At 39.6% G+C, this 122,867-nt stretch overlaps 3 protein-coding genes and 1 long non-coding RNA gene across 5 annotated transcripts; all 4 read right to left on the bottom strand.

The window, feature by feature from the left end:
- Positions 1 to 13,525: 13,525 nt before the first annotated feature.
- Positions 13,526 to 34,331, bottom strand: LOC109415719 (protein takeout). The gene is made up of 3 exons (XM_029868538.2): positions 34,034 to 34,331; positions 14,046 to 14,417; positions 13,526 to 13,972 (listed from the first exon to the last, which is right to left on the bottom strand). Exons 1-3 carry the CDS (start codon positions 34,107 to 34,109, stop codon positions 13,674 to 13,676), a joined length of 747 nt encoding a protein of 248 aa, XP_029724398.1. The 5' UTR covers positions 34,110 to 34,331; the 3' UTR covers positions 13,526 to 13,673.
- Positions 34,332 to 52,735: 18,404 nt separating this feature from the next.
- LOC109429491 (cryptochrome-1) lies at positions 52,736 to 102,352 on the bottom strand. Of its 2 annotated transcripts, XM_029868549.2 has the most exons (7): positions 101,946 to 102,352; positions 84,351 to 85,093; positions 73,436 to 73,730; positions 61,940 to 62,191; positions 60,970 to 61,867; positions 52,986 to 54,084; positions 52,736 to 52,896 (listed from the first exon to the last, which is right to left on the bottom strand). In XM_029868549.2, coding segments are annotated over exons 2-6 (2,508 nt in total). In that variant the 5' UTR covers positions 84,352 to 85,093; positions 101,946 to 102,352; the 3' UTR covers positions 52,736 to 52,896; positions 52,986 to 53,022. The 2 variants fall into 2 exon arrangements, with proteins under 2 accessions (XP_029724409.2, XP_029724400.2); XM_029868540.2 differs by having other exon boundaries at positions 52,736 to 54,084.
- Positions 74,343 to 76,726, bottom strand: LOC134291189 (uncharacterized). The gene is made up of 2 exons (XR_009998959.1): positions 76,621 to 76,726; positions 74,343 to 76,510 (listed from the first exon to the last, which is right to left on the bottom strand). It is a non-coding gene; the product is annotated as an uncharacterized LOC134291189 (long non-coding RNA).
- A 14,075-nt stretch (positions 102,353 to 116,427) lies between the features above and the next one.
- On the bottom strand, positions 116,428 to 118,931 carry LOC109415721 (zinc finger protein ZFP2-like). The gene is made up of 2 exons (XM_062861155.1): positions 117,783 to 118,931; positions 116,428 to 117,702 (listed from the first exon to the last, which is right to left on the bottom strand). The coding sequence occupies exons 1-2, from the start codon at positions 117,894 to 117,896 to the stop codon at positions 116,530 to 116,532; spliced, it is 1,287 nt and encodes a 428-aa protein (XP_062717139.1). The 5' UTR covers positions 117,897 to 118,931; the 3' UTR covers positions 116,428 to 116,529.
- Positions 118,932 to 122,867: the final 3,936 nt, after the last annotated feature.

Raw genomic sequence — 122,867 nt, 5'->3', positions numbered from 1 at the left:
GGTAGCATCGAGAAAAATAATTTTGAAATTACACCGCCTCCAGAACCAGTTTCTGATAGCAGTGTACACGTAAATTTAATGGATCAATTACGATTGGATCATTTGAATAAGGAAGAACGAGTTGGTTTAGTAAAATTGATATCTGACTATCAAGAGATTTTTCACCTTAAAAATGAAAAATTAACGTTTACTAATGTTGTGAAACATAGGATTGACACTAAAGATGACATTCCTGCGTATACAAAAAGCTATAGATACCCATTTTGTTTGAAAGAAGAGGTGCAAAGCCAAGTTAGAGATTTGCTCAACCAAGGCATCATAAGACCCTCCAATTCTCCATGGTCGTCACCTATTTGGGTTGTACCCAAAAAGATGGACGCTTCAGGAAAGAAAAAGTGGCGTCTGGTCGTTGACTACAGAAAGCTCAACGAAAAGACAATTGATGACAAATATCCAATTCCGAACATAACTGAAGTTCTAGACAAGCTCGGAAGATGTAATTATTTTTCTACAATTGATCTCGCCTCGGGATTTCATCAAATTGAGGTGAACCCAAGAGACATTAGAAAAACTGCTTTTACCGTAGAACATGGGAAATATGAATTTCTCAAAATGCCATTCGGTTTAAAGAATGCGCCATCCACCTTCCAAAGGGTGATGGATAACGTACTACGGGATTTAATTGGAAAAGTATGTCTAGTATACATGGATGACATCATTGTATACTCAACATCATATCAGGAACATTTGATAAACTTGCGCAAAGTATTTGATGCATTGCGAAAATATAACCTTAAAATTCAATTAGACAAATCTGAATTTTTATGTAAGGAAGTAGCCTTTTTAGGACACTTAGTCACGGCCGATGGTGTAAAACCCAACCCTGACAAAGTGGTTGCAATCAAAAATTGGCCAATTCCAAAAACGGAAACAGAGCTTAGAGGTTTCCTTGGAACCCTAGGTTATTACCGTCGATTTATAAAAGACTTTGCGAAAATTGTGAAGCCACTCACAACCCAATTAAGAAAAGGAGAAAAACTTACACATAGCAAGGAATTCATCGAAACCTTTAATAAGTGTAAGATTTTGCTAACTAGCAGTCACGTACTTCAGTACCCGGACTTTACGAAGCCCTTTATTCTGACGACGGACGCTAGTCAATTTGCTGTTGGTGCCGTGCTTTCGCAGGGACCAATTGGGCAAGATCGACCAGTTGCATTTGCTTCGAGAACACTCACCAAAACAGAGGAAAAATACTCTGTAATAGAAAAAGAATTTTTAGCAATCACATGGGGTTGTAAATATTTTAGGCCATATCTGTATGGCAAGAAGTTTACTTTATTCACTGATCACAGGCCATTAACGTACATGATTAGTTTGAAGGACCCCAACGATAAGATGCTTCGATGGAGACTACGTTTACAGGAGTTCGATTATGACGTCAAGTATCGGCCAGGTAAGCAAAATATCGTTGCAGATGGACTGTCCAGAATCAGGAATGAGGTAAATGCTAACGATACATCTGACTCGTCAGATCATGCAACACATGGTAGCGAAGAAAATAATGCAACAGATTCCTCAGACGCCGAAACATGTCATTCTGCAGAATCTGATGCTAGTGATTTGATTCAAATGACAGAGTTACCCATAAACTTCTTCAGCAATCAAATAATATTGAAAAAGGGTGACATTGAATCTACTGAATATGAGGAAATATTTCCGAATATTCATAGAAGAACTATTATTCGCTTCGACTTTTCCGTAGCCATAGTTCTCAATATTTTTAAAGATTATATGAATCCAAAAAGAGTAAATGGTATCATGTGCGACGAATCTCTTATTAATACCCTCAATATAGTGTATCGCAATTATTTCAGTCGTGCCAAAATCTTGAAAGTGAGAATCAGTCAGAAAATGTTGACAGATTTACGCACTTCCGAGGAGCAAAATGAAATAATTTCGAAAACGCACGACCGCGCGCACAGAGGAGCTGCCGAAAACCATGCCCAGATTATCAAGCAGTATTATTTTCCAGGCATGAAGCGACAAATTCAACGATTTGTTAATTTGTGCGAAACGTGTTTGGAGAACAAATACGAAAGGCATCCGTACAATATCACTCTACATAGACCAGAAATTCCTAACAAACCTTTCGAAACAGTTCACTTAGATATTTTTATTGCTCAACCCAATCTTTTCCTGACCGCAGTAGACAGATTCTCTAGATATGCTATGCTTATTCATATTAAATCTCGATCAATTCCGGATGTAAGAGCAGGTTTAATTAAATTGATTACCGGATATGCAACTCCGAAGAAAATCGTTTGTGACAATGAACCGGCCCTTAAATCCATAGAAATTCGATCACTTTTCCAAAGACTAGATATTCAAGTAGAATACACACCCTCAAACCATAGTGAATCCAACGGCATCGTCGAAAGATTCCATTCAACACTGATTGAAATCTTTCGCTGCATAAAGGATAAGTATGACGATTTATCTCAGAAACAAATATTCAAAATTGCTCTCGGTCTCTATAATAAAACCATACATACGGCACACCAACACAAGCCTTGCGAGATACTTTTTGGACAACGCGAAGAAGACGATTTACCACTTGATTTAGACAGATTGTTTGAGAATAGACAGGAGATTACAGATGAAGTGATGTTAAAACTCGATAAAAATGCTAAAAAGAATGTTGATTATCATAATAAAACAAGAGAAAAGGAGCCGAACTTCCAGGAAAACGAAGAGGTGTTTAACACTATTCAAGGCATCAAAAGAAAAACAAAACCAAAATTTAAGAAGGTCAAAGTAAGAGAAAACAGATTCAAAACTATTATAACCTCAAGCGGAATAAAATTCCACAAATCCAAACTGAAAAGAAAACGAAAACACTAATGTAAACATTCTCTTTCCACAGAGAATGGCAACAATAAATCTAATTGTATTATGGATGAGCCTGACGGTAGCGACATCGACAGTCAACAGTCATATACAAATCTACGACTTACAAAATAACCCAGGACTCGTATCATTACAACTCGGAGAAGGCAGAATCAGGATGGGTTCCCACAAAATTTACCATATGATCGATATGTCACATGTAGAACCAATCGTAAGAAGACTTAGAACAATAATTAACGATTTAAAAATTTTCAACATAAATGATTCAATAATATTGATTAACAAAAAGCTAGATACAATAGAAAAATCTTATAGAAAAATTGTACCCATTGTTAGAACCAAAAGAGGACTTTTTAACGGTATTGGCAATATGATTAAAGTTATTACTGGAAATCTTGACAACAATGATCTTGTAAAAATTAATACACAACTTAACACATTGTCCGAACAAAATAAAGCTCTAGTAACAGAAAACAACGAACAAATAAAGATTAATCTTAAAGTCCAGGATAGACTAAACAGACTCATTAAAATTGTAAACGATCAACAAGATGTTATCAAAAATAATTTTATACACTTTAGACAAAAATTTATAAATGGTAAAAATATCTCAGATGAAATCAAAGTTGTTAAAGAATTGTTCAACCTCAATCTTAATATCGATCTTCTTGCTAATCATGTCAACAATATATTTGAAGCAATACAAATGTCAAAAGTTAACACCATTTCAAAAGATATCTTATCCAGTGAAGAACTTAACGAAGCAACAAAAATTTTGGAAAGTGAAAATATTAATATCGAAAGCTTCGATCAAGTGATAGAATATTTAGATTTAGCAGTGATTCACAAAGACAACAAAATCGTGTTCATCATCCTGATCCCGTTGCTGAGAAAAGACGTTTTCATCCACCAACTACTAGAGCCAGTCATCAAAAATGGAAAAATGCTTAATGTTCAATATGCAGAGGCACTCAACAACGATTTATCAACATTTCTAATAACTAGAGAATGTAAAGGAATAGGACAGAGTATCATGTGCAGTGAACACCACGTTAAAGATGTTTCCAGCGACACCTGTTATTCGAAACTTTTACGAGGAAAATCAGGCAGCTGCGACCTCATAGAAGTCACCGAGGAGAGACGAGTTAAGCGAATCAGTAGTAACTACATCATTATTACTGGAAATGAGAGCACTCCGATCACATCCAATTGTGGGCTCTCCAGCCGAAACATTTCTGGAAACACGCTAATATTTTTCAGAAATTGTACCGTTATCATCAACCAAACATCATTCATCGACATTGAATACACCACAAAACAGCAACCAATCATGATTCCGTTGAACGGATTGGAAATCAACAGCAAAACCATAAGCACCAATTTCACACTTCAAAAACTGCAAGAAGCCAATCTCCAAACTCGACAACAGCTGACATTTTTACATGAGCAACAGAAACGATCAACCTTTGGAATATCGTTAATACTTTTTACCATCGTCATCATTTCGATACTCTACCTGTCCATAAAGCATTCCTCATGCACACCAAAAGCAACCAGTCAAACCGAACCGGGGCGGTCCGTTCTTCAGGAGGGAGCAGTTACTGAACGGCCCACACCGCCATCATCAAACCAGAACTTAGCCATATCGAACGTAAGCATTATTCCCACATTGCCCGCGCCCAGGGCACAGCAACAGACAGCAACAACAACAACAACATCAACGACGACGACGACGACAATCGCGCGACCCATCAGCATTCCACGTTCTGCTGACATCGCGCGCCACCAGACACCACCCATCCGGCCAACCACAATAGCAACTAAGTAGGCCATAAGCAAACCCATGAAGAACACTTTTGGAAATTAATAAAATCATTCTTGATCAGGCCTTCAGCCAGGAAAGTTCTTTTTTAAAAACCCGTACCCGAAGGTCCGGTCGATTTTTTATATATATCGACAATGATTTTTCATAAGGGCCTAACTGACTTGATCGATTTCTCTTCGTCGACTCTCTCTTTCGCTAATAACTTGATCAAAACAAACAATATCATTATTCTTTTTGTTTCTATAGCAACATGTAGTCGTCTTCTTCGCATTTCAACCAAAAAATGTGTGGAAAACTCAATACACATTCTGTGATAACACAAAGAGAGGATCGATGAAGAGAACTCGAAAATGTCAGTTAGGCCCAAATGAAAAATCAGTGTCGATATATATATATTTATCTGTCAAAAGATGCAAATTCTTAGTACATAGAATTAAAAGGAACAGTACTTAACCCGATTTTCATTTTACTTACAGGTATTCCACTAACACACCCAGGTTCTCATCATCATCAAAATATATTTACAAAACAATATATATTTGAAGAAATCATGTCCTTACGGTTATCAGGAAGGAGACCGAGAATCTCATTTTATTTCATTTATTTAGTATTACATCAAATTCAAGATAAAAGATGAATCAACAATATTTCTCCATAATACACGGTTCGTGGCTGCCGCTCTCCATCCTCGGTCACGCCCGATGCTCGCCAAGTCACGCTCCACCTGATCCGCCCATCGTGCTCTCTGCGTTCCACGCCTTCTTGTACCAACCGGATCTGTCACGAACACCAACTTTGCAGGGTTGTTGTCCGGCATTCTTGCAACATGCCCTGCCCATCGTATCCTTCCGGCTCTGGCCACTTTCTGGATGCTGGGTTCGCCGTAAAGTAAAGCGAGTTCATGGTTCATCCTTCTCCGCCACACACCGTTCTCCTGCACGCCGCCGAGGATCGTCCTTAGCATGCGTCGCTCGAAAACTCCGAGTTCTTGCAGGTCCTCTCCGAGCATGGTCCATGACTCGTGCCCGTAGAGGACCACCGGTCTTATTAGCGTTTTGTAGATGGTGCATTTGGTGCGGGGGTGAATCTTTTTAAACCGCAGCTTCTTCTGGAGCCCTTAGTAGGCCCGACTTCCGCTGATGATGGCAAGGTAGACGAAATCCTCCACCTCCTCGAAAGTACATATCCTGGTTTATCGTAACATTACTACCCAGACGGATCCGGTCATGTTCGGTTCCGCCTACCAGCATGTACTTTGTTTCTGAGGCATTCGTCACCAGTCCGACCTTTGCTGCTTTGCGTTTCAGGCGGGTGTACAGCTCTGCCACCGTTCCAAATGTTCTGGCGATAATGTCCATGTCGTCCGCAAAGCACACAAATTGACCGGATTTTGTGAAGATCGTTCCCAGGCTGTTGAGCCCGGCTCGTCGCATCACGCCTTCCAGAGCGATGTTGAAGAGTAGGCATGAGAGTCCGCAACCTTGTCGCAGTCCCCGACGAGTTTCGAATGAACTGGATAGTTCACCCGAAACCCTTACGCAAACGCAGTTTTGCACACCGTCCATGGTTGCTTTAATCAGTCTAGTCAGCTTCCCATGAAAGCCGTTTTCGTCCATGATTTTCCATAGCTCTGCGCGGTCGATACTGTCGTATGCCGCTTTGAAGTCGATGAACAGGTGATGCGTTGGGACTTGGTATTCACGGCATTTCTGGAGGATTTGCCGTACGGTAAAGGTTGTCGACCGGCCGTCGATGAAGCCGGCTTGATAACTTCCCACGAACTCATTTGTATTAGGTAACAGACGACTGGGATAGCATTTTGTAGACAGCATTCAAAATAGGTGATCACCCTGAAGTTCTCACATTCCAAATGGTCGCCTTTCTTGTGAATGGGGCAGATTATTTCTTCCTTCCACTCCTTCGGTAGCTGTTCGGTTTCCCAGATCCTGACTATCAGCCGGTGGCTGGCCAACTTTTCTGGGCCCATCTTGATGAGTTCAGCTGCGATACCATCCTTACCAGCTGCTTTGTTAATTTTAAGTTGGTGAATGGCATCCTTAACTTCCCTCAACGTGAGAGTTGGTTCATGTCCGTCCTCCGCTGCACTGGTGTCGTCGTTTCCTCCGTTGCCGAGGTCTCCCGTGCCTACGTTCTCCACGCCATTCAGGTGCTGATCGAAGTACTGCTTCCACCTTTCGATCACCTCACGTCCGTCCGTCAAGAGGCCTCCGTCCTTTTCCCTGCAAATATCGGCTCGCGGCACGAAGCCGTTGCGGGATGCGTTGAGCTTTTGGTAGAACTTCCGTGTTTCTTAGGAACAGCACAGCAGTTCTATATCTTCGCATTCCGCTTCTTCCAAGTGGCGCTTTTTCTCCCGAAAGAGGGGGGTCTGCCAAGGGTCTGCTGTTTCCGCTTCTGTTTGTAACGTTCCATGTTCTGTCTGGTCACTTGCTGCAACATTACCGCCCGCGCTGCGTTCTTTTCCTCCAAAACCGTTCTGCACTCTTCATCGAACCATTCATTCCGTCGATTCCGTTCCACGTACCCGATGGTGCTCTCGACTGTGTCGTTGATGGATGCTTTCACTGTACTCCAGCAGTCCTCTAGAGGGGCCACATCGAGCACACCCTCGTCCGGCAACGCTGCCTCGAGATTCCGCGCGTATGCGGTGGCGACATCCGGTTGTTTTAGTCGCTCCCCAAGCAACACACATGTTATAATAGAGTTACGGCAGCGCAAGTTTTGGTTGTATAGAAGTTTATTTGACGTAATTTTAGCATTGTGTTTAAATAACGTAAAATAAACTTCTATACAACCAAAACTTGCGCTGCCGTAACTTTTATATAACATGTGCGTTGCTTGGGTCTAGGTTGTACCGTGGCGGTCGTCGGTACCGTACATTGTTGATGACTGAAAGTTTTGGGCGCAGTTTGACCATCACCAGATAGTGGTTGGAGTCGATGTTGGCGTGGCGCCACGATAGGTCCTGACATCGATAATGTCGGAGAAGTGCCGTCCGTCAATCAGAACGTGGTCGATTTGATTTTCCGTCTGCTGTGGTGATCTCCAGGTGTAAACGATAAGGGAGACTGTGTTGGAAAAAGGTGCTACGTATGGCCATGTTTTTGGAGGCGGCGAAATCAATGAGTCGTAGGCCGTTTTCGTTCGTCTGCTGGTGGGCGCTGAACTTTCCAAACGTCGGTGTGAATTCCTCCTCCTGGCCTACCTGAGCGTTTAAGGTTGAAGGATTCGTAATGAATTTATTCGATGATGATGACTGTCTGCTTCTTATTGATCTTCTTGAACGTCAAAGACCAATTTATGATTTTTATGGACCAAACGTTAACTTACCTTCACCTGCGTACATTCATTGAAAAGCTAGATAAATTACCAGTGCATTTACATAATATTTTCAAATAAAAATGCTCCCAAATCTTTTAAATCTGCTAAAGTTTAAAATCTTATTTAATCACTGCTTATACCACGACTAGCATGACACTTCCTACTGGAACGCACACACTCCCAGTAAATCCTTGCAATCCATAAACTTGAAGCATTTTTTGAAGAAAATTCCACAGTTTACCTTGTTTTTGTAGCTTTAAAAGGCGTTCATGGCACTCACTGATCATTTTCCCGTTGCACAAAACCCACTTTTTACCTCGAAACAACTTCGTCACTTTAAAAACTGCTTTTTAAAAACGTAAACGAGAAACGAACGAAAACACTGTATTGTAACTCCAAACAAATACTTAGCGCAACTTCGAAAAACACAAAAAAATAACTGCGCACCAAGCACGTACATCGAAATATCCGCGACCAATTCTAACATTGTTGATCACAGCAATAATAATGAGGTTTCGAGCTACACACTCACTACGCCAGCACAGACCACACTACAGACACTACACGCACCACGACCGAGCCAGAAAATCATCATCAATGTACAGTTGCCAGTTTTACTTCTTGGGTTTTTTAAACCTGATTTCTAAATTAACTTCAAAATCATTGAACACTGTGATAAAAAATAAATGAATCATTTAGATTAATTCTTTATTATTGAGCAATTATGGTTGAGCATATTATACGTTTATATCGTAAGAAAAATTACTCACGATAAGAAATAATATATGTCGGGGCCCGTGGCGCAGTGGTCCACACGTTCGCTTCATAAGCGGATGGTCATGGGTTCGAACCCAGCCCCGGCACTTGCAGTTTTTCGTCAGTTGCTCTTCCCCCCGAGAGCAGCTGGCACCTGACCCTCTTCGGAGCATATAGCTCCAACGGACCCGGAATTTGGATATCGGCAAACCGCAACTCATATAATGGACCCCCCAATCGGACTGGAAAAGGAACAGCAGCCAAACATCAGCATCATCGTGCTCATCATTCTACCGTGGACAGGGTAGAAAAGTTGAAGCAGCACAAGGCACCAGTTCGATATAGTTAAATTAGAATAGAATACATGTAGGCGTTGTACAAAAGTGCAGCGTCCTATTGGAATCGCTCACGTAGTGCCCGAGTGGACAAAAGGACTGTAAATTAGGTTAAGTGAATAAGAATAAAAAAAAAATAAATAAATAATATATAATTTCGCTTATTGTTTCCCTTGATTTGGCAACAGTGCTCGTCAGCTGATATTTTCGTTCCACCCCATTTCTCCCGATGGCTTTGTAAACAAATCTTGCGCAGCCTGAGCGTGACTTTTAATTTGAGTTCATGATGTGTTATCATACCCAAGTAACCAGGAAGCATTTGAAATAGCATTACTCCAGCATTATAGTAGTCCTCACGACAAGGCATTTAATGCTAATTGGCCGTATATGCGCCTATAGTGCTACCTCACAGCAGGTTTTGGCAAAATAACGGGCTGCCTGAGTGCAGCACCTTCAGGAACGTCGTATCAAAATGTCATAGAAGCGTAACGCCTCGTCGAGCAAAACAATACGAAAATAGATTTACGTCCGCTCCTCGCTCTTCGCGCTTTCTCGCCCTTGCACACTCCAGCTGATATTTGATAGTACTTTTTTGCATATTTTAATAGTTATTTGGATTTGAACTTACGATCCAGAGGTTATTCGTCCATGTTTGCTGCTCAAGTTTCTGTAGCACGCTACAGGATATGCCACAGCTGTTCCGATGGCGTGCGCTGGTTTAACCGCCAATATAAAGAATAATTCGGAAGCAGCTTCAGTTCCAACACCCAAAACTTGTTTTCTGTGTACAAAGCATTTTCATTACCTCTTCGATCTAGCATATGATTCCCTCTTCCGCATAATTTTATGACCCGCCAAAGCATTTACCGATTCGGTACATACTTTTCGACATGGTAATTGTTCGATGGCCATGTTTCTAATCTGAACCAGCTGCAGCAATGTTTTCTGTGGAGCTTTTGCCTGAGTACGGGAAAAACCTAGGGAAAAATGAATAAGGAACTCAGATGCACAAATATGTCAACAGAGGCATAGACAATGTAAGAAAGAGACAACATGCGTTATCAAACACGTAACATATCACATATCTTCCATACTCTTTGCTCTTAGCATTTGAAGAACAGTTAAAAAGCATTCTGAATGCTTCCAGGCGAAAACACATCAAGCAGTTGAAGTGCTAATTAACAGCCAAAAGCTTTTGAGCAGCACAGCTTATGCTAATTCAAGGCCGCTATGCATTCGAACTGCTCATGTAGAGCAGCAAGCAGTTCAAATGCTTAATACGGTCTGCTCTACGGCTTATCCAAATGCTTAGTGGTTACCTGGGTAGTAAGTCATTCTTAGTTTGGAATGCACCAAAAACGAAAAGTTGGCAAGCGTGCGCAAAGCTATCATTGTTGATAAATTGTGCATGCTGGATGATGTTAATGATGGTGGATCAAAGATGACTTATTACAGATGTGGTTCTGTACCCCTTACTAAAGCATGAATGTATTATGTATATCGAGAACTCACTCTATAGATTCCAGATGTGAAACGAAGACTTAGTAGTATCTGTTTGTGTGTCAAACCGATTTTCTTTTAAGGAGTGTTCAAGTCATATTTCATTTGCCCGTTTTTCGTACAATGTTGTAAATCAAAAAGTGATGTTGGTTTCGTTTCGAATGAGTCTTGCAGTAGACAAATGCATGTCGAATCTTTGATTCAAGTTGGTTAGGCAGAAACAAATGTAATTTAGACTTTTTGTCTACCAACCACACTCCCCCCCCTTAACCCTTTAAAAAGTTTTGGCTGGATAAAAAATATTTATCAAAATATCGGGCTTTGGTGACAATTATTTAACAAATCCAATGGGGTTTCAATATTTTTCAGATTAAATGCCCCCCCCCCCCCCCCCCAGCCAAAGAGTGGTGGGTCAAAAAGTGAAATAAATATTTGTAACGCCTTATTTTCATATCACATTTCTATTTAATTGGCTTCGACTTACTCACTTCAGTGTAACTAAAGACAACTGCCAAAGGCACCCAAAATCAGCTGATTTTAAACCTCTTCTGATTTGGCCTATCACGATGAAAGCTGCTCCCAGCTCGCGTGTGTTGCCGCAGCTCTGGTAGATGGTATGATTACCTTTAAACGTTCGCACCACGGATCCTGTTCAACACACCTCCTGCAGCGCTACGATTCCGAACCAGCGCTCATTCAGTATATCGGCGAGTATGCGGGTGCTACCGATGAAGTTGAGAGATCTGCAGTTCCACGTACCGAGCTTCCAATCGCTAGTCCCTTTTCGTCGCTGTGGTCGTCGCCATTGGTATCGGTTCGCATTCTTCTCTTGTTGATTTTCCGGTGCTAGTCTTTTTTACGGCTGGCTCGCAGGGCCTGACACCAACCCACTAACCCAGGGAGCTGGGCTTACCTTCCCGGAAGCTACGTGTTCTGCATTGGCATTTCCTCCAACTACAGTGCTAAATAGCTAGACTCAAGCGCCAGTCTTCGCCAGGGGTGGTGTTTTTAATGGGCGTCCAGGAGATACTATTTTACCTGAGCTTCCACCCTAGCAGACATGTATATCTTATTCGTGCTAACAAAATTATTTTTTGTCAAGTTTTAGTGTAGTTATGATTTATTCAAAATTTATACAAAATTGATTTCAATGTGTGAAGAATAATCTTCATTTAAGTTCACGAATAAAAAGAAATTAAAAAAAAATCAATCAAAAGATGAGGTGGACTTCAGGCTTGTCCGCACTAAACGCATGAAAATTCTGCTCTTTTGATTTACACCACCAAAACCATCGTATTTATCCAATCTTCCTATTTTACATGATAGAAGGATCACAGACAAACAGACGTAACACTTGCGAAATTTCCATCGACCACGCTTTTAACGATCATTTTAAATTTTCATAGTTGTGGCTTTCACAACCAGAGGCGCGCGCATCGTTTTTCTATGCGTCTGACGTTTCACACTAGCGCCTTCTGTTGACGATATTGCACAACACAGTGATTCGTGCAACTTTTCCACCAGGTGATGGTACTGTAAACTTGGCGATGGATTTCCATGAAAATCGTTCAAGGTGTTACGTCTGTTTGTCTGTGGAAGGATGTTTGAATATCCTAAATGTCAATTCGAACTGTCAAAAAATCGCACCGCAGTGCCGCACTGCGCGTGCAAAGAGAAATTCACTGGGGTGAATTCACCCGGGTGAAATTCTCTTTGCGCGCACAGTGTGGCACTGCGGTGCGATTTTTTGACAGTTCAAAATGACATTTAGGATATTTCAACATCCTTCTATCAGGTAAGATAGAAAGATTGAATAAATACGATGGTTTTGGTGGTGTAAATCAAAAGAGCAGAATTTTCATGCGCTGAGTGCGGACAAGCCTGGGACTTGAGAAAAATTGGACAGGCCTAGGGGAATACCTTTAGGAATCTCTGTAACAGTTCCAACAAGAGTTTCTGAAAGAATTGCAAGACAAAAAATTCTGAAGGAATTTTTGCTAGAATCTATGGAGGAATCTCCGAAGGAACTCTTGCAGGCACATCTAGACTCTAGAGCAATTTCTTTTCTACTGTAATCTCTGGATGAATTCCTGCATGAATTTGTGACGAAATTTCTGCTGGACTTTCAATATTTCAAGGAATCTCTCGAAAAGTACCTAGGGAATTCCTGCCCTGTAGATGATTTTTCATGAGATATTTCTAAAAAAAAATTCAGGAGGAAACCCAAACCATCCTGGAAAAAATTCTGATAGTATTCGTGAAGGAATTCCTGCAGAAATTTCTGAACAAAAACATGAAGACATACATGTACGAGTTTCTGAAGAAATCATTGTAAGAATCATGAAGAAATCCCGAGAGGAATTCCAGTGAGACGTGGACTTTGAAAACGTGATCACTTGAAGGTTTGGGAACAGTTTTTTCAAGATCTACGTAATGGACTTTTGGTTCCATTGTTACAAAGAGCACAAGATATGAAGCCTTTTGATGTTGATGATAAAAACCTAGGATTGTTTTCTTATTTGATCCCCAAACAAAGCCTGGAATGGAAGAACATTAGAAACGGCACGTTTCTGAGATTCACGGTTTTTTTTTTTAATAAATATTAAAATGGTGAATTCGAATGAGTGTAATCAGTTTTGTACCTTCTAACTCCGCCCTCCTTTGCTTATCCTTTAACAGATACGCGTATTTCAACTACCTACTTGTAATCGTCCTCAGTGTAAGGTATCCACTGACTACACTCATTCGAAAAGGGTATTCTGCATAGAGGCTTGGAAAAGTCGATACGAGATAAAATTGTGAATTCATAAAAATCGTCAATGGCATTTCGGATTTTAAACGAAAAACTCTAAACTAATCATTTTTAGACAATAATATACTAACATTATCTTTAACACTCAGCAAAATCATCCAGAACGTACATCACTCAAGGTCGCTTACAAACTCACCGTCCCGCTCAAATTCCACCAGATCTCTTCGCATTCGCTTCTCACTCATTCACTCGCTCACTGGAACAGCTCGTTGTAGGGCACCTTGTTGAATACGCTCGTTATCACCGACTGGAAGATCTTCACGAACGCATCGATGATGGCCGGCTTCAGCTCCTTCAGGATGTCCTGCCAGTTCTCGTTCAGGAACACGTTCATGTTGTCGCCGAGGGCCTTGTCCCCGTTGAACAGGTTGGAGAAGTGCATGTGGAACCGGGTCGTGTCGAAGGTGGCCTTCAGCTTGTCCAGCTGGTAGTACTGTTTGCCGCTACGGTCGACAAGCTTGCCGGTCCACTTCAGCTGGATGTGGTTGTTCTCTGAAGGGAGATTAGGGTGGAATATAATGAAGTTTGAGAAAACTTTACGTCGAGAAGTGCACCATGCACTTACCCATAGTCATGTTGCTCTTGCCTTCTCCCTGAATGGGCAGAATCAGCACCTTGCCGTTGATTTTGTATCCACCGACCAGGCTGGTGACCGGCACCAGAATGCCCAGCTCCATCTTGGTGGGATTGGCCGTGAATCCGTTGGCCTTCTTGACGACGCTCTGCGACAGGCCCGTCAGGTCAACGTTCTTGAAGTTGAGCACAATGTTGATGGGTCCGTCACCACCCTGGACGATGTCCATCTTGGAGATCTTCAACGGGTCCAGCGATACCAGGTCGATGGCGGGAATTCCGGCGGCATGCTTGGCAAAGGTTCCGGCGATCCGCTCGAATAGGCATTTCTGATCGTCCTTGGGACACAGTGTGTAACCGGCGGCTGAGGAGGAAAACGAAAGAAAATGATGGTTAGATTTCTAAAAAGTTTATCATTCCATAACCAATGACATATATTCGGACTCAAATACAACATTCCGTAGTTCAATCAAACATTTCTACCTTTTCATAATTTCCACTTTTTTTAAATTTACAAAATTTGAAATTTTTAGAAATTTTGGAAAATTTGAAATTTTTTAAAAATTTTAAAATTTTAATTTTTTTTTTAATTTTTTAATAAATTTTAAATTTTGAATTTTTTTGAACAACCCTCTAATATGAATATATAATTTCTAGAAATCATGCAGACTTGTTCAGGGATTCTTTCAATACACCAAAGGTTTGTCAACATTTTTTTGAGAATTGCACAAAAAAATGAATTCTAACATGAATTTTCAAAATAATTTTATTAGCTATTTCTAGGAAAGTTCATTAAGTTTTTTGCAATTTTAGTTTCGCCAAACACTTGCATCGTTTATTTTTTTTTGGGGTTTTTCTTTTCATTTTTTGCACAAGTGAGGATTTTTATTAAAAACTTTTAAACTCTAGATAATTGTACATTCTGGCAACGCTATTATCTAATAAGAATCAATTCAATGTGCATACACAGGGAAAAATTTCTACTCAGTGGCTGAGTTGGCCTTACTCAGAAATCGAAAAATCCTTTGTTTTCTTACTCAGTTTCCGTTAAAAGTGGGACAACCCATTGCCAATGGGTTGTCCCACTTTTAGCCGAAACTGAGTAAGAAAACAAAGGATTTCTCGATTTCTGAGTAAGGCCAACTCAGTCATTGAGTAGAAATTTTTCTCAGTGTACTAGGATTGTTATGCACATTGAATTGATTCTTATTAGATAATAGCGTTGCCAGAATGTACAATTATCTAGAGTTTAAAAGTTTTTAATAAAAAATTCAATGTGCATACTAGGATTGTTATAAGGGCCCATATAGCCGAGGCGGTAAACGCACGGGTATTCAGCATGACCATGCTGAGGGTGACGGGTTCGATTCCCGGTCGGTCCAGGATCTTTTCGTAAAGGAAATTTCCTTGACTTCCTTGGGCATAGAGTATCTTCGTGCCTGCCACACGATATACGCATGCAAAATGGTCATTGGCAGAGGAAGCTCTCAGTTAATAACTGTGGAAGTGCTCATAGAACACTAAGCTGAGAAGCAGGCTTTGTCCCAATGAGGACGTTACGCCAAGAAGAGAGAGAGAGAGAGACTAGGATTGTTATAAGATTTAGTGTTAAGTTGAGAGTTGAGTTGAAGAGATCGTTAGTGATTAAGAAACTATCATGTAAGTTATTTATAGGAAAAACTGTGTAAAATTACTAAATTGAATTATTTTAATATATCACACGGCGTGTATATGGTGAAGGTTTATCACAAAAAAATAGGCATCGCCAAATCCGCCATTATTCGAAAATATGGACTTTTAGCTTTCATTTAACGTGTTCCCCAAAAAAATCGACCGAGGGATCCCGAATAACTTTTTCTGATGAAATAAAAAGGAATTTTAGTTGAAATTCTAACGACTGCTTCTTATGTTACTATTTGGGATTTGTGGCGCAAGGCAAACAAAAAAAAAATTAAAATAGGCTTAAAATAAAAGATTATTATGATAAGTAATACATGATAAGTATACAAAAAAAACATAGCCTACTTTGATTTGCGCCTACTTTGATTGATTCTTTAAAATTGCGGGCAAGGAAAAATGCACTGAACTGAACTTTCTTGAGCGATTATGTTTCAGGTCCATATCTATAGTTAATGGACTTTTCGTTTCATAAAACTATAATTACCCACGAACTGACGTACAGCCAAAGGAAAAAAAGATAAATATTGTTTGCTCCCAATGTCATAATAAAAAATTGTCACGCCATCTCTAGAATGGTTTGCTCCATTTTTCTACTTTGGCATCAAATCCCCGCAAGTTAAGACTTAGATTTATTTTCGACCCATAACAACTGTCAAAATTTCATCTCCATAGGATGCACTATAGTTTTGCATGAGCCATCCAAAGGTGGCATAGAATGTATTATTCTAAAAGATAGCTTTTCAAAGAATTCACGTGACTTCAAGTTCAATCTAATCGTTAAGACACTAGAAATATTGTGACCGATTGCTTCTCACACTAGTTCCATTGAAACTATTAATGGCTTGTGTAGTCTGAATAAATAAAACATTTCGGAAAGAGGTGTGAAATCTGGTTATGAATCAAATATGCAACAAACGAATAAACAATTTTGTGAACCATCTTAATATTTGCAGAGTTTTCCAATGGTTTTCAAAAATTTCTACATTATTTTAAGGTGTCATGATGCATCACAAAGCTTTCAAACGAATCATTGACTTTTTGCTTTTCAATGATTGTTTACCTCGCGTTTTTGAAGTAATAAAAAACTGTCAATTCTGCAACAACACAGCAGAAAATGTATCATCGTAATCATTGCGAGTGAGCATATAGGATGATACTTTTCCATACGAATATTCGCTTTAGTGGCAGAGAATTATCACTTTTAAATTTCGAGCTACATATCTAACATCGCTGACGATGCTGATGATGCCGTAAAAAGCCTTAACGTTGAACAATTCGTAATTGGAATCATCGTCATCATTAAACATTTGAAAGCAGTTTTTTCGTTCAAAACTAATGTTTTGGCAATGGAATACAGTGAATACATTTTCATGGTCATTGTTTTGCTGCACAAGCAAAAAACTGTTTTCTATTTCCGAAAAATGATGACGGGTGCTTGAGCCTTAAATTTTAAATTGGACATTTGTGTTCAAGATGTTGCGATATTTGAGGTTTTTTAATGCATACTTTTTATTTTTCAATTTCCAAGTCAAATTTAATATAAAACTATATGTGCGGGATCTCTAGTACTAATAAACTTGTTTTTCTATGCCTTGTTCAAGTTATACTTGGAGTTAAATTAAGTTAATCAGTTAACGCTGCATATTCAATGGATTATCAAAAATAACAAACATTAGGGAACATGAGGCATACATGTTTTTGCTGCCGTCACCGACTGCAAAAGCCGAAAGAACTCCCATAGGAATTACCTCGTTCCAAACATTATGTCACACTGTACATATCATTGACTGTATTTAGCAGAATCAAGACACATGCATAAAATTGTGAGAAGGTTAGGCATTTTATATGCATAAACACTATATAGTCCATAGAGCCGAAGCGGTGACAGTGCAGGTCTTCAGCAAAGCTGAGAGTGACGGGTTTGAGTCCCACTCGATTCAGGATCTTTCCGAAACATAAATCCACTGGTACAATACATACTAAGGCGGTCGATGGACAAAGAAAGCTCTCCGTTAATATCTGTTTAAGTGCTCTCCCATAAAACATTAATCTGAGAAGCAGGCTTTTCCCAATTGAGGCGAAACGCCAGAAAGATCAACAAGATCACTAAGCATTTCTAGTTCTACAAACAAGGTGTTGGGGTATATAACTCTGTCATTGCTTTTACGAAACAATATTTTCTTTTTGATTAGTCAATTAGACAAATTCAACTGAAGTACAAGTTTTCAAAGCAGGCTCTGTTTGAGTTGGGCTGTTATTCCTGAAAGAATGATAGGAATAATACTTACTTTCTGTGCCAAAATACACTGCTATACAATATATATGTATATACTGTATAATGGAAACAATTTATTTTAAGAATAAATAGCTCTAATGAACTATTTGAAGCGCTTTTAGAAAATGGCTTTGTAAAGAAACGAGCAGAAGGCACTTGAAACAAAAACGTTCTTAATTTTTACAATGTAGTTAACAGTGGCGCACCAAGTGTTACGAGGCGCAAAATCTGTAGATCACTACATTCAATTCAATTAATTAATTCAATTAATTGCTGTTAACAGAGTATGTGTCCTATGTACAGAATTCAATCACCGACTTCGGTAATATTTTACCGAAATCTCAACCGTTAAGTTTTGTTTACCGAAAACATTCGGTGAGCTGGCAACATTTACCGAACTTCGTTGAAGTTTGACAGATAAACGATAACATTTTACCGAAATTTTGTAGTTTTTTACAGAATTCCGGTAAAATCCACTACCGAACGCTCAGCAGTTAAGATTTCGGTAAAAATTACCGAAAGCGATTAGCTGTGCACATAGGTCAAAATTATAAATCTTTTTTCCAAGTGTACTATATATTGTATGTATATAGTGATGATGATGATGATTGTGTACCCACCATCAGCGCAAGGATTACCTATGGCTGCAGAGTCATACCGGAAGGGAATGATCTACCTGATGGTTTGTTGTAGCAGGGTAAGCTAAATTCACTGGAAACCTTCGGAAGACAACACGATGGTTGTTATCTCGTGACAAAGTCTGGCCACCCCACGAACATTTGTCCAGAAACCAGTTCATTTAGCTTCCTTAGGCTACCCCTCCCAAAATCCCAAGCAACATGTAATTTAAATATAATTAATTATATAGTTGACCAATTACCTGATTTTACCTGAAATAATAAATATTATTATTATGATATATAGTTTTAATTGACCTACATTACAATTACAAATTAATTTACCTGAACAGCGCTGAAACAAATAGTTATTATATTAAAGTTATAGTTAAAATCAAGCAAATAACACTGAAACAAATGGAGTACTAGTAGTGAAAATACAAAAATAAAACAAAACCCGAAAAGTAAATCAAATTTTGATTTTATAATTTTCCTGCATTTAAATTAACCGAGCTGGAGAATTACGAAATCAAAATTTGTTATGGTAGATCTTACACCGTAACGCACCATTATAAGGTGATCTACCCACGTTACGGGACATATTGTATGTATATAGTATTGGGAAAACAAAAGTATCTCAAACTTACATCGTATTGTTTAAATTGAAAGCGGTTCGTCAATAACTTCCTCTCAATAAATGGTTCACAGTAAGCAAAAATGTTCAAATGAAAAAGTTGTTCGAGGTCCCTCGGTGGATTTTTTTGATCGACCCGTTAAATGAAAGCTAAAGACCTATATTTTCAAGTAACGAAGAATTTGGCGATGCCTATTTTTTTGGGATAATATTGTTCTACCAGACACACCGTGATCATTGAAGCTGCCGTGAAAACGCTGCTTTCAGTATGTGTTTCGATAATCCGAAAGAAATTCGCGCCAACAGCTGGTCTACCACCTCTCTACTCCCCATAGTTGGAAATCTGACTAATCCATTGTCGCTTCATGAACATATGTTGCGTATGTGTACTTTAAAATGCGTAAATTGTTTCAGCTGCATAAATTAACAGGCTTACAACTAATAACAACGAAAAGCTTTTTCCTGCATCGGATATGATCAATGCCTGGCGTTACTACAAAAAATGCCTTATAGGTACATACAGGTGGTGGCCAAAATGTTTGAAAAAGGCAACTTTTTTTTCTCCCACAAAAAAATTCAACATGCTGTAACTTTTCATAGAGTGTATCGAAAATTCTCAAATTTTTACTGTTTATCAACCTGTTTTATGTGCATCATTAGTACAAATTTAGGCTCGATTGGTTAGTTTTTCACGAAGTTAGAACCGGTCCGGTAAAACACTATTTTTTAGACAACTAATTTTTGAACTGTCATATCTCGGAAACCAGTGAACCGAATTGAATGATTTTTTTAACGTTTATCACCAATATATTGGTACTCAATACAACGTTATAAAATGTAATATTTTTTCACGGCGAATTAAGTTATAGCGGGTTGAAATTTTTACCCATATAGAGGAAAATTAGTCAAATTTACAATACCACACAAAAATTACTAAATGGGTTCTTCCTTTAAGCTGAATTGGCTCCGATATATCTGATTAAAGATAACTTGAGAACAGAAGTGGAAAATCTTTGGACATCAACACTAAAATTTATTGACATTGACGTGAAAAAATACATTTTTTCGAGAAAAATCCAAAAAGTGTCTATCTATGATAACTTTTTTCAACGTTCAAAAAGTATCTATGTTTTAATAGTTTGTGAAGTATTTGTATATTGTTAGTGTACGTTCAAAATTTCATTCAATTCGGTTCACAGGTTTCCGAGATATGACAGCTCAAAAATGAGTTGTCTAAAAAATAGTGCTTTACCCGAAAGGTTCTAACTTTGCGAAAGATTAATCAATCGAGCCCAAATTTATATCAATGATGCACATATAATAGGTTGAGATTTTTTGACGCACTCTATGAAAAGTTATAGCATGTTCAATTTTTTGTGAGAGAAAAAAAGTTGCCTTTCCCAAACATTTTGGCCATCCCCTGTATATGCAATGCCTATAAAGTAGATGTACCAACATTGTAACCATTTTAAAACAATAACTGCTAGTACGTAGCTTACGTTTAGAACATCTACAAAAAAAAAGTTAGACACACCAAGTAGATTGAACAGCCCTGTCATTAACGTTCACACGGTCATCCAACACCTGACATCATTCACTTATTGTTACGACGAGTTCCTAGTAAGGTGCAAAAAAAAATCATTACTAATCACTTGTTACACTACGGGCAGGAATCTAGGGAATTAATCAAGATGATGAATTGCTGAACTGGAAAATCGTTGTTCGTAGACGACCCGCACAACTAGAACTTGTGTGGTTGGCGTAAATAACCGAACAAAATGTCCGGTACATTGCCATCAGTGGATAATAATTATCATAAAGGCTTTAAAATTAAACAAAAATCACACTGCGGCGGTAGTAGTGATTAATATGATAACAACGTTAATTTATTTTCATTGCTAATTTATGCATATTTTAAGACAATAGGTAATAAAGTATTTTAGTGAACTGTTATATAGAGATTACGTAACAAAATATTAAGCAGATTCTCAGGAAAACAAAGCACAAACAATGTGGTACTCCTTTTAGCAGCTTACATAAGTAGAAAGTAATGAAAAAAAAATCGAGGATGTGACTATTCCCACACAAAAAAATACAAAATTTCTTAAAATTTCAATTATACTTGTTTTAATCATTTTTTTCACCTTCTAAAATTATAGGAGCATTTGGAAGAATAAATGAAACATATTATCTTTCGGTAGTTCATCCAAGGGTTCATTTAAGCCCTTCGTCCAAAAATTGATACAGCCATGGATTCCAAGAATTCGTTTAGAAAAATATCCAGGGATTTCTTCAAGAATTGCACCAGGAATTCCTCCAGGAATTAACTCGGGAATTCCTTCTGGAATTCTTTCAGGAACCGCTCTAGAAAATTATTTCAAAAATTCCTCCAAACATTCATCTAGGAAATCTTCTTGAGATTCCTTCAGGAATTTCTCATGGAACTTTTTCAGGAACTCCTCAAATAATTAATCCAGAAATTCCTCCAGGATTTGATAAGGGATTTCCTTAGGGATAGGCCCCTAAAGTCCTACATAGATTCTTGTTTTAAACCACAAAGTATGGTCCAAGAGTAGGTATATACTCATATTTTTATGTTTTTATTGGCCGAGGTTGAAAATATATATTTTTTCAATTTTTAAAACTTTATCGCCCCTAACTTATAACACATATTTTCAATGATTTTTTTTCACCATTGAAGGATGCCTGTACCAATTATGGCACTACCTAAGGAAAACTATTTGCACAAAAATAATTGGAAGACCAACGAATGTCATCAATATGTTAAAAATATAGCTTAGTTTCTATACATTGCAGGAAAAATATAGAAACGGAGCCAAAACTATTTTTAACATTTATTAGAGCGTGTGCCAATGCAATGATAGGAACCATGTACCAGTTATCGATACATTTTTTTACTTCGGTTCCTTTTCGCACTATTAACATGCATTCCTTATGAGATTCGCCATAACTGATACACTATGGCAAAAAAGGGTGCAAGAAAGCCAACATTTTAAGGAATGATTTGAGCCAAAATTGTAGCTTAAACGAGTGCAATCATCTATTGTGAACGTGATCTGTTGTGAGGGGGGGGGGGATGAAAATCAACTATGGCGAATAATTGGTACTATAGCCATAATTGGAACACTTACCCTATATCAGAAAGGGGTGAATCCCCAGTACGAAAATGCCGAATTCTATCACGTCAATGTCGACCTCAAATGTCATACTAGAACTATTTAGCATTTTACTTATTTCGAATTTCCTCATTATTCCTTCGTTTTTCGAGTTCAAGTAAGGTACAATTCCGATTAGAATACCATTCTTGATCGTAATATTCAATAAAAGCAAGATTTCGTCTTTAATTTTAGGACCCTATTCCTTTTGGGATTGCTTCCGAGATTCCTTCTAGGTTTCTTCAGGAATTCCTCCAGGAACTCCTTGATATTCTCTAAGGATTATTCAAGAATTGCTTCTGCGATTTCTTCAGTACATACTCCTGGGATTTCTTTTTTTTCCAGAGATTTAAGGAATTCTAAAGAAATTCCTCCGGAGATTCCTACAGGAGTTCTTCCAGGGATTCCTCCAGAGATTCCTCCTGGAGTGGCTCCAGTGATGTTTTAAGGAATTCATCCAGGGATCCCTCCAGAAATTCCTCCAAGGAGTTCGAAGTTCTCCAGGTATTCCTTAAGAGATTCCTCCTTGAATTTCTTGAGGGATTCCTTAAGGGATTTCTCCAGGAATTTCTCCAAACATTTCTCCAGGCATTTCTTCTAAATTTCATCCAGGAATTCCTCCAGGAATTCCTTCAAGTATTCCTTCAGGAACTCCTTCAGAAATTTCTCCAGAAATTTCTTTAGTGACTGCAGAATTTTCTTCTCAAGATTACTCCAGTAATACCTCTAGGAATTTCTTTAAGGATTCCTCTAGGGAATTTTTCGACAAATTCCTTCAGACATTCCTCCAGGAATTTCTCCAGACATTCCTACAAGAATTCCTCCTAGCATTCCTTTAAGATTTCTTTTAGGAATTCATCCAGGGATTTCCACAGGAATTCCTCCAAAGATTCCTCCAGGAATTACTCCAGGGATTCTTTCAGAAATGCCTCCAGGGAATCCTCCAAGAGTGCGAAGTCTCTTAAATATAGACAAATCAATCAATCAATCCAAGAGTTGTTCTAGAGATTCCTTCAGTAATACCTCCAGGGATTCCTCTAGTGATTTTATGCAGGAATTCCTTCAGGAATTCTTGCATGCATTCCTACAGGAATTCCTCAAGGGATTTCCATCAGAAATTTCTCCAGGGATTTCTGTAAGATTTCTTCGAGGAATTTCTCCAGGAACTTTTCCTAGAATTTATCCAGGGATTCCCTAGGAATTCAATATCCCAAGAGAGAACAGAACAGAGCAGAACACTTAGTAATCAATTTTTGTAACATATATGAGGGCGCCAGGCTCGTACCAATGGAGGGGTTGTGGGTACTAAACGGCTAAACCCTTCCAATTACCCAAGCTCCATAGGCGCCCTTCCACCTTTAGCTGAAGTCCGAAAAGCTCTTCTTTGCTTCTTTTTCAGGGCACGAGCCTGGAGGGCGCAAAAAATGGAAAAAAATACCTTAAGCAGGGCGAAAAAATCCTAATTTCACTGAGAAACTATTTTCTTACATGTATGGAAGCACAAGCAAACAAATGTAGCTTGTTTTTCTTATATTTTCGAGGGCGCTCATACTGTGGCTCATACTTATTTGACCTCAAGAGCTTGTTACTCAATATGTAACTTGGAGTAACCTCGTTGACATCACTGGAAGAGGACAGTGTTTCCAGAGAGCCCAAAAAGAGAAATGTATCCAGGAATTTCTCCAGAGATTCCTTCAGAAATTCCCCCAGGGATTCCTACAAGAATTCCTCTTGGGATTCTTTCAGGAATTCCTCTTTGCAGTCCTCCAGATATTCCTTCTGGCCTTCCTTTAGGTATTCCTCCAGGGATTCCGCCAGGAATTTGTTCAGAATATTCTCCAGGGATTTCCAGGAATTACTCCAAGGATACCTTCAGAAATTCCAAGAACCTCCAAGAATTCCTCTAGAGATTCTGTAACCGTTCGTCGAATAAGCACAAGAGAATCTCAAAACGCGATGGCTTTTGCGCCACTCTCGCGTACGAGAGACCACCGGTTCATATTTAAGTTTGCCCGACTAATGTGATGACTCTCCTCTCAAGGGCTTCCTCGAACGGCCGCTAGCTCAACTGAAAAACCTCCAAAATCTAATATAAAATGTACAAACTGAATCAAAAACCGGAAATTTACATGAAAAAAGAGTTAGAACAAAATAAATAACAACAAGCAAACAAGTACAAGTCGCTGAAGTGAATTTATTAAACGATATCTAAATAAACAAACAAAAAAAAAACAATTGAAACAAGGAAAAACTAAACAATGGAATTCGTTTAAACGTATATTCTTTTTCACAATATGCTCGTCAAATGGTTCGTGTTGTGTGTATGCGTGTGGGTGTGTGTTATCATGGCCATGAACTTAAAACGACGTACCTGCGCAGGCTTTTTCGTGGTCGGTGCTTCGTGGCCAATCGTCGACGTTGCTTAGCTCCCGTTAATGTTCGCCGGATTAAAGGTGCGGAGGGGGAGTGTCGGCGGTCCGGTACTCTGCCCGTTCGTACTTAAACCGCACGCGGGTAGGCCAGATATACTCCCTACTCTCCGTTTGACTGCCATTTTAGGCGGGCGAGGAGCAGCAAAAATGGCTTGGAATCCAAAATAAAAAGCGTCTTGGACACTTTTAAACAACAATTAAACGCTCAGGGAACAGAGCGTCTGCCCCTGGCGACAAAAACCAAAATTTAAGTCACTTAACAAAACTTAAAACTGGCAGAAGGTCGCCGAAGCTCGCTTCTGTTCTCCGGTCGACTCAACTATCAAATGATGGAGTCAGTCGAGATCTCCAGTCAAGTAAATTTCCTGCTATTGAAGCAGTCGTCTATTCAATTTACAAACTATTATATACAAGTGCGCCAAATTTAAATCGCACATGGCGTAAAAACTATTTGACGCCATCGAAAAAGTCCTATAAGATACGTAACATGAATCGTCATTAGCTTAGCCTAGACACAAACCATATATGAAACGGATAATCTATACTAAATGAAACGGTTCAAAATCTAAGGCAAATTCAACGAATCCAATTCAATTAAGATTTTACTTAAAAAGATAAAAACGTCAAAAGCTACAAATTAAACTAAAATAATCATGAAAACTAATAATGAATTATAAAAAAAAAAAAAAAAAACATTTTAAAATCAAAATCGAAACATTCAAAAAATTTACCAATTTAATCTAACTGAATTCAAACTTTATTTTACTTAAACAGAATAAAAACGTCAAAACGTTACAATTCCTCCAGGCATTTCGCCGAGCATTTCTCGAGGGATTCCGCCAAAAATTTGTCCAGAACTCTCCAGGGATTCTTCCAAGCATTCCTTCAGACATTCCTCTAGGGATTCCGTCAGAAATTTCAGAAATCCTTCCATCATTTTTCCAGGGATGCCTCCAGAAATATCTGCACTTTTTTTAATTACTTCAAGAATTTCTCGAGGAATTCCTCCAACAATCTGTATTGAAATTCTTTATCCCTCCTTGTGCATTAGGATCATTTTTGACCCCAATCGTGCACTACGTCAGCGAGCTGTTCCCAACGAAATGCATTAGGAAGGTTAAAACAATTTTACAGTGATGCATAAAGGAGCCAGAAAATTCTTCAAGAAGTCATGCAAGAATTCTTTCATAATTTTCTCCAAGAATTTCTTTTGGAGTTCTTCCTCGGAATTGTTCAAAAATCCATTCATGTTTGTTGGTTTGTTTACAAGCATTTTGATACCTAGATGGACACTCCGCTTAGGTTGGATCGGCAGAGCGAACCTCGCTCTGTTTGGGTCGGATATGGGGCGGATCCAAATCCGACTCGATTGAATAACTAAACTGAACGTTTTGACTACAGTTAGGGTGGATCTAGAGGGAAACTAGGTTCGCTCTAGGAATAAACGAAAACGACATTAGATCATTTTACAGTGAAGCCAATCCACTAGATGTCAAATCCACAATATTTTGTAGAATGACCAAAAAGCATAATCATAAAAAATAAATATGTTATCCACAAATAATACAACAATAATTTTAATAAGTGTAAGAAAGGTTATGTTTACCATAGGTGGATTGAATCGTGTTTTTTCAATAGTTTTCTCAGGGATTCAATAAGGAATTCTTGAAAACAATTCCTCCAGGGAATCTTTTACATTTCTTCAAGGGATCCTTCAGGTATCCATTCAGAACATTCTTTTGAAATTCACCCAATGTCTCTAAGGAATGCACCAGGAATCCTCCCGAATTTCCTTCTTGAATTAATCCAAAAAAATTTTGGAACTCATCCCAGTGATTCGTCCAGGAACTTCTTCAGGTGAATACCCCCAGAAAATTTTTGAAGAATTTCTCCGGGGAGTATCTTCAAAAATTCTAACAGGGATACCTTGAAGGTTTTTATAGGCTTTCATCAAGAAATTTTTCAAGGATTCTTTCAGGAACACATCAATTACCATTTCTATAGGAGAGGAATTCCACGGGGTCATGTCAGTCGATCCTGAGCGACCATTTCAAAAATATCTGAAACTTTGCACAGTTTTTCAATTTCATATAAATCGCCATTTTTCGATATTAAACCTTCATATTCTCTCACGACTAACTTTTCAAAAGGGTGTATGCGAAAATAGTTCAAAAATATTCTAAAAGCTGTACAGCAAAAACGGATTGTTCGATTGTTATGAATTTTTCAGCAAAGTTAGATAACTAAATGATGATTCCTTAGAAAATATACACTGTAAAAAATCTCTTTTTTTACTTTAAAAAAATATGATCTTTGTCACAAAAACTCAAATATCTCAAAACCCTATCTTTTTACCAACGTCAATTTTATAGGGGAAATGGCCCATTATATCAGCTATCTACCATAAAATTTTGGTGATGGTAAACTGATAAACAAAAAAGTTATGACATTTCAAACATTTCACAATTTTTACATTTTGCAACAAAACATTTTTTTTTTCTGTGTAAATTATTTCTAGAATTATATTTTGATGCTGATTTTATTGTAAAAGCTACCGCCTGAATTAAACAAGTTGTTTTCATAATATTTTTGTTTGAGACGAACCAGCCAAGGGCTGAAAGTCTCTTTAATAAAGACAAATCAATCAATCAATCAATATTTTTGTTTGATTATTTATAATTACTATAGTATCTATTTGAAACTTAGACGCGATCCAGTGTTATGATCAAAAATATTGAGTGTCATACTTTTTATTGTACGTGACTGGTGAAAAAATCCCTTGATAGTGTTGAAAAGCTGTTGATTATAAGAAAAATGGAATTAAACTTATTTTTAAGACAAAAGCTGTATAATAAAAGTTTTATATACGCGTATACGTCTAGTTTATCTGCAAAAAAAATACCTCTTAGAGAACAGACTTTATGATCGGAAGAATGCGAGTAACTTCAACAACAACAAATGTATGAGAGATACATACCACAGACAAACAGACGAAACGCCTAGAACAATTTTCGTAAAAATCCATCGCCCAGTTCACACTACCACCACCTGGTGGAAATGTTTCACGAAACACTGCGTTGTGCAATATCGTCATCAGAAGGCGCTAGTGTGAAACGTCAAACGCAAAGAAAAACGAGGGGCACTCTTCTGGTTATGAAAGCCACAACCAAGATTCAAAATGATCGTTAAAGGCGTGGTCAATGAAAATATCGTCAGTGTTACGTTTGTTTGTCTGTATACATACCATGACAATGCTCACGAAAAAGCAAAAAAAATACTACCGCTATGGATATTAAAAATTTTATAGTAAACTTTTTCTTCAGCCAAGCAAACAACACCAAACTAGTCAGTTAAAACTAATAAGTGATTTTGTTTATTATAATCTAACAAACAACATGAACAGTCGCTTTCTCAAAGGTCTTTAACTCAACGCTCTGTTGTAGACCGTTTGATGAAAAAAATGTTCAAAAGAGTTACGAAATCTCACCGAAAGCACCATAGATAAACAGAAAGAGACTGGTTATGCCCAAATGTCCACATTGAATATAAATTTACGCGTTTGCACGTCCTGCCGTCTAGACTTTGACAAACGAGCCATCTGTATATCATCGGTAAAGCAGAGCGCAGGAAGTTCGAAAACAACAACAACTGAGAAATTGCCAGAAGTGCTAAGTGCAGAGAGTCATGTCACCGTATCATCAGCGACATCTGTTTAAACAATTTAATCACGCCCCTTTTAAAAAATGCTTTGAAATATTTTTCAACATCTATACCTATTTCAATATTTTTAACGTTGCAAAACACGCTTTCAACATTCATCTTGAAGAATAGGGAAAACACTTGTCCTCAAATGTAACAGCAAATTAATGAATAAACGACTGATGCGCGGAGGGCGTGCTTAAATCGGAACATTACTGTACATATAATATACATAATACATAATAAAAACAGCTTGTTTTTCTCACGCAATGCCATTAACAATAAAATCAGCATTAAACTGCGATTTCCGGCCGAAATAATTTACACTAAAAAAAAATTATTACTAAATGTGCAAATTGTGAAATGTTTGAATTGTGTTAACTTTTTTGTTTATTAGTTTATCATCACCAAATTTTTATGGTAGATTGCTAATACAATGGACAGTTTTTCCTAAAAAATTACGTTGGTAAAAAGATAGGGTTTTGAGATATTTGAGTTTTTGTGACAAAAAGGTTTTTTTAAATGTTAAAAAAGGTTTTTTTTCACAGTGTATATTTTCTTAGGAATCACCATTTAGTTATCTAACTTTGCTGAACAATAAAATTAGCATCAAACTGCAATTTCTGACCGAAATAATTTACACAGAAAAAAATATTTACCAATTGTGAAAATTGTGAAATGTTTGAAATGTTATAACTTTTTTGTTTATTAGTTTACCATCACCAAATTTTTATGGTAGATTGCTAATACAATGGACCGTCTTCCCTAAAAAAATTACGTTGGTAAAAAAATAGGGTTTTGAGATATTTGAGTTTTAGTGCCAAAAAATTATATTTTTTCATGTTAAAAAATATTTTTTTCACAGTGTATATTTTCTTAGAAATCACCATTTAGTTATCTAACTTTGCTGAAAAATTCATAGCAATCGAACGAACCATTTTGGCTGTGCAGATTTTTGAATATTTTTGAATCATTTTCACATACACCCTTTTGAAAAGTTAGTCGTGATTCAAAATAAAAATTTACTATCGAAAAATGGCGATTTAGATGGAACTGAAAAACTGTGCAAAGTTTCAGTTCAATAGAAAATCATGAATTAAAAAATTTCCTTAATTTTGATGCTGTTGCTTGGAATCGCTCAGGAGCTCTGAGATGAGTATATGCAGTATATAAATTTATAAAACTGTCTTAAGAGAAATTCCGGGCCGTAACGCTCTGCCGTACTACCCCTAGAGCGTTACGTAATTTGTGGACGGCGCCTCTCAAACGCATATAGCCGAATCATTTCGAATATTAATAGTATTATAAGATTCATAAAGCTACACGCTGACTCGCATTAAGCGCCTAAAAGTAGGCATTATCTTTCAAAATTGACTTTTCAAACATAAATTATATGTTATCCTGAAGTTTTACTTAACCCTCTAATACCCAATTTTTCGATTTTGATCTAAATATCATTTTTCGTCATCTAAAATCGATTTAAACATGTTTTGGAAGATGATTCTTTTTAATTCACGATTTTGTGAATTTCGGTTTTTGATTTTTCTAATTTTTATTTTTGAACATTCCCATACTTTTATATTTTTCCTGAAAGCCTATTTGGGAGACGGATTTTTTTAGATGAAAACATTTTGAGATTTTATGATTATTGTTGAAATATTTTTATTTTAATTTTTTTTCATAGGAAATTTTATTTTCCGTGTAATTTTAAGAAAAAATATTTTAGAATGTATTCGATTCCCTTAAACTATTTTACTATGATAGTATGATTTGGGAAAAATTTAAAATATGTAAATTGAAGCGATTCAATATAAAAAATACAATGACTTCTGAAAGGTGACTAAAACATCAATTTTTCAAAAATGTAAATAAGATTCAAAAGACACCAAAAACCATTTTGAGATACACAAAAAAGTCTTTAAAGCTAAAAATATAAAAAAATTGATTGTCCACGAAACCAAAATTACAAAAATGCTTAAACTATACCCCGTCTAGAGGCGGGGTTAGGTATTAGAGGGTTAAAGTTGAATTCAATATGCTTAAGACCTAGCTTAGGGCAAAAAAAAATCTACACCTATCGTGACTCAAAACCTTTTACAAGCGCACGTAGTGTTGATTCTGGTAGATTTTTCTAAAAATCTAAAGCATTTGATACAATATCACATGCTCAGTTATGTACTAAACTTAAAAAACAACTTCGGATTCTCTGATACTGCTGTCTGCTTAATACAATCTTACTTGTCGGAACGTCAACAAGCTGTCTTTCACGATGGCATTCTTTCTAGTTTCTTGCCCATTTTGTCAGGAGGTCCACAAGGCTCGGTATTGGGGCCAATTCTGTTTTCGCTGTATGTGAATGATCTTCCAACATTTTAAAACATTGTTACATCGACATGTTTGCCGATGATGTAGAAATATACTTTGACTGCTAATATGAGTCTCGAACAAATTAATATCCTGCTAAATGACGAACTGCTGAATATTACTAATTGGTCTAAAGTTAATTGTCTAAAGCTCAATGCCTCAAAAACTAACGCTCTTCCCGAGCAAAGTCTGACAGCAAATTGAAAACTACTTTTGATGTTGTGATATTGCATATTATGATAACTCAGGTTGTTGTCGTTTTGGTCGTTTTAACGGTTAAAACATCAAAAATGAGAGCAGAAAAATGTTCCCGTAACAGCAAGTAGAAAACAATTCCTGCTATCAGTGATGGCAAATTGATAACTGTTTTTTCTATCAGTACGAAAAAATGGAAAATCAATAAATATAGGGGTTTTTAGATCAATATGAAATCCTAAATGCCGAATGCGAATTACACTGCGATATAGTTCTTAGAGTATACAAGGTTGCCTAAAACTTTTGAAATAACTTAAAAACTTATTTTTACAATAGTTTGAAGTAACAGCAAAACGAAATCTAAGTGTGAAATCAAATTTAGTCAAGACCAACTGATATCAAAATGTGATATCAACTTGCTGCTGAATACAAATCGAGTTTTCGATTTGCTATCATTTTGTTGTTAGACTCTGCTCGGGTTTTCATGACTCCTTCCAGGCGAAGATCTGAAATTAATTTACCCGAACTATACTTAGATCGCCAAAAAAATCCATTCATAGATCAAGTTACAAGCTTGGAAGTCACTATTGATTCGAGTCACATTTTCAAGCAGTGTGGAAAGGTATATGCTACGTTGAGATCTATTTATCCTTGGGCGTACTATCTAAATACCAATGCAAAACTGAAGTTATTCAAGGCGTTAATTTTACCACATTTTATGGTCATAGATTAGTTGCTGACAAATGTTTCTGCCTTTGCAACGTATATATTAAAAGTTGCATTAAACTCATGTGTTCGCTTTGTGTACAAACTAAACCGGTACACATTGGAGTAAATCACATCAAAACCTGATTATAAGTGGAAAAACTCAAAATGAAGTAATTGGGTTTTCCGTTGTGTTTTTGCTAAGTGTAGTTATCGTGTAATCATTTGACAGCTAAGCAGTGTCCAAATGTTTTGTTTACGCTTATCAGAAGAGGTTAAGTGAAGCTGAAGTTTAGCCGTTTTCTTTGATATGACTCACAGCGCGTGCTAGTTTTGACCGTACAAAGTGATTGAAATTGATAGTCAATCAATTCAACGATGCAGTTTGTTAAAGAAGGTTAATGTTGTTATTCTGTTAATTTGAAACCCAAACAAATTGACGTTGAATTTGCATATAATATATGAAATTATCGAAAAAAAATGTTTGATTGAATCCTTTACCGTACATTCAAAATGAAATAAGTTGATTTTCCGGCTGTTTCCGGAAAATCTGCTTTTAGTGTATGATAAAACTATTGTTCCTCTTTCAAATGCAGAAAGAAAACCTTCCGGATGTTTCCGATTTCAAAAGTTGCAACACTTTGAAAAAAACGTGATAATTATATTATTATATGATATTATTTGCCTTAAAACACTGTTTGGCCCTCTGAACGTATTTTTTCTGAAAACTAGAATTCAACAGCTTTCAAGCAAAAAAAAGAAGTTTAAAATCGGTCAACTGGTTCAAAAGTTGTGATTTTTTGAAAAATTTTAGTTTCGAAAAATCTTGACTTTTACAATCATAAAATTGGTCACCCTAAGACGAAATAAAAAAATACGAAAACTATGAAATACGTTTCATTACTAATTTGGGTTGCATTTGGGTTGCGAAAATGCGTCAAAATAATTTTGATCAGTTTTGATGTACTAGGTGCTCCACTGTGCGGTATGCGCAGTGCGCACATAACCCACCTTCAAAAAAGTTTGTTAGGATACACTTTTGTTAATTTTGCTTAGGCTAGATTCGTCAATATTATTCATCAGGTAATCACTAGTAAAACGCCGGATTATCTCTACAGCAAGCTGTGTCCATTTCGAAGTATTAGATACTCTACCACGCAATACGGAAGGTCGTTTTTCGTTAGAGAAGTTGTCTACTGGAACGAATTACCACAATATATTTTCACTATTGTCGGTAAAGTATTGTGAACACCCTGAAAGTATTGCCGCACTTCGTTAACTATTATAATCGCTCGTAACGAGAAAAGATGTAAGTCTTATGCTATGTATAATAAATAAACAGAAACATAAACAGATATTAGACGTAAACATGAAAATAATTTGAAGGCCTTTAAAAAAAGGAGCATTTAATAAACACAAATTTAAGAATTTCGTCAAGAACCTAAAATTTAAAGGGTTCCAAAAGTGCCGAAGTATTTAGAAGTTCTTGTACGAATTGAAATAGGTTTCTTTAAGTAAAAAGAAAATCGCGTTAAGTACCGTTCCTTTGAATTCCACAAAGAATTTGCATCCTTTGACAGATACGTATTTCGACCTCAACTGTAAGGTCGTCTTCAGTGTCTTGTACTTCACTCGACTCTCGACTCGACTCTCGAGTCAAGTACAAGACACTGAAGACGACCTTACAGTTGAGGTCGAAATACGTATATGTCAAAGGATGCAAATTCTTAGTGGAATTCAAAGGAACAGTACTTAACGCGATTTTCTTTTTACTTACAGATATTCCCCTAACAAGCCCAGGTTAATCATCATCAATAGGTTTTTTTTATTTTTTAGATATATACTATAACAAAGATTGTGATTTATGATAAAAATTGTTGCTATACGATGCCAAACTTTATATCGGCTGTAAATATGCATTCCTTAAGTGGATGAACTTCAATTAGTAAGTATTTTATCAGCTTTTGCCACTACTTGATAAATATAAAACATCACAAAACGACTTCGAACGTTTGCATTTATTTGCAGTGTTGTTGTAGATCAATTAAAACAGCATTATCACTTGCACTGTCATTGGCATTTTTCAAAGTCACACACATTGCCTTCACCATTTTTCAAACGAACACATAATTTACAAATTTCCCATTCACTTGCACAAGTTCTTAAATTTATGTCATTAATTTTTCACTCTTTTAATACGTACGGAATTGCGCCGCGAAGGCATTAGTCGCCAGCGTCACCAGCAGCACTGCTGCTACTCCACTAACCATGACCTTCATTATGACAAAAATTTGCGTGATTTTTTGGCACCAGGAACAAAAAAGTCCAAATTATTCAACGAAGACGGTAATTCCCCGCGCGATCCAAAAAAAAAAAAAACAAACTGCAACACGACACGATACACAACGGAAACTGAGAAGAACCCGCGAGCTGTAGGTAATCTAGAGCTAAGTTCACCGGCAGAACGTTGCCTGCGAAATAAGGCGTTAGAACCGAACGGGGTACGTTTTATATTTATACAAAGAGTAGAACAAACCGCGCGAGACCGGTCGCGCTGAGTTTGAGCCCCGCCGGCGCGACTTGGCGGATGGATGCCTTGCCTGCCGCGGGGATCAGCAGCAGCAGTTAAGGTATAGGTATAAGATAAACAGTGCGAAATTGATGTGTGACGTGTTGACGGCGGTCGGTGGCGGGTCGCGTCTGCCCCAAGGAGAACCTGTTGCTGCTGCTCAGATGATAAGCGGTCAGCGCCGCCTGGGCGGTTAGTAGAACTGCAGCGAGCAGTAGGCGGAACACTATCGCCGGTTCGTTGCCGGGAGACAGAACAGAAAGATCTATAGCATCAGATAGAACTCGCGAGCGATTGCTGCGATCTCTAAACGCGATGATTGCAACAATATTGAAGGGATTAGATTAGAACTCGAGCCATATCTAGATCACTTCCTAAATGCCTTGCTGCGGCTTCTGGGTGATTGTGAATCCCAGATTGTGTCGACACGTTGAGGCGCAATAAAATAGCTTATTAATCAGCTGCAACACTTAGCGATTGCTGGTTGCAATACGTTTGCTATCGATGGGGATTAAATGTAGCAAGAGAAAAGATTCTGAACAAAGTGCCAACAGTTCTGATCTGATAATGCAACCAAGAACATAAAATGTACCAAATGTGTACTGATTTTTTTCACGTGCTTCAAACCTATGCATAGACTTTCAAAGCTCTGAAGCTTCTTACGAACGCTTTTCAAGCATTGGAAAACGCTTGATATAAAGTAACAAAAAAAAACAATTGTAGGGATCTAAGATGGCTTCTGCTTAGCCAATTCGTCGTTCAAGCGAAATTCTCGGAATTCTGCTTTGCCGATAGAAGTGATGCAAGGTACATATATTAAACAATAGTGGACCTTTGTAGCTAAAATTTGGAATGATGTTCAATTGAACTGCTTTTGTTCGTGCAGAATACAAGCATACCTCTATCAAACACCGTCCTATGTATCAAAAAAGAGATTTTTGCAACTTGGCATCTTTTTATAGACTTTTTTTTTATTCTTCTACCATTCTTTTTTTTTTCATTTCATTTATTTAGTATTACATCAAATTCAAGATAAAACTGAATCAACAATATTTCTCCATAATACACGGTTCGTGGCTGCCGTTCTGATGGAGGATGGCTCAGTCACGCCCGATGCTCCCCAAGTCACGTTCCACCTGATCCACCCATCGTGCTCTCTGCGCTCCACGCCTTCTTGTGCCAACCGGATCAGTTGCAAACTCCAACTTTGCAGGGTTGTTGTCCGGCATTCTTGCAACATGCCCTGCCCATCGTATCCTTTCGGCTTTGGCCACCTTCTGGATGCTGGGTTCGCCGTAAAGTGCAGCGAGCTCGTTGTTCATCCTTCTCCGCCACACACCGTTCTCCTGCACACCGCCGAAGATCGTTCTTAGCACGTGACGCTCGAAAACTCCTAGTGCTTGCGAGTCCTCCCCGAGCATGGTCCATGTCTCGTGCCCGTAGAGGACCACCGGTCTTATTAGCGTTTTGTACATGGTGCATATGGTGCGTGGGTGAATCTTTTTCGACCGCAGTTTCTTCTGGAGCCCGTAGTAGGCCCGACTTCCGCTGATGATGCGCCTCCGAATTTCACGACTCACGTTGTTGTCAGCCGTCAGTAAGGATCCGAGGTAGACGAATTCCTCCACCACCGCGGAAGTATCCCCGTCTATCGTAACATTACTACCCAGACGGATCCGGTCGTGTTCGGTTCCGCCTACCAGCAATTGGCCGTACAGTGAAGATCTGGTCCGTTGTCGATCGGCCGTCGGTGAAGCCAGCTTGATAACTTCCCACGAACTCATTTGTTTTTGGTGATAGACGACGGAAGATGATCTGGGATAGCACTTTATAGGCAGCATTCAAAATGGTAACAGCTCTGAAGTTCTCACATTCCAAATGGTCGCCTTTCTTGTGAATGGGGCAGATTACCCCTTCCTTCAACTCCTCCGGTAGCTGTTCGGTTTCCCAGACCCTGACTATCAGCCGGTGCAGACAGGTGACCAACTTTTCTGGGCCCATCTTGATAAGTTCAACTGCGATACCATCCTTACCAGCTGCTTTGTTAGTTTTGAGCTGATGAATGTCATCCTTAACTTCTTTCAGCGTGAGAGTTGGTTCATTTCCGTGCTCCGCTGCACTGGTGTCGTCGTTTTCGCCGTTGCCGTGGCCTCCCGTGCCTACGTTCTCCACGCCATTCAGGTGCTGGTCGAAGTGCTGCTTCCACCTTTCGATCACCTCACGTCCGTCCGTCAAGAGGCCTCCGTCCTTATCCCTGCACATTTCGTCTCGCGGCACGAAGCCGTTGCGGGATGCGTTGAGCTTCTGGTAGAACTTCCGTGTTTCTTGGGAACGGCACAGCAGTTCCATTTCTTCACACTCCGTTTCTTCCAGGCGGCGCTTTCCGCTTCTGTTTGTAACGTTCCACGTTCTGTCGGGTCCCTTGCTGCAGCATTACCGCCTGCGCTGCGTTCTTCTCCTCAAAAACCGTTCTGCACTCTTCGTCGAACCATACGTTCCGTCGATTCCGTTCCAAGTACCCACCCGATGGTGCTCTCGGCTGCGTCGTTGATGGCTGCTTTCACAGTACTCCAGCAGTGCTCTAGAGGGGCCTCATCGAACTCGCCCTCGTCTGGCAACGCGGCCTCGAGATTCTGTGCGTATGCGGAGGCGACATCCGGTTGTTTTAGTCGCTCTAGGTTGTACCGTGGCGGTCGTCGGTATCGTACATTGTTGATGACTGAAACTTTTGGGCGCAGTTTGACCATCACCAGATAGTGGTCGGAGTCGATGTTGGTGCCACGATAAGTCCTGACGTCGATAATGTCGGAGAAGTGCCGTCCGTCAATCAGAACGTGGTCGATTTGAGATTCCGTCTGCTGTGGTGATCTCCAGGTGTAACGATAAGGGAGGCTGTGTTGGAAAAAGGTGCTACGTATGGACATGTTTATGGAGGCGGCGAAATCAATGAGTCGTAGGCCGTATTCGTTCGTCTGCTGGTGGGCGCTGAACTTTAAATCTCCTATGATGATCTTCACGTCGTGGCTTGGGCAGCCATCGAACTCGGGTTCCAGCTGCGCGTAAAATGCGTCCTTGTCATCATCAGTGCTTCCGGAGTGTGGGACATGTTTATGGAGGCGGCGAAATCAATGAGTCGTAGGCCGTTTTCGTTCGTCTGCTGGTGGGCGCTGAACTTTCCAATCGTCGGTCTGAATTCCTCCTCCTGTCCTGTGCGATCAAATCTCCTATGATGATCTTGACGTCATGGCTTTTGGGCAGCGATCGTACTCGCGTTCAAGCTGCGCGTAACGTGCGTCCTTGTCATCATCAGTGCTGCCGGAGTGTGGGCTGTGCACGTTTATTATGCTGAAGTTGAAGAATCGGCCCTTGATCCTCAACCTGCACATTCTTTCGTCGATCGGCCACCAACCGATCACGCACCGCTGCATATCACCCATCACGATGAAAGCTGTTCCCAGCAGTGCTGAAAATTTCATTTCACCATATCAAAATTCAACCACCTACAGCTCATTTAAGAAGTTGAACCTGAGAATATGGTATATGAAAAACTTGTGCGGCTAGACTAGTTTTACAAGAAAGTCACGGAAAAATCGCTATTTTTCGAATATTTAATGTAAATGTCACGGACTACCTTTGAAAAATGCCAAATGATATTCACCGTGAATATCATTGGCATTTTTCGAGGGTAATCCGTGACATTTACCTTAAATTTTCGAAAAATAGTGTTTTTTCCGTGACTTTCTTGCAGAACTGGTCTAGCCGCACAAGTTTTCCATATACCATATTCTCAGGTTCAGCTTCTAAAATTAGCTGTAGGTTGTTGAATTTGGATATGACGAAATGAATTTTTCAGCACTGGTTCCCAGCTCGCGTGTGTTGCCGCAGCTCTGGTAGATGGTATGATTACCTCTACACGTTCGCACCATGGATCCTGTCCAACACACCTCCTGCAGCGCTACGATGCCGAACCCGCGGTCCTTCAGTAGATCGGCGAGTATGCGGGTGCTCCCAATGAAGTTGAGAAGTCCTTTTCGTTCGCTGGGGTCGTTGCCGTTGGTCTCGGTTCGTATTATTCTGTTGCTGATTTTCCGTTACTATGTTTTTTACGGCAGGCTCGTAGGGCCTGACACCAACCCCCTACTTTCCGGAGGACCATAGTGCACAGATGAGCTTAGAGTCCTTCTCTGGCACTCGGACGTTGATCAGCCGCTTCTGGAGCCTCCTGGAGAACAGACGCTCAGGTTTGTAGAAGCAAATTCCCCCTTTTCCTGTCAGCCTACGACCAAAGTTCCTACCGGGGTTGATTACCTGATCTTCCCTTAGGTTGCTCGTAGTTTCCGGCCGGTACCACGTGGAGGTAGGGATAGGAGTTGCTGGGCAGAGGCTAGTGGATCACAATGGGATCTGTATTGCGCAGCATACCCAGCCTTTACCGTGCCTTATTCTTCCACCACTTATCCTAATTTAAAGCTCTTTTGTTCGCTAGGGCACTGCGTGAGCGACTCCAATTAGGGGCTTTCCATTTATTACATAAGGGTTTATGGCGGTAGGAAGGGTTTGAGAATCGTGAAAATTCCCTTACGTAATAAATGGACATCTCCTTGGCAGCTGCACTACCACTTTGTACAGCGCCTAAATGTATTCTATTCTACAATATCGTTGCCTTTGCGCTGCTGTCACTTTTCTACCCTGTCCATGATAGAATGATGTTGATGTGTGGCTCTTGTTCCTTCTGCAGTCCGATTTGGGTTCCATTATATGTTGCCGTTAGCCGATATCCGAGTTCCCGGGTTCGTTAGAGCATATGCTCAGAAGAGGGTTAGGTGTCAGTCGCTCTCAGGGGGAAGAGCAACTGACGAACAATTGCAAGTGTCGGGCTTGGATCGAACTCATAACCATCCACTTATGAAGTGAACGTAAGACCACTACGCCACGGACGCCGGCTTTTTTTTAATACTTGCCCTTTCAGTACCGAAACGGCCTACTTTTCTCGTGTTGTAAAAATCGTCATTTTGTAACTCGTTGCATAAATAACTATTTCGCTCTCCTTTTCGTACGGAAGATTTTTCAAGCCGGATATTCGCTGAAAATTGGCGTCAGAGAGAATTGACTTCTTTAGGGGTGTTGAGATACATAATTCCATATTCTGAATCTGCAGGCTAAACTGAGCCGTAATCCAAACTTTCATGAATTTTGGTGCCCGGCAACCTATTCAAAAATCAATTTAAAGTTGGTATGGGAGCGATTTGTTGAATCACTCCCCGTCGTTTTTTGTACTGGGCGGAGCTGTCAAGCAGTAACCCATCAACTGTCAAAAAGTGATTCCAGAAATTCTCTTTGAAATTGATTTCAGGTACCAAAATAAAATTCTAAAAATCTGAAAAAAATCATTGTGGCTCAGAAAATGGCGCTCTTTGTTACTGGTTGTTACATTGATAAGATAGAATAATTGTTTTATGTGTTATAAGTTAAATGTTCATGCATTCTTTGTGTTATATGATTAATTTTAACTTGAAAATATTCCCGGAGTTTTAATGCACATTTATAGGGTTCGGGCACAATAGAGGCCCATGAAATGCAATCCTATTTTGATTGCCACTTTTCAGGCCATTTCGGGCGGCGGTTAAGTACTAGAGATGTAAACCTTACTGGCAAGGACTTCAAATTATAGAGCTCTAATGATGAAACCTGAATCAGGATGCTCGATTTTCCTAGACAAAATCAAACTATGAAAGCAGCAACAGATGCTGCGAACTAAAAGGCGAACTGCAAAATATAATACAATTCCACTTCCAGGATGATTGATGGACCTAGCACATTTATGAAACCTCATCATCTTGTGGCCGGAAGGTATTATACATCTGGATAACAGGGCACATTTATGTTTTGTATAAACATGCGTCAATTTGTGATGTTTAATTTGTTCATTTGTGAGGTTCTATGTGCCGTTAATCACTTGCAATATTTTTTTTTTAACATCTTTCGTATAAAATCAAAAAATCAACACATTTTCCAAAACTTAAGAACCCTATTCGTTTTTCCTGTGCTTTATAGAATATTAGATTACTATATGGATTTTTGCTGGAATTTATGCTTGCCTGCTTACTCTCACAGAAAATTTCTTACTACTATCGATGTTATGTTTCGCGCTTAAGAAAAGCAGCGGAAGTCAATGAAGTTTTTTCGGAAAACAATTTAATGTTAATGTCGCAATATTAACCTAAGAATGTCACTTAGAGGAGGAGTTCAGTGGCATTTTCTGAGGTCTCAGTAGGTTTCCAAAGGTGTTCCAGGGTGTCTCAGAGATTTTCAGGGGTCTAAGGGGATTTCATTAGCATTCCAGCAGTGTTCCAGGGGGAGTTTCAGTTTCAAGGACTATTTCAGGAAGTTTCAGGGGATTTCAAGGGCGTTCCAGCTCCAGGGATGTTCAAGAGATTTTCAGGGTTGTTCAGTACACAGCAAAAAAAATATGAAAGTTAAGCAGCACGTAAATTGAAGATCAACTGAAACTTGCGGCAGAAAAATGTAAATCACCAACATTTAACGTCAGCCGAGCAGCCCGCTGCTGGTCAAACGGTTTGTTTACCGATTTTAATGCATATTCGCTTTAAATTTACATACATCTGCTATAAATCATGCCAGCCACTCTCCGTCATCGGCTAAACGAACGGCTGCTCGCAGCTGTGGCGGTTTCTCCGTTGTCTCTCTCAGTACTCTCTGCAGCAGCCAGAGCATGTCAGGAATGCGTGCATTATGGTAGAAGCAGTTTTACTTTGACTGTCTGCTCTTTAACAAGCTGAGATAGCCGAGAGAGCTCGGGCGTGCTACTCACACCCCAAAGATCTGAGTTCAATTATCGCTCGGAGTTCAATTATCTATATATATAAAAATGCAGTGGCATACGTGGGACCGCGCATAACTTGCGAACGGGTGGTCCGATTTGGGTCGTCTAAGTTTTGTTCTGTTAATTTTCACCCAAGGAAGGTTTATGAGGCCTTAAACATGGGAAAATTGAGAGTTTTGAAAATCGGGTTTTCATACATTTTAAACGGGGACTTGGGCGCTTGACTAGGGGCTTGAAACGTCAAAAAACGCAGTAGGCAAGACAAAGTTTGCCGGGTTCTGCTAGTTCTTTTTATTTTCTAACAGATATCTGCAATGTAATTTTAAGATCGCACAAAAATTTCCATCATATATGACGGGGTCCTTTTGTTACATTCGATCCGTCATAAATTTACAGGTTTTTTTCGAACTTTGTAGGTATTCCAAGGAGTATCAGCAGGTTTCAAGGACGTTTCCCGTGGGTTTTCAAGTAACTTTACGAAAGTTCCAGAGTATTCCAGGCAGTTTCAGAGAGTTTCAACCACGTTCCATAGGGTATCAAGGGGTGTCAGGGGCGTTCCCGAGGAGAAAAGCTTAACGGTTTCAAGGATGTATAACCCGAGTAGGATATTGGGGTCAATATGACCCAGACAGGCTCGCTGAACGTATACTACAGTATCGTGGTGCGCCTACCCGAGTAGAGGAAAAGAGCTCAATAATAGCATATTTGGATATGAAGATCAAAAAGTGATATGGGTTTGATTGACATAAGAGATAAAAGATCTAAAAATAAAATCAAAAATTTACTCCTGGAACATCATTATCATATCATATTTAGATTTTGTAACATCTAACCAATAGCTGCGAGCGACTCGATTTATCTTGAAATATCAAATTTTGGTATTGTTCAGATTTTCAAGAACATTTTCCAGATATTGTTTTCAGATCTTTTATCTCTTATGTCAATGAAACTAATATCACCTCTACCCGGGTACCTAACATCTTAGAGATTCAGTGTATTTTAGGGTGTTCCATTGGGTTCCTAGGGGCTTCTTAGGCGTTCTAGGGGGTATCAGGACGTGAGAGGTTTCCATGGGTTCCGGGGACGTTCTAGGGCGATTAAGGGGCGTTCGAAGAATGTTCAAGAGGTTTCAAGGGGGCATCAGTGGCATTCTAGGAGGCAGCAAAGAGTTTCAGGGGCATTCCAGGGAGTTTTAGGGACATTCCAAGGGTTTTCTTAGTTAAGAGGGGTTCATGGAGTTCACTGAGTTTTAGAGGTGTTCCAGTGAGTTTCAGAAGGTTTCAGGGTTTCAGGGTTTCACACTTCAATGGTACGGAGAAGGTTGGCACAGAAAAACTAGTCTACGTTCAAGATGATCACCACAGTATGGCAGTATGGAGAAGGGCTGATGGAAGTTTAGGTTAATTCTCCTTCCACCTAATATGATTAAATTGAAGTATTTAAAACTCTTTGTTTCTTAACCGATGCTTGCGGTAAACATCTGGACTTTGCTCTGACCACTTAAGACGCCCGACGGACGAGGAATCTCGCAAGTCACCTTCACGTCATCATAGTATTTGCCCATAGTTTACCGTAATTTGCATAAGAGCACATTACAATTGGTAATTATGCTTTGTCTTTTCTCATTCAACACATCATCGCCATAACTCACCTGGCGGCACCCGGTTACGCACAATGTGTCCCAGCGTAGATAGATCTCTTTATGGTCCAATATAAAGAGTAGAACACAACTGGTTTATTGACAGCCGCTGGCGGCTCTCGTTTGACGCCACCGCGCGCGCTAGCGGCCGAAGAAATGTTTGTGGAGAATCTCTTCGTCTTCAGGTGAGAACAAAAAGCCGGTTATATGGGACGGACGGGACGGGATATGTTTGTTGAATTTTAATGAGCTTCTGGTTGGCACAGACTCGCGCTGTGGTTGGCTGGACCGTGGACAAACGCTTCTTGCTCGTCATCTGTTTCTGTTTGTTTGCTCTTAGCTCGAAGTACTTATTGAACAAAGATTTGGCATAGGTATTCCCTGGTTGAAGTTTTTGTTTTGCTGATTTCCGATAGTCCCGTTCTACTGAGATCATCTACTTCAAGCAGTATTGCAAAAAAAAACTGACAAATAACGTAAGACACAGAAAGATTTGACCACCATTGGCGTGGGTAGGTTCAGAAAAATAAATGAAAGTGAGTTAAGCCGCCATCCCTCAAATAAGGAACCCTATGTAAATCACCCTGCCCTTAGTGATCTTTATTTAAAAAAAATATTCTCTATTTCCGAGTTTAAAAAAATCTGTAAACTTCTGTAATTTACCTTGATACACTTAAGTAATGGGGACATGAAAAAGATCTTGAACAATTGCAAGAGAATTTTTCTTCGGAATTTAATTTATTTCTATCAATATGCGTATATTTAGTTTACTTCAAAATTTCATTTTCATTTTCATTTGCAACATTTGGTGGGGCAATGAGAGCGCAAGTCAGTCCAAAGCCAATGATAAGGAGGGGTAATGGCTGAATAGTCTTTGCTGACCACATAAACGCCATGGGATAGGCAAGGGTATTTTGGTGTGGGTTTAGGGTGTTGGTACAGACTTGACGATATCAATGCTATTCAGATGCAAAATAATTTTAATGCTCAATAGTGAATCGCACATCTTCCAAAAACAATAATTCACAGAATGACAAGCAAGTCGTAGAAAAAAAGAGCGTCTGATTGTTTGTCAGTTATAACAAACGGACACTCTTACCTAGTCTATGCTCGTAACCTCTCCGACTCACCAGCCACCCCGAAGAAAATGTCCTTTCAGTTCCGGAAAGTAGATTATTCCCAATTAAACCTTTTATAGAACTGTTCACGTGGTCTTATAGTACTCCTAATAGGAAAGAATCAGTCATTGCCAAGTATACCAAATGCTATACATGACCCCATGGATAGCATCTGCATATGTAAAAGTTTTGCTGATGTGACTTTCCTATTAGGTTATTCTCTCATCTCATGTTTGTCTTCAAAACATTGTCAAGTTAATGAACAACAATGCATTACAAGGTTCAAATTCCCATAGAATGAGATCATTTATTCGCACTAAAGCTTGAGTCATTTAATATCTGGACGCATCGTTTGATTTACTGCAGCGCTCCTAGTGGTCGGATTTGTAAAAATTTTGGCAGCAATTTGTTTTGGAATGCTGCCTCCTTCAGTGCTGACAATTTCGTCATAATTCGTTTTGTTTCGAATAAGTTACATGTTACATGTTACATGGACGCCACGAACCGAAAATTAGTTTTGGACACTCACTTCGAAAATCCGACGTGCGAAATCGTTGAAATTGGCCAAATCGACCGCGTGTAGCGTTCTCAAATGTTTCCGTCAGGGGCATACTATCGATTGGCAGGATCATAACAAGCGTCGTAGTGAAACTAAGGATCGTAAGTTGCATTTGAAGATGTTGAGAATATTTAAGGCAAACCCTGGGCAGTTGGATAATGATGTCGTCAAAAAATAATGCCAGCCAAAGTACCATCAGGAGAATACATCTACGAGAAGGATTATGATCTTTTTGGGCCAGTAAGCAGTCCAACAGGATACTAAAGCACAACCTAGTGACCAAAACACGTGCCCGGAAGTTATATGACGAGGTTCTGACAAAGTACAAAGGATGCATTTTCAGGGACGATGAAATGTACGTGAAAATGGATTAAGGTCAGCTTTCCGGACAAAAGATCTTAAAAGCCACCCGGTCGGGGTGATGTCTCTAGCAAGTTTGAGTTTGTTTTGCCGATGAATTTGTATGAAAACTGCTGATCTGGCAAGGTATTCGCAGCTGTGGGCAAAAAACCAAGGTTTTCGTGAAAAACAAGACCGACAAATCCAAAATTTACAAGCAGGAGTGCCTGAAAAACTGTGTTCTTCCGTTCATTGTAGCTCACAATGGACCTGTAAAGTTTTGGCTCAATTTGACATGTTGCCACAACAGTGGAGAATTGCGAAAGTGGTATCGAGGCAACGGGGTGTATTTCATGAAAAAAAGACATCAATTTTTCTAATTGCCCTCAGTTTCTCCCAGTTGAGAAATTTTGGGCAATTGTCAAGCAAAAATTGAAGAAGAGTGAAGAAGTTGAAGAAGAGGTGATTCGGGATGCAGCGGAGATGAAGAAATAGTGGAAAAAAAGGCCATTCTAGTTTTTAAACGGGTAGTATTCGAAGAAAGGTTCGAGATTTTATTAAAATCAAGTCGGAATAATTTCAACGCCATTTTACTTTTCAAGTGCAATAAATATCCTAAATTTTGCGTGCAAAATATTTTGTATTTCAATAACATATTTCCGAGATAGCTCCGGTTTTTTGCGTCTAGATATTAAATGACTCAAGCTTTACAACACCATAGGTCAAAGGAGATAATATCACAATTGCTGATTGCAATACAAATGCGAGATACCTCCCTTTTCCCCCTATCCGCAACCCGGGGGCGTGCCCTGTAGGATTTCGAAAGCCTCGGAGAATATTACAAACCTTCAATGGCATTCCCACATACTAACCCCGGCACATACATTTCTTCAACAAATATCCTATATACAGTGACCGGCACAAAAAAAGATCCACCATATAGTGATTACAGTTTCTAGTGAAAAATACATGCAAAAATGATAAAATACACCTTTCAATAGGTGGACTACATCCATTTTACATTGTTTTAGTAATCTGTGTTGAAAAATATTTGGTTTTTGAGGAATTAAATGATTTCTGGTGAGATTGGGAAAATTGCTTAAAAACTGGGTATGACAGAAAAAAAGATCCACTTAGCAATTAATTCTGAAACACCAAAATTTCGCCAAATTTTCACACGTTTTGCTTCTTGGTTTATGCTGTTGTAATGTTTTTGATATGTGAAATTTATTTTGACATGAGTTTTATCAATTTTAGGGTGATATGGGGCGACTTTATTTTTCATGGTTAATATAATAGGTAAAATTTTCCTTAAACTGTCATAAGCTATCTGTAAGCAAGAATGAATGCTATTAATCTACAATACAACGATAATTCAGCTTGCAGACATTCAGGAATGTACTTTTCTGAACAATTTTTATGAGTTTTGTGTGGGAGATAGCGACGAACTAGGAACAAGCAAGCCATGACTTTTATAATCTATGACAGCCATTAATAAAATATTCATTCGTTATCTGAACCTTAAACCAATCGTACGTGTATTACCTTAATCGATCTACGGCCATATCCAACGGGTTATGGGCCAGCTGTGAATTTGGAGAATATTGAAGTCGAATTTCAAGTCCTGTGAAGAGTCCGCCGCAATTGGATTTGCCGGAAGCTATCAAGATGGACAAATTTGGAATCGAGAGGCTAGGAAGCGAGAATTATGAGAATTGGAGTTTCCAGGTCAAGAGTTTGCTGATGCGGGAAGAGCTTTGGAAGTTTGCCACGACTGCTCCGCCGGTTCCCGTCACCGAAGCCTGGAAGAATGGAGATGCCAAGACCCAGGGAACAATCTCGTTATTCGTTGGGATCATGCAGCAATCGTTGATCCGGAAGTGCAATTCAGCCAAGGAGATCTGGGACACGCTCAAAAACCATTACCAGAAGACGTCGCTCACCACCAAGGTATCGATCCTCAAGAAAATCTGTAACCTGACGTACACCGATGGGGACGATATGGAGAACCACCTTCATGAAATGGAAGACATGTTCCAGAGGCTGACGAACGCGGGATTGGAGCTCGGGGCAACCCTGACAGTAGTGTTGGTTCTGAGAAGCCTTCCATCATCATTTGAAGCGCTAACCACGGCTTTGGAGAGCCGCCCGGAGGACGAACTGACGATGGACGTAATCAAGCATAAGTTACTGGATGAATGTCTGAAGCGAAGTGACAAATCGGGTCGCGCGGAAACCATGCTGCGTGCCGAAGTTGGACCCAAGAGTATCATCTGCCATCACTGCCAGAAACCCGGTCACGTGAAAAGAGAGTGTCGTTTGCTGAATCAGAAGACGGATGAAAAGCGCAAGTTCAAACCGAAACTACCGATGTCCAAACAAAGAGCTAGAGCCGTTAAGGAGAACGATCCGGCAGATTTTGCGTTTGTTGCTGCTTCTTCGACTGTCTCACCCACAGTTCGGGAGCGTCCTGCGATGAAGGAATGGATCGTAGACTCCGGAGCATCCAGCCATATGTGTAGCGATGAAGATTTTTTCGAAGACATCAAGCCCGTATCAAACATGTCCGTAACACTAGCTGATGGTCGAGTAGCTGAAGTAGCCGCAAGAGGAACAGGAAAACTGCGCTGCCGAAACAAAAACGGTAAGGAAACGGTTATCACATTGTCGGACGTGCTTCATGTTCCAGAACTCGACGCGAATTTGATATCGGTTGGTCAACTGGCCGACAAGGGTGCGGAGGTCAGATTCACTGCCAAGGAATGTTCTATCGAGCACAACAACTTTGTAGCTGCGGTTGCTGCCAGACGAGGCGGCCTTTACAACCTGCAAGTTTCGAAGGGCAATGCGATGGCGGTTGCGGAACAACATCCGAATAATTGTTTGCATAACTGGCACCGAAGACTTGGACATCGTGATGTGGAAGCAATTCAACGCATGGTTCGCGAGGGGCTCACGACTGGCCTGCCCATTCAAGACTGTTCCATCCAGGAAGATTGCGAGTGTTGCCTGGCAGGTAAGATGGCCCGATTGCCTTTTCCGCATCACACCAGATCACAATCCACGAAGATAGCCGACTTGGTGCACACCGATATCTGCGGACCGATGAATACAGTAACCCCCGAAGGAGCGAGATATTTCATGGTGATGATAGATGACTTCAGCCGCTATACTGTAGTCTATTTCCTGAAGCGCAAATCCGAAGCAGTGGAGAAAATCCAGGAGTATGCAGAGATGGTGCACACCCGTTTTGGACGATATCCGACTGCCATCCGTTCGGATCAAGGAGGAGAATATAAAGCGAAGCAACTAGGAAGATTCTATCAAGAGAAGGGAATAACACCGCAATACACCACCGTCTACACGCCACAGCAAAATGGCGTTGCAGAGCGGAAAAATCGAACCCTGGTTGAAATGGCAAGATGCATGTTACTGGACGCTGGAATGAGCTACCGCTATTGGGCCGAGGCGGTCAATACTGCAACGTATTTGCAGAACCTGTTGCCCAGCAGATCCGTCAAGATGACTCCTCAAGAAATATGGCATGGACAAAAACCCGACGTTAACCACCTGCACGTTTTTGGTTGTCAAGCGTACGTGCACATCCCAGCGCAGAACCGTACAAAACTGGAACCGAAGGCAACGAAGATGACGTTTGTGGGTTACTCGGACCATCACAAGGCGTACCGATTCATCGATCCAGCGAGCGACAAGATCACTTTCAGTCGAGATGCACGTTTTTTGGAGAATGAGAAGGCCGTCAAGCAACACCCGAAGAATCCCCACGTAGTTGAAATCGAGTCGGCGATTATTTCCGAGAGTGACCCTGAGGCGGTGCCAGCCGTTGCAGCAAACGAGATTGAAAGCGAATCGGAGTACGAATCCGGCGAGGAGACGCTAACATCATCGTCTGAAGAGGTAGTGACGCCAATACGACGTTCGGAGCGAATTACACGAGGACTGCCGCCGGTAAGGTACAGTGAAACCATCAATATGGCAAAGAAGTTTATTCCTGAACCGAGAACTTACGATGAAGCTATTAGTGGACCAGAAAGCGCCCTGTGGAAAGCCGCAATTGAGGAGGAGATGAAGTCACTCAACAAGAATTGCACCTGGGAGATGACCACGTTACCACCCGGGAGGAAGGCAATAGGATCGAAGTGGATTTTCAAGCGGAAAGAAGATGAGCATGGCAACGTTGTTCGCTACAAAGCACGTTTAGTGGCGCAAGGATTTACGCAAAAATACGGCACCGACTACGATGAAGTTTTTGCGCCAGTTGTGAAGCAGATGACCTTCCGGGTATTGCTGTCTGTCGCAAGTCAGAAGGGTATGATCATCAAGCATGCGGATGTGAAGACAGCCTACCTGCATGGAAAATTGGAGGAAAATATTTTCATGCGGCCGCCACCGGGATCAGAGGTCGATCCGAGTCTCGTGTGTCACCTACGACGAAGTCTGTATGGATTGAAACAAGCCGCCCGTGTGTGGAACAAAACCTTTGATACCGTCGTCAAGAAAATGGGATTTGTACAATCAAAAAACGACTCGTGTTTGTACATCCGGAACAACGGTGGAAAGATCGCCTACCTGGTTGTATACGTGGATGATCTCGTGGTGGCCTGTGAGGAAGAAGCGGAGTACGAAGAAATTATTCGAACACTGAATCAAAACTTTGAAGTTACGTCCTTGGGAGACATTCGCCATTTTCTCGGCATTGAAGTTAAACGAACAAACCAAGGAGTATCCCTGAAGCAAAAAACATACATTAACAAGCTACTTCAACGTTTTGGAATGCAAGATGCAAAATCATCCAAAATTCCCCTGAGCCCCGGCCACATCCAAACAAAGGAGGAGGAGTCAGACAACTTGCCGAACAACCATCAGTACGCAAGTCTGATCGGTGGGTTGTTGTATGTTGCCGTCAACACTCGCCCGGATATTGCTGTAAGCGTGTCTATCCTGGGAAGAAAAACAAGCAACCCTTCTCAAGCCGACTGGATTGAAGCCAAAAGAGTACTACGGTATCTCAAGGAGACGATGGACTACGAGCTGGTGCTGGGTGTGGATAACTCTCCGTTGCACATCTACGTTGACGCTGACTGGGCCGGCGATTCAAGCGACAGAAAATCAACCTCTGGATTCCTGTTTCGGTTTGCCGGAGGATCAATCAGTTGGAGTGCCAGAAAACAAACGTGTGTTACTTTGAGTAGTACAGAGGCCGAATATGTTGCCCTAACTGAATGCTGCCAAGAGTTCCGGTGGGTTCAACGCATACTTGAAGATTTTTCCGTGGAGATTCCAAGTCCGGTGATCGTGTTTGAAGACAACCAAGGATGTATCAAACAATCAAGTTCACCTTCCGTGGGACGACGATCGAAACACATCGAAACAAAATATCACTATGTCCGGGAGTTGCAGCAGAACGGCGAAATCGAACTTCGGTACTGCCCGACGGGAGAAATGGTGGCGGACATGCTGACCAAGCCATTTCAAGCCGTGAAGCTGAAACTGTTCCGAGAGGCTGCAGGTGTCCTACCGTCGAGGAGGAGTGTGGGAGATAGCGACGAACTAGGAACAAGCAAGCCATGACTTTTATAATCTATGACAGCCATTAATAAAATATTCATTCGTTATCTGAACCTTAAACCAATCGTACGTGTATTACCTTAATCGATCTACGGCCATATCCAACATTTTGGTCCACTAATGCAAAGAAATGCACATGCTGTGAAGATTATTAAGGATTATTTGAATTTATTTGATATTATTTGATAACTCCAAATACTATCATGTTTGTATATCGCAATGATCACCTCCATCTGCTTATACTAAAGCTTGCTGGAGGTATATTCTATCATATACACAATGATAGTTACAAATTTTTAATGTATAACAAGTGATACACATGGTGCTCACTTATAATGCTAACTTTCAAAATAAAATCATACTGGTGTTAAATTATGCGCACGCATGAAATAAGTGACTGCAAGAGAGACTAACGTCAAATCATGTTGGTGTCTTCAGCTTATATATTCCTTGCATTCCAACGAAAAATATTGCAGAAGACAGCTAGACGATCTGACGCTTTTTTTGTAAACTTTTGATTCTGAGAATGGGTGTATTGAAGCGACAGTGGAATTTGATGTTAAAAGTTAACATTATGATTGAACACCCATGTGTACCACTTACAATACATTGAAATTTTGTAATTATCAAAGTGTATATGATAGAATATACCTCCAGCAAGCTTCAGTACAAGCAGATAGAGGTGATCATTGCGATATACAAACGTGAGAGTGTTTTGAGTTCTCAAATAATATCAAATAAATTCAAATCCTTATTAATCTTCACAACATGTGCATTTCTTTGCATTAGTCGACCAAAGCTCATAAAAATTGTTCAAAAATGTACATTCGTGTATGTCTGCAAGCTGAATTATTGTTGTATTGTAGATTAATAGCATTCATTCTTGCTTACATATAGTTTCTGTAGCTTAAGGAAAATTTTATCTATTATACTAACTATGAAAAATAAAGTCGCCCCATATCACCCTAAAATTGATAAAACTCATGTCAAAATAAATTTCACATATCAAAAACATTACAACAGCATAAACCAAGAAGCAAAACGTGTGAAAATTTGGCGAAATTTTGGTGTTTCAGAATGAATTGCTAAGTGGATCTTTTTTTCTGTCATACCCAGTTTTTAAGCAATTTTCCCAATCTTATCAGGAATCATTTTATTCCTTAAAAACTAAATATTTTTCAACACAGATTACTAAAACAATGTAAAATGGATGTAGTGCATTCATTGAAAGATATATTTTATCATTTTTGTTTATAGTTTTCATTAGAAACTGAAACCACACAGATTGAAAAAAGAGTGTAAAATTCTGTGACATCATGTAAAAGTTATAAAATATCATGTAAACTTCCATTATATGTCATGTAATTCAGCATGACTCTGTGTGTTTACATGACATATAACACAAATTTACATGATATATCATGTAAACCATCATAACACTAAGTTTACATTGCTAAACTGAAGTTTACATGACGTGTAAATCTCATTATTTTTATCTGTGCACCATATGGTGGATCTTTTTTTGTGCCGGTCACTGTATGTACTATGCAGCAGCATAATCAGTATAACTACATCTGATGACTTTAAGATCTAATTTTCACAAAACTGTTTGCCATTGCTTATACGTTCAGCTATTCCAATCATTACTGCAAAGTACATCAGTTACATGCCTGAAATCCACGCTTCCTGGAAGATGCAATCCAAGCCCGGGACACTTGTAAAAAAATATCATGAACAAATCAATTGAAGAAAAAACCATCATTCAAAAATAAAAAAAAAAATACAAAAAGCTGTTACGTTGTGTCAAAAAATGTTAAATATTCGACTCATTATTTTTTCACATTAATAGTAGTTGAGAATGACAAAGTTGATTGAATTCACAATATGCACCGACATTAACTTCAACATTAGCGTCTTGATTTTATCTCTAAGAAATAGCTTTAATTATCTGACCTGACACCTTACCTTAATTGATGTCCCTGTTGGAGGGTAACGACCATCATCATTAGCTGCACAGCTCGCCATAATACTGTTCACATGTGCATCAAGACAGGTGAATCAAGTAAATCTCGATAGTAGGTACTTATGAGAGGCATCCACATACCTGAAGGTTCAATAACAGTTTTGAACCGTCTTATGAATAGAGTGATTGTGTCTTTCCGCATACTTTGTTGCTGATATTTCGTTTTTTTGAGCTGATATTTACACCAAATCAGGGAAATTTTCGGATAAATAATCGCTCGGTAAATCAGCTAAAAATAAAGAACCAGCTATATTATCCAAAGTCAACGGCCTACCTCTCTAACAAGGCAGCTTCTGTCAGCCTTCATCGGTTTGTGGTGAGCAGCCGGGTGGTAGATAGCCTCTCGCACAGCCTCCTTCGATTTAGCGTGCACAGCCGCGCACTATCTATAAGCATATGTGTGTATTAATAGAAGCAAATCGCGGGAAACCGGAGAACCGTATAGTGTGCTAATTAATAAGGAAGCGGCACTCACTTTTCTCACTTTCGCACCGGTTCTCGGGCAACCGGTTCTAATCACCGGACGTTAGTTTTTCTTCGCCGCTTGGTGACTGTTGCATTGGTTGTTGCTGTTGTTGGTGATGATGCTGTTGGTGTTGCCTTCGATGATTGTCCGCTATCGCACTGCGCTGCTGGTGGTGGTTGTGGTGATTCAGGTGATTATGGTGATGAATGTGCATCTGATTCTCGCCAAGTTGCTTGGCTTGGTTCGGTTGCAGGGTGGCGGGTTGAATCAGGGAAGACTTTATCGTTTGCTCTACGCTCGGTTCATCCTCTCGTCCCCTGCCGTAGAAGTCGGCATTTCGCATGCCGTATCCGGAGTTGTAGTTATCCGTGTACTCCACTTTGAACTGATTGTTGTAGAGATTTTCCTGATTCCGTTCGTACTCGAAGCTGTCCGTTTCGATCTTGGTGCTACCGGTGCCACCTAACGGGTTCATGCTGTTGTTCAGCTGGTCTTGCAATGTGTTGAAATGTGCATTTATGAGATCGTTGTTGTTATTATTGTTGTTGTTGCTCACAGCCATGCTAGGACTTTCCGGTTTTATTGTGACGTATGCGGAACCTTGGAGGTTAGTGAACTGATCGCTACCAGGGGTTTGATGTCCCCCTACTAGGTGCTGCTGTGTCTGTTGCTGAAGTCGGTGTTGCTGCTGTTGCACCTCCCGGTTGTTCTGGTGATAGGTAATGATCTTTGCATTCGGGTCACTTTGTGCTGGTGGAATTGTCCGACACATGTAGTTTCCGGAGCTGTTCAGATTGGTCATGATGGTGGTCGGGCTGGGGCTGTCGTTCAAACTGGATGCGTTCATGTGCTGCACTTTGGCAGGAGTCATAACCCCCGCAATGGCCGATCCACCCTTTTCCGGGCATTCGCTATCGAAACTGCTGCTCGGACTGCGGTACTTGGCCAACTGTTGATACACCTGCTTGATGCGTTCCATGTTAGCACGACTGGCGATAGCATGGTTTACCATCGGTAAGGGGTAATCTTTACCGATTATACACTTGGCCGTGCGCTGGACGGTCTCCGGAGCGTTCCACGGTTCGTGAATGTACCGAGTAGGAAAATTCTGAAAATGTTAATGAAAGAAGTGAATTAACAATTGATAGCAAGCCATACTAAAAAAAGTAATATTACATAATTAAGGGTTTTTATTTTATTATTATTAGCTTTATTAGGGAGATTTTCAGCCCGAGGCTGATTCATCTCCAAATTAAGGGTTTATATATGATAAGATGCGTGAAAATAAGGAAAAGTTAAAATTATTGTAAAAGTATGTAAAAATATTTTATTAAATTCTCATATTACGTCAAACATTGTACAATATTAATCATGTAAAATCAGCTTGAGAACTTAAGGTTCTCGTACACGCTTTGTCCAGACGCCAAAATTTGACCACTTTGGACAGATAAATTTTGGCAAGTTGTTTGGCTCTGTTTGTCCCTATTCGTTTTTCGAGAATGGCAAATATTTTTGTTGGTCGTTAGTGATGGTTTAGTTCAGTAGGTTTATAACTTTTTATTCGCTGATTTCTAGTATAAACTTTATTTCGAGCACTTTTGAAGCAATTTAATATAGCAAAATTAGGATTTTTGACCCCATTTCCGGCACAACATGTAAACAAAATTGTGCATTACCTAAATTCACAACGAAACGACCGTTTTCATCCACTTCATTCATCTGAATCATATACACTCCCTATCAAAAGTTTGGGGTCACCCCCTCAAAAACATGTCATTTTTTTAGGCCCATATCTCCGCCAATTTGCGTCCGATTTCAAAACCCTAGGTTTCATTCAAAAGATAATAAGTCAAAGAAACTTTGAACATGATTTAAAAGAAACTTTTTCAAAAAAAAATTGTATGTAAACTTAACCCAAAGTTGCCAAATTTTCTAAAAAATGAATATAAACTTACGGCAGTGTCGTTGGAAATTGGGTCGACCAAATTTTAAGATGAGAGCTGTAATATGACCCATTTTCTATCAGCTTTCAACTGCTTTTTACAGAACTTAGCTAAAAAATATAGAAAAAAAGTTATTAAGTAAATTAATCCTTGATGTCATCGACCAAAAGTTTGGGGTCACCCCTCAATTTGATGTATCGGTTAAAAGTTTGGGGTCACTTTCGTAAAACATGGAAAAGTGATTTGGTGATATCTTCGTCATCTATAGTTCAATTTTAATTATTTTTGGCTCATTTCAAAGATAATTAACTAAATTTACGTTTGATGTCTTCAACTTTTTTGTATATAAAAATGTTATATAAAGTTAGCACATTTTACCACGCTTCAAAAAATGAGGCGACTTTACGTTAAGTTTTAGCATGTAAATTTCAACAAATATGTGTGGTTCAATGTCTATGCAGTAAGTATCATTCATTTTGTTTCAAATAAGCCAAGAAGAATTAAAATTGAATGAAAGGTGACAAAGATATCAAGAAATCACTTTTCCATGTTTTACGAAAGTGACCTCAAACTTTTGGCCGATACATCATATTGAGGGGTGACCCTAAACTTTTGGTCGATGACATCAAGGATAAATTTTCCTAATAACTTTTTTTCTAGATTTTTTAGCTAAGTTCTGTAAAAAGCAGTTGAAAGCTAATAGAAAATGGGTCATATTACCGCTCTCATCTTAAAATTTGGTCGACCCAACTTCCAGCGACACTGCCGTAAGTTTTTATTCATTTTTTAGAAAATTTGGCAACTTTGGGTTAAGTTTACATACAAAATTTTTTGAAAAAGTTTCTTTTAGATCATGTTTAAAGTTTCTTTGACTTATTATCTTTCGAATGAAACCTAGGGTTTTGAAATCGGACGCAAATTGGCGGAGATATGGGCCTAAAAAAATTACATGTTTTTGAGGGGGTGACCCCAAACTTTTGAACGGGAGTGTAGTTATTGAACTTCCCATGTTTATGACTCTTATTGCCTTAACTGACAATAACTTGAAAATTGTCAAACTTATCGAAGTTTTTTTACCCTTATTCGAAAGATTATTGAATTTTCTAACAAATGGCATCTTTGATTCGATTGGTTTGGTTAAATAACTAAGTTTTCTAGAACAAAATGACTAAAAATACTGTATTTTTATTGGTTGTTGTCAATTATCTTTGAAACATGCGTAATAAATAAAAATTCTTTCTTTGGCAAAGTTGTGGCCCCTGTTACACTCTACAATTCGTTCTTTGACACCAAACTTCTAGCTCTTATCGTTTTCTTGCAATTTTGATTTAAATGTGCGGCACAATGCGCAAAAAAGTGCTTTCCATGACAGTTGTAAATTTATGATCTGAAATGCGATGTTAAAATCGAAATTGCAACACAACGATAAGAGATCGAAGTTTGGTGTCAAAGAACGAATTGTAGAGTGTAACAGGAGCCACAACTTTGCCAAAGAAAGAATTTCAATTTATTACGCATGTTTCAAAGATAATTGACAAAAACCAATAAAAATACACTATTTTTAGCTATTTTGCTCTAGAAAACTTAGTTATTCAACCAAACCAATCGATTCAAAGATGCCATTTGTTAGAAAATTCAATAATCTTTCGAATAAGGGTAAAAAAACTTCGATAAGTTTGACCATTTTCAAGTTATTGCTAGTTAAGGCAATAAGAGTCATAAACATGGGAAGTTCAATAACTACGTAACGATTGAGATTTGACCATATGCGTAGAACAATTTTTTTCTCCATTTATGGTCCTCTATCACCCTTTAAAAAGTTTGCACTCAGGAACCTAACACCCTGTATAATAGTATTGTATAATCTGCTAGGATCCGCGGAGCTCTTGAAATCTCAAATGTCATTCAGAGACACTACAAGGATATTCCAGGTCAGCCAAACTATATTGGAGTTCAGGACTTCAGGTCTACACTCGTAACAACAGCCGTATATGTTATACTGTGTAACGTTGCATATTTATCCGTGGTTACTGGACCAATCTGAAGTCTACGTTTTTATTATAACCCTTTGGGACATTCAGGTTCGTCCAAACTGTTCTATAATGAAGTCCTGTAAATCTACAAGAATAACTTTATGTGTTTGGCCATAAATAATAATATTGCATAACCTGCTGGGAATCGCGAAGCTCTTGAAATCTCAAGTGTCATTTAAAAACACTACAGGGATATTCCAGGTCAGCCAAACTACCTTGGAGTTCAGGACTTCAGGTCTACAATCGTAACAGTATCCATATCTGTTATATTGAGTAACGCTGCATAATCCACCGCAGTTACTGGAGCAATCTGAAGTCTACTTTTTTGTAATAAACCTTTGGGACATTCACGGTCGTCCAAACTTTTCTATAATGAAGTCCTTCAAATCTTTAAGAAAAACTTCATTTGTTTTCTTCATAAATAATAGCATAGAATAATCTGCTGAGATCCGTGAAGCTCTTGAAATCTCAAATGTCATTTAGAGACACTATGGGAATGTTCCTTCCAGGTCAGCCAAACTATCTATGAGTTCAGAGCTTCAGGTCTACACTCGTAACATCAGCTATATCTGATATACTGAGTAACGTTTCATAATCAATAGCGGTGACTGGACCAACCTGAAGTCTTCTATATATTATTATGAATCTTTGGGACATTGAGGGTCGTCCAAATTATCTTGAAGTTTAGCTTTTGATAGTAACAGTAGTTATTCTCACAATGAACTTTGGACTATAATCTGTAATCCCCCTGGCATATCATGATTCATTTCAAGATAGTTTTGAGATATTCCAGATCAACATCACTACTCCGGAGGCCATAGCTTCAGGTCTACACTTGTGATAATAGCTTTTGCCACTACGTTAAGGTGTTACATAATCCACTGTACTTACAAAAGCAGTTAGAAAAACAATGCGCGTTGTTATATGTTTTTGGAATATTATGGGCTTCATAACAGTAGGTTAGTTGTTAAAAACAACCTTTGTAACTTTCAGAAGACTTGCTGGGCATGATAGATTACAAACCGTACCTTTTAATGAAAGAAGTTACCGTTACACCCGTAGACTTTACGATCTAAACTCAAGTATAGTATGAATGACCTAGGATATCTAGACTGATCTGATATTGTCCATTTACCTTTCAGAAGACTTACTGGACATGATAGAATACAAATCGTAGCTTTGTAAAATGAAAGACGTTACCGTTACACCCACAGACTTTAGGATCTAAGCTCAAGAACACTGCCTATATTCGCATAGTTGACGTAAGCGCCATTGTAGTTTTCAACACACTTTTGAAATTTTAGCAATGATAAATGGGAAGTTTAAGTTTTTTTTTTACTTTGACATATAGCTAGCGATTAGATCTTGTGCTCTATTGAATAAATACTGACATTGTGAATGGTGGTTACGTCGACTATGCGATCATGGGAAGAACAGTTTGGATGACCTAAGAAACCCCGACTGATCTGATATTGTCCATTGAATTTTCAGAAGACTTACTGGACATGATACGATTACAAATCGTAGCTTTGTATAATGAAAGAAGTTACCGTTACACCCGTAGACTTTAGGATCTAAACTCAAGAACAGTTTGGATGATCTAGGATACTCCGACTGATCTGATACTGTCTATTTATCTTTCAGAAGATTTGCTGGACATGACAAATCGCAGCTTTGTGTAATGAAAGCAGTTATCGTTACACCCATAGACTTTAGGATCTAAACTCAAGAGCAGTTTGGATGACCTAGGATATCTCGACTGATCTGATTTTGTCTATTGAACTTTCAGAATACTTGCTGGACATGATAGATTACAAATCGTGGCTTTGTATAATGATAGAAGTTACCGTTACACCCGTAGACTTTAGGATCTAAACTCAATAACAGTTTGGATGATCTAGGATATTCCGACTGATCTGATACTGTCTATTGAACTTACAGGAGACTTACTGGATATGATAAATTACAAATTGTAGATTTGTGTAGTGAAAGAAGTTACCGTTACACCCATAGACTTAAGGATCTAAACTCAAGGACAGTTTGGATGACCTAGGATATCCGAACTGATCTGATATTGTCTATTTACCTTTCAGAAGACTTGCTGGACATGATGGATTACAAATCGCAGCTTTGAATAATGAAAGAAGTTACCGTTACACCCGTAGACTTAAGGATCTACACTCAAGAACAGTTTGGATGACCTAGGATATTCCGACTGATCTGATACTGTCTATTGAACTTACAGTAGACTTACTGGACATGATAAATTACAAATTGTAGCTTTGTGTAGTGAAAGAAGTTACCGTTACACCCATAGACTTAAGGATCTAAACTCAAGGACAGTTTGGATGACCTATGATACCCCGACTGATCTGATTCTGTCTATTGAACTCTCAGATGATTACAGAAATTACAAATCGTAGTTTTGTATAATGAAAGCAGTTACCGTTACACCCATAGACTTTAGGATCTAAACTCAAGAACAGTTTGGATGATCTAGGATATCCCAACTGATCTGATATTGTCTATTTACGTTTCAGAAGACTTCCTGGACATGATGGATGTCAAATCGCAGCTTTGTGTAATGAAAGAAATTACCGTTACACCCGTAGACTTTAGGATCTAAACTCAAGAACAGTTTGGATGACCTAGGATATCCCGACTGATCTGATACTGTCTATTGAATTTTCAGAAGACTTTCTGGACATGATTAATTACAAATCGTAGCTTTGTATAATGAAAGAAGTTACCGTTGCACCCATAGACTTAAGGATCTAAACTCAAGAATAGTTTGGATGACCTAGGATGTCCAGACAAAATATTCCGCATAATATTCTACCGTTTTTGTACTATTGAATACCAAAACTACAGAAAAACGCAGAAAAAACTCCAGAATAACGCTTGGAAAAATTCCGGCTTCAAAGGGTTAAAATATTGGCTTTTCAATCAACCACACATAGTTTTGGACAAAAGATTTCGATCGTTACAAAATAGCGAGATTCGTTATTTAGCGAGAATTACTAATATCTATATGCCAAAAACTCCGAGCCATTTATCGAAAACTTAATTTTTATGCAGTTTTTATATGTTTTGGTACATCTACCTATATAAATAAAAATGAGTTTGAAGTCCCTTTGAGGCAACAAAACTCACGAACGGCTGAACCGATCGGGATGACTCTTGCAGGGTTTGATTTGTATTCATGTGGCTGTGTTTATATGTAAAAAAAGTTACGAAAATCAACTTCAAAGAAGAGAAATTGTAAAATTACTGAAATTGTTATGAGCGGGGAAGAAATTCAAAACGATCACAATAAAACCAAAATGACTCCCCAGCAGTTGTCAAACAATCGCAATCAAAATGGTAGTACAACGTCTGCCGGGACAGCTAGTTTTGGTATAAAATTTAAATAAAAATAAAACAAAAATAAAATGTCGTAAACCCATCTACCAACTACTTGTTTCAATGGTGGAACTATTGATATACAATCGAAAACCTATTGATTTACAACTATTGTTTTTGTTGATTTCGAAAAATAACTTTTGTTCAAGCACTTTTTTCGGAAACGATTTCTTTGCATAGAAATAGTCGTTCAAAGTCGTGGGAAGGAAAGGGTTAAATGAGACACCATTTGACCAACCTCGAGGGGTCCGCAAAAATTGTTGTAGCTATAACTAACGATAACGAAGGATCCATCAATTTGAGTAACCAAATGCATTTTCCTTATTTTTTGGCGAGGGCTTTCAGAAAATCATCACCTAAAATATTTTTGAAGATAAGGTGTAGAAAGTGGGTCGGTCTCAGCGAGAGTTACTAACTTACTTTCACCCACTCTCACTCATCAATAAAATCCTCAATAAGCATGGTGGTAGAACATTCACTATGCGAACATTACCCTGGCGATAATTTCATCTCCTCAAACCTTATCCGCTCTCTTTTGACTTAACTTCCTACAATATAGTTCTTTCCTGTTGCCCCACTTAATCACATTTAAATGTCAAACGAACATTCACTAACCTTCAGTACCGGCAAGTACCGGCGAATGTAGTCTCCATTTGGATCCGCTTTCCGGCCAAACTTCACCGGACAATAGCAGTGGAAAAACTGCTGAAAGAATGATGAACACGACAGCCACATCCACATGCCGGCGTTGACCGACCAATCGGCATCCAGCAGCAGCTCCTCGAACACCTTCATCCCCTCCTCCCACGAGATCCACAGGTCGCCACGTGTCAGGAAGCATGCCACCGCGTGACGAGCCAGGTGGTGAATCCAGCCTTCTTCCCGCAGCTGCGTCATGATGGCATCGATCCAGGGGAAACCCGTTTGCCCACTGGCCCACTTGGCCAGCGCTTCCGCATTACGGTCCCACGGAATTTGCACGCAGATCGGATTGCCAGCCATCTTGTCAAAATTCGGGTTCTTCGTGGCGGCACAGTAGAAAAATTCCCGCCAAAGAAGCTGACCGTGCAGCGACAGCGGTGGACAGGCTTTTTTGATTTTCTTGTACAGGTCCGTCAGTTGGTAGTAGAACAGTCTGGTGCTGAGGCAACCGAAGCGCAGATAGGGCGACAGACCTGTTTGACTAGCAAGTAGCGATTGTGGCGTCATCTTGGGTCTTCCGAAGGAAGCGACCCATGCTTTGCGCTCTAGGTGACGCTCAAGACGAGCCAAGGCTTCCGTTTCACCCCCCACCCAAATGGGTGGCTTGAGGCCTTCCGTTTCGAAGCCCAGCTCTTCCAGGGTAGGAACTCCGTATTTATCGTCGTGATCTTCGCACTGCGGCGTCGATGCGTTGGCAATGGTGTCCAACGTTATGGCCGGTTCCGGTTGAGGCGGGGCATCCATCGACGCTATGATGGCCTGGAATTGATGGTAGGTGAGCGGTGCGCGGCCACCATTTTTCTCGATTATCCTAAAAAAAAAATAGAAAGGATGAGCATTGAGCAAGCTACATCCTCAATGGTTGGTTCTATCATGTAAATACCTTTCCAACTTGTACAGCGTGTGCGACACGGCCGAGATGACTTCTATGCCCAGTTCCTTGCACATTTCAGAAATGTTGTGGTCACGAACCTTGCCAAATGGTTCTGGATCTTCCTCAAAAGTTAGACACGTGGTACCCCATTCTTTAAACAGCTTTGGAAGTGCATCTGCCGGTTGCCCCCGAATGACGAACAGACGAGAGTTCAGTTTTCTCAGGTTTCGGTCCAAGTCCTCCAGGCATTGTAGCAAGAATCTGAAATTGGTCACAGAAAGTAAATAACAAGACTTTACCAAATAACAAGCGTAGTTGAGTGGCTGTTTTTTTTTTATTTTATTCATGGAACACAAAAAAACAGCATGCCAAATTTTCCGGATATGCCGGAACCGGTTCCAGTTGGGAAAGATAAGAACTTTATAGAATCATACTGTTTGCGTGTAGTAGCTCATAATTCACGAATTATCACTAGTATTCAATTCTAACAAACGTTATGCTAATAGCGAAAGACTTGGGATCTCTTTATAAAGTTCAGGGACACCTTCTAAAATTCCTCCTTCGTTCATGAATATCTGGCGGAGTTCCAATAGTGATTGTTTCAGGGCTTGTGCCAGGAAATGCTTCAGGAATTCCTCCCACGATTTCTTCGAAAAATTTTTAGATACTTCTGCAAGATTGCATCGAAGAATTTCTCCATAGTTTTCCCATAGATCCCTTCAATGATTCCTCCAAGAATTTTCCTGAGAATTTCACTACACATTCCTCTGGAAATTGCACCTGAGATATCCACAGAGTTTCGTCCAGCCAGTGATTGTTCCAGTGCTTGTTTAAGGGTTCCTTCAGTAATTTCTCTAGGAATTCTAAAAAGAATTTCCCCACAGATCTTTTAAAATGTGTATCTGCAGATATTTCAGATATTTCTCCAGGGAATTATCCATCTAATCCTTCAAGAATTCTGCTATAAGTCTTAGAAGTTCATCCAAGGATTTCTTCAATAATTCGCCAAGAAATTACTGAAGATATGGGTTTCCTAACATTTTCCCAGGGATTTCTACAGATTATTTTCCAGACTTTCGTTTAGAAATCCATCCTGGGATTTCTTTAGGAATTCCTCATGAGACTACTTCCGGGATTCCTCCTGAGGTTTCTTTAGAAGTTCCTCCAAGAACTCCTCTTGGAATTACTTCAGGGATTCTCTCAAGAATTTCATACAGGAACAGCTTCAGGGATTATTTTAGAAATTCCTCCAAGGATTCCTCCAGGAACTCTTCTTGAGATTCCTTCAGGAATCCCATCAGGATTTTTTCAGGAAGTCCTCCAGGGATTCATCCATGAATTGTTTAGAGATTTCCTCATGGATTGCTCATGGGATTGCTTCCAGGATTCCTCCTGGATTTCTTCCAGAATTCCTCAAGGATTCCACCAGAAGTTCCTTCACGAACTCTTCTTGAGATTTGTTCAGTATTCTCTTCTACGATTTATTCAGGAATTCCTTTTAAGTTTTCTTCTATGAAACCCTCCAGATTCCATCGGAAATTACTACGGCAATTCTTCCGGGAATTTCTCTAGAGATATCGAGGAATTCCTCCAGGAATTGCTCTAGGAATTCCTCCAAGAATACCTACAGAGATTTCTCCAGGAATTCCTGCAGAGAATTATCCAGGAATTCCTTCATGGATTTCTGCAGGAATTCCTTCAGGGATTTCTGCAGAGATTCCTCCAGAAATTCCATCGGGAATTCCTGCAGGGCTTTTTCCAGGAATCTTCCGAGAATTCCTCTAGAGATACCTCCAGGAACTCGTCCTTTATAAGTAACGACCACCGAACAAACTACGGCAAATTTGGGCCTACAAATTGCATGATGGTTGCAACAAACATATAATTAAACATTACAAAACGATTGACTTTAACAATCAAAATTAGAAAACATATTTACAATCCATTTAAAAAGAAACGATTAAAACACTATTATATTGTAATAATGTATTTCGCAATTGACGAAATGAATAAAAAAAAATATTTTTTTTTCAGGAATTCCTCCAGAGATTTCTCCTGGAATTATTGCAAGGATTTCTCCAGGGATTCCTCCAGGAATTCCTCTAGTGATACTTCCAAGAACTCCTCTAAGAATTTCGCTTGGGATTCCTCCAACAAATCCTCCTGAGGTCCCTCCTAAAATTGTTCCAGTGATTCTTCAAGGAATTCTTCCTGGAATGCCTCCAGGGCTTCTGCCTACCATTCCTTCTGAGATTTCTGCAGGAATTCCTCTAGGGATTACGCTTGGGATTCCTCTAGAGATTCTTCCACGAGTTTCTCCAGGGATTCCTTCAGGAAGTCCTCCAGGAAATTCGCTAGGGATTCCTCAAGGTATTTCTCCAGGCTTTCTTACAAGAATTCTTCCGAGAATTCTTCCAGGAATTACACCAGGAATTGCTCCAGGTATTCCTCAATGAACTGATTCAGGGATTTCTACAGAAATTCATCCAGGCATTCCACCAGGATTTGATCCAGGATTTCTGCAGGAATTTCGTTTGGGATTCCTCTAGGGATTCTTCTAGGAGTTCCTCCAAGGATTCCTTCAGGAACTCCTCCAAGAATTCCCCTAGGAATTACCATAGGAATTTCTCCAAGAATACAGGAATTTTTTTTTTAAATTTCTTTGTATTTGTGAATTTTAACTTAATGCTAATTCTTCACACACAAATACAGGAATTGCTTCAGAAATTCTTCCAGAAATTTCTTCAAGAATTCCTACAGGAATTCCTCCAGGAATTCCTCGTAAAATTATTTCAAGAGTTTTTTTTTTCCAGGAATTCTTGGGAGAGTTCTCCCAGAAATTCCTCCAGGAATTTTTAAAGGATTCTAGAGATTTTTCAACGAATTCATCCAGGGGTTGTTCCAGCAATTCTTCGTGGATTTTTTCCCACTAATTCCACCTGGATTTCTTCACGAATTCTTCCAGGAATTCCTCCTGGATTTTATCCAGGAATTTCTCTTGGAATTCCTTCAGGAATTCCTCCAGGAACTTCTCCAGGAATCCAGGAATTCCTCTAGGAGTACTTACAGGCATTTATCCAGGAATTCATCCAGTCATTCCTCCTGGCATTCCTTCAGGAATGCCTCTAAGCATTTCTTCGGGAACTCCTCCTGGAATTCCTTCAGGAATTATTCCAGGAGTTCTTCCAGGAATTCTTCCAGGAGTTCCTCCAGTGATTCCTCTGGGTTTCTTCCTAGAAATTATTCAGACATTTCTTCAGGGATTCTTTCCTGATTTCCCCTAGGGAAGGGAGTACATTCAGGGATTTCTCTAGGAATTCTTCCAGAAATTCCTTCAGGAATTCATCCAAAAAGTTTTCCAGAGATTCCTCCAGGAAATGATACCGTATTACCCCGCTGATTCGACACCGACTGTTGTCGAATAACCGGGGTAAAAATTCGACAAACTGGTCGCCCAACACCACGTTGCTTATTGAAATTTGGCAACTCTATTTATGTTTTTGTTTTGATTACCGAATTTGTTATGAACCCTAATTTCAACAGATGTTGCGGTGGTGCGAATAAAAAAACACAATATAAAACTGTTTTTTTTTTTTTATTTACAGTGTACATCGCTGTGACATTTGAATATTGTTCAATTCGGCATATGTCGAATAAGCGGGGTACAAATTAAAAAGTGTCGTATTAAAACGTGTCGAACTAGCGGGGTAAGACGGTACAGGAATTCCTCCTGGAGTCCCAGCATTCCTTCAGGAATCTCTAAGCAACCCTTCGGGAACTCCTCCTGACATTCCTGCAGGAATTATTCCATTGATTCCTCTGGGATTCACTTCACTTCTTGGGTTTGCGCTAACGTAAGAACCTCGACAACACTTATAACACGCGACGCGAGACAGACACAACACTTATTATTCTTACAAAACGTTAAAAAGGAGATATAATTACCTTTTTGAGTCAACCGGTTTCGGGCTCGTTGTTGCCCATCGACAGGACGATGTCCGACTGATTACGATGATAACTAATACTACAATCCTACTGTGTGCAGTATTCGTCGTGAAGCATTGTATATTACTGAATTCTCAGCTTGGTCAAGTGGAAAAGAGAGGACATAATTGGGGCATCATCTTCATTCATAAGCGGGCGGTCGGCTGTAGCTATATACATGGATTCCCATGCGTTAAGCTGCGTAGCTTTTTGGACAGCAAGGGGGGGAAGCAATCGCACGCGAATTTCGAGACATGGTGTCTGATTCGTAAATTGCAAGCCCGGAATGTGGTCTACTCTCGAGCGGATAAAGGAAATGCAGTGGTCATCATGGACAAGCCAGATTACGACTCCCGTGTTCTGAACATGATCGCTGATGGTCCATATGAAGAGTGCAAGTTCAAGAATGGAAAACCGAAAGACCCCCTCAATGCGATGATTGAAGAGGCTAACGGCGTTCGTCAGAAAGTAGCGCGTTTGGTGGGTGAAGACTGTCTGGAACGAAAATTGCACGTACCCAACCCAAAGGTAGCGTCGCTCTACTGTTTGCCGAAGATTCACAAGATTCACAAAACATCCTGTAACTCATGGTAGGAGCGTCCGTAATTCTGTTGAATTGGTGGAGCACCTGAAAGATATCGAAGTACGGCGAGGGGAAGTACTAGTATCGTTCGATGTAACTGCGCTTTTTCCAAACGTACCAGTAAATGACGCTTTGAACAGCCTGCAGAGACATTTAGAACGATGTCGAGTGCCCCGACACCAAATTGAGGCGTACCTTTCGGTGGCAGAAGTTTGTATGAACCAGAACTACTTCTCATTCAGAGGGAAGTTCTACAAGCAGACCTTCGGCCTCAGCATGGGGAGCAAACTCTCTCCACTTCTTGCAAACCTCTTTTTGAGTGACTTCGAAGTTGGTTTAGAGAAAGAAAGGTGTTTTCCTCGAATCTGGAGACGCTATGTTGACGATGTCTTCGCAGTAGTCAAAGAGCGGTATTTGGCACAGACGCTTGAACTACTTAATTCGCGACATAGCACCATCAAGTTTACGGTAGAGCAAGAAGCGGAGGGTAAACTACCCTTCCTCGACTTGATGATTTCCAGGAGGGAAGATAACAAACTTAAATTTGGAATATATCGAAAACCAACTTCCAGCCCAGCAAAAAGCAGCTTTCCACTCCATGGCCCATCGTCTCTACAACATACCCATGGAAAGAGATGAGTTCGTCGAGGAGCGGAACAGGATTCACAAAGCTGCAGAGGTGAACGGGTACGAAAAGGAGTTTGTGGATAAAATCCTGCGAAAACACGAAAGGAAGAAATACAGAAGTAATGCTACGACACTGCGGCCGGAAAAGGAGGATGTTAAACGGATCAGCCTTCCTTTTTACCCTAAGCTCACCAATCCAATCCAAACAGCCTTCAACCATCACGGATTTCAGGTGGTGTACAAGAGCAGCAACAGCTTAAAGGATGCATTGTGCAATCTAAAAGACAAAGTTCCAATAGACGAAAAATCAGGAATTTACCAAATCCCATGCCGAGATTGCCCCGCGGTGTATATTGGGCAAACACGTCGTAAGTTTAAAACTCGTCTACGTGAACACAAGAACGCGGTAGAACACGAAAGAACTTGCGATTCAAGTGTGGCAATGCACACCACGACGCTAGGACATACTGCAGACTGGGAACAAGCGAAACTGCTGAAAAATGTCCAAAAAGCTACGCAGCTTAACGCATGGGAATCCATGTATATAGCTACAGCCGACCGCCCGCTTATGAATGAAGATGATGCCCCAATTATGTCCTCTCTTTTCCACCCCAAGCAACACACATGTTATATAACAGTTAGGGCAGCGCACGTTTTGGTTGTATAGAAGTTAATTCTACGTTATTTCAACATTGTGTTAGAATTACGTAAAATGAACTTCTATACAACTAAAACTTGCGCTGTCGTAACTGTTATATAACATGTGTGTTGCTTGGGACTTGACCAAGCTGAGAATTCAGTAATATACAATGCTTCACGACGAATACTGCACACAGTAGGATTGTAGTATTAGTTATCATCGTAATCAGTCGGACATCGTCCTGTCGATGGGCAACAACGAGCCCGAAACCGGTCGACTCAAAAAGGTAATTATATCTCCTTTTTAACGTTTTGTAAGAATAATAAGACAGACACAACTCGCGTCGCGTGTTATAAGTGTCCTCTGGGATTCTTCCTAGCAGCAGTACATCAAAGGATTTCTCTAGGAATTCTTACAGAAATTTCTTTAGGAATTTACTCAGGAATTTCTCCAGGGATATTTCGACAAATTACACCAAAGATTTTTTCAGAAATTGCTCCAGTGATTTATCTAAGATATTTCTCTAGAGATTCCTTCAGGAATTTCTTCAAGATTTTATCTAGAAATTCTTCCAGAGGTTCCTCCAAGAATTCCTCTAGGAATTCATCCAGAGGTTCCTCCAAAAAATGACTCAGGAATTCCTCCTGGAGTCCCGGCATTCCTGCAGGAAGTCCTCTAGGAATTCCTTCAGTAGTTTTTTTTTTCTCTGTTCGGGACATAACCACTGCGACCAATATTTGATCTATTGTGGTATACCCCGTGTCCTTTGTGTAGTGCATGTCGTATTACTTTATCACCTTTGAGAAGTTATAAAGTATTCGGTTTTGTTACAGTAGTCATTTTCAACTTCAGTTCGCAAGGAAGGATTCTGATTGATAGGTTCCGCTTTTAACACGCTCCTTTTTCAGTCAAAATCGGATCCCTTAACGAAAAAGTCAAGAAATGATACCAATATTGACCATGCATCGGAAACCTAGTCCCTACTGTCTCAAACCAGTGAATACCGAATAAAAGATTAGGATTACTAATCCATTTTTTCCTTGGTGCAAAATCCATCTCGGCCAGAACCAAACCGAGACCTATCACTTTTACCAAGGTATGAAATGTAATAAGGACCAAAGTTTTTCCTTTAATTACTAAAATAGGCTGTTCCATAGTTGGATGCAGTTAGGACTAGAGTTCGTTTTGGTAGATCTTTCGCCACAACGCAACCCAAAAAGGTGATCTATCCACGCTACGGGCTCCGTTAAAGATCGAGCATGTTTTGAACCCCCTTCAACCATTGATCCCTTAGCACGGGTCGCCTGACACCTTGGGTTGGGGTTATCTGTTTGGTGGACTTTTACCCCCGGAACAGGTGGTCCGTAGTGCTATTCTAAGCCGGCTGCTACACCTCCAGTAGTTCATCCAGAAATGCTTCCAGGAGCTCCTTCAAGAATTTCTCCAGGAATTCTTACAAGAATTCCTCTAGAAATTCCTCCACGAATTCTTCCAGGAATTTATCGAGGAATTTCCTCAGAAATTTCTCCTGGAATTCCTCTATATTTCTCCAAGAATTCCTTCAAAGATATTTCTCAAAAAAATCCTCCAGGGAATCCTCTAAGGACTCCTCCAAGGGTTCCCTAGGGAATTCCTCCGGGCTTTCCTGCAGGTATTTCTCCGGAAATTCCTGCATGTATTTCACCAGGAATTCCTCAAGGGATTTCTGCAGAAATTTCTGCAGAAACTCTTGCCAGAATCCCTGTAGGGATCTTTCCAGTGATTCATCCAGGTATTTCTCCAGAATTCCTCCAGGAGTTCTTCCATTATTCAGCTACTCCTCGATTCCTGGTATAGAAATGATTCATCCAGCGATTAATATTTCAATTTTCTAAGATATTTTTAGAGATGCATACATGTGGCAGGGAAATCTTCAAGAAGTCGTCTTGAAGTATTCCCTCAATTTTCTTCAAGAAATCCTTTAGAAGTTCATCCACAGATTTAATCAGGACTCCATCCAGAAATTCCCCTGGGAACGCCTTGAGGGTTTTCTCCAACAATTGTTGTAGGACTTATCCTAAGATTCCTTTAGGAATTTCACCAAATAATCAGAACAACGCTGATTTAGGTAGAACAGGCTAGCTTTTTTCATCGTACTGTACAAAATACAACAGCGTGACTGCTGAAGAGTCAAATAATGCTATCAGATTATAATATTATCATATTTAATTTTATCATATATGTTTAAATTTGCTGAGGGTGCTTGTCTGTTTGCCTAGCAGATGACACCGTACCTATCAAGTATCAGAAGGCCGGCTCCAGAGGCACGTTATCCTCCATTTGGGACATTTGTGCCATCGCCAAAATAATAGCCTAGTTCATCATCTATCTGAGGGAAAAGGAAGGAAATAAGGATAAGAATGGGGATAAGGACAGGTAGGGAAATAGGAAAAAATACCCTGGAAGAGGGTACTAACGCATAAGCGTAGCACAATTGTTCAATAACGGGTTCAAACAGCGCCCTGAAAAGGGCACTGTAATAACGCATACACGCAGGAAAAAGAGGCTTGTTTAAAACAATAAAACGCATGGTTGATTTTCAAACTGAGCAATTGCTTATTCCAAAGTTATATTTCTTTGTTCTTGCTTAGAGTTTATCGATCAAAACAATCAATTCCTATCGTTCCATATAACGATGAAAACTTCATTTGTTTCAACAAAATGGGGACCATAAACATGGCCCAAATGCACTCACACATCTTTAAAATTCTTACCCCAACATCGCCACAACGAAGAAAGTGTAGCGAATCCATCACTCCAACTTCCAAGTGCAGTTTTGGCCGTGATGGATAACGCGCAGGTACTCAAGACAGCATCCTCAAAAAGTTGGTCGGTTTCGCTTTTTTGCCTTTTTTATTCGTTCTCGCTTCCATCCGCTTGCCGAGTGTCTAAAAATAGATTTCCGAGCTGCCGCAGGAGTTGCCATCACCAACACTATCACATTCCGGGTTTGTTAGTACCAAAAGTGCAGTCGTTTAAAACAATCTGTCATTTCATGTTGAAACTACCAAATCTCAGTTTGTTCAACAAACTGTCAAAAAATTCGTCAAATGAAAATATTTGTATTATCAAACAATGGGACAGTTTAGTTTAATCTAGAAATCAGTTTGTCGCTATATCAAACTGAAAAATCGGTTGATTTGAACTAGAATTTAATTGTGTTTACAATTAATTTTTCTGCGTGTAAAGCGAAAGAGAGCCTATAGCTCTTTACCACAGCGGGTTAAGAACAACAGAATATCCTGAATATTCAGGTCGCTGAACTCAGTTTCACTTCCGAATATTCAGAAACGCAGTTAGCGTTAGCGTAGTTATGGTAAACTTCCTTCCGAATACTCGGAAACGCAGTTGCGCAAAAACTGGACAGTTATCAAATGATACGAAGTTCCACAATCGGATTCACAGCTATCACATGCAAATGAATCAGCTTGCTGAATATTCGCCATGTGATAGCTGAGTCGGCAATGGCCAGTCAATGCTTTGACCAGAATGCTGCAATTCTGATTTGACAGATTTGTAAGATACTTCGCCACCCTTGGAGATGGCTCAGTAGGGTAAGAAATCAAACTTTGAACTAGTCAAATTGTAATCTTAATTTGAACCATTTCAAAATTCACTAAAACGACGTACTTTTCAGGCAAATATTGTCTCGAAAAAGATGTTAAACAGCTTTCCGTAATATAACCTGATAAAATGGACTTTAAAAGCATTGAAAAAAGCGTTTTTGTCATGGAAAACAGGCAATTGAAAAATCACTGTGATTTCACCCATTTCCCCCAAGAGAAAGCACTTTTTCGGTGGACTCGTACAGCTCATGCATTGTATCACACGCAATATGTGAACACGTCAAATGAAAGCTTATTTATCGTAGAATCGACCAACCGAATAATATTCCGCATTATTTGTCATAAAATTATCAAATTTAAGTGATTCTTACTTGGAGAATGTTATCTTAAGTTGAACCATTTGTAATCTAAATTTGAACTAGTAAACGGGGGTGAGCTTCTAGTGTTGGCCTGTAGATTGCGCTAGTGGTTGCTTTGTTTACTCTTGGGGGATGAAAAAATCCAAATTTATTTTCCAAATTCCTAAAGAATTTCGAACATTCTGAGTTGAGATTCCACTGCCTAATGAAAAATAGGTATGAGAAATAGCAGATTCATGTGATTTAGCATGGAATTGGCTGTTTTGTGAGTTGCTCGAGCTGCTGCCGCCAGTAGTTCAAATTAAGATTAAAATTGGTTCAAATTATGATTACGATGGTTCAAATTAAGATTAAAATCATTGTTGATGAAAAATCAAATATTTCAATGAAATTCGGTGCAAATACAAACTTTTTACCATTTAACAGAAAGCTTATACCCGTGGCTTTCATGTACCTACGATTTTGCCGTAGTAAATTATTTCCATGTGGGAGAAAAAATCACTTGAAATTTGCACTGCTTCAGAAAGTAGCAATTTGGTTCAAATTTTGATTACCTACTACAATACAACTTGGTTTGACGGCATGACTCCAAACTATTCCAGTATTGTTTGTGTTGAGTAGCAGCCCAGGTGTGACTGAAGCTTTACCCAACACTTCGATATCGGAATAGCTGGCTCAGGGCCAATGAAGTCATGTGATGCTCCAGTGCGAGCTAACTCATCAGCCAATTCATTTCCAGCGATGGAAGAATGGCCAGGTACCCATACAAGGTGAACAGCGTTTGCTGAATTCAGCTCCTCGATTTGGATTCGACAAGCGATAACTATCTTCGAACTGGAGTTGACCGAAGCAAGTGCTTTAATAGCAGCCTGGCTATCTGAACAGAAGTATATTACTTTGCCCATTACGTGCTGCTGAAGTGCTGAATGCACTCCGAAGAGCAAAGATTTCGGCCTGAAAAACGGTGCAGTGTCAACCAACACCAAGTGAGTAAGACTAATACAGCCTTAGCTCACGAGAATAAACACCAGCACCTGCTCGACCTTCGAGAAGGGAGCCATCAGTGTAATGCAAAAAAAGTTCGTGTAAAAAAGGTTCGCGTAGTTTAGAGAAAACGCGCGAAAAAAAATCCAAAGGAATTTTTTTTACGAGATTTGCCCTCTGCAAATTACCAAAATCGCGTAACTTCGAGAAAATCGCGTAAAAGTCTGTTTGCCTATAGCAGATGACACCGTACCTGGCCGCCAAGATTAACACTGCTGGCTGTTATGCAGTCAATCAAGTCAAAATGCCACCCACAAAGAGACAACCCAAAAAAAGAAACGCAATGGGAGGCTTTTTCCCACTTCTTCCCCACCAGTTACATCGGGGCTCGCGCGGCGCTATCACATTGATCAACACGTGATTTCTGAATGAATAATCACCGTTTACGGAACTCTCGCTCGGTGCTCGGTATGACAAACGTGTGGGTGTAGCTGTAGGATACCTAGCGGACGACAACGATAACGAACGATGTAACATGCCGGGTCGGTAAGGAGAAGAAGAAGCCACGAACACAGTACAAACTAGGCTTCATGTATTTAGACGTACTAACTAGGTAGTTTGAATTGATAAACAAGAAATACAAACTAGTGCACAATAAAACTATTATTCTAACAAAAAAAAGAAAAAAAAAACAATAAATCCATATTAATCAGCTTCACTCACCTCCACTTGTTGATGCCAACGTTGGAGCTTCCGGCAAACCACGGATCGATAACGAACACGCACCGAAACGAGGCGGCATCCCTGAGGCCCTCACGCAACGCCGGATTGTCGTGCAGCCGCAAACCCTTGCGGAACCAGTGAACAGTATGCTTCGTCTGTTGTTGTTTCAGCGTGGCCGATGATGAGTTGGTACCGGAACCGGGACCACCACCACCACCACTGCCAATGACGGACGTTGTCGTGCTGTTGGATTTCTGCTGGTGACCCAAACTTTGCTGCTGCTTGGTCATTCCCACTGTGAACGGATATGAGAAGAAAAAGTGAATGTAGTAACTGCTTTTGAGATAATTTCGTAAACATATGTTATTTGTATAAGTTTACGAAATGGATCAAAAGGTATGAACTTTTATCAACGATCAACATTTTGCAGCATAATCACGTGATGATCTTAAAAATACGTTGAATAGCCGCTGATTTATAGGTGAAAATCTGTTTTGCACTTAACCCTTCAGGACGCGCGCCGTTGTAAAAAGTACAACACTACCAAAAAAATGTGTCATGCTGGATCGTGTTTTGTTTTGTGCATCATCATTATAATTCGCGAAGCACATGATCATTTAGCGGGTCCTATGTAAATCGGATTATTCACTATTAATGCCTGAACACAGGGTCAAATATTTGACAAGGAAAGACCTCAAGAAATAATCAGTACCATAAAATTGGAATCTTGCAAAAACAGGAACAGAGAATGCCTCTGAAGTATGGTTACTTAATGACCAGGGATATTGTGCAACAGATGTCATGAAAAGAAATATCAAATCAGTTGTTGAGTGAAGGGTCATATAACAAAAACATGTGCATTTTGCAGCAGTTGGATGGTTGTCGATTGTGTAAAGCTTTAAATCAATTCTTTTTTTTTTTGGAAAGGTTCCTAGCGGCACGCCGACGGACGTAGAAACCTCTCCCATCACTGTGCGCACAAGCGTCTCGCGTTTGCGCGGACAACGACAGTTCACTAGGCCTTTGGATAGGATAGAGAACGTAATCCTTCAGAAGCAGTTCACCAGCCGTGCACGGCACATGTCGTCCAGTAAGACACTGTTGCGTACTGACTCAGAAGGTTACGGTAGAAGGTGTGAAAGTTTCGGTTTTGTCATATGGTCGATTTTGTATTTGTTGTTTTGTCATGTCAAGGTTTAAAGAATGTTATTGTTCATATTTATGCTGTGCCCTACAATTCAGTAATCTTTGGTGTGCCTATGATCTGTTAGATAGTCGATGTGTTTGTTATGTCCATTTTCGTTCATCCTCATTTAAGTATTGTTTTTATTACCTTTGAAAGTTGTCTTTCGTCCGCATCCCTAGCACTATCAGCATCGGTCCAAATAAGCTCATATTAAAGTAAACCTTTCATACACTCAGTCGAAAAATGTAAAAATATCTAATTTGTCATAAATAGTCTACGTTAGTCAAAGTCGAAGTACATAGTCAGTTTTTGTCGATTTCGTCTTGATCACACGTTAGCTTCGAATCTATAAGCAAGCACTGTTAAATGCTGCACTTCCCACTATTAGTTTCTTAGTTATTTTAAATTGATATTGAAAATTCACATACATAGAGAAAATTGAATCACGAAAGCACATCAAATGTTGAGAACTATGTATTAGCAAATTGAATACGCAAGATACTGCTAATTATTTCATATTTGAATTTAATTTGTATTTGTATAGTGTATTTGTTAAAATTAACCGAATAGTGGGAAGCCCAGGAAACAGTTCAAAGTCTGCTGACTCAAAAAAAAGATTCCGAGACTCGTCACAAAACACAAATTTTCATTATGATTCACGACTCTCGAAACCTTCCCAGACTCAATCGACCGGAACTGTTATCTGGGTATAGAAACTACTAGGCCCCAGCAGGTCCCTCCTGTTTATCGAGCATTTCTGATAAATCAACCATACTCCATCTGTAGCAGCCGGTTCACAATGAACCGTTGGAGGCGCATTATTTATTTATTTATTTATTTATTATTGTTTCATTCATCTGACTTTACAGTCTTAATGAATATCTAATCCTAATACATACATAACAAAATCAACAATATATCATCAGATCATATTTCATTATATACAACATCAATCACATTTCATTACATACAATATCAATACAACATCGGAACCCACGAAACACGATATGCTATCAAAGCATTCAACCTAAACTTCGAACAATGATAACACCACAACTTCGAACATACAATATAACTAAATTAAAATCGAACATCTAGAAACCCAACAACAGATCAAAATATATTGAAATATCAACTATTTACGGCCTCCACGTGACGTTGTGTCGTTCAATGAATTCTCTAATTCTAACTTGTTTCGGCCAGATCATTGGGTTCATGGTCATTGCTTTCCATTTCTTATCAAGAGTTACCTTGAATGAAATAAAATCTGGCGGTCGACGGTAACTCCAATATGAAACTAGTTTTAGTACATCAATGCGTTCGGGACCGGGGGCATTTAACGTTCGAGAAACCATATTGTGAACCTCTCGCTCTGAGACACTTGAATCAACGTTGGACAAAAACAATGAGAAGTTGTCTCCATCGTTCGTATACAGGGACTGTTGATAGCTTTCCGCGTTGTTCACATTTCCCTCACTCGTCTGCATCTCCTCAAAAGGCATATTCATCGAAATGGGTGTTGAATGTAGCGGGGCACGGTTGTCCGTAACAGCGGTCGGTGTGATTTTGGAGAGAGTTTCCAGTATACCAGCAACAGAGTTTTTGAGCTCCCTAACTTCATCATCGAGAGATTTAGTTTTGGGAGAATCGGTAGGCGAATCAGCTTGTGTACCGTCACTCATGCTACGAAATTTGTGCATACATTTGTCACACATCCAAATAAGGTTCAATCTTGAAGCGATTGAGCACAAATCATCTTCTGTTAAGCCGACGCAACTGGCATGGAATAAACACGCACAGTCTCCCTCGCAGACACTGAAGGACTCAGATTTAACATCGATGGTCTGAGAGCATTTTTCGCAGATTCTCACATCGGCCATTGCAAGTTGCTATTAATCACAACGGCGAAAAATAAAAGCAAGTCTAAAACTACGATTTTCCACGATATTCGCAAAATCGGAATGGATATTGTTCTTTCACATGTATTAGCAAGTATCACATTCGATGTCAGTCCATGTAGATCACTTTTAACGACGCTGCCACAGTCCGAAAAACAATATTATATCGAGAACAACGACGAGCACGTACCGATCAACAACGATCTCACAACACAATTATGTTAAAAGTGTTAAAGGTGATATTTTCATTACAAGAATTACAATTAACATCCTTCACTTTAATACCGTCGAACCCTGTGATCTTGGCCAGGGTAAAGCTTTAAATCAATTCTAAATTCAAATAAGTGAAACCGTCAATGGAGAGAATAATATGTAGTGTTACATAGAGTTGTCTGGTGATGAACGATAGTCCCCAATATTGAGCTCAATTAAGGACAAACATCTTGAAATCCCGCTTCAACAGTGCATCAGAACTTCAAACGCACAAATCTCAAGAAGCAAGCTTCACGCAACAGTGCATTTCATTATTCTGTTCTTGCTCACTCGTAATAAGCTTAAAATAAGAAGATCAGGTGCGCTGGTTTTGTTTACGAAGAGATTTGTGCCCTCAAAATCGTGAGTAGGTACCAAAGTCGGCCATTGTGGCGGCCATTTTGAGATTCTAACAAGTCTGTCCTTAAAAGTTCGAATTTGGAAAGTTCAATCTGATTTTCATAATAATTTCTATATATTTTAACATACATGAGAATGAGAGAACTAGTTATTTCTTATTTCGTTTCAGATACCGGGTATAGTCGCTTAAGCCTAGGCATTGTTACATCAGGGCACTCGATGTAAATATCTGTAACCGGTTGGTTCCAATTCAAAGATTTTCGTTTGTATGAGTATTTGTTTATGTAGAAAATTCACGTTTTTAATATATAAGATACAGTAGGCCCCACCCTAGCGTTTAACCGTACCGCTGTTAATAAGATTACGTTGCTGAAAGGAGATTGAGAGCTGGTACTAAGATGGCAGTCTCTATGCGTTGAGAGGGAATAGGCCATAATATGAGTGCCAATGGGCGCAGCCATCTTCATTTCTGGAAGATTGGGCAGAAATTGTTAAGGTGTCCGTGTTTACAGATCGGTAAAAGTGCAATGACGAAAGTTATAAGTTATAACTTATAACCCCCCCCCCCCCTTGAATAGGGGCTGGATAAGGGAGCTGCCTCCGTTCAGTTAATTGGGTTCAAACCACCATTTGACCACCCTGACGGAATCCCAAAATTCCTTTTCCAATAGAACCTCGTATCCGTTCTAGTTTCTATTAACTGCATTTAAAATTCCAGGGATATTTAGAAAAGCACTTTGCGCACCAATACTGTAGTATACTATATCATACATGATTTCAATAAATATATGCGTTTTTTATGATTCTGTTCTACCTTTGGTATTATGAGCAGCGTGATATTGTATTAGACAACCCTAAAAAAGGGACCATCAATCCTTTATTTAGGTGAAAAGGTAATTTATCATGTAAGGACTGTTCAATTTATAAAACGGACAACTTTACAAGGCTATAAAAAGAAGACGCGTAGTTCAAATTTAACCACCCTTGCTTCGTTGTTCAGTACATCATCTTTCATTATTGTAATCATTTTTGAATCGAATAAAAATAGTTTTATTTTATAGAAAATCGGCCAGATGTTAAATGAGGCGAATTTTTCGATTGCCGAAAATTGAAAATATATATAAAATTACTGATCACATATGGTATATCGTTTATAATACCAGAAAAGTATGTGCCATGCTGCAGCAGCATGAGTAATAAACATTTTGGCAAAATTTAAACTCAATCGGAAAATTAAGTGTAGAGATATTAAAGTCTCAGGTAAGATTCGATTTTTTCAATAGAATTCAATTGTAAAGCAAAAGGGGCATGAAAATATTAAATAATCAATTTTTTTATGCATCTAGTCGAAAGTGAGAATAATGTGGTTCTAAATGCAGAAAATTGCTTCTTAATAGCATTACTGGTTTGGTTACTGTGCGCTATTGCAGACTCAGTAATCAAAAAGGTTACGTTTTTTAAAGGTTCTTCCAAATAACAATGCAACCTAATGCAAATTTTGCATAACAATGATGTTGGAAATAAAAACTTTGCATCCGATTATTATTAAATAAGGTGTACAATATCATAAAACCAGCTTCGTTGATAAAAAAATAGTAACAAGATTCGCTAGAGTTGAAAATCTGCATCAATGGAGCAAAAAGTATGACATTTTTTAATATGACCATCTTTATGGATTAAATTTTTGATGAAAAATGCAATTATAAGTAATTTTTTCTTCTGTATCATTCAGAGAGCAATATTCCACTACTCTGGACAAATTTTTAGTCGAATCCGTGATGCTATTGCAACACAGGACTTAAATGAACATTTTTAAATAATTTCTATGAAAACAAGGCAACTTACTATATCAAGCCGGAGACTGCTTGGTACATTATTACTGACCAAATATTGAGCTTTATCTTTAGTAGAATAGTATATGATTCCAATACATTGAAAACTTCATGAAAATGTACATGTTAAGTATGTAGAAAGTGATGTCCAATTTTGAGAAATGGGTTTTATTGATGTTTTACGAAAACTGCTTCAGTTACACAATAAAGAACATTTTGTTTAATGTTATATTTTTCCTACATTTGAGAACAGCTATAGAAAGTTATGCAAAAAACTGATAATGATTTTATTGAAAAATAAAAAAGATATCGCACAAGCAAGTTGTCCGTTTTTAAATTGAACAGTCCTTATAACGATACAAATATTCGATTGTATACGTTATGTTAATGCATCTTGAATTGATCCACCCTTTGAAACTTATGAGCTGTAGAAACAATGCTCACACAGCAAATGTTATGTTATATATTTTTTTTTGTTTATTCGATGTTTTTACACGTCCTCACAAGCAATAAAGGGTCTGTTTGAAAAACAAATTCAACCAAATGAAGAGGAAAATATTGCTTCATAAGTCCCAAAGACATCAAACAGATTTGAACCATATTTTGAATTCAAAAAATCCATATTCAAAAGTGTCCAAAGTAGCCCCGAATTTGAAAAGTAACCCCGCACGACGCTACTGATTTTCGGCTGAGATCTCATCAAAACATTTAGCTGACTATAGACTGTAATTTTTTGACAAATCTGGAACAGTGAACTGAAATTTTCAGAGAAACATGACTCTTCTGAAGTCCCTATTGAGTTGATCATCGTAGTCATGCACATGTCAAACATTCTCCTGTCGATTTCAAATAATATTATTAGTTACATTACGATGATGTTCCGTTAGCTGGGTTTCAGGAGTTAAATTCGTCGGCGTCGGTGGTAGCCTATCACCCCAGTCGGTCGGGGTTTATTTCCCGTCGATGCCGATGGAATTTTCTGGGACTTTTTTCTTATTCTTAATCACTTAACCTAATTTACAGTTCTTTTGTCCACTAGGGTACTACGCCCATGTGTTGACGGGTTCGATATGTAGGGTCCCAGGTGTGGTGGCTGTCTTCCTGGGCGTCGAAATTCAAGGCTTAGCCCAGCCGACGTTAAACACAACTAGCGCCGAACGGTGCTAGTTCGCCAGAAAAAAAGGAGATGGAGTAAAATTCTTCATTGATTCTACAAATCTTGCATAAACCACTGGATTCTGCAATTCTTCATTAACCGATTTGACAATTCACAGGTCACTTTGACAATTCTGCACGAGTAAGACAAAGACGACCTTGGTTTTTGTCCTTTTAAGCTCATGCGTTATCTATCAAAGTAGCTGAGATCTGTGAAAAAATCAGGCAATGAAGAATGGAGGACAACAAAATGGATTGTATGATCTTTTATGCATGTATCTCTCTGACCTCAAGCAACCCTGTTTCTGAAATATTCAACCTGCATTCAACCCCTAATACGAAAAATAATGCAAGATGATGTAAGTAGCAAGACCAAAGTTAAACTCAGTAATTTCATTAAATGGTGGCACGGTAAAGGCTGGGTATGCTGCGCAATTCAGATCCTTCAGATCATTATTGTGATAAACTAGCCTCTGCCCAGCAACTCCTATCCCTACCTCCTCGTAGTACCGGCCGGAAACTATGAGCAACCTTAGGGAAGATCGGGTAACCAACCTCGGTGGGAACTTTGGTCGATGGCTGACAGGGAAGGGGGAGGGGTTGCTTCGGCAAACCTGAACGTCTGTTCTGCAGGAAGAGTGGCTCACCACAGCGTCTGATCCCCACGCTAGGGGCGGCTGATCAACGTTCGAGTGTCAGGGAAGGACTCTAAGCTCAACTGTGCACTATGGTCCTCCGGAAAGTAGGCGGTTGGTGTACGAGCCAGCCGTAAAAAAAACATTGTAACGGAAAATCAGAGCCAATGTTTAATGCACACTAGATTGCAAAACTCTCCGTAACTAAGAAAAACCATCAACAAACAAATGTCACTTTGCATTCTCAGAATGTTTGCACCCACGAAACGAGATCTAGCAACCTGCAAATATGGACATATCGACATATGAAGAGAAAACCTGGAACAAAAACGATCGAGATCGCATCGAGATAGGGAGATGTCGAGATAAGGAGATATCGACATATAGGGGGGTAAAATGTATGCAGATTGAAGGGACCGATGAAACCATCGAGATGGGGAGTGATATCGAGATGTAGAACATCGACATGTCGACTGTAATACGAACCGAGACCAACGGTAACGACCCTAGCGAACAAAAAGGACTTTCGATTGGAAGCTCGGTACGTGGAACTGCCGATCTCTCAACTTCATTGGGAGCACCCGCATAGTCGCCGATCTACTGAAGGACCGCAGGTTCGGCATCGTAGCGCTGCAGGAGGTGTGTTGGACAGGATCCATGGTGCGAACGTTTAGAGGTAATCATACCATCTACCAGAGCTGCGGCAACACACGCGAGCTGGGAACAGCTTTCATCGTGATGGGTGCTATGCAGAGGCGCGTGATTGGTTGGTGGACGATCGACGAAAGAATGTGCAGGTTGAGGATCAAAGGCCGATTCTTCAACTTCAGCATAATAAACGTGCACAGCCCACACTCCGGAAGCACTGATGATGACAAGGACGCATTCTACGCGCAGCTCGAACGAGAGTACGATCGCTGTCCAAGCCACGACGTCAAGATCATCATAGGAGATTTAAACATTCAGGTAGGCCAGGAGGAGGAATTCAGACCGACGATTGATAAGTTCAGCGCCCACCAGCAGACGAACGAAAACGGTCTACTCAGTGATTTCACCGCCTCCAAAAATATGGCCATACGTAGCACCTTTTTCCAACACAGCCTCCCTTATCGTTACACCTGTAGATCACCACAGCAGACGGAATTTCAAATCGACCACGTTCTGAATGACGGACGGCACTTCTCCTACATTATCGACGTCAGGACCAATTGTGGCGCCAACATCGACTCCGACCACTCCGTCATTAACAATGTACGGTACCGGCGACCGCCACGGTAGAACCTAGAGCGACTGAAACAACCGGATGTCGCCTCAGCATACGCGCAGAATCTTGAGGCCGCGTTGCCAGACGAGGGCGAGCTTGATGAGGCCCCTCTAGAGGACTGCTGAAGTACAACGAAAGCAGCCATCAACGACGCAGCCGAGAGCACCATCGGGTACGTGGAACGGAATCGACGGAACGAATGGTTCGACGAAGAGTGCAGAACGGTTTTGACGGAGAAGAACGCAGCGAGGGCGGTAACGCTGCAGCAAGGGACCCGACAGAACGTGGAGCGTTACAAACAGATGCGGAAACAGCAGACCCGCCTCTTTCGAGAGAAAAAGCGCCGCATGAAAGAAGCGGAGTGTGAAGAAATGGAACTGCTGTGTCGTTCCCAAGAAACACGGAAGTTCTATCAGAAGCTTAACGCATCCCGCAACGGCTTCGTGCCGCGAGCCGAAATATTCAGGGATATAGACGGAGGCCTCTTGACGGACGGACGTGAGGTGATCGAAAGGTGGAAGCAGCACTTCGATCAGCACCTGAACGGCGTGGAGAACGTAGGCACGGGAGCCCACGGCAACGGAGGAAACGACGACGTCAGTGCAGCGGAGGACGGTATTGAACCAACTCCCACGCTGAGGGCTCAGCTCAAAACCAACAAAGCAGCTGGTAAGGATGGCATCGCAGCTGAACTCATCAAGATGGGCCCAGAAAAGTTGGCCACCTGTCTGCATCGGCTGATAGTCAGGATCTGGGAAACCGAACAGCTACCGGATGAGTGGAAGGAAGGGGTAATCTGCCCGATTCACAAGAAAGGCGACCATTTGGAATGTGAGAACTTCAGGGCGATCACTATTTTGAATGCTGCCTACAAAGTGCTATCCCAGATCATCTTCCGTCGTCTAAAACCTAAAACTATTGAGTTTGTGAGAAGTTAACAAGCCGGATTCATTGAAGGCCGGTCGACAACGGATCAGATCTTCACCGTACGGCAAATCCTACAGAAATGCCGTGAATACCAGGTCTCAACGCATCACCTGTTCATCGACTGCAAAGCGGCATACGACAGTATCGTCCGCGCAGAGCTATGGAGAATCATAGACGAAAACGGCTTTCCTGGGAAACTGACTAGACTGATTAAAGCAACGATGGACGGTGCCCAAACAGCGTAAGGGTTTCGGGTGAACTATCCAGTTCATTCGAATCTCGCGGGGAACTGCGACAAGGTGATGGACTTTCATACCTACTCTTCAACATCGCTCTGGAAGATGTGATGTGACGAGCCGGGTTGAACAGCCGGGGAACGATTTTCACAAAATCCGGTCAATTTGTGTGCTTTGCGGCCGACATGGACGTTATTGTCAGAACATTTGGAACGGTGGCAGAGCTGTACACCCGCCTGAAACGCGAAGCAGCAATGGTCGGACTGGTGGTGAATGCCTCAGAAACAAAGGTAGGCGGAACCGAACACGACCGGATCCGTCTGGGTAGTAATGTAACGATAGACGGGGATACTTTCGAGGTGGTGGAGGAATTCTTCTACCTCGATTCGAACGTGATCCGTGAAATTCGGAGGCGCATCATCAGCGGAAATCGGGCCTACTACGGGCTCCAGAAGAAACTGCGGTCGAAAAAGATTCACCCACGCACCAAATGCACCATGTACAAAACGCTAATAAGACCGGTGATCCTCTACGGATACGAGACCATGCTCGAGGAGGACCTGCAAGCACTCGGAGTTTTCGAGCGACGCGTGCTAAGGACGATCTTCGGCGGTGGTGTGCAGGAGAACGGTGTGTGGCGGAGAAGGATGAACCACGAGCTCGCTGCACTTTACGGCGAACCCAGCATCCAGAAGGTTGCCAAAGCCGGAAGGATACGGCGGGCAAGGCATGTTGCAAGAATGCCGGACAACAACCCTTCAAAGCTTATGTTTGCTACTGATCCGGTTGGAACAAGAAGGCGTGGAGCGCAGAGAGCACGATGGGCGGATCAGGTGGAGCGTGACCTGGCGAGCATTGGGCGCTACCGAGGATGGAGAGCGGTAGCCAGTATTGTGGCGTACTATTGTTGATTATGTCTTGTCTTAAATGTGATGTTGAACAAATAAATGTATGTAAATGTAGTGTTGAGTTTACAGAAGCGCCATAAGAACAAAATGTTTTTTATCATTGGTTTTATGACGGTTCTAATAAAATCTTGGAATCCATTCGACTTAAAAATGTTACTATTGTGGCTGCACATTTACTTCGGCTATACCTATGTGCCCTAATACGTCTAACTAGTCATTTTAGTTAAGTCTTATGACAGATTATGAAATTTATTAGACTTACTTGTTATTGTAGCGTATCGTTGACGGAATTGATGAATTTTCTTCTCCAATCAGTTCAACAAGTCACCTGTATCACAGCTTGTTCTAGAAACTTCCCTGTTCACTACTCCAGCTTCCACTTCAAACACTAGGTAGTAGTGTGAGAAAAAAGATTTTATGTAGGATCTTCCAACGAGCACATATTCGTTAGATTCACGACTGTTTCGCACAAACTATCTTTTCGCCGTTCTTCACCAGTAGGTAATGCACACGCTTCCAAACGACCTTAATTTTCCAACGAACGTGCCTCACCACAAGGTCTTTGTTTCGTTATCGCGCACTTGTGTTTACTCCTAGCTGTGTGTAACTGTTGCACAAATAATATTCTAAGCTTTTCTCGGTCGCTGCCACACTACGTCAACGTTGTTTCAATTATCGGTTGCATCATAATCATTCCATCGTCATCGGTTGCATCGAATGCAAACTGCGCCAGGAGTCAATTTGCACTGAATATGAAACTCTATCGAACGGTAGGCACTAACCCGGAACACATGCGCTCGAGTTGGCTGTAATTGTAGTACTGACTGAGAATGCACACAACTTGCGCTAGTTTGCGAATATGTTCGTTTTACACTATTGAAATACACATATAGCACTGACTGGAACTATAATGGCAAATGCAACTGCAACTTTGATGCACCAGCACTACCACTGACTGTAAGTAATACTCAGGGAGCTTGGATGATTCTAATAGCTGCGGTAAGCCTGAAAGAAACAAGAGAGTAGATCGAATTAGTCTCTATAGGGTGATCCAGAAAGAATAGACGATTGAGTATACAAGATACACTGTAACAACTGAGTGGATTTTTTAAGTTTTATGGTAATTGTATAACTGATACGCGTCAATTTAATTGAATCTCCTAAACTCCAAGATGAGTAACTACATTATATGAGGAGAAGCTTCTAGAACTTCTAGAAGCTTCTCCTCATTACTAGATCAAGTGTTTTAGTATCAAGAAAAAAGTACAGGGGATGGCCAAAATGTTTGGGATAGGCAACTTTTTTTCTCCAACAAAAAAATTCAACATGCTGTAACTTTTCATAGAGTGCATCAAAAAATCCCAAATTTTGACTGTTTGTCAACCTATTAGATGTGCATCTTTGGTATGAATTTGGGCTCTGTTGAATAATTTTTCGCGGACTTAGAACCGTTCGGGTAAAACACTATTTTTTAGACAACTCATTTTTGAGCTGTCGTATCTCGGAAACCAGTGAACCGAATTGAATGAATTTTTTAACGTTTATCAACAATATATTGATACTTAATACAACGTTAGAAAATGTAATATTTTTTCACGGCGAATTAAGTTATACCGGGTTGAAATTTTCACCCATATAGAGGGAAATAAGTCAAATTTACAATACCACACAAAAATTACTAAATGTGTTCTTCCTTCAATCTAAATATGCTCTAATATATCTGAATAGAGATAACTTAACAACAGAAGTGGAAAATCTTTGGATATCAACACTAAAACTTATTGACATTGACGTAAAAAAATTACATTTTTTCGAGAAAAATCCAAAAAGTGTCAATCCATGATAACTTTTTTTAGCGTTTAAAAAGTACCTATGTTTTAATAGTTTGCGGAGCATTTACATAGTGTTAGTATACGTTCAAAATTTCATTCAATTCGGTTCACTGGTTTCCGAGATATGACAGCTTAAAAATGAGTTGTTTAAAAATTAGTGTTTTACCCGAACGGTTCTAACTTTGCGAAATATTGATCAATCGAGTCCAAATTTGTACCAATGATGCACATATAATAGGTTGACAAACAGTCAAAATTTGAGATTTTTTGATGCACTCAATGACAAGTTATAGCATGTTGAACTTTTTTGTTGGAGAAAAAAAAGTTGCATATCCCAAACATTTTGGCCACCCCCTGTATATACCTGCTACAACCACTGTAATAAGAACACATTATTTTAGTTCTAATCTTCGGCGAATGTAGTGAAACGTTCATTCTTTACGTCATGAAAAATTATACCCCCCCCCCCCCCCCATCCTCCTCTCCTTAAATATGTTCCAACTTATGAGTTTTTGCATGGATCGTCAAACTTCGATAAAACCTCTCACCCCTCTACCCGAAACGTAACGTAATTTATCGGCAACCCCAAACAAGCTGAAAACATAGGAAGCCTTAAATGCGCGGCATCGCCGGTTGGACTTCTTCCTCTGTTATGTCCTCAACTGCAATGTAGGCGACACTCTGGACCGTTCTTGTACGGATTCCGGCGATTCCGAATACCCTTACATGAACCTCCCCTCGCGCAATCATCATGCCGGGAATTGGAGCTACCTATTCGTTTCATAACGACTGAATGGCGGAGAATCTCGCTGTTGTGGAATAGGCACATTTCACAAACAAGCAAAACGACAACCTATGTGAATAGTTTATATTTACGCTCTCTGGAGGCAAATGAATACCAAGCTGCACTGTGGCAATAATGAGCTTATGCAATTGTTTAACGAGCATCCAGAAAGGTTGAAGCCATCAGAGACAAATCTTTCTGTGCACGTAAGCTGAGCTATTTTCTGAATTCCTTGGAAACGTACAGAATAGTAAAGAAGCTAGTTTTGTTAAAACCTATTTTTGTCTACAAAAGAATATTTACAACAATGCGAGAGCAAATGCCAACAACCAGCACTTTGCGGTTATATAAATCTCTTTGAAATTCCGAATGATATCCATTAAAATGTTCATAAGCCTGGGACACGATTATATAAGGAAAATATAAAAATGGAAGAATTCCAGATTTTGTAGGAAATCACAAATTCACACCTAGCTGAGAAGCTGTCTCTATCTATGTTGAAAGGGTACGCCAAGAATAAGAAGATATTCTGTGTTACTTAGACATGTTATAACTGATTGTCAAATCATCTGAAAACGAAAAATATCTCTGTTAAACTTACTTTTAAAATGTATGATACCTTAGGTGTTTGAGTCATAGGTCTAGCTATTCAAAACCATTAACGTAAAAATCCCCTTCTATACAGAATATTCCAGAAGAAGCTCTCAGAATAACAGTACCTGTAAATCATTAAGCTGGATGCAGTCTTTGTGCTCTTTGTCCCACTTAGGAAGTTACACCAAAAAGAAGAAGAAACACTTCTCAGTTGAAGGCAGGTGAGATTCTAAAGGCAACGGAAAATCGACAAAAGCTGAAATAGAACCAACAGAAAAGTGTCATACCAACTTCCAAACTTTATGAAAAAAAAAGCTGTAAACCAGGCACAACACGTTGAAAAGCCATGTGGTTACAACAAGTACCGAAGCATAGAAAGCACACTATATTGTGAAGCTAGTACCTAGGAGCCCCCAGCCACCTAGCTGTATGTTACACTTGGTAGGTACATCATAGCAGCCTATGAAGCTATGAACCGGCTCTCTCAGATCACTTTGACTGCCACGTGCCCGGGCTCGGAAAGACACGCGGTCTCGGTGGCTGTGGTTGTTCTACTCACAGCACAGCATAGGTATCTCTCTTCCTCTATAGGTACGGTGAACAGTTTTACATTTTACTTGACACACTGTGTAAAGGGTTTACAAAAGATACATAAAAGCCTTTCCTTGTACAGTGCGCAGTCATATGAAATGAATCATGCTAGTTAGTAGTAGGGGAAGTAAAGTCGACAATTGAACATGCAGTAAGATAAGGACATTTTGTGCATTTCAAATTGATCTTTGAGACAAAGTTCTATTGACTCCCACTTGGACAGAGGATAGACGAATATTCTAAAATCCAACCGTAAATACAACAGGCAAATTCTTCTCAGAGTTTCACCATGAAATTCTTACGTAAGCCGTTTTTGCCGCAATTTTAGCAATGCCCTACTCTCCCTCAGAAACGATTTAGATATACCATTCAATAGCATCTCCTAGAAGTAGCTAATAAGGCAATTGCGAAACGGTTTGTATCGGAAAATACGTTACGGGTTGTTTCCTAGTAAAATCAAATGGGTTTCTTGAGGACACTAAATACAGCCAGCAAGTACCCTATTATGAAAACATCAACCGCCTTAATCATTAAACTAATCATAATCATCAAAACAACCGATCGTAGCTTTTTACGAATGAGTAACTCTCTCTAAGATCAGCACAGTATTTATACCTTACCTTTAAATGTGTTAGCTGTTGATTTTCTGAAAATCTACACCAAAAAAAAAACGCATTTCGTTGTTCAAATTGTTTGACCCGTAAGTTACAGCAACTACCGTTTCTGCGGACTCCTCGATTTTGGGCAATTGCTGACTCATTCAAACTGTTCAAATTCAAAAGTTTCTCCATTCAAAAAACCTTCAAAAGTTTAATGTTGTTGAAAAGTGGAAAGATAGAGCTGCTATTTACAGTTATAAACATTGGGGTTGGCCATATTGAAATCTGCCACCATCTTGATTTTTTTTTTCACAATGTTCGCAACCACCGATCATCCTATTTTTCGCACCTTTCGAAAGCTGGGACATTTTTGCACAACATATCATATAGAGATGTTTTTTCTCCTGTTAAATTTTACCTGCAGTTTTGTGAATCATGTCACTTTTGCAAACTGCCTGGCGCCAGCTGTTTATATACGGTAAATATTCTGCACGCTGATATAAACTGATTGGCACTTGGATTCGCACTACTGTTCAGAACATTCGATATCAATTGAATATCAGTTGGGAAAGAACATCCAAATTACCTTAAATATTCTGATTCTGATTTCCAACGAAACTAAGGCAAAATATTTGATGTAACTAAAGTGGTTTTTGAACACCGACATTTTTTGTGAAAAAAAAATAAACTGGTGGAGTGTTAAGGAATGAAATTTCTCATGTAACTTTTCAATTTGCATCGTGAAATTTTGAGGCGATCGATCCATTGTATAACAATAACTATTCTGAATGACGTATTATGGATTTCATTTTGGGTCATAAGCATCCCAACAGTTGCTATGGATGATAAATTCAACTAATACAATACAGATCTTTAGAAACAAGTGTTAGATTGATACACATAATTAGAAAATGGTCAAATGTTAATACTCAATCCCGCAGTATTCCCCTCTTCGCAGAAGTTTGCGTTCTTAAGGTGTTTTGTTATGTGTTAACGAAGGCGTATTCGTCAAAATAAATTTCTCATCTGTTTTCTTATTTAAATATTATCAAAGATTGGCGTTAAAATGTGACATCCAAAGCTTTTTTAAAATGTGGAACATGCTCACTTGTTCCAAATATAGGGTGTCCCAGGAAGTATGGGCACAACTTCGTATAGCAAAAATACAATCTTTTTCTTAATAAACAACATTTTTTATATTTTTGTATTTTTATTCAAGGTATTTTAATTGATACCTGTAAAGAGTATATACATTAAAAATGGTTTTTGATTATAATGAAAAAAACATCTTTCAAAACTTCTGCACAAACCACTTTTTTACGGTTTTGCCAAATATCCTAATTTGAAACATTTTTTTCAATTTTTTTTTCACATGATACATTTGAAAACATGTTTCCTCAGATGGTTGATGGAGATTTTCTTTAAATATTTTTTGCCTGTGCGTACGGATGTTTCAGAATTTTGAGAAAACTGGAAAATTCACCTTTTCTATTTCTGGATAAAACATGCCCACAGACATTCGTGTTTTTAAACATGTTTTAACGAGAATAAAAATAATTCAATCTACACCTTATAGAGCTGGAGCATTTATATTACTTATAGTGAAATTAAAATGTAATTTTCTGCTTGTTGTGATATACATTCAGAAGCTTGTTTTCATCTATTAAAAACGGGTTTTCAAAAATACCGATTTTGGTGTTTAAATTCATTTTTCAGGTTCAAAAGTATATGTTTTCAATTCAAACTAACTAAGGATTGTATAATAGATACGCATATGGAAACACACGGATTTTTTTTTTTTTTTTTTTATCGAGCTTAGTTTTATGCGTAGGAAACAATTTGTTAAGCGATGTTATTGAAAACTATAGCAATTTGTGCAGAAGTTTTACAAGGTCTTTTAGGGAATGTTCTGCCGCTTTCAAACGAAGTGTTAAATGCAAATTTTAATGATTGGCATTTGATGTTAATATATTAAGAGGAAACAAACCATCATCCTTTACCGGACAATCAAAAGTATTTTTTTCGCTGAAATCATAACCAATCTCAATGAAAATTTATCACTGTACTCTACTCAGCATCTGGATAACAGTGAAATAATTTTCATTGGCGGTTTTTGGATTTCTAGCAAGAAAACTGCTTTTGAATAATTGATGATTGGTGATGACTGAATGATGGTTATTTGAGCTTTAAGGCAGGATATGTGTGAAAATAAAGTTTGTTTATGCATCCATTCCCAAATGGCAGAGCTGCAAAGTTGTGCCCATACTTTCTGGGACACCCTGTATTATGCAAACCAGACTGTCACTAACTGGTGCAAAAGCAAGTATTGATGAAGAAGACGCATGGTATTTGGTAAATCATTCAAAAACTTCCTTTTTTAACGAAAAACACAAACATAAAGGTAATATAAATGGCATGCCACAACGACAAAAAAGATATATCAAACTTCTTGTATGAATTATTTGCTCATCAAACATTGCTGCTAAAACATCTATCTTAAAATACGACCTATCAGCGATGCTCAAGAGTAGAAATATCAGCATTGAATACACAGTTTACACTCCGGGCCATCTAATGATGCTTGCATATAAAACATTTCAATATTAATGAGTTTTTAAGTGAATATGAAATTGTCAATACACATTGACAAACTTGCAAGCTAAACCTGTTGGTCATTGTTGGTCAGTCTAAACCAGCGTTCCTGAAACTATGGGTCGCGACCCACTGGTGGGTCGCGGGCTGTACTTTGGTGGGTCGCGAAAGTTTGAGCGATACTGTAATAAATGTCTTACTAAACTTTTGTTTTACTGTAAAAAAATAGAAATCTAAGAGAGCATAGATTAACTGGCAGAAATATTTCCAGAGACTAGATTTCTCCTTAGTTCAATTGGATTTTTCTATTATGAGTCTTGGTACGGAGAATATAGAACATTGAGCCAAGAAAAACAGTTGTCACACTCTGCTCACTTCGGGTTTGACAGTTGAGTACTAGATGTTGCTTGCAATTTTTATTTACGGATAGATAAAGAGATATACCAAGCAAAATACATGCCTTCAATTGGAATGTAAATTTTAAAGGTCTTCAAAAGCACGAAATTGCCACAATGTTTGTATAAACCAAAAGAAATAAATGAATTTTCAAAAATGCCTTATGTTATATGCTGGTGGGTCGACAAATTCTATTACAATCTAAAGTGGGTCGCAAGCTGAAAAAGTTTGAGAACCCCTGGTCTAAACTGTTCAATTTGGTTACTCTATATAGTAACTATGAATAATGTGTTTGTTAAACATTTTTTTTAAGACGCGGACACGTTCAATGCTTCCAATGAGCTTTTCGCTCTTTTAAGGAAGCACGACACTAGACAACGGACTAGCATGCAACGCCCAGTGGCACAGCCGAAAACTTTTCCTGACAGCTGCGGCGGGAATCGAACCCACGCTCCTCAGCACGATGCGATCAAGAGCTTGGTGACCCTAGCCGCACGACCTCGGAGCCGCACAAACATTGAAGCCACTCAGGTACAATTAACGGTATTTTTTTCAGATTTCGAGGCTGTAACAAAAAATACTCTTTGAAATATATGAACTCTTACATATCTGCCCTTAAGTTCCATATTTTCATATTTTCGAAAAATCCGCACATTTTGTTAAATAGCTTTAATTTCTTCCAAAAATCGTCAAATTTTATAATCTATATGCATAGCAGGCAGCGAGACAATGATCGAAATGCTTTTCCTAAAAGTTTGAAGAAGAAGAACCCATGAATTGATGGGTTTGGGGACAAAACGTCGAATGCCAAAAGGTCGAAAAGGACAAAACGTCAAAAACGAGTAATATAAGCAAATCGTGAGTTTTTTATTCTTTTTAAGGAAACCCATTCTTTCACTTGTATCTGCCAATTAGTTCAGAGGGAAGCCTTCCTGAGACTCCCTGAAACAACACCCTCTAGGGTCGGCATGTTTCTTGACCAGTTCTTCGTGGAAATATTTGTATTGTCGTATATAAAAAACTCACGTCACGTTATTGCCCGTTGTGAAGATTCATAGATTCCAACGCAAATAAATGATTAGGCTCATTTTCAGCGTAGGTGCGTTATAAATGTTTGTTTACAATGCAAAACTATCACCAAATGTGTACCTAATAACACAGCGTAGAATATTCACCAGGACGCGGTCTGATTTTGTATCTGAAGGCCCACGCAAGAAAAATCCACGCAACAAATTTTCGCGCAGGAGTCTAAACAGGTGGAATCTCCGCAATAAATGCAACACTTTCCCACATTCTTAATCGCTACTCTAACCTGTCTTTATCCTTTCCTTACTTCTTCGGGGCCCCTTCTACTGGCACCCAGTGTTGCATTATTAAACTAAATGCCAAAAATGAACTCAGCTTGGATGTGTCATCAAATCCCATGTGCGTCCTGGCCAAGGCCCTGCCCTAGGACTTTGTGACGCATCTGCATACATGCGTTGTTGCGCGAAAATATGCGCCACAATGAAGTGGGACATTGTGGAATCGGGCATTAAATTTGCACCGAAATCCGGATTTTTCGCAATTCACGGTGACCGAACCGCTTCCCCCTCTCGATAGAGGGTGAGATTTTTGAATCGAATCAGCCCAAGGTTGCTAGAATTGGTGTAAAAATGGTAGAAATTGGTAGAAACATGACCATTTCAGTTTACCAGGTACCAGGGTACCATGTTGCGGGTGCAGTTCTTGCTATTCTTTATTACACCAACGAACCTAACCTCAAAATGACTGACAATAATAATATTCTCAGGTCATTTCGACAGATGTAACATGAGCATGAAAAGGACGGCAACAAGATCGATAAAGTAGAATATATGCTTCGTCTTTTTCATGCATGTGTCTGGTCTGTCAAAATGACCTGAGAAGTGTGCTTTTCTGGTGTAATAGAGAATTTGTTCATTGTTATTTTGAACTGATCTGTTTGATCGCAGCGTGCCGTATTTGAACAAATTGATCGCGTTCAAATGAACACTGCGAGTGGGCGAGTGGCACACTGTGAGTGGCACCTTCTACAAATTTTCAGCATTACGTCACAACTTCCTTCAGCGTGGGTACGATATGGCGGCATGGCGGTCGTCGGCTGGATCTGTGGCACCTTTTTGGTGGCGATTGCGATCTTTGGGCGGATTGTTCAAGGGCGTCTGGTTTGGTTTACGGCACGACTTGCTGATACTTTCCATTCCGACGTAAAGGGTGGGAGGGAATGCTTTCCTCATTCAGAACCGAATTTCTGTCTATAACAGGGGTTCCCAACCTTTTTGAGGTGGCGACCCCCTTTAAAATTTGTCAAAGCATCTGGGGCCCAATTATTTTTTTTTAGAAAATATATGAATTGAATAAACGAAGCCGAGTTATTTGGGTACAGTGGCGTAGCCAGAAATTTTCTGTGGCAGGGGTTTTCTACGATCAATGATACTTTTTTTATTTGGCACTCACATTTCGTAAACAATGACGTACATGTCAAGATGAGCATTCAATTTAAGCCGTGGCTTTAAAAATAGCGGCGCAGCCGAAATTTTTTTTCTTCTGATAGCGCTTTACACTGAAAATTTGTTCCTCAAATTGAGGTTCTTGGGGTTTTTTGGTAACATCGCGGCCCCCCTGGACTGGCTTCACGGCCCCCTAGGGGGCCGCGGACCACCGGTTGGGAACCCGTGGTCTATAATAACGGGGTTTTGCCTACACGGTAAAAATTCTGCACGCTCGATGTAAGGGAAAAATCCTTTAACTATTCAATGCCCTAATCAACACACAGATCGAAAAAAGAGTGTAAAATTCTGTGACATATGATGCACATGATTGGAGCGTGGGATAAAACAGAAGTTTACATGACATATCATGTAGAAGTCATAAAATTTCATGTAAACTTCCATTATATGTCATGTAATTCAGCAGGACTCTGAGTATTTACATGACATATAACACAAATTTACATGATATATCATGTAAACCATCATAACACTAAGTTTACATGACCAAAATTAAGTTTACATGACGTGTAAATATCATTATTTTTATCTGTGCATGATCAGAAATGCTATTCCTTTGATATCGCAATGCTGTCAGTGTTGATTTGAGGACCAAAACAAACCTACCGGAGAAATCAACTGAAAATCCCTTCGATTTGCACTACTGTAAAAAGCAATACGATCCAAAGTGAAAAGCTGTTGATTTGGTGATGACTGTTTTGGGCATGAGAGTAAATATAGATGACAGGTGGTAGAAAGTGCTTCGCTTTGATTCACACCTCTCCAACAGATGTGAAGTAGTGTAGTGGTAAAACAGTTGATCGTGACTCTGAAGGACCTGGTATCGAATCTGGCTGCGGCTGAACACATTTTTTTTAATTCTAGTTTTGAAATCAAAACATTTTCAACAACGAATTGATGTGAAGTTCCATTAAAATTGAAGAGACATTGGATGTTCTTTTCCAAATGATATGTAATTGATAACAAACTGATTGAACAGTAGTGCGAATTCAAGTGTCAATCAGTTCATATCACAGTGCAGATTTTTTACCGTGTAAAATAGTCTTCCTTCTCGGCAATTCATGCAGTATTCACAAGATATAGTACTAGTACAACAATGCTAAGTATCCACTAGGGTAGGTCATCGGAATCGTTTTCTCAGATCAAGGCTTTTTTGCTGCCATTTCGGATCCTGAGTAACTGTGCAAAATTTGAACACGATCCGTTGCGTCTACACTTTGCGCATTGCAATTGAAATTTGTATGGGATTTTCTATGGAAAACATACTTTTTCGCATTTTTCCCATAAGTTGAAAAAATTGGTCTGAAAATATTTAACCTACATATAATGTTTAAGTGTAGCCTAGAATGTCCTGAAAAACTTTGTCGAAGATTGCAAAGTGATCTGATGCTTGTAAACAAAATTATATTCGCCAAACCGCATGTATGTGTTTTAACTTTAACATGTAAAGGAATAACAATAACAACAAAATCACGCTTTTTCAGCCGGTAAAATCAGCACTATAACTTTTTTTCATAAGCATCAGATCTCTTCGTCGTCTTCGACAAAGTTTTTCAGCACATCTAAGGCTATGATTTCACATCATCGGTTGTATGGTTTTAGAAATATTTTAATCTCTTATGAGTGATCAGGACCATCAAACATTCGATGTTGGGGCTTGGACGAAGGAAGCTCCCCGAAAATGAGAAAAATGTAAAAAAGTACGTTTTCCCATTTAAAATCCCATACAAACTTCAAATGCGATGCGTAAAACGTAGACATAACCGATCACGCTCAAATTTTGTACAGTTATTTTGGACCTCAAATGGGACTTAAAAACAGAGCGTTAATGAATAATCATAAATTTAATCATGATTAATGATTAATGATTAAGATTAATCAAAATCATTAATCATAATCACAAAAAAAATCTCATTCAATCATTAATCATTAATCTTAATCACACTGTTTTTGCAATCTAATCATTAATCAGTAATCATAATCATAAGAAAAAATATTAATCAATCATTAATCAGTCATCATCAAAAATGATTCATCATATAAAATATATGATCCAATTTAAATTGGTTCAAATGCTGTTCTAAATAATATAATTTATGATTATTTTTTCAAAAATCTCCCGGACAGAGTTACCTTTTACTTTTGAAACTTCAAAAACATGTTAAACAATAAATATATTTTAATCATTTCCATTTTTTCGTGATTGATTAATCATGATTAATCATGATTTTTAATCAATGAGCCATGAGGTCGAAAAATTTGTTCGTTCCTTAACACCCCATTTTACGGTACCTGAAAGAATGCCGGAAGGAATCATATGAGAAATCTTCAAATATATCCCGGGAGGACTCAATGCATCAATCCCGGAAGGAATTCCTGAAAGAAATTAATAGAAGGAATCAATAAAGGAAACCCGGGAGATATCCCTGAAGGGAACCCGTCAGAATTCTATAAAAGATACCCTTAAAAATGTGCGAGTAATCTCTGGAAGAGTTTTAATACGAATCCTTTTTGAAAATCCTGGAGGAAACTCTAAAATAATCCCGGGAGAGAGTTCAGAAAGAAACCTGAAGGAATCCCTTAATAAATCTCTGAAGGACTCCCAAAGAAAAATATTGAAGAGATCCAGGGAGAAATTCCGGAAGGTATCCCTGAAGAAATCCCAGAAGACGTCTCTAAAGAGATCGCAGGAAAAAAGAAACCCAGAGAGAATGCCTGATGGAATTATGAAAAAAATCAGAGGAGTAATCCCGAAGTAATGCTGGAATAAATTCGGATGGAAAATGGAATCGTTTCAATACTCAATATTGCATCACCCAAAATAAGGAGGAAAAATGGAGTAAACCTAGATTGTGAGTACGAGTTGCATTTTCAAAGAGAATTAGGGGGGTCATAAGTGATTTGTGCCTCAAAGACCTGAAATAATCACATTTTAGGGTGATGTTAAACTTTTTAGGGTGCTGTAATATTCAGTATGAGTGTTGCAATATGGGATTCCATATTTATGGCGGGTAGTGTAAAAGAAAAAGATATCACGGGAAAAAAATCTAAAAGAATCACTGAAAGGATTGAGGTGGAATCACCATTCAGGTTATCACGTCCAATTGTAAGGGTGGCCCTTTTGAAGATGTACACTGAAAATAATCGACACGCCTCATCCATGTTCTTTTACACGTTAATGTATCGTTCAAATCAGCACGGTATATTAACGTGTAATTCCTTTGAATCAGATGTTGAATAGTTGAAGTTTTAAACCACTATCTTTTACACATGATTTTATCGTGTTTGAAAGTATGTTTATGTATCGATAATGGAAATGGTTCGCCTATAATGTAATGTACATCACCAAACTCGCCCGCGTTAAGTATGTCCTAGCATACTTTATTTTTGGTGAACAGGGACTCGCAGCTGGGTGCCTGGTACTGATATTCTAAGAATTTTGACATTTATGATGCCAAACTAACGTGTTTTACACATGATTTCGAAAAGTAGATTTATGACTGGTTTGACACGTTAAATTCAAATGTTTCCCAAGTGGTGAAAATTCATGTTTGAAACATGTGGCTCGAACGTGTAGAATATTTTCAGTGTATAGGTACGTTTTGGGAGAAAACAAATGCACATCACTTCGCGTTGTTCAAAATTATAGTGAATTCTAGGTAAATTTTCATACATCGCCTCGGAAAAAATAAAATAGAGTTGATTTGATTGATTGACTTGTCATTATTAAAGAGACTTTCAGCCCTTGGCTGGTTCGTCCCTATCTTATAAATTAGAGTGTTAAACTGGTAGAAAACAAACCAACTTTTACACGACGATTCACGGTGTCAAAATTGTGATTATTATCGAACTTTCATGTATCTCGGATTTTTCTTCATAGAATGTTAGAATTACGGCTATCATGTATCAATGCAAAATTTGAAAATATTCTATCGGGGAAAATTTGAGTAAGTTGAGTTTTTGGCTATTTTTCCATATAAAAATCGATAATTACTATTTTAGCCCAAAAAACGTCCCATACAAAATGTATGGAAAAATTTTCGCCGATGAAATATTTTCTAGTTTTCCGATTATGAATATTTAGCACAAATACTAAGGAATCTCAGAAGGAATTGTGCAAGAAATCTCTTAAGGAATACCGGGAAGAATTTTTCAATCTCGGGAGAAATTTCATAAGGAAACCTGGAAAAATATGAAGAAATCCAGGAAAGAGTTCCTAAAGAAAGCCCGGTGGAATCAATGAAAGAATTCCGGAATAAGTTGCTATCGTAATTGCAGGAAGGATTCCTGGAAGAAATTTCAGGAGAAATCCCGAGAAGGAGCAATAAATAAATCCGGGGGAAATCTCGAAAAAAACGAGGGAAATCCAGAAAAGAACCTCGGGAGAAATCAATGAAGAAATCCTTGACGCTAACTCGGGAGAAAATTCTCAAGAATCCTAAAAGAAATTTTTGAAGGAATCCCTCAAAATATCCAGAAGCATTTCCTAAATGATTCTCGGGAGGAATACCTGAAAAAAAAATGCAGGAGGGAGTACCGGGAAATCACAGGAGAAATCAATAACGGAAAGTCGAAAAGAATTCCGGGATAAACGTCTTAAGAAATCCCCGGAAGTGTCCTTGAAATAATCCCTATATGAATATTAAGGAATTCCTAAAAGAAACTCGCTAAAAATATATGCTGAAATCACGGGAGGTATCATTGAAGCAAATCTGGGATTACTAAAGGAAACCTGAAAAAAATCCTTCAAGGAATCTCGGGAGAAAATCCAGGAAGAATTCTGGAGAAATCTCAGAAGGAAACCCAGAAGAAATCAATGAAGAAACCCCGGTAGGAATCTTTGATGGAATGCTGGAAAATATTCCTAAAAGAATCCTAGGAGGAATCAATGAAAAATTTAGAGAAGAAATCTCAGATTTTCAGATAAATCCCTGCAAAAATCGTTGACAGAATGCTGTAGGAATTCCTGAATAAAACGCAGCATTCCCAAGACGAATTTCGGGAGGCATAACTGCAGCAATCCCGGCAGGAATCCCTGAGAGAATCCTGAAGAAATCCCTGAAAGAATTTCGGGAGAAAATTTTAGAAGAACACTTGAACGGATCCCACGAATAATCCTGAGATGAAACACCGGGACGAATTCTAGAAGAAATCCTGGGATGAATTCTAACAGGATTCTCTGAAAATTTTACAATATAAACCAGTGTTCCCTAAATTATGGGTCGCGACCCACTGATGGGTCACGGGCTGATTTGAAGGGGGTCCAAAGGCTTTGGCGATATTGTAATAAATTTCTTAACGATATAGATTTTCTAATTTACAAATACTCCCCGGTAAGAACCGGAGCAAGTGGAGGCCATTCTCTCAGCAACTTTCTGGTGCAGCTAGAGTCTGAAGGGTAGTGATGCCCTTGCCTTCAGCAGGTCAGATCGTGTTGTACGCAAGCATCAGTTCTTAATGCTTGCAAAACTGCTTTGCGCGGGCGTTGACTCTGCCTGCCTTCTGAGGACAAAGGGAGGACCACTCGGGAAACTGGCTAAGCGCCAACATGCTCCCTTGGTGGACTCTCCAAAGCGAGTCATCGATGTTCGTTGCGGCAGGCTACGCAGCTAACCTTGAGGGTGCGATGTGCACTAGCCCCTTTCTGAAGCAATACCTTCTTGGCGGTTCCGCGGAGACGTAGGGTTTGACGACCATGGGAATGTGTTTAGTGGGTCAAGGAGAGAGTAGTCTTGGCTTTTACTTTTGTTGTAGAAGACGATTCTTAACACCACACTACCCGTACCTTCCAAATCGGGTGTCTATTGAGCAGATTTTCCCCCCATGGTTCAGAAGAAGAAAAAATACTTCCTTGGAGAATCGGCAGAGTTATATCTAGAATTTCGGTTTCTTCTTAATTATATTCAACATTTCGTATTATAAGTCTTAGTCCGGAGTATATTTTCTCTGCTATCTGTTTTGAGATTTTCGATTTTTACTTGTGTTCTGGAAAAAATAAGTTGAAGTTGTTGGTAGCAGTTTGCATTTTCAGTTAGGTTTGAACACCAAGTTCAGCAGTTAAAATATCAAACATGGGTAGAATTTGATTAATGCCGATAATCAGAACTTTTGCGAAAATCAGAATAACTGAAAAGTGATTTCATCAAAAATAGAAATAAAGTAAGCGTGTATGATTTCATAATTATCCATTGCAGTACTAAAATTCTAAAAACTCTGCTACATGTTTACCAACTCGCAGCAAATATTTATAGTATTTTCAACCATATCTTTAATTTTAAAATAGATTTTTCTACAGAAGCATGAATTTGCAACTTTATCTTCAAAGACTTTGTTTTTTTTTCTAGAATGTGTGAGAGAATACATAAAACCTGTTCTGTAGTGTTTCATAGACCGAGACTGGTAAAATATATTAGAAACTTGAAAACTAACCTCAAATTCTTTAGACTGAGAGTTTACTGAAACTTAATTTTATTTAGAATTTTTCAAAAAACGAAAAGAGTGCACTAGCATTAAAAAAAACTTTAAAAAAAGTTTGAATTTTATTAAAACCAATAAAAGTTATACCGTCTACCCCCGTTGGTTTGACCGCATCTAATTTGAACACTTTTCAATTTGACCCCCTCTAATTTGCACATCGTTCAAACCAAAAATGGTTCAAACGTCATTCTGCACATGGGACGGGGTGAAACGGAACGCAGAATCAAAACAAAACAGCAAAAAGGGTTACCATCAGTATGTTTTTCGATGCCCACAGGATAACTAGAATTTCAAATTAAAAAGTGAACCCCGTTGGTTTGCATGAGGTGTCGTTCAAACCCACGGGGGTAGACGGTAAAACGTATTCATTCAAGCAATCAGCCTAATAGTCCAAAAAATCACGTATTTTATGAAAATACGTGCTGATGGGTAGTCAAATTCTATAAAAATCAAAAGTTGGTCGAAGCTCAAAAAGTTTAAGAGCCCCTGATATAAACAATGGAGAATTATCGAGAGGAAATACTGGGTATTTTCATAAATAAATCGGCGCAAGAGGCCTTGTTTGTAGACCTTGATATACGTGATAATGCTGATGAGAATAAGGGTGGCCATCAAGAAAATTCATGAGCGATTCTTTTAGCTTGGATGGCTCACGAAAAACCGGATTCATGGCAGAATTTTTTCATACATCATGGATTACTATTCGAATTCTGCAGGATTTCCACTGGATATTTACCGACGAATATTGAAACAAGTCCTTTCGACACTTTGAACAATGTTATATATTTTTTTATGCAATTCAGTATCATAATTTATATTTTATATAACTCATTTTGGTATCATAATAGCCATTTTTTCCGAACTGATTCATTATGCAACTGAAATGAGTGGCATTATGAAAAATAGTTGTATAATGTTCATAATGCAACTCATTTGAGTTACATTATGAACATTATGCAACTGAAATGGGTTGCATTATGAAAAATTCATTGCATAAAATTTTGTATGAAACTCGTTGCAAAACTCGATTTTTTCAGCACTCTTCGTATTTATCCAACTTGGCAAGCCTCGTTGGATAAATGTACGACTCGTGCTGAAAAAATCAACTTTTTGCAACTCGTTACATAAATAACTATTTTGTAATCATACCGCAGTCCGTGTCTAGTTGTTCGTGCCGCGTGTTGCCATTTCAAGCATTTGAAAGGGAAAAAAGTAGATTTTGCTGAATTCGGCCACACAATGTCAGTCAATGGTAGAGACCGGTGGACACAAAGATAGATATTTCTTGGTGAGTTTGTTCCATATTGTTTGAAAAATAACCACCTTTGGACATTGACGACGGTAAGGTACTCCGAATATCTAAAATGTTACGGTCATCTATGATTATGTTCTCCCATGCTCATGTTCATGCATAAAGAATAATAATAGATATCTGAAGATACACAATATTTCAACTATTACCTCATAACTGGCTATTACGACATCGAAATTATTCACTTGTTATACAACACCAATAGCAATATTCATATCCGCCACAAACGGTCCATTGGAACTGTCTAGTTCATCACTTGTAGGAATAATTACCACACATCACTACACATGGGATTTATTCTGTATATTCAGCTCGTCCAAGTACAAAACAACACTGTCACAGACAAACAGCTTTAGATATTTTTTGCAATTCAAATTTAGTCAAATTTTGCACCAACTTACGCAATCTTGGTCGTCGTTCCTCAATAGATATGCATATCATTTATTATGGTAACACGTTTTTACACTACTTTTAGTTGTTGAAAATCTTCATTTCAAATCCAAAGTACAGATAGGCACAACCCAACATCAACTAACTGTTCAAACTTTCCACTTTCAATTCCTTTAGGTACTGTCCACAAACTGCCAAGCAATCACCTTTCACATCCGAACCGGCTCAGATTCTAACTGATACTGGGCTGTGCCAGCCTGCCAGGCCAGCGCCTTTGGTTGGGTGGTGGAACTTAGTAATCCTACATTATAGAGATCTGCGGAGGCGGCCATTGTGAGCCAATCGTGCAGAGAGAACTGTCAAAGTGTAAGCCAAATGAACATGCTTATCGTTCGTAGAAAGGCGTCGTTTGAACGGTATTGCAATCGGAACTAAATAAATTAAAATTATTTATTTTTAATATCGAGAAATTGGCGGCATATGTAAGTTTAGTAAAAAGATAAAAATTTATTAATTCTGCTCATGCTTATGACGACACTTTTGTTGCTGCCCTTGTCGAAAAAACTTCCATTGCTACTTCTTGTTTCACTTCTACCGATATGGTTAGCGTAACACTTTTGCAATAAATTTCAGATTTCTTCGATTTCTCCGCTATTTCAACAAAATTTTGAAAAAAAAATTCTACCATAATTAGAAAATTTTAACAAAACAACTTGAACCACAACGAAGTCACGCACAAAGTTTGAACATCTAGCTTTGTAGCAAGTGTTGGCAGCTGTTGTAAACAAAATAAACAGCGTTGCCGAATCGACATATGTAACTTCCGCTCATCTCTATGTAGAGGATTTCTAGTGGAACTGAACGCGAGGCCGAACACGCTGTGATCGGAGTGTTTCAGAACAGACGCGCATATTTTGCCGGCAGGCAAACACACAGCGGCAATGTGGGTGGAAGGGGGTGGAAAATGGGCGAAAAGTGCACACTGATGACTGGCTGTAATGAAAAACACCCGCCCGCCAGCAAGCAAGCCTAGCATTCGAGACACGGCACTTTCAACGTGACTTGAAACGACTACTATGTCGATAGGTAGGTAGCTATGTGAGTAAGTAACCTGCAACGACCGCCGTGGTGATGATGATGTGATGATGGAACCGATGCCGATGCCATTTGAGCGTGTTCACTTGAATGATGGAGCTGAATGAATGATAGTGGATTGAGTCTCTTTATTGAACGGTGGAAAGGGATGTCCTGTCGGAGTTTTATAACAAACTCATAGAGGAATATCATGCGGAACTTCTGCAGTAATTCTATAATAAATTTCATCAAAAACTCCTATAACAATTGCTGTAGAAGTTTTTTATAAGGAATACCTATCAGAGAGAATTCCAAAACAAACTTTTTGAAGAATTCCAGGAGAATTTTCCAACATTGCAGATTCCTTTTTTGGATGAATTGGTATTACTTTTGGAGGAGTTCCGATAAAAAATTCCTGGATGAATGCCAGAACAAATTACTGGAAAACTTTCAGAAGGAACTCGTGGAGTGATTCCGTAAAGAGATTCTATTGGAACCCCAGATGAAGTTCTTGGAGGATTCCTGCAAGAGATTCTTGGACAAGTCTCGGAAAGTTTTTTTGGATAAACCCTAGAAAGAATTCTGAAAGAAATCTGAGAAAGAACTCCTAGAGTGAATACCTAAAAAGAACTCTTGGAGAAATCTTATAAAAACTTCCTGGATAAATCTCAAAACGAATTTCTGAACGAATCTAAAAAAAAAACACCATCATTATTATTTACGATCGAATACTCTTTTGAACGTCAAACGTTTGCATTCCCGACCACGTCAGCAAATCAAAACTAATCGAAAAACTTCAAAAGTGAAAGCGTTCGTAAGCAACAATGAGGTTGAGAATCCAGGAAGGATTTCCTGGGTGAATCACTGAAATTATTCCTGGAGAAATTCCAGATGAAACTCCTGGAGGGATGTTATTTGGAGCTCTTGAAAGAATTTCGCAAGAAATTCCTGAAAAAATCTCGGAAGGAATCTTAAAAGGAAATCTTTATGGTATCGCAGAAGAAAATACTGGTAGAAAACCTGAAAAAAAATATGAAGCGATCCCAGAAAGAACTTCTGATTGATTTTAGTAGAAAATCTTGGTGAAATTCCGGGCTGAACTCCTGAAGGAATCCGAGAATTCCAGAAGGAGCGTTTCGAGGAATCCCAGAAAGAGCTTATAGAGGAAACTCCTGGAATAATATCAGAAAGAACTCTAGTCTAGTCTACACATACACAGCCATTAATTGAAACAATCCTGGAAAATGAAAGAACCAACTAATTCTGCCATTTTTCTTGTCATTAATAATACTTGTAGTACATTAGAAATGCGTTACAAGCATTAAAGCGGCCAGGGCTACTGTGCAGCGTTATTGGTTTTACAAGAAAGCTATAGAGTACCAACCGTTCAGCCTTTTAAAAAGCAAAAAAAAAACCTTGAAAATCGATGGGGGTCATGATGCTAAGAAGGTTAATATCACCCCTTGGTCCTTAGTTTCCTGGGATGGAACACAGGTATTTACACTGTATCCTGACCCTTATGCCTAGGCTTACTCGCCATTACTCGCTCTCTGAAACGAGAAAAAGTGTAATGATCCCTTCCCAAAACGATAAAAAAATATGATAAATAGAATCGTAAATATACAACTTAACATCAGAACAAACTCATCAAATTAATAATTTGTAGAAAATATTGAAGAATACCTAATTTTCATTTACCTGAATTGACTTGAAATAGCATTAACTAATGATAAGTATACAAACCACCTTATCTCACCAAATTTAAACTTTGTTACACTGCGGATAGACCACAAAAATCCTGTTGGCTCGCTATTGCTTGAGTTGCTATACCCATCTGCCCATCAGCTGATGACCGGTCCACGTGAGTTACCTCGAAGTTTGTTTTGGAACTTCAAGCTGCTACTCACGTATTTGCGCTTGCACTCCCTGAGTCACACTTTAACCACTATTTATGGTTCCGACCTCCAATGCACCATCCGAATCAAACAATAAGAAGCCCTCGATCCACTCTTCCGGGCAGACATCTTCGAAACTAACAGTTACTTCCGATGCCGGATTGCACCCGTACAAACAAAAAAATATACTTCTCGCACATTCACACCGATCGGAAATGTAGTGCTTATAGGCTACAAGTCCATTGCAAATTCTGATTCAAACTTGCACAAACGTACACTCCACAGTCCACACAATCATCCCAAGTAACAACAGCATGCCTTGAAGCACAGACAAACAGACGTAACCCTCTGATGATTCCCATCGTACATCAATTTAACGGTCTATTTAAAAATTTGATAGTTCTGACCATCCGTGGCGCTCGCATCGTTTTTGCTCGAGTTTGACGTTTGCCCACTACCGCCATCTAGTTGATGGTCGGCCAAACTCAGTCCTTTTAGCATTGGGCGAACATGTTGCCGTGACTATGATGTGAATCGAAAAATGTTCGAAGTGTTACGTCTGTTTGTCTGTGCTTGAAGGTTTATTCATGTTTTATCCTGGTTTTATACGAGCATGTGAAAAAGCTACTTGTTCTATATTAGTTTTATGTGGTAGTTTTTTACCTTGCACATTTGGCATTCCATAAAACTACCATATAACTTCTGCTATAAACATCTTCAGTTAAAGACTAGCAAGTAGTCTTGGATTGGTTTTATCACTTATTATATACCATTTCAATGAAACTTTCATTTGCGGTTGTTGTCGGAGAGATTTTTTTTGTAAACAAATACACAAAACTGTGAGGCAATGCATAAAACCAACAAAAGATTTCGTGGCCGTAACATAGACCAAAAAATGCTGTGATAAAACCGCTAGTTCTGTCATGAGCTCAAATATGACCACCTCAGGAGGGTTAGTCCTATTGGAATAATCATCAGGAACACAGAGTTTTATCAGAAAAATATGTCGCCTAGCCGGGATAATTTATGTAAATATAGAAAAATCATTACTAAATATTATGATTTTACGTACAGCTTGAAATCAAACTAAACGATTCAACAAGTTTCCGTTATGCTTATTTTCAGAAAAAAATACATAATGTCTTTGAAACTCCGCAATGTTGAAAAATCCTTTTAAGCACCCAATTCCATAGAGTAAATTAAATGTATTTAGCTTCCAATTAATGCACAGTTTGTGTGGCGCACTTATTTTTTGTCATTATCACAGTCACATTCACCACAAATTTCTCGTGGTATGTCTCCTAACACGTATTAAATCGGAAAACAAATCTGAATTCCAGATCGACATCTTTCCGATTGATCGATGTATAAAAAAACAAGCATAATTTATTCTGAAGATCGAACATTAGTGAGAAATAAACAAAACAAATGTTTGACAAGTCAGAAGATGGTTTTATTTAGAAGGTTGTATCGGGGATATGCTAAACTATGATACAACCCGAAATCCTAAGCCGGTTTGCATACGAAAGTCCTGTGTGTAGATCGTAATCAGACTGGGCCAACTAGCCAGAACGTGGGCTTATGGATGCATATTAGAACTCGAGATGACTTTAAAATCGGCATCAATGGTTTTATGTTTAGGGTTTTTGAACCGCTAAAAAACTTCGATAAAATCAAAATTGTTACTTGGGATATTTACATTTTTAATCAATGATTGAATAATTACAATTTTTTTAGTGACCATCGACCAAATTGGTTCATGAATGATGACAGCAGCACGACCTAAACATAGCACGCAAATTTTGTTGCGTCCTTCTTCGCGCGCGGCACACTTCGACCTCGGAATAATATCAGAAAAAACTCTTGATAAAATCTCAGCAGGAACTCCTGAAGAAATTCTCAAAAAGGAGAATGCTACAAGAAACTTCTTAAGAAAGCAAAGCAAAGATAACCGTACACATCGTAGTTGCTACTCCGTGATTGACCAGAACAATCGAAGTTGCACAGAGATCCAATGAATGGTGCTTGGGACTAGCTACACACTCTCAATGTGCACAATTCGAGAGTTCAATATTTTGAAGTCAATAAGGGCGCCGGCCACGTCCTTACGGTCATCAGGAAAGGGGAAAGAATGTTAGTTCGACAACCGTTGTTATTCATTTTCATTTATTTAGTTCACATCAAATTCATGATAATACTGAATCAACAATTTGCCGCCATAATACTCGATTTGCAGCTGCAGCTCTCCATCCTCGGTCACGCCCAACACTCGCCAGATCACGCTCCACCTGGTCCGCCCATCGTGCTCTCTGCGCTCCACGCCTTCTTGTACCAACCGGATGGTTAGCAAACACCAACTTTGCAGGGTTGTTGTCCGGCATTCTTGCAACATGCCCTGCCCACCGTATCCTTCCAGCTTTGGCCACTTTCTGGATACTGTGTTCGCCGTAAAGTGCAGCGAGCTCGTGGTTCATCCTTCTCCGCCACACACCGTTCTCCTGCACACCGCCGAAGATCGTCCTTAGCACCCGTCGCTCGAAAACTCCGAGTGCTTGCAGGTCCTCCTCGAGCATCGTCCATGTCTCGTGTCCGTAGAGAACCACCGGTCTTATTAACGTCTTGTACATGGTACATTTGGTGCGGGGGTGAATCTTTTTTGACCGCAGTTTCTTCTGGAGCCCATAGTAGGCACGACTTCCACTGATGATGCGCCTTCGTATTTCACGGCTCACGTTATTGTCAGCCGTTAGCAAGGAACCGAGGTAGACGAATTCTTCTACCACCTCGAAAGTATCCCCGTCTATCGTAACATTGCTGCCAAGGCTTGTCCTGTCTCGCTCAGTCCCACCTACCAGCATGTACTTTGTCTTAGCCGCATTCACCACCAGTCCGACCTTTGCTGCTTCACGTTTCAGGCGGGTGTACTGTTCTGCCACCGTTCCAAATGTTCTGGCAATAATATCCATGTCATCCGCAAAACAGACAAATTGGCTGGATTTCGTGAAGATCGTACCCCGGCTGTTGAGCCCGGCTCGTCGCATAACACCTTCCAGGGCGATGTTGAATAGTAGGCAGGAAAGTCCATCACCTTGTCGTAGTCCCCGTCGAGATTCAAATGAACTGGATAGTTCACCCGAAATCCTTACGCTGTTCTGCACACCGTCCATCGTTGCTCTTATCAGTCTAGTCAGCTTCCCGGGAAAGCTGTTCTCGTCCATAATTTTCCATAGCTCTGTGCGGTCGATACTGTCGTATGCCGCTTTGAAGTCGATGAACAGGTGATGCGTTGGGACCTGGTATTCACGGCATTTCTGGAGGATTTGCCGTACGGTGAAGATCTGGTCCGTTGTCGACCGGCCGTCGATGAAACCGGCTTGGTAACTTCCCACGAACTCATTTACTTTAGGTGAAAGACGACGGAAGATGATCTGGGATAGCACTTTGTAGGCGGCATTCAAAACGGTGATCGCTCGAAAGTTCTCACACATTAACTTGTCGCCTTTCTTGTGGATGGGACAGATTATCCCTTCCTTCCACTCCTCCGGTAGCTGTTCGGTTTCCCAGATCTTGACTACTAACTGGTGCAGACAGGTGGCCAACTTTTTCGGGCCCATCTTGATGAGTTCTGCTGCGATACCGTCCTTACCAGCCGCTTTGTTGTTTTTGAGCTGGTGGATGGCATCCTTAACTTCCCTCAGCGTGGGAGTTGGTTCGTTCCCGTCCTCTGCTGCACCAACATAGTCATTTCCTCCGCTGCCTTGGTCCTCCGTGCCTACATTCTCTTCGCCATTCAGGTGCTCGTCGAAGTGCTGCTTCCACCTTTCGATCACCTCACGTTTGTCCGTCAGGAGGCTCCCTTCCTTATCCCTGCATATTTCGGCTTGCGGCACGTAGCCTTTGCGGGATGCGTTGAGCTTCTGGTAGAACTTGCGTGTTTCCTGTGAACGGCACAGCAGTTCCATTTCCTCGCACTCCGCTTCTTCCAGGCGGCGCTTTTTCTCCCGGAAGAGACGGGTCTGCTGCTTCCGCTTCTGTCTGTATCGCTCCACATGCTGTCGGGTTCCATGCTGCAGCATTACCGTCCGCGCTGCATCCTTCTCCACCAGAACCGCTTTGCACTCCTCGTCAAACCAATCGTTTCTTCGACTCCGTTCTACGTACCTGATAGTGCTCTCGGCTGCGTTATTGATGGCTGCTTTGACTGTACTCCAGCAGTCCTCTAGAGGGGCCACATCGAGTACACCCTCGTCTGGTAACGCTGCCTCGAGATTCTGCGCGTATGCGGTGGCGACATCCGGTTGCTTCAGTCGCTCTAGATCGTACCGGGGCGGCCGCCGGTAATGTACGTTGTTAATAACGGAGAGTTTTGGGCGCAGTTTAACCATCACCAGGTAGTGATCGGAGTCGATATTAGCGCCACGATAGGTCCTGACGTCGATAATGTCGGAGAAGTGCCGTCCATCAATCAGAACGTGGTCGATTTGCGATTCCGTTTGTTGTGGTGATCTCCAGGTGTAACGATACGGGAGGCTGTGCTGGAAGAAGGTGCTACGAATGGCCATGTTCTTGGAGGCGGCGAAATCGATGAGGCGTAGGCCATTTTCGTTCGTCAGCTGGTGGGCGCTGAACTTTCCAATCGTCGGTCTGAATTCCTCCTCCTGGCCTACCTGAGCGTTTAGATCCCCTATGATGATCTTGACGTCGTGGTTTGGGCAGCGGTCGTACTCGCGTTCGAGCTGCGCGTAAAATGCGTCTTTGTCATCATCAGTGCTTCCGGAGTGAGGGCTGTGCACGTTTATTATGCTAATGTTGAAGAATCGGCCCTTGATCCTCAACCTGCACATTCTTTCGTCGATCGGCCACCAACCGATCACGCGCCTCTGCATGTCGCCCATCACTATAAAAGCTGTTCCCAGCTCACGTGTGTTGCCGCAACTCTGGTAGATGGTATGATTACCTCTAAACGTTCGCACCATAGATCCTGTCCAACACACCTCCTGCAGCGCTACGATTCCGAACCCGCGGTCCTTCAGTATATCGGCGAGTATACGGGTGCTCCCGATGAAGTTGAGAGATCTGCAGTTCCACGTACCGAGCTTCCAATCGCAAGTCCCTTTTCGTCGCTGTGGTCGTCGCCATTGGTATCGGTTCGCATTCTTCTCTTGTTGATTTTCCGGTGCTAGTCTTTTTTACGGCTGGCTCGCAGGGCCTGACACCAACCCACTAACCCAGGGAGCTGGGCTTACCTTCCCGGAAGCTACGGGTTCTGCATTGGCATTTCCTCCAACTACAGTGCTAAATAGCTAGGCTCGAGCGCCAGTCTTCGCCGGGGGTGGTGTTTTTAATGGGCGCCCAGGAGATAATATTTTACCTGAGCTTCCACCCCCCGTTGTTATTAGAAACCGTGAAATCCACAGCATCCCCACAGATGTCTCGGGAAGGAGTATTTGTTAGTAGGGTAGGGTGTTGCATTATTTGCATACGCCTATGCGTACACATCCCTTGGCACACCCTTGAGGGCTTCATTCATCCAATCATTCACTATGTTTTTCTACCTACATGAATGGCTGAGTCAGAGCTCGGTAGCGTGTGCTAGAGTTCGCTGGTTAATAAAGAAGTTGTTGAGTTTATAATAAATTCTAGTGTGTTTTACTAGAGAAAGAACATGGTGTCAGAAGTGGACAAGCGGTTCTAAAGTTTTCTTATTCGCGTCATCGAAATCGCGGAGAAAATCGTTTCGGAAACCGGAAATTTATACGAAGGAAAATTGTTTCGAGTCGCGAATCGTCGGCGGCCATTTTGGATTTTTATCGTGTGAGTCGCGAAGTGGCAGCGGCCATATTGGTGTGTTTTTTCGGTTCGGAGTTAAAGTGAAAATCCTCATCAAGATGGATCCAAACCAGTTTAAAGCGCTGATGGAGCAGCAGATGTACATGTTCTCCAAGATGATGGAAGGAATGCAACTGCGGTCGCAGAGTCAAGAGGCAAAGGGCAGAAGCCGAGTGCTTCGAACGTGCAAGTTCCGCAGCTGTCACCGTATAAGGTGGTCACGTTGAGTAAATGGCCAAATCTTCGGTCGAAAATATTAACCGTTACGGACATAACCTTGGACAAGGTGGTTGATATGTGGAGGGCCGACGAAATTACGGCGAAGCGATCTCACGAACTGACGATACCGAACCCGGAAGTGGAAATGAGTAAGATCGAAAAGGGTAAATCTCGTTATAACTACAAGTCGAAGATGCAAAAATGCAAGTTCTGTGGAGATTACCACGACTTTGTGCGAGGTTCGTGCCCCGCGTTCCGTAAAAAATGTCATTAGTGCAAACGAAGAAATCATAAAATTATTCAGAAGTTTTATTTACGAAATTCTTCCATGAAATTAGTATCTAATTATTGAGAATGTCTTAAAAATGTAAGAAATTTCACAGCAGTTTTATAAGGAATTCCTCTTGAGTTTCATTCAACAGTTCTCGGGAAATTCATTCCCAGAAAGAAACTTCTGAAGACATTCCAAATGAAGGAATCTTTGATAAAACTACCAAAACAATTATAATTTACTCTCGACTTTTGCGGCTTAACCAGCCGAGTGGAACTTTTACTTAACTACAGAAGCTAGACTTTACAAATACTAGGGTGAGTGGATTCGAGTGGAATTTGCGAAAAAGTTACTCGTCCTGTCGGTGAGACCTCGTTCTTATAGAGAGGACGAGTAACTTTTACGCAAACTCCACTCCAATTTGTCTATTTCTCATTCACGCCCATATATGTAAGTTTAGCAGTTTGGTACTAAAATAATCCCTGGAGAATGGAAGATTCTCCGTAGGAATTCCTGAAGAAATCTCAGAAAGAATTTTTGAAGGAATGTCAAAAGGAACTCATAGAGAAATACCGAACGGAATTTATGAAGCCCTTAGGGAGTCTCTGAAGGAAAACCAGATAGCATCACTTTCAGAATCTCGGTAAAAAAACTCCTGGAAGAATACGAGATAGAACTTCAGAAGTAATCCTGCATAAACCCTGGAGAAATCATGAGTATTTTTTCTGAAATCACAATCAACATTCCTGGGAAGTACTGCGGGATTGTCCAGAAACGAGTTGGTATGCATTACGGATCTTGAACACGTACTCGGACATACGGAGTACCTGGATAGAGCCCTTCGTGCCATCTTTATCGTGGTACCCTGGCAACAGCGCTTTAGCCAATTCGCCATCCAAAAGATTCGATAAGTCAAGTGTACACCTCCTAAGTATCTGATGGGTCACGGTGTGTTGAAACAGGATTATTATCGCACTTTCATGAACCTAAAATATTTTTTCGTTATAAGTTAGCCTTAGCTGTATATATTAAGATTCTGGAGGTTAAAAAATCTTTCATCGGGGAAAATTAAAATAAATTCGATTTTAGTAGTTCACCACTTTTCCCATATGATATGGTATTACGCAAATCTGATGAACCTAAACTCCGTTAGAAAAAGTCCCTTTTCTATTAATAAATGTGAAACAATTTAGAGAGAAACGAACGTAAAAGTCTTGACAACGAGTTTAAATTTGTTTGGCGTTCGTTTCATGTGTCCAGCCCACTACAGTCTGCCGAAAGTCATAAATCATAAAAGTCTACATTTCTTCCATTAAATGGAGATAAACGAATACTTCCCATTAGTGCGACTCATACATTTGAGGAAGCGCTATACACCTGTGACTCATACCATTTGCAGCACATACTCTTCATGCGCTAATTTGCCTGAAATGGCGGGTATTTGTTGCACATACTTTGCATGTCAAACCACATCCACATGGATATTTGCCAAAAAGTATTAGTCGACTATACTGAGCGTGCATTACTTATTTGTAAAAGTTCTGCCTCTGATCTGTTGAGGACTTTTGTCCATACAAAATCTTAAAATTTTCAAAAACCTTTTTTCCTTGTTACTTCTAAAATGATACCTCTGGGATAAGTGGGCTGTTGAGTCTCAAATAATCAAAAGTTGACGCAAAATACATAAGATTGGCGTTGTCATATTAATTATGTTATTACATTAAAAAATGATTATTCAACATTTGGTTTAAAATAAGACACACTGACCAAGGTAAAACGGGTGGGGTAAGAAGAAACACCGGGTTAACGTGATATTATCTAGTCATGATAAGCAATTTGAATGTCATAACAGTTTTTTTTAATCAAACAACTATAATAACTATACAAATTGTATTGAAATCTTTTTCAAAACATCACATTATTAAGAATTTACCGAATGCAACGCATGCCTAATATATGTCAATGTGAATGACATCTTATAGTATAAGCCTAAAATATATTGGAAACACATCAATTTGCAAGTAATCTGATGAATTTCAATAATGGTGGTCTCGTGCAGTGATTTTTTCTGGGTTATCTGTAGTTTTATTTTATAACACACTTTGGTCTTAATAAAAACTTCATGCATTTTAATGGTTTCAATGTTTTGACTGCATAAAATAAAGTTTATTTTTCCCAAGTAAAATCACTTCATTTTTGCAAAGTGAGTTTTACAACAGATTCAGTATGGGGAGTCCTTGCAGAGCGTGATAAAAATGAATTAAAAAGTCACCCGTACACTCGATTCCTACCAACCTTATTCTATGTGTTATAACTATTTAACAATCTAAATCTATCCAATGATTCCGAAATGAAGCATAAAATAACTAATAAAACTTCTTAAAAACTTGAATTAAAACCTCAAATTGCGTCAATCCTGCCAAACTTTACACATCACTTTTGTTGTTTTTTTTTAATATATTTTATGACATTCCCAGAACATTGATGTCTTCTTAATATTGTTCTACATTTTCAATTTTCATTTTATCTGTAGATTTAGTTAAATTTGTTCTCAGCATAAACAACAATGGACATATCTAAAACTAAGTAAAAAAGAAAAAAGAGTTAATGACCTTTTAATTACACTACGAATTTTGCATTCTTGATAGATACGTATTTAAACCTCAACTGTTAGGTCATCTTCAGTGTCTCGTACTTAATCCGATATTCTGTTTACGTACATGTATTCCGCTAACATGCCCAGGTTCATCACCATCAAATCTAAAACTGTTTCAATCAAACATATTCTTACCTTAAAGTACGTGTATCAAAGGCGTGTGCCGAAAGAGTAATCAAAAGCTATTCTCTAAGGGCTGATTTCTTCACCTCGGATTATAGTTAAACCTGGTTTAACGCTTAATCCAGGGTGAAGAAATCGGCCCTATGTGTCCAACATGCAAACAAAAGTATTCATAGGATGATTTTTCACTTGTTAGTAAAACATCGAGCCCTGCAAAATCAGAGCACAATATACATGTTCTTATTATATTCGAAGAGTTTTAAGTATTTCTGCTAAACTAGCTCAAAACAAGTTAATTTACAGTTAACAAGAATGTTAAAAAATACGCATGATTAAGTCATCATATTTGTTTCATGATTTCCCAATCGAAGCATCTTTCGTGGCCGTGTGATCGTCGTTTAGGTGCATCGTTACATGGTTTGGCATGCAAAGTATGTGCAACTAATACTCACCATTATAGGCAAATTAGCACATGAAGAGTATGTGCGGTATATGGCGCTTCCTCAAATGTATGAGTCGCACTAATGGGAAGTATTTGTTTACCTCCATTACAAATGTGTATGTGCCAGACAAATGGAAGGAATGTAGACTTTTATGATTTATGACTTTTGGCAGACTGTAGTGGGCTGGACACATGAAACGAACGCCAAACAAATTTAAAATCGTTGTCAAGACTTTTACATTCGTTTCTCTCTAAATGGTTTCACATTTATTAATAGAAAGGGGACTTTTTCTAACGGAGTTTAGGTTCATCAGATTTGCGTAATACCATATCATATGGGAAAAGTGGTGAACTACTAAAATCGAATTTATTTTAATTTTCCCCGATGAAAGATTTTTTAACCTCCAGAATCTTAATATATACAGCTAAGGCTAACTTATAACGAAAAAATATTTTAGGTTCATGAAAGTGCGATAATAATCCTGTTTCAACACACCGTGTGGGTACGTCTTTGAGTTCAGGTACTCTCAAGCTAGAGAACGCCATCCTCATTTCTACATGGAGATGATTCCAAAGAACACTAGTATTCGAGCAGGTGGACACTGGACAGTTTGTGCTCTAAATCCTCCTCTGTTGGGGCACAGCTGACAGGACGGGTTTGTCACTCGGTTTTGCCGATGAAGCAGCTTGGCATGTGAAATCTTTCCATTCACAAGGTGGTACCTAGTACGTTGACTGTTCTTTTGAAGATAATCACCCTCATTCTTGTTTACGGGCGTATCCGCTTTCGAACGTATTTGGTTCGTTCGAATCCGTAGCCCATTTGATTTTGCTGGCGTAAACGGGAATGCGGACGATTTTCGTTCGAAAGTGGATTCGATCGAAAACAAGAATGAGGGTGAATCCTTTTGTCCTGATGTTTCTCCACACTTTTTTCTAAGAGATGTTAGCGTTTTCCTGCATGATTTTAGGTTCTTTCAGTTTTCCACGGAAGAAGTGTGAATTGAAGCCGCTGATGGATTTTCTTTCATTTGACCAGGGATATATGGCAAGACCATGGCTTGACTCTTCGAACATGGGTAGTAATAAAGCATGGATTGCAGCTAGATTCGGAGGGTTCTCCAAATATTGATTCATTGATTTGGTATGCTGATTGATGCGAGGAACCAGAACCTCGATGTAATACATATGTTGAGCACAATTATTTTCTGATATTGCGTAAGGTTTCTGATGCAGATTGTAAGTAGAACGGCAATAGTTCCTTGAAAAGGTTTTCACGAGCGGAATAATTTTGCGTGCCACTGTTAAAATTCGACTATTGAGACTTCTTTTTACATTTGAGAATGGAATATGGGACCTTAGCGCGATAGCTGTTCCTGTTTTAAATTCTTCTTTTTTTTTAATTTATTGAATACAATAAATGTTATACGTGGGGATGTAAAGGTTTGCTCTTTCGACTTTTTGGAGGAGGATCTCCAACAAACGCACAAAAGAACGAAGTGCTGCAATTTTGTTGATCGATCTAATATTGTACCTGATAGAATTAGTGAATTGTGTTTTAGTGACCGGAACCAGAACCAGTGAGAGGCTCCCTTGGGCAGTTACGTTCATTATATTTAAAATTTGTTTTTATGTTCAAAGAATGGTATACTGCATTTGCCATAGAATATAACATTTTAAATGCCTACTGTGGCCCACGCTGGATTTCAAAAACTGCTTGCTTCTATTCGATTGAGGCTTTCTTTGAAATCTATTAGATTTGATATTCTTGATTTCGCTTATCAAAATATAAGTATGTTTGAAACACTTAATTTACAACACACGAAACACACACTTACTTTTCGCCCACATCCTGCGGATGCACCTTCCGCATGTGCTGCGTTAGCCGGCTTTTCCGCGCATATGTAGTCCCACAAACATCGCACCGGAACGGCTCGATACCATCGTGCACCTTCTGCCGGTGATACTTCCGAGCGCTGAAACTATTGAACCACTCGTCGCACTGGTCGCACTTGAACGGCGTGGGGTTACTGTGGTGCCGCTGGTGATTCCGCAGGGCCTGCATCCGCTTAAACCGGGCCGGACACTTGTCGCATGCGAACGGTTGCCCGGTGGTGTGCGTCACCATGTGGATGGGCACCTCGAACCGCTTCATGAAGGATTTTCCGCAAATCGGACAGAGATGCGTTTTGTTCGAGGTGTGCAGCTTCATGTGGTTCCGTAGCGAGCCGGACTGAAGGAAGTGCTTGCCGCACTCGGTGCACTCGTAGTTGCAGACCGTGGTGGTACAGCAGGTTTCCTCGTGCTTCTTGAGAGTGCTACTAGCCAAGAAGGCGGACCCACAGGAAGAGCAAACGAAGCTGCGCTTCCGGTAGGGGCGGTTCTGGTGCTGAGTGAGGTGCTTCTCGTTCAGGAACCGCTGGTAGCAGATGTCGCACTCGAACGGCCTGATGCTGCACGATTTGACCCGGAGCTTTTCATGCTGCTCGGCCCGGTGAACTTCAAGTTTCTGCCGACTGTCGAAGACTTTCGACGGGCAGCTACAGCAGATAAAGTTTTTTGGGTCAACAGATGCTTCCGCGGATTTCTTTTTACGTCGTGATCTTCGCCTTTTTGGTGAATCGTCTGTTTTACTACTCTGGTCGTTCGAACAGTGGGAATCTTCTAGTACTTCAATATTTTGCACGGCGTCGTCCACTTCTACAATCCATTCTTCACTGATGACCCTGGGTTCTCCATCACCTTCGGTTATTCTGATTTCCTCGATTACTATCGTGGACTGCTGGGGCTCTTCAATGGTCTCCACTAGTTCTTCCTTCGTTGAATCCCCGCATGAAACAATATCGTTCGTAGCATCATCCGAAGCGTCACTATCCGAATTGGGCGGGATGTGCTCTCGGAGAAACGCATCCGATTCGAGACACAGTTCTCGCAGTTTGAAGAATTTATGGAAATCATCTACACACTGGCCGCAAGCGTACTGCGTTAGACCGTCGTTCCGTTTGAGCTGCCGGGAAAACATCGAAATAATAGTTACTCCCCTGGATAGAAGAGATTGGCATTATCCTATCCAGAGATAACACTTACCTTTAGTCCGGTGCAGAGCATAATCATTTTGGCCATGGAACGGTCCCCTTGGATGGAGAACAGTGGTACGTAGAGCGGCCGGTCCTGCGCTAGGCAAACCCGGCAAATGTACATGATTGTTTATACTTCGATGTTCTATTTAGAGCATCGCCACGGGCGTCCCTATCTGGGTCCCTATCCCTATTTCCGGGCCCTGAATAGGGACCCATGTTCACACCGGTGGTATCTAAACGGGAATGAAAAATAAGGACGCGACATGGGATTAGCGATGGGTTTCCACATTTGGGGACCCACTCAAATCTTGCACTGAGTTGCTATTCCGATGGTTTGTGTGACGTCACTTTCCTTATTTATATTTTGCGGTGAAGTGAGCTGAGCAGTGGTATGGAAAATGAACAGCAGTGGATCAATAAAGCATAAGGTGAATATTTATGCACTTTGTCTTACGTGACTATATATGTTTTCCAGAACCCTATCACAAACAAACAGACGCAACACTAATAATTCTCACGTACACCAATTCAACGGCTTATTTAACCCTTTCTTTCCCACAAGGTGTTTTGACATTTAAAAATAGATATAATGTTTTCTTAACAAATCACCAGAAGAAAAGATGTATAGTTTTACTCCAAAATATCGTTAGAAATGGAAAAATTGATTTTTGGGGTGAATCACCTGTGATCCATTGGGAAGATGGATGCACTGAAGGCAAATATATAAATTTTGTTTTTTTTTGTATATGTTTTTTTTTTATAAATCATCTATTACACCTTTAATTTAACTCGAGATTCTTATCTAGCCCTTCTGTAAAACTTAATGAAACTTGTGGGACTTCTTGCAGTTATCATAAGTAGTTAGGTATTCGAACATGGTTCGCTTCGAATCTATGGCTTCTCTCATCGTACCATATAAACCCTCCTGGATTAATCTGCGACTTATTGCCGGCGCTAAATAGATTACATTATAATTATATGAAATAATGACATTTTTACATAAAACACTAATAGTAATGGCAAATGTCTTGGATGTAAACAAACATGCTAACAAAGAACAGGTTAGATCAAGAAGGATCTTGTTGTCAAGAACTAGTTCATGAAACGGTATTTGATTGTGCTAATATGCGTACTGTAGGGCATGCTGGTATTTTGAATTAAAATAGGAAAAATACCGACTTTTGCTGAATCATTTAGCTCTAGAACAAAAACGAGCAGAGAAATTTTCACCAAACTTGGCATAATAGTTCATTAAACGTATACAAACATCTGACGAAAAAATGGAAATGATCTAACTTATCCTGTATTTGTACGAACAGTGCAAAGTAGTGGATCACCTGTGCTAAAATTTAATAGTTGGCCAACTGCCCATCTGTGGCGCTCGCAGCGTTTTATTTCAAGTTTTACATTCGCTCACTATTGTCACCTAGTTTATGACTGGCCACTCTATTGGCCAAACTCAGTCCTTTTAGATTGGGTGAATATGTTTCCGCGACTATGATTTTGAATAGCAAACGTATCACTTGAAAGAAATTGCTATTATCGTCATATAAACATAATCCCCAATGGCAAACATGCTATTTCACAAAACGCTCAGTAGGTGCCGGTAGTGAGCGAACGTCAAACAGGAGCAAAAATTATGTGAGCGCCGTCTGCGAACAATTTGCAAACTACAGAATATTTGATTTAAATATTCTTTAAAAAATAAAACGATAAGAAATTACTAGAGGGAGACTGGAGACGTCTGCTTGTCTGTGACGAAACGTTAGAAGTGTTGCGTGCGTTTGTCTGTGACCCTTTATGCCTTTGTGATTTTATGCAGGATCCATCAAAAGCCATAAGGACATATTTAATTTGTTTCAGTTAGTACTACGTCCGATAAAAAGTAAGGACCACGTTTAGCAACGCACGGTGGAGCATCAATATGTTTTTCAAGGCCTCAAACCCAAAATAGAAACCACTGGTGGGAAGGTGGGGTGCTATCCTAAAATAGCACCCGACAAGGAGTGGTATAATAAGGATAGCGATGAGGACTCCCGTGGCGATGCTCTTAACTTGGTACGAAAAATTGAAATTATTCTGATGAAAATTTCAGGAAAATCGGTCGCGGAACCAAAGGCAGACGCGAAGGTGACGATGAAAACAAAAGCAGCAAAATTTCTCAATGTTTGACGTTTCTCTGCTCATTCGTCACATCGGCCGCCATGTTACGAAGCGTTACGTACACTGAACGTATTCGCCTCGTGGAAAATTTAAGTCAAACTTAAGCCAAACGGAGCCGCCAAAGGGTGTTTCAGAATTTGGACAGACCGTTACGCTTATAGGGGAACCAACATATTTTGGTCACAGCAACGAGCAAATATATTGGGGATTTACCGGCTACTTGTATTCTACCGGTTACTTAAGAAGCCGTAGCAAAGTAGCCGTTTTCATATAAAAAACAACTTGATTGTCAAAAAATGAATGTCGCTGAGTAGCTAGTGGCAACGAGAAATAGCGCATACTATAAAAATGTTTAAAATCATCTTTTTATAAAACGGCTACTTTGGAGGCCATACTGAAGCGACCGGTAGAAAACAAGCACAGACAAACAGACGTAACACTTTTCAAAACGGCGTGGCACATGCATTTAACGATCAATTCAAATTTTATTTGATTTGCGCGATCCTTCCACCAGAGGCGCTAGTGTTCGATCGCTTTGACGTTTGCCTGTGTACACGTTGCTGAATGATGCAAACGAAAATTACAAGCGATTTATGTAGTAGTGTGCGTGTTAGCAAACGTCAAATCGAAATTCATCATGGCCGACAGTGTCTCGCGCGGTTATACCAACAGATGGCAGTGTGCTCATGAAAAAGACACCGGGCAAAAGTTTTTGATGAATTTCTTTTAAGAGTTACGTCTGTTTGTCTGTGATACAAGTAGCCGGTAAATCCACAATATTTTGGACACTTACGGCAAAAACAAATCAGGCCAAACATGTCTAAAGGTCCAATCTGCAGAAGAGAGGCTCTCTTTGGTTTCCCTCTCTTTCGTTAATATCTCAGCTGTTTATTTGAATTATGATTGTCACCTTGCATAGAACGATGGTCAAAACAATCGTCTTTTGATTTGTAGTGCAAAAGTAATTATAAAGTGTATCATACATTGTATAATTGAAAGAGAAAGTGAACAATGAGAGCCTTGCAAATGCAGATAGGACCGATTGAAATGTTTGGCCTGAAATGGAAGTGTCCACTCAGCCAAAAAAACTAGAAAATGTCGTAAGAATACCTTATGTTTTTTTGCTATAAGGTATTCCTATAAATTTTCAATGTTAACCTTATGAATTCAATAGTGTAAGCTCAGAATGAATATTATAAGATCGTCTTAAGAGAATCGTTATCCTTGCGAAAAAAATCTTAAGAAAACCTTATGATTATCTGTGCTATTGGCATATGGAAGTCATAGTTGTTTCAATATGAGTTCTATAAACTTTTTTTGAGTTTAAAATTCATATCTCTAACTTATGAATCTCTATTCATATGAATATGAAATTCATAATTGATTAAAGACGATTTACATAGGCGTCATTTCGTTGCATGAATGAAAAAGAAGAAGAAAAAAATATCCATGATACGGTGTAAAATTGAAAACTATCTATGTTGAATTGATTTTATTCACAGAAATAAGTATAAAATTCTTGATCCGATGACGGGTACAGTGCAATCTGTTGGTTCGATCAAGGGTTTGGGGTTCCGATATCTGGGCGCCGCCGCCGTTGTCTAGCTTGATGCTGCAGACGCCAACATGATTCTGTAGACATTAAAGGATTGTAATAAAAATTGATAGATAGAATTTGTTTCCAAATGACTTACCGTTCTAACTCTCCAATTAGGAATTGACCCCAAGCTGGGCTGTTCAGAATGTGCGGAACAATCTTCGCTCGAAGTTTTTTTTTTTGGTCGATGGTTTATAGATCGCGATTGCCGAGAAATTTCTCTGGACTCAGCCGATTCCTTCACAACATTTACTCCGCCATGTCCACTTCTAATTTGATAAGGTCTTCCTTATGACTTTTTCACATCAGCCAAAGTGATGAGAAATATAAGATAAAATTATAAAATTTTCAGACTCATTTACGCTCATGTATTTCATAAGATATTTCCATGAATATTATTCTCGACTATTCAATCTTCATAAGTTTTGTAATGAAATCGGTAATCTTCTTATTTTTGATGAATCATAAGGTTCAGTTTATGATCTTTCTAAGATATTTTGGTTGAGTGTCCAAAAAATATTGGCGTAACGCTGTGTCCAAAAAACGTTGGTCCCCCTATAAGTCTAGTACGCACCTGGTAAGAAAAGCGCTCCAGAAAAAATCCCTCTAATTACCAAAGGAATTTTGACAACTGATTAGTACACGGAGACATCAAACTACCTAATTTTTGGGTCGATTTTACTCAAAGCTGAGTATATCGAATAAACTAGTTACCCAAAATTAGGTTGTTTTCCCTCTTCCCCCCACCGATGTTGTCAAAAACAAACAGAGATGCGTCTACCCAATGGGGGTCCTTGAGCCCAATAAGCCAATTTTGAGTAAATGTAGGTATACTCAAATTTGGGTTGAATGAGGGGGGGGTCTTGGGTTGAATTTACCTACTCTTAAGTATATTCTTTTGCTGGAGGTAAAGGCAATTTACCTAGTGTGAGTTTAATCGATTTACTCAAAATTGGCTTATTGGGCGGAACTATGGGATTGCGTCAAAAGAACTCAATTTTGGGTAGTTTGGCGGTTCCGTGTATGGGAAGAAATGTCACTTTTCCTTGAGGAATAATTGAACGGAATATTTTTCCGCAAGGAAAAGTGACAGCTCCATTTGATTTGCCCGGCAGGCGTTACGAGCGTTACACAATTTTCATTTCTTTCCAGCTGCGGACCGCTCAAGAAATTTTAACAGCAAAATCATTTCTTGACCGTTCCTTGGCCTATCTTTTTCCACAGTATTGTGGATTTACCGGCTACTTGTATAGAGATAAGTGACATTTCAACACACGAACACTAGCGCAAATTTTTCCTCACACAAAAGTGCACGCCGATTGAAAGGCTATT

This window comes from Aedes albopictus, chromosome 3 (genome assembly GCF_035046485.1).
Source record: "Aedes albopictus strain Foshan chromosome 3, AalbF5, whole genome shotgun sequence".
Taxonomy (NCBI): Eukaryota; Metazoa; Arthropoda; class Insecta; order Diptera; family Culicidae; genus Aedes; species Aedes albopictus.
This window is presented reverse-complemented; position numbering and strand designations above follow the sequence as displayed.

Excerpts from the sequence above, each read along its gene's own strand:
- LOC109429491 (XM_029868540.2), bottom strand. Across the intron at positions 62,192-73,435 it reads GTTGGCATCAACAAGTGGAG|ATTCTTGCTACAATGCCTGG; the intron begins GTGAGTGAAGCT and ends GACCAATTTCAG. Across the intron at positions 61,868-61,939 it reads ACGCTGTACAAGTTGGAAAG|GATAATCGAGAAAAATGGTG; the intron begins GTATTTACATGA and ends TTTTTTTTTTAG.
- LOC109415721 (XM_062861155.1), bottom strand. The coding sequence starts at position 117,896 with ATGTACATTTGCCGGGTTTGCCTAGCGCAGGACCGGCCGCTCTACGTA. Across the intron at positions 117,703-117,782 it reads TGCTCTGCACCGGACTAAAG|CTCAAACGGAACGACGGTCT; the intron begins GTAAGTGTTATC and ends TTTTCCCGGCAG.
- LOC109415719 (XM_029868538.2), bottom strand. The coding sequence starts at position 34,109 with ATGAAGGTCATGGTTAGTGGAGTAGCAGCAGTGCTGCTGGTGACGCTG. Across the intron at positions 14,418-34,033 it reads TGCCTTCGCGGCGCAATTCC|CCGCCGGTTACACACTGTGT; the intron begins GTACGTATTAAA and ends TTTCCTCCTCAG. Across the intron at positions 13,973-14,045 it reads CAAGAGCAACATGACTATGG|AGAACAACCACATCCAGCTG; the intron begins GTAAGTGCATGG and ends ATCTCCCTTCAG.